This window comes from Centrocercus urophasianus, unplaced genomic scaffold (genome assembly GCF_019232065.1).
Source record: "Centrocercus urophasianus isolate 14NV4802_14NV808 unplaced genomic scaffold, USGS_Curo_1.0 seq_31, whole genome shotgun sequence".
NCBI classification, from domain to species: Eukaryota; Metazoa; Chordata; class Aves; order Galliformes; family Phasianidae; genus Centrocercus; species Centrocercus urophasianus.
The window spans coordinates 10568433-10712611 of record NW_024884878.1 but is presented as its reverse complement, the minus strand read 5'-3'; the positions used below and the strand labels follow the sequence as shown (position 1 = coordinate 10712611).

Genomic DNA, 144179 nt, shown 5'->3' with positions numbered 1-144179 from the left:
TGTATGTTCCTTCCATGTGATAGTTGAGTCAAAAGCCACAGCAGCTTTACAAACTGGAAGCTTTTTTTTGTGTTGCCATACTCAGCCTTTCTCACACTGCCTCCCATTGAAGAAAATAATTAAAATAGCAATTTACTTATACATCTTATGTATATATATTAAAAGTCTTACAACTGCTATTTTCTGATTTATTTAGGCAGTGTCCTTTAGGAGCTGACTGCAAGTAGATGTGCTACAGAAGTCAGACCTCCAAGCAAGGCAAGGCAAATGTTCTCATCATGGAATTAGGCTGCAGCTCAGACTGCATATCCAGTGGGCTAGAAGAGCCTGCTGCCTGGTTCCGAGAGCCCTGAGAGCCAGCTTGGAACATGTCTTTCTGCAGAGTAGAAGCAGCAGAGCTGATGATGAATTAAAGCCAAGGAAAAAAATAGCATTTTGCTTAACCACTTCAGCAAATGGGTGCATTCAGCACTGTAGCCATCGTACAGTGAGTGTGCTATTGAATCACATTTCTCAAGTCTCATCCTTGGAGAGGTGGTAAGAGACAGACCAAGAGATGAACAAAGGTCTTTTTATTCCCCTTTGCTGATGGGAATGTCTGCCTTCTCACCGTAGGGGTATTTTTTCACTTGAATATGTAACAGCTACCTCCACCTGCATGACAGGCACCTCCCACAACTCTCTGGGACTACATGACAACAGCAGAGCTTCAATTTTAATAGACTCCAAGTAGTTTTCACAGAGAGGAGCCTTAAAAACTCCCCAAGGAGAGATCATCAAGCGGAATGGTCCCCAGTGCTGGATTTATTAGCAGGCAGGATGGGGAGCTTGATTAGCCTGCGTGGCTGAGCAGACATGCTGTCAGACAGGCCTCTTAATCCAATCAGTTACCTGTCGGAGGGAGAACTGCCTCCAGCTTCCCAATGCAGCAGCACGTCGAGGGATTGATATGCCACTGCTTCTGCAAGCCTGCCACCACCAGGAACGCTTCCCTGCAGAGAAACCTCTTTTGTTGCAGCCAGCAGCTCTGGGAGTGACATTCTTTCGGAGAAGGGGGGAACGTTAAAGGCCACAGTGAGCACCTTCCTCTCCTAACAGCACTGCTTGCTGTGTACAGAGCTTTCAGGAAAGACCTCGTATAAACACAGTTAAACCTCTCAGGTATTCTGGTATTTTTTCTTGTCCACTTTCATCTAGGCAATGGCTGAGCAATGCTGTTGAATAGGTCCCACATAACATTACTGCACTGAGCTGCTAAGTTAACCAATGGGCTAGATGGTCTCCCGTGGGTGTCTGTGGGAGCTTTCCTCAAACAAAGTGATCCTACAGCACCGTATGCTTTGCTGAGACTCTTTACACAGCACTGCCAAAAAGAGCTGCCCAGACACTAAGAATTCCTAAGTTTAGTAGAAAGTCGTTTTGATTTAAGTAACAGCTACCTCAGGATCTTACTTTTGGTGATGGACAGAAAGAGGCAGTGCTGCTTTACAGAGTCGCTGAGGTTTAAAGACTTTTGTTTGAAGAAAACAAAGAATTCCCACAGCCCTGGAGCTGTGTGATAGCCTTGCTGTTTTGCTGACTGAATGGGAAGAGTGAAACATAGGAGATCCTTCCATCTGCAAAAACAGAAAAAGGCATCTTATTTCCACAGTACATGATGCAGCAGAGACTGGAAACCCAGATCCACGCTCAGTTTCCTTGACAGCTACAGAACTTCTAATGACAATTTGAAGGTAGGAAGACCAGATGCAAATGGTTGAGTTGCCAAGTCCTCGTGAGGGAACACAGAACCCTCTGATTTAGCAGAGGCACTGCTTAGATTGGACTTCCTGGACAGAAGTAATCATCTATCTGCAAAGTTCAGATGTTGAACTACTGATTTATCACAAGGTTTACCCAAGGATGTGGCAAACAGGTTCAATTTCAAATAAGAAGCCCTATGAATAAACTTAATTACATTGATAAGAGGGTAAAAACATGCATATGTTTATATACATATGTGTATATATATATATATAGTAGCCTCTTATTACGATGTGGCCATTAAAAAAGCATGCCAAAACATGAAATATTAAAATGCTTGTAGCTGCCATGGCTGCAATTTCAGATGTTTTCTTCCTTGGTCTCCACGGACCCATTTTAATACATATGCAATGACAGCTATGCTAAAAAAAAATTCAGAGACAGAAAAAAATGAGAGAAAAAGCGAGAGAAAGAAAGTTAAAAGGTGCAAAATACAGAGATGTTTAACAAAATCAAACAACCAATCACAATAACATTCAAGGTGGAAACCACAGCAGAAACCAAATATGAAAGCAGCCACAACAAAACTCTTTAATCAGAAGGGCTGTATTTCTTCCACGTACCTAAAGAAACCTCTGGAAACTTCACAAATAAATGTGGTTGGCCACACAAAGCTGAGCACGTGTGCTTTTTCAGAACTGCAAGAGATAGTGAGGACAGCAGTAGGAGCATTGCTGGGATCAGCTGGAGGTGAGACACTGCCAGAATGGATTCTGCTGGAAGCCTTGTGGGAGCTAGTGAAATAAAGAGCAATTTGCAGCAGCAACACTTAATGGTGGTTTTCTGTACCTGAGGTAGGTTTATGCCATTTAGTACCTGTGTTTGTTATACCTGCTTCACTCTGGAAAACAAGAAAACATTTTCTGCCATCAGGGGAAATGTATTTCACAGTATTGTTAGTAAAACCATTCCTCCCTTTTCTCTCTACCCTACCAATTCATGAAAGCAGAACACACTGAAGTTAAACTCCAGAGATGATTTCTTGTGCTACGTTGTGCCTTCGGTGCTTGGTATTTAATAACATGTTATTTGGGCTTCTTTGAATATCAGGGCAGGAAGGCTGCAGCCAGCAAACTTCCAAGGACAAAACTCCCAGCTCTCCATTTCTGCTTGCCACCCACCTTCTCTGCATGGCACATGCTTGGTGTCAGGCTGCCTCGCTTCCTGCTGCTAGTGGGATCACAGAATCATAGAATGGCCTGGGTTGAAAAGGACCACAATGTTCATCGAGTTCCAACCCCCTGCTGTGTGCAGGGTCACCAACCAGCAGATCACACTGCCGAGCCACATCCAGCCTGGCCTTGAATGCCTCCAGGGGCATCCACAGTCTTCTTGGGCATCCTGTTCCAGTGCCTCACCACCCTCTGGGTGAAAATATCCAGCATATCGAGCACTCACACTGGACTGGGAGCAGTGCAAATGCAAGAAGTCAGTTCCTCATGCCAGAGCATCTCCTGCACAACACGGATGGAGCCTGACAAGTCTTTGTTGCTCAGCTATTGCTTCAATAGCGATGTATTTCGGCTGAACAGGTCACACAAAAGACGGAATTTTCAGAAATGCTGACTCCTGCAAACAGGTGGCTTGCGGTGTCCGTGGTAGGCAGAGCTTGGCTACACCCGAGCTGGTGCCTTGGACTGCCTGCAGGAACCCCGAACCCGCGTCTCCCGCGGCTCCCCGGCAGGTGGCAATGGCGGGCAGGAGAAGAGCTCTGCTCCGTCCGTCGCCGCCCGAATCGTCGGAAAGGGGAGAAAATCGCACGAGCTCCGAAGGACTGTAAAGCTGGAGCTGAAATGCGGCTGTATAGACAAGCAAATTTAAGTCCTCCCGATGTCTTCTTTTCCTATGACATGCCGAACGTGTTTGTGGCACGCTGGTTTTACTCTTTTATGATTTAATGGTGTGACCCAACACTCAAGAACTGTAAATTCCTGTAAATATGAGTCATAGAATATTTAAGGTTGGAACAGACTTCTGAGATCATCCGGTCCGAACTCCCACCCGCTCCCACCGTGCCCACTGAACCACATCCCTCAGAGCCACACCTCCATGGCTTCTGAGCACCCCCAGGATGTGACCCCACCACTGCCTGGGCAGCCAGGGCCTGACTGCTCTTTCTGAGAAAAATTCTTCCTAATACCCAACCTGAACCTCCCCTGTGCACACGAGGATCAGCAGAGACCATTACTTGGAACTGGGAAATGACAGCTTCTAACGCCACTGAAAGTTTGAGTGACCCGCGATCACTTCCAAAAACCTGAAACCCTGTTACTCCCTTGTATTTTGTCACTTAAACAGGGACTCTAAAAGGTATGACTGGGTAAACACCACATCAGGTCAGTTTGACTGGGACAAATAGATAACATGGAGTTAAAAATTGTGTAGAATATAAACCACTGCCTTGAAAGATATCACAAGGTTCAGGAGAAATAAAATCGCTTTCCTTATAATTAATCCAAACGCATCCCAGTCTGTGTCATTTTACGCAGTTAATGTTCAATAATCAGAATTTCAGTGGGTGAATTAGTTATTTTCTGACAGACCAGAAGCCCGTTTTAAGGCAGAGGAGGCTGTTCTGTTATTTGGGAATATCTGTCCCACAGTTTCATTTTTTGGTCTTTAAAAGAGAAACCCAAGTGATATATTTAAATCATAGGATCACAGTATCCTGAGTGGGAAGGTACCCCTAAGAATCATCAGGTTCAACTCATTTAGTGCAAGGAGACTTTAGAAAAGGCTTAAAGTAAGCACCTTCTTAAGTGTGTATGAATCCTGAAAATTTAAATAGCCTTACTGAATGTCTCCATCTCCTAGAGAGCTTGCTTGTAACATGCTGTGTGTTGTTGCTGTTCTGAGTCCTTGTGTACCTATATAGGGACAAACCTCATACTATTACTGAGTGGTTATTCAAGTACATCTTCAATTAGTATGTTGAAGCAGTGCAGCAAAGCATATCCAGAAAAGCAATAACATACATCAGATAATGGCTATTTCCAAGTAAAGCAGACTAGAAAAACTTTCCAGCACTACAAATGGAAATATCCAGGGTACAGAGAGATTAAATTTACTGGAAGTTCAACTGAAGTGAAGTAAAAGCTTCATTTTAAAGAATGCTAGAGATATTTTCCCCATGTCCTCATGAGGCCCCATCTGCAGTAACGCATCCAGGTCTCGGTCCCCCACAAGAAAGACAGGGAGCTGTTGGAGAGGATCCAGAGGAGCCACAGAGATGAGCAGGGGGCTGCAACACCTCCACTATGAAGACAGGCTGAGGGAGCTGGGCTCATTCAGCCTAGAGAAGAGAAGGCTGGGGGTGACCTCATTGCAGCCTTTCAGTAATTAAAAGGATATGGTAAATAGGATGGGGAACAACTTTTACAAGGGTAGAGAGTGATAGGACAAGGGGGAATGGCTTTAAGCTCAAGGAAGGAAGGTTTACATTGGATGTCATTGGGAAGCTCTTTACAGAGAGAGTGGTGAGGTGCTGGAACAGCTGTCCAGAGAGGCTGTGGATGTCCCGTCCATCCCTGGAGGTGTTCAAAGCCGGGTTGGATGGGGCCCTGGGCAGCCTGGGCTGATATTAAATGGAGGTTGGTGGCCTTGCATGTGGTGGGGGGTTGGAATTCGGTGAACCTTGTGGTTTCTTCCAACCCAAGCCATTCTATGATTCTATGATTCTGTATCTAGAAGCCCTGTAATTTAGAAGCACAGGCTCCAAGTAACTTTCCACCTAATTCAGAGTTTTAGAGACCACAGACCTGTGAATTATGTCAGACTTTTTCTTTCTGCCCAGGTCCCTTGCAGATCCCTGCAGAAGTCACTTGTTTTCTGTTTTCTTCCCTACCCCTTTGTAGGGAAGACTTGGGTGAACAAGTTTACAGATCTGGAAAGCTTCTCTCAGGTCGTATTTGTGTAAACTACACTTAATGCTTTGGAAGAGCACAGGCAGTGAGAAGATTGAGAGGGGAGCTGATAGAAGGTGCAGGCTGGGCTTGTATGGGCCTTGTTTGGTGAAGAAAAGGATACTTTTGTCTGGGCAGCTGGTGACATCAGGACTGACAGGCACTGCGTGATGCTGACCTGTGTGAAGAAGACTGGCTGTGTTGTGTCTGAAGCAGAGGCTTTCCATCACTTTGCACAGGAGAAGGTACGCACAGCAACTTGCTGCATCTATTTCTAACTCCCAGCAGGACTCAGAGGGTGGTGACACACTGGAACAAAGAGGCTGTGGATGCCCCATCCCTGCAGGCATTCAAGGCCAGGCTGGATATGGCTCTGGGCAGCCTGGTCTGCTGGTTGGTGACCCTGCACACAGCAGGGGGGTTGAAATGAATGAGCATTGTGCTCCTTTTCAACCCAGGCCGTTCTGTGATTCTATGACTGCATACACAAAAGTTTGTCTTCATTTATCTTGCTGACCCATTGCTACTCTGTCTGCAATACATGCCTTCAACAAGCTCCAGCACCTGCCTCTAAGTTGTGAGCCTATGGACCCCTCCCAGTGACAGATAGAGCTAGAATAGAGCTCTGCCAGCACTGGAACCCATCAGTCTTGTTGAGCAGAGGGGGAGGACTCATTCCTTGCAAGGGCAGAGAGACCTGGGTTTGAGCAGAGGCCACTCTTTCCCTGTGGCTCATGAAAGGCAAAGCTGCAGAAGCAACATGCCTTTTGTTGGAAACTAATCAGAGTTAGAGTGGTTGGATGCAGTTTGTGACTATCAGTGTGGAATGCCCTCACTGCAGAATAAGAATGCAAGGTTTCTGGGGAACTCTGTGTGAAGAGCAGCCTGAGTCAGAGCCACAACAAGGGCAGGCAAGGCAAGCGTAGGACTGGTTGATTGGTCTTATGAAACTATTGGTGCTTACCAAGCCAGATTCCATTTTAAAAAGCATCAGTTCAATAGGTCTTCTAATGCTACTGATTGAGTTTCACTTCCATTTTATAAATGACTGGGCTTCCTTCTGAGTTCATATTTCTGCTCTTCCCTTTCTTTTGAAAAGCAGTTTCTCTTTTTCTCTTCATATTTCTACTTGAGTGCTGAACATCATAAACTGAAAAATGTTAAATTCTATCTGTGAATGTTTCGGTGTTAGCAAGAAGTGCATAAATTGTTGTTTCAATATTTCTTCTTTCATGCAGTTGGTAAAACTCAGAATCATCTCAAGCTTCCCTACAGCTAAGCTTAACACACACAAATATAAATCTAAGAAGCTATTAAAGCACTGAAATTTGAAGTGTTATACTATTTATAAATCCAATAACCCACCTCTCCACCAGAATTGTGAAGACCAGAAACCTGGTGCTTCCAGATGTATGCAGGCAGCCCCACTCTTGGACATGGCAGGGCTGCTCACAGAAGCTGGAAATCATCCTTCCTTGTCCACAATGACAGGGAAGCAAGCCAAAGCAGTAGTATGAAGAAAGCATGTGGCAGAAAGCATAATGTAAATTACAACTGCATGGGCTTGCTGGTCAGACAGAGTCATCGCAGTGTAATGCAAAATGCAGAGTAGTTGCAAGAAGACCTGGCTTCACTGGCCTGCACACTTACAATCAAAGCTTAAATATCTGTAGTTGTTAGGACTTTCCTGTTATGAGTGGTTTTCCTCTGCTCTAAGTAAGGACCCTGCTTTTTAAATCAACTAATGAAACATTACTTTGCTGTAAAGAGGCAAAGATACCTGGAGATACCTAGAGAAATGTGGAAACATTTTCTATGACACAGATGTGTCCTTTGCCTTGAGCATTAGCTGCTCATTAATTTGTCAAGCACCATTCTAACTGTAGCTTTTTTTTTTCTCATTTTCAAAATCTTTTTCAAGAAGAATGAGAATGTGTGTGTATCCATTGCTCAACAGTCCAAGAACAGACACCCAGGAAACACTTCTTATGACTTATCTTCATGTGGTATCATGTTTGTTTTTGTGGTTTTCTGCTGTTCTAGGAATTAAAATCTTCAACATCCCTGTCATCATTCCCTCTCATCCTGAGATTCTACTTTATTGGCGTCATTTATATAGCAGAAATCTACTTTTAAGCATAGGTAAAGGTGGTGGGCTTTTATCCCATAAAAAGCCTCCAGAAGATAAAATGCAGGTCCCCAAATTTCTGAACTGTGCAGCAAAACATCCACAAAACATGATGTTTAGCAAGATGTAAGACCCAGCTTTAGAAGTGCTTCTCTTGCTCCTAACAAAGCTTAAATGTCTAAGCACACAGTGGAAATTCTGTCCTTTCCATTGGGGATTACAGAGGCATTTGTTCAGGTTGCGTTCTTCTCCTGCCCTGCAGAGGAAGCTGTAAGAGAAAGACAAAGGAAACTGGTGACACGGTGGCCAATAACCTTCTGTCACCCAAGTGCAGACACAGGTGCTTAAAACCTTCAGGAATAAGTAACATTCATTTGAAAATAAAAACCAATCAAGGTGGTGACAAGGCATACTACTGCATATCAGGCACCGATATATTTAAGAGACCAACACTGAAGCAGGTAGACCTCTTCAGTTGTGCCAAATGAGAACGGTGACAGCTCTCAGGAGATCCACAGGGGGTTGCCAGTTGTTTAACAAATTACTTTTCTGGAAGAGATTTGATAAGATCAGAACACTGGGTATATGCACGAAGTTTATATTTCTTTGCATTTTCACTTGCTAATGGCTCTCTGTGCAAGCGGTGTGGTGGAGAACTGGGAGTAATATGGAATAGCATGAATAGACTTTAAAAATGTATTTTGCTCACCCCAATCAACATGTCCCTGTAAGAAAGAAAAAGCAGGAATTGATGTAAATTGCCTAGCAGCAGTCAACTACAGATACATCACTTTGTCTTAACAAATGAATTAATGAGTGCCACCTCCAGGTCTGTCTTGGAAAGGACCTTTTGTTCACAGGGCAGCAGAAGTCTCGTATTACAGTAGCTGCTACAACCTGGTGCAGACCTAGAAAGTACAGCTGATTCAGCTTTCTAGCTTCACCTCAAAGCCCTTCAGGAGGTTTCAAAGATGGAATCTGGAGACTGAGGTACCCTGTCTTGGTATATGGGAGAGCATATAGAAATTAAGAATGACAGTCGCAGCACTTTTCAGCTTTAATGTGCTGATGAACTCTCATAATAATTAATTTTAGAAAGGAAAACGGAGACTATTGCACAGAGATCTGTCACAAAACTAGCATCCTTCAAGCTCTCCTTCCCTCAGCTATAGTCAGTTCAGTCCACCTGCCTGAACTTCTCTGTGGTTTTGTAGCATGTGAATGAATGCATGTGGTACAGTTCCCTTTTCAACTTCTTTAGATTTCGAACTGCACTTTGATGCATCAGAAAGCTGAATAATAAATACATAATCAAGAAAAAAAAAACTCTTCTAGAAAGTATCTGTAATTGGTCTAGCTTATGATTCCGTCTCTTCTGAGCCTCACACAGATCCCTGCACTGCAAAAAAGACAGTGATAGTTTGCTCACTAAAGTCATGGAATCATAGAATTACTTAGGTTGGAAAGGACATCAAAGACCATCTTGCTCCAGCCTCCCTGCTACAGACAGGTTTGCAGATTTTGATCAAGCACTAGATCAGGTTGCCCAGGCCCTTATACAATGACAGTTAAGTTCGGAAAACATCACTGAGATCATCTCCAACCTGGGTGAGAGAAATCAGAATGTCTCTTAAGGTAGAACTTAAAACATTGTGCGACCTGGTAGGCATTTAAGCAGCTCTTCTTTCAAGCCCAGGATCAGTGCGTCCCTGTGAGGAAGAAATCGGGAAAGGGTGGCAGGAGAGCTGTGTGAATGAGCCAGGAGCTCGTGCACAAACTCAAAGGAAAGAAGAAGGCCATGAAATGTGGAAAAAGGGTCTGAGCACATGGGAAGAATACAGGAATGTTGTCAGGGCCTGCAGGGATGCGATGAGGAAGGCTAAAGCCCGCCTGGAATTGAATCTGGCAAAGGGGATAAAGGATAATAAAAAAGGCTTGTTTAAGTACGTTAACAGTAAAAGGAAGAGTAGGGACAATGTGGCTCCCCTGCTAAGTGACGGGGGTGTGCTGGTAACAGGGGATGCTGAGAAGGCAGAGATACTGAATGCCTTCTTTGCTTCTGTCTTCAGTGAAAAAGCTCCCCCTCGGGAATCCGAGACCCTGGAGGTGAGTGAGAGGGTCTGGGGAATGGAAGACCTCCCTTCTGTCAGGGAAGAGGTGGTCCAGGAGCGCCTAGGCAGCACCAATGTTCACCAATCCATGGGACCCGATGGGGTGCATCCATGGGAGCTGAGGGAGCTGGCAGAGGTGATTGCTGAACCGCTTTCGGGCATCTTTGAGAGGTCTTGGAGGACGGGGGAGGTGCCTGAAGACTGGAGGAGAGCCAACGTCACCCTGGTCTTCAAAAAAGGCAAGAAGGAAGACCCAGGCAATTATAGGCCAGTCAGCCTCACCTCTGTCCCTGGAAAGGTGATGGAACAGCTGTGCTGGATGCCATCTCCAGACAACTGGAAGAAAAGGAGGTGATCAGGAGCAGTCAGCACAGGTTCACCAGGGGGAGGTTGTGCTCGACCAACCTGGTAGCCTTCTATGATGTTGTCTCTGGCTGGGTGGATGGGGGGAGAGCAGTGGATGTAGTCTACCTTGATTTCAGCAAGGCATTTGATACTGTCCCCCACGACATCCTTATAACAAAGCTGAGGAAGTGTGGAATAGATGAGTGGACAGTGAGGTGGGCTGAGAACTGGCTGACTGGCAGAGCGCAGAGGGTCGTCGTTGGCGGTGCAGAGTCTGGTTGGAGGCCTGTAAGCAGCGGTGTTCCTCAGGGGTCGGTGCTGGGTCCGGCCTTGTTCAACATCTTCATCAGTGACCTTGATGAGGGGATGGTGGCCACCCTCAGCAAGTTTGTGATGATACGAAGCTGGGAGGATTGGCTGACAGCCTGAAGGCTGTGCTGCCATTCAGCAAGACCTGGACAGGCTGAGAGCTGGGCAGAAAAAAACCGGATGAGGTTTAACAACAGCAAGTGTAGAGTCTTGCATCTGGGGAGGAATAATTGCATGCACCGGTACAGGTTGGGGGATGAGCTGCTGGAGGGGAGCTCTGCGGAGAGGGACCTGGGTGTCCTGGTGGACGACAGGTCGGCCATGAGCCAGCAGTGTGCCCTTGTGGCCAAGAGGGCCAATGGCATCCTGGGGTGCATTAAAAGAGCGTGGCCAGCAGGTCGAGGGAGGTGATCCTGCCCCTCTGCTCTGCCCTGGTGAGGCCTCATCTGGAGCACTGCGTCCAGTTCTGGGCTCCCCAGCACAAAACAGACAGGGATCTCTTGGAAAGAGTCCAGCGGAGGGCCACAAAGATGGTGAGGGGCCTGGAGCATCTCTGCTATGGAGAAAGGCTGAGTGAACTGGGTCTGTTCAGCCTGGAGAAAAGAAGACTGAGAGGGGACCTGATCCAGGTCTATCAGTATCTGAGGTGTGTGGGGCAGAATGGCGAGGCCGGACTCTTTTCAGTGGTGAGTGGAGACAGGACAAGGGGAAACGGCCAGAAACTGCAGCATAGGAAGTTGTGCACCAATGTGCGAAGGAACTTCTTTACAGTGAGGTGAGGAGCACTGGAACAGGCTACAGGGAGTGGGGGGAGTCTCCTGCTCTGGAGATGTTCAAGACCTGCCTGGATGCCGACCTGTGCGACCTGCTGTAGGGAACCTGCTTTGGCAGGGGGTTGGACTCGATGAGCTCTGGAGGTCCCTTCCAACCCCTACAATTCTGTCATTCTGTAACCCTTTCCTTGTATGTCCTTCAATAATAGACAGGTGGTCTGGGGTCCCAAGCTATGTAGCTTGTGCACTGCAGTAAGAAGCATGTAGCTCCATGTCACCATGTGGCAAAGGGATTTAAGAAAGGTCTCTATTTGTCTAGATCTCTCTGCTGTGAGGGAGGCAGCAGTTCCTCCTGATTTAGCATCTACAAACTTTGTTAGTATACCTTCAAGTTCTGTACCCAAGTCATTTAGGAAAGTATTAGATAGAACTGGCCCTAAAATTGAGCCATGATGAACCCCACTAGTGGCATCATTCCATCCTGATGTAACCTCATCTACTGTAACCTTTTCAGTCTCACCTATCAGTCAACTGTTCACCCATCAAACTATGTTTTAATCTAGCTGTATGCTGGACATTTTGTCCTGAAGGATATTGTGCAAAACAATATTGAAAGATTTCCAGAAATTCAAAAAAATTACATCAACTAGCTTCCCTTGGTCAGCTAGATTATAAAACAAAGGTCTTGTCATTTAAGGACATTAAGTTGGTTAACCTGGGCTTTCCTCTCATGTTGGCTGTGAGCAATGACTGCGTTGTGTTTCAAGTGCTTTCTGTAACTCCAAGAATAATCTCTGTAATTTTGCCAGGCACTGAAGTGAGACTGACATTATCTGTAATTACCAGGGTCTTCTTTCTTGCTTCTGGAGACCTGGACAGTTGCATGTTAGTATGGGAGCTCATTCTGGGTCACCATGTTACCTCTGGGGACAGCTTTCAGCTGAGTCAAGGCCATGTCTAGATCTAGTTCTGTGTTTTCACAGCTTTTGTCATGCTTCTGTTACTGTGGGAAAGGTCCCTTTCTGCAAGCCTCTACTCCAGAGCTGATCGTGTCCAAGTCAGAGAGGAGAAAGACTTCAGGGAAACGATAGACTCCTGCCAGTACCTAAAGGGAGCTTATAAGCAGGAGAAAGGCTGAATTTGTACACAGTCAGTGTGACATGACAGGGGGGAACCTTTCAAAAGTGAAAGAGAAGAGATGTAAGTTCGGTAATAGGAGGAAATTCTTTACTCAGAAATTCTTTACTGGAGAATGACATAGGTTGCCTAGAGGAGCTGTGGATGCTGTGTCCCTGGAGATGCCCAAGGTCAGGCTGGATGGGGCCCTGGGCAGCCTGAGCTGGGGTAGGGCAACAAGCCTATGGCAGAGACTGAGGGGGCTTTGAGGTCCCCTCCAATTCAGCCATTCTGGGATTCTATTATTCTGTGATGAAGTCCAGCCTCTCCCTCACATGCAGAATTAACTCAATCCACACCCCTGTCCCACCTCACTGCCTGCCCATTGCTTCTGCAGAGCCTGTACCTGTTGTAACACACCAGTCACCGGAATCTTGACCTGCGTCCAGGTCTGGAGCCCCCATACAAGAAAGACAGGGAGCTGTTGGAGAGGGTCCAGAGGAGCCACAAAGATGATCAGGGGACTGGAGCACCTCCACTATGAAGACAGGCTGAGGGAGCTGGGCTCATTCAGCCTGGAGAAAAGAAGGCTGTGGGGTGACCTCATGGCAGCCTTCCAGTATTCAAAAGGGGATGATGAAAAGAAGGGGAATCAACTTTTTACAAGGGTAGAGAGTGACAGGACAAGGGGGAATGGTTTTAAGCTCAAGAAAGAAAGGTTTAGATTGGATGTCGGGGAAGTTTTTCACTAGAGGGTTATGAGGTGCTGGAACAGCTGCCCAGAGAGGTTGTGGATGCTCCATCCATGAAGGTGACAAAGGCCAGGTTGGATGGCACCCTAGGCAACATGATCTAACACTTGATCTAAACGCTGGGAGGGATATGTCATGCCTTATAGGGAGTGAAGAAGTGAAAACTGTATTACCAACCAAGGATACAAGCTGCAATTTGGAGCTGTTTGCCTTGGAGTTAGATGCCTTGGACTTATATGGTGTTGCTGGTCTAGATGGTTTAGAAGGTGCAGGGGAAAAGTCTTTCCTAATTCCTCTCAGGCAGTGACAAATTCCTTCCATTGATCAAAGCCTTCAGCTCACAATTCTGAACCTCAAAAAATATTGTCTTGGGATGACTGAAATACCTTGGCTGATGCAAAGATCAAGTGGTCAGATAATTCAAAAATAATGGGAAGTACAACCAGCATTTGGTTTGCTCACCATACCTGGGTATTGAAGTGTATATCGAAGTCAGCTGTAAAATTAAAGCTATGCATCAAGAAACTTACAATGAATGGTGTGCAATTTGCCTTCCATGTCCTTTCCCAACTACCATCTGTGACAGCTGTTGTTAGCTTTAAGAGTACCTGTCTGTGTTGTTCAGTGCCCTGCAGGGGACATTGTATGTGAGCTTCTGTAATAAAGGCTTAAAAAGAAAGAAACTGTCAGAGAAAAGAAAAAGAAAAAAGAAAAGCAGCGTATCATAGTAAGCTCATGCCTGTGCCGCATGCCATCTGGGATCAGAAGAATCAGCTGTACCAATTTGAAGATCTGTAACAAGAGCTGAACTGAGCCCTTCAATCAAATTCCTTACAATAAGGAATATACACTTCCCTAAAAGATGCTTGCTTCCCTAAAAATGTTATTTGGGAGAGTGAGGGAATGGGCCTGACGACTAAACTTACACTCTTGCTGCACAGAGACTGGAGTGTACATGCTTTAAGTGTTACTTCAACATGGGAAGTGGAGCTCCTCAGGTTCCTCCCCACTCTGTGCTACCATTCAACAAGACCTGGACAGAGTTAGGTATGGAGGAATCTGATGCATGTGGTTATTCCTTCCTGGGACACTGCTCTGACATAGGGTGTAGGTTTGAGTGGTGCCATGTGGAGCCAGGCGTTGGTCTCTTCCAATCCAGGATACTCTATTATTCTGATTCCATGATTCTGTAATAGCTCTACACCACTGGCTGAAAGGGGCAAAAGGAGGAGAAGACGTGGAGTGGGAAATGCCTTGCCCAAAAATAACAAAGGAGCAGGTAAACATAAACATTTCTACTTACTTTTTATGTGACTTGCCAGTGTAGGAAGTATGTTTGGAGGAAGTGTTCTTCGTAGGAACAACTTTTTTCCTTTTTAAAGATATATATTTTTCTGTCTCCTTTCCAGTCCACTCAGTTTTGAAGCAATAAGAGTCCTATCAAGGGCTATAGGCAGGTCACAAAGGGCAAATTACTTGCCAAAATAGTCTCTCTGCAAGGTTTTATTGGTGTTCTGTGTTAAGTTATGTGATAAGTCAAAGTTAGTGTTGCATAACATTCTCCCAGTACTTCTTGTAACCTTTTTTTTTTAGTATAAAGACGGATTCACTTTCTGCAATGCTGCTGTTGCTTTATTCCTGCTGAAACTTTACAGATAGATGTTATTACTCTACAATATCTGCTGCCTATTCCTGCATTTGTGCTAAACTCACATCTGTTTTTTACCAGATTACATGCTTCTGAGTTACTAAGTCCAGGTTCAACAGAAGTGTGCATCTTATCTTTTCCGAATTTATAACTCATTAGGTCTTTGAATCACAAAAAATGTCACTCTGAAACCTCTTAAGTGGATGCTACTTTTTGACTAATATTTACTAAACCAACAGACATAAAACTCTGCTGGTCTTGATGAAGAAGAGTGGACTGTGCAAGATTTGTCTTCCCCATGTTCCCTCAGGCCGTCCAGAATAACTCTGGACTCATGAGGTCCCTCCATACCCCTGTGGATTCCTGCTTACATAGGTGTGATGTAACAGGAGAAGGGCATCAGAAATGTGTTTGGGATTTCTCTACTAAGCAAGCAATCACTCACAGGAAATACAAATCAAGTAAAAATGGTAGGGGCAGAGGAAAGGGAAGGGGAGGGGAAATGAGGAGAGCCATGAAGATGATCAGAGGGCTGGAGCACCTCCTTTATGAGGCCAGGCTGGGAGAGATGGGCTCTTCAACCTGGAGAAGACTCCAAGGAGACCTTATAGTGGATTCCAGTACCTGAAGTATGCAGGAAACCTGGGGAAGGACTTTTCTTAATGGCAGGTAGCAACAGGAGATGGGAAAATGGCTTTAAACTGGAGGAGAATAGATTTAGACTACATATTAAGAAGAAATTATTTACTGTGCTGATGGTGATGCAGTGGCACAGGTTGCCCAGTGATGCTGTGGATGCTCCCGCCCTGGAAGCACTCAAGGCCAGGCTGGATGGGGCTGTGAGCAACCTGGGCCACAGGGAGGTGTCCCTGCCTGCAGCAGGATTCTATTGGTACTAGGTAATCTTAAGGGTCCCTTCCAAACCAAACCAGCCTGTGATTCTATGATACCAACAGTTCCCCCATCTTCTTTTTCACTTATTTCTCCATCCAGTCTTTTGTCACATACTCAAACAATGCAGCCACCTTCCTCTGGCAGCACTCCCCCCCTCTTCACATGCACAAGAGACACAGCAGAAGTGTGTAAGCAGGAACACTGCCTGGTGTCCATATTCACCATCTGCATGTTACTGCACTACTAATATGTTTCCTGCAATTTGAGGGAGGAGATGGAAAGACAGAGCAAGGATTCAGCTTAAAGGACAAATGTGGCTGACCAAAGTGAACAATTACATGAAGCAAAGGGAAAATAACAACTAAAGATCTTTCACTGCAGCCAGCTAATTATCATGAGTTCTGGACTTAACTGTTCAGGCATAGAATTAAAAACCTTAATTATATTGTCACCTTTGTCTCTCAGCTCCCATTGCCCACAAATGAATCCATTGACTCTAACTGCTGATGAGAAGAAATAGATGGCAGTCCCAGTGAGGTGGGAGAGGGGAATTTAAAAAAAAAATAAATTGAGAGGCAACATGCTGATGGCTGCACAGCTGGGTGACAACTACATTCCAGGACATTATAAATTAAAAATACTTTTAATGAGACAAATATGGGTTTGATGGATTTCATGCTTTCCCTCCACTCCCCCCCTCCACTTCCTATGCTCTTGCTGCCACCACCGTTGCCTTTTTAATTTTAAGTCATGCCTCTTGTCAAATAATTTTCCTGTCTTTGCCACCGGCTCCCCAGAGAGCCTCATTTGTAGTCCCATGAAATCTTTAGCTTGTGTTTTGCTGGAGAGCAGCGGCCACAGGTGACACATCACGAGGCAGTCTGTTGGCTGAGACAGAGACCCTGTCGGGTGCTGTCCCACGGTAGCTGTTTGTGGGCAAAGAGCAGCCCTGCCTGCCCCCAGCTATTGTTGAGAAGTAAGATTTTGCTGGTAAGAAACGTAAGTGTTTGACCCCGGCTGTGAGATAAAAATCTCAGAGCCACACGTAGCCAGAGCTCCCTTGCTGCAGCCCTGACGATGCAGTTCGGTGCTCACTTGAAGCCTCCTTATCCAGATAAAGATACAAGGTTTTGGTGGTTTTCTTTTCTCCTTCGTTCCAGCCATTATTTTCAAGATATCTCAAGTTCACATACTAAAAGCACAAGCAAAATGCTGGATACTACCAGGCAGACCCAGGGAGAGGTCTTGCAGCTCTGCCCCTGCTCATTATGAGCAAAATTAAGGCACCACTAACAACTCACGGCACAGGCAGTGCTGTTGCAGAGCTCAGCTGTGCTGCAGCTCTGTAGGCACTGGGCACACCTGAGCCAAAGCCTTCTCAAGCCTGACAGCGTGTTTTTAACATGTGTTGTCATGGTTACATGGGGTGAGTTAATGTGACGGAACTCAGGAGTGGAGCAGAGGGGCTTGTTTCAGACATAGCTGGTGGACATGGCTGTGTCAGAGGCAGTGCATGTTTACACCTATTTATTACCTCATGTAGCAGCAAGACTTCCAGCTGTGGGTTTGAAAGCTTTGACTTCAAACTCTATTTGTGTTCTTCCTCTGCTGGGCTGTTGGACTTCTTCTGCCATGGTTTTGTTCCTCCTCTGCCGGCTGCAGCCCTCTGTCAGTGTCTGGCATTGGCAGGAGGAACTGTGCACTGTTCAACCTTCAGCAGTGGAACCACTGGCTCAGGTTTTTGAGTAGGAGAATAAAACATATTCCCTGATTTGGGCTGCCTGCATTGCATATGAAGCAATAGCAGTGGCTTCACCTAACGTTTGAACTGATTGCTGAGTCTGCAGTCTCCTTCTGCTGGTTTTATTGGCATGTTATTAACTATTAACAAATGCTTTGCAGCACAACCTGAATTCTCTGTTTATTTGTGCAAATTTCTAAGTCTCAATGTAGAATCCTCTCTTTAAATGTATATTGTACCATTCTATTATTTCTCCCAGCTGTCATACATTACAAGCTGGACTTTACAGCAGGGCAGGCATACAGCGATTTAAACTTTAAGTCTATGCCATGAATTTTTAAGTCATCCATTCTGCTTTTCCCTATGCAGATGCTAGCAGTAAGGCCACTGAAATCTCACTGTATCTTAGCTGTTCAATGTAACCATAAAGCCAAAACAGCAGTTTCCATCTAGATATATAAATGAGGTTTAACATTACTTATGCTGACTTCGGACGTATCTGCCCATGCTTGCAAACTTTCTATAGGTGCTTCAGAGTTCTGGTCTTGTGGAATTTTTAAGGGCTTTGGAAACACACTGCAGAGCAAGCTGAGGACAAGGGTTTCTATTTCAATGAGGTGCAGTACCCATCTCCCCTCACACACATTCTTTTTTAGAAATTATTTTTATTCTTTATTGTTAAGAGTGAAATACAAGCTACCAATTTAACAGGAAAAAACTCCATTTTGAACCCTGGCAATGTTTAATGGCATCAGAAAGTTGCACCACAGCATTAGAAATGGCTTAACAGAACAAGAAAATCTGAACCAAGAACATGAAAGGGGAAGTGGAAACAAATTGTTTTAAGCTCATTTGGAAGAAGTTAATGCCCTTGATTCAGTTCAGCTCCCTCTAGTTGAAAAGTTGTTTGTCAGTTGCTTTTGTTTTTGTTTTTGTTTTTGTTTTTTGTAATAATGTACTACCTCTGTGATGTATTTCCATACTGAAACCACTGCCTCTGTTGATTTAAAGCTCCTTTCCAACGACACCCTTTGTGATTCTGTAGGGCCTCCTGCAAGTCCTCTCATGCCAAGCCCTGCTGAAGCAGGACCACCTAGAGCAGGTTGCCCAGGACGCAAGCAGTATTTGAAGGTCTCCAAGAGACTCCACAGCCTCTCTGAGCAGCCTGTGCCAGGCACAGGAACAGCATGGAACTTGAACAGCATGGAAGTGCTTCCTTACGGTCAAAGGGAATCTCCTGTGCTCTGGTTGGTGCCCACTGCCTCTCATATGGTAGTGAAAAGAGCCTGATTCATCCACCCAGTACTGACCTCTGTGGCTCACTGCTAGATTTTGTGTCACTGATCACCACCCTCAGTTTGTGACCAATAATCCAGATTTCAATCTACCTCACTGCCTGCCCAGCCACTTCATCAGCTTTTCTACAAGGGTCTTATGAGAAACAGGATCAAAAGCCTTACTGAAGACTAGGTAGACTACATCTATTGCTCTCCCCTCTCACTTTCTGTCTTCTCATCATTGAAGGTGATCAAGTTCATCAGTCACAACTTCCCCTTGGTCAATCCTAGCTGGGTGGTCTTGATAATTCTCTTGCTGTTTACGTGCCTGGAAAATGTTTCTGTGAGTAGCTGCTCCATCACTTTCTCAGAGGTGGAGGTGAGGCTGAGCAGCCTGTACTTCCCTGGATCCTTCTTTTGCCCTTCTTAAAGACAGGAGTGACATATGTCATTTACTGACATATCCAGTCTTCAGGCACTTCCTGCATTCTCTAGTATTGGTTGAAGACTATTGAGAGTGTCTGCTTCACGCGTTCTGCCAATTCCTCAGCACTCATGGGTGCATCACAGCAGAGAACAACACTCAAGATTCTAAATAGAAAAAACAAGTCTTAAGAATCTTTAGAAATTGTTTGCACTGCAACAGTAGTCCTCTGTAAGATCAGCTGAGCACAGCAGCAGTGTGCAGGCAGCAATCTGAGTTAATGCTACCAAGCAGGCTGTTACAGTCTCCTGAAAGGATTTCTCTGTGTTAATGCTTCTCAGGCTCTTGGTATCTCTTTTTCCAGCTCATCCACCTGCTCCAGGCATGGTGTGAGAATTGCTGGTGCATTTGATGTGAGAAGTACTGTTAGGTGTGATGCACTGCATCTCCACAGACCAGTGACAAATGGAGAGGAATAGGGAGATGTTAGAAGAAAGGAATTGTGTGAGAACAGAAAGGACAAGTGGATTGAGATCAGGGTAACCTGAAGGAGAAATGAGCAGACAACTTGTAGGTAATGAGAGAAGGAACTGAACAGATTTTTAAATTGCTGAGGACAGCCTTGTACTGGAGGCTGCAGCAAGCTGTCAGATTGGTGGTGTGACCAGAGCTCACAGAACAAACCTACCTTCCTGTTGGTCCACTTCCCACGCAGCCTTTACGTGAGAGCAGGTTGGTACCACTGCCAGTGCTCTCATTATCAAGTCAGGAGAGGCAGAAACGTCTCAGGATTTCTGTGTCCCTCTGATGTTCTGAGTCCTGACAACAAAAGCAACCAACCACCTCAGCTTTGTTCATCGCATTGGAGAGCAGGGAACAGTTTAGGTACAGAAAATCCAGAGGGCAAGGGTCCCTTTGTGTGAGCTTTGGCATTAATGTATTTTCTCTGAGCTCCTGAAATTTCAAGAGCCTAAATGCCCAGCTGAACAGAAGGAGCAGCAGTATCTGTCTGCTGGGACAAGAAGGGGAAGCTCCCAGGAAAAAGTGAGAAACTTGTGATTTCTGGCAGCAGTCACAGAGTGGACGTAGCGCCCTTCTGCACAGCAGCAGCACCCAGCAAAGCACCAAAGCATGTAGTGCCTGTGATCCACATCAGCAGCAGGAGGAAACAGCAAGGGATTGCGATGGGAGAGCTCCTGCAGATCACCTGCAGACCTATCCTCTCACCTAAGGAGGTTTGCTTCCTGCAAGGGGCTCAAATTAAGGACGCTGTGAAATGACTGCCAAGGCTTGTACAGCTCTCAAACTATTCCCCTCCACTGCTCTTCTATGTAAGTGCCAAAGTTAGTGTGAGGGTAGTCTGGGAAGTGTCAGTGCTGACTTCACAGCTCTAAACTGATAGTCAGTGGGTCATGAAGGGGGCTAGAGGGCTAGAGGAGGAGTAGGTAGATTTTGCAGGTCAACCTCTGCTTGTGCAGCTAGCATTGGCAACAGGGACCATAAGCCTCCCTCTGTGGATTGAAGGCTTTGAAGAGATGGCATCTACCTAAATAACTGGCAAAGATGTATTTGCTAAAAGGCTTGCCAACTAGGTACAGAGAGCATTCAATTATTTGTAGGGTGAAGAGGGTGTAATCAAAACCAAACGAGCAAGCAGTAGATCAGGATGGCAAATGAAGGTTACGGTGTAAAGTAAATGGTAAGGATTCCATAACTAATACAACAGGGCTGACATGAGTCCACCCAAAGAGTATCCACATTAAAAAAGGAAAAACTTACAGGAAAGGCTTTTATACCCTTTCTGTGAAATCAGTACAGATGTCTCTGAAATCCTTGTACACAAAAACATTCAATGTGAGGACTAAACAGGAGGAATTAAAGGTCTGTGTGTGGTTTCAGTTATGTTGTCATCAAAATCACAGGCACATGGCAGGATGGCTTAGACAAGTGTCATGATGCATGGAGAGGACAGAAGATCTTCAGGAAGGATAAGCCCTGAAGGGGAGGAGGAGAATTGGCACTTGGCCTGAAAAAGCACCTGGCATCTGGTGGGATGGATGACACTCTACTTAAGAGTTTATGAATTAGGAGGAAAGAACAGTCTGATGTGAGCACCGTGGTGCTGGGTATCTGCTGCAGACTGCCTGGTCGGAAAGGCGATCTTCCTCAGATTATCAGAAGAAATCCTGCATTCAGAGACTCTGTTTTTTGGGGATACTTCTCTACTACCCCACTCTTTGCTAGTGCTAGTACAACACAGCAGGACTCAAATGATGCAGGAAGTTTCTGGAAAGTACTGACAATAACTTTCTACCAGGGATGATCAAGTAACCAGCAAGAAAAGGTGATCATGCTGGATTGCACACTTACAAGGAAGAATTTGTTGGTGAGGTGAAAGATAAGGGTGGCCTTGGCTGCAGGGACAATAACATGGGGGAATTCAAGATCCTGCATGGGGGAAAAAATGTTAAAAAGCAAGATTAGAATCCTAATTTGCCTATCCCCAAATCTGCTTGGAAGAATCTCATGGAAACCATCTGGGCAGAACAGAGATCCAGGAGAGCAGATGATTTTTTTAGGGATTATGAGGATCAGGAATGGTCAAACCCAGCAAACAGCAAAGCAAGCAGAGGTGGCAGGAGGACTATGTGTATGAACACAGAGATCCTGACAAAACTCAAACATAAAAAGAAGAAATAGGAGGTCTTAAAAGGGACTAGTGACCTGGGGGAAACATAGAGGCGCTGTGAGCACACAGAATTATGTCTGACAAAGACAAAATGCCCATGAAGTTGAATAGGGAGAAGGACATAAAGGGGAAAGCAGATCTTCTGCTGGTACCACAGCAGCAAAATGAAAACTAGGGAAAATATTGGCTCAGAGATTAATGGCAATGAGGACGTATTCACAAAGGACTTGGAGAAGTCTGAATGTCTTCTTTGCTTTCATCTTTCCTGGTAAGACCTCAGAAGTCCTTCAGCAATTGTCCTTAGTAACTTCAGGTCCCTGAATTCAGTGGAAAAGCCAGGGCAAAGCAGAGAGAGTGATGAAGTTAGGAAACAGCAAAACAACCTAGCTATGCACGTGAATCCATGGGGCCTACATAAGCGTATTCGTAAGTGTTAAGGGAGCTGGCTTGTATCACTGCAAGACCTCTCTTGATTGTCTTTGGAAGCTTGTGGTGAAGAAATAGTCCAGGAAGCCATTATTACATTATTACATATGTGAAGGACAAGAAGATGAGCTAGAGCAATGAACATAGGTTTACAACAGGAAAGTCAAGAGTGATGAACCTGGTATCTTTCTACCATTATGGTTCTTTGGACAAGGGAAGAGAGGTAGGGTTTTGTCTTGGCTTCAGCACTTCTTTCTAAATTGCCTCCCATAAAACTCTCACAGTCAAACTGATGAAGAACAGATGGACAGTAAGTAATGTGGGCAGAGAGCTGGCTGACCACAAGGGCCCAGAGGGCTGCCATCAGTGCTGGTGGACAGTTACTACTGGTGACTGCATGGGTTGAAAGTGGAGCAAATATCTTAGTGACATCTTTCTTAGTGGTCTGGATAGGGGACAGAGTATATCCTCAGCAAGATCACAAACGACATAAAAACTAGGAGGAGTGGGTGATGCAGCTGTGTTGCCATTCATGGAGACCTGAGCAAGCTAGAGAATTGTGAGTAGAGGTATATCATAAAATTCAACGAAAGGAAATAGAAAGTTCTACATCAATAACAGCATCCATCAGGACGGACATTTTGCAGACTAGCAGCTGTGGGCCTCACTGACAGAAGCTGAACATAAGCCAACCGTGTGCCCTGATGACAAAGGAGGTGGACGATATTCTGGTATGCATAAGCAGTATCATCAGCAGGTTGAGGGAGGTGATCTTTCCCTCTGCTCTGCACTGATGAGAAACATCAGGAGTGCTGTGTCCTGCTGCAGATCCCTAGCAGCAGAGACATGCACTTACTGGAAGAAGTCCAGTGAAGGATCACAAAGATGATTAAGGGACTGGAGTAGTATGTGTCATTCAAGGGGTGGCTGCGAGCTGGCACTGTTTGGTCTGAGGAAAAAGAGATTCAGGGGGAATCCTATCAAAGTGTACAAATACCTTACAGAGAAAAGTATAAAGGACAGAAGAAGACTCTTCTCAGCAGTAAAGGCAATAGGCATACGTTGAAATAATAGAGATTCCATTTAAACACAGGAAAAAACATTTTGCTAAGAGGGCAGGTTGTCAAACACTGGAACAGATTGCTCAGAGAGGCTGTAGAGCCTCAACTTTAAAGGTGTTCCAAATCCATCCAGAGTGGCAATGAGCACTCTGCCCTAGCTGACTCTGCATTGAGCCAAAGGGCTGGGCAGGACATCCTTTAGAAGTGTCTGCTGACATCAAGCACACGGCAGTTCTGGGTTCTTCCTGAGAACAGTGGACAGAAGACCCGAGCCCTGAAGCCTCGTCCAGCTGATGACAGTGGTATAGGATGGGAACTTCAGGAAAAAAACTTTCATGGAAAATAGTCCTGCACCAGAAATGGCCATCATTGTCAGGCTTTTTCACCTGGCGTGAAAACATACAAAGCTATCAGGGAGAATCAGTATTGATCAACCTTTAGCTTACTGATTGCAGTCCTGCTGTACAAGTTAATGTGTAGCAGATTCTCTTTTTCTTTTTTTTTTAATCGCTGTTTAGTTTGGAAGTAGCTGAAGATCAGATGTGGACCAGTGCATATTATTATTGCCAGTATAAATTGCTCTCCTTGAATTATTTGGCTTTACTCATCGTCTTCATTCTTGCTTTAATTTTTTGCTGTTTTATAATCAGATGCTGTTGTATCCGCATGTGATGAGCAGGTCATTTCTATGACAGCAATTCCACTCCAGTCCATGGAGTTCATTTAATTTAAATGTTACAGCAATAAGACTAAAGTAGTAAACTTTAAGAAAAATTATCTTTGCTTCTTCATGAAGTTTCTTTGCAAGCACGATCTGGCTTTTACTAGGGGCATTTTCATGACTATTAAGAAGAAAACCTAATGAGTCACCATCCCTGGATGTGTTTAAAATCCATTTGGATGTGGTGCTCAGGGACATGATTTAGCAGAGGGTTGTTAGTGTAGGATGGTTGGGTTGTGGTTGGACTCAGTGATCTTTAAGGTCTTTTCCAGCCTGAGCAATTCTATGATTCTATGATTCTACATAAAGGAAACTGTGGAAGCAATGACCACTTCAGTCAGACATTCCTGTCTGGTTGAATATCTACTCTACAGACTGTTGTGGGAGGCTGGTAGCCCCAGAGATGGCATCTCCCATCCTGTAGCACACAACGGCAGAAGAAACTGTCCTTTGGTTCGGTCCTCTGCCAGCAAAACGCCTGAAACAGCTAATGAGCCTAGTACGTTTGCTTCCCTACTCAGAGAAGTTTGTAATGCAGTTAACTGAAATGCAGGTTTTCATCATGCCATCCACCAGATGCTATTTTCCTTCCAGAATGGGTCCAGAAAGCACTTGCAGGAAAAGTTTGATGTGTGCAAGATAAATCAAAGGCAGAGTAATTAACATCAGAGCTGATTGTACACAAAAGGAGTCCACGGTGCCCCTTTGGAGCAAGGGAGAGGCTCTGTATCGTGAGGGGTGTAGGACCAAATGTCAAAGACATTAAAACATGTGAAGCTTTGAACATGATTCCCTAAGCTATGATAAGTTTCTTCATTTTTTTCTTCCAAGGTGTCTGAACTTAACTTTAATTCTTGAAATATTCCATACTGCTGTGAAGGAATTGCTTTTCCTTTTGCCTTTAATGGAAAGCAGATGTATCAGGGTTTTTTTAATTGTTAATCTAGGACATGCAAATTTAAGCTAAACATTAAAAGCAATACCTGTCTTCCTCACACCCTTTAAGAAATGCATTTTATCACTATTTTAATTGTAAAATCAAGCTAGTACTCTGCAGGAAGCAGCGTTTTTTAGAGCCTCTAAGACTGCTACCTGAGTGCCCTTGCCAGATTTTACTTCTTGCTTTTTAATTTTTATTTTTGACTTCCATGAATGCCCCGGGTTTGCCCTCAGAAGTGATGACTACAAATGCTTCAGAAGAAAATCCCTCATTTTTGTGCCATCAAAAGTGATGCCTGAGCCGGAAGTGTGCAGTGTTGGCCGGGGTTACAGTAAGGCTGTAGTTTCTGCCCGTTGCTTCTGCTGAGCTGCCATCGGTGACAAAACTGAGTGATAAAAAGAAAATATTGTGAACATGACCAAAGCAAATGGGTAGCCATGTTGTGTTCATGAACAGAAGATAATGTCCAGTTATTACCAACTGACGGAGCGAGAGAAATGAAAGATTAGCATAGGCTCCCTGCAATGTAATTCAAACCTACCTGACAGACATCGTGCTAAGTGAGATGAACGTTTATCTTTCCCTTCCATTAAAATATCAACATTTGTCTTCACGAAAATTGCTCAAAAAAAATGATGATACCGGGATGCTTTGCTGAACTTAATAACTTGATGAGAGCTGGAAATCTGTCAGATCTTACAGGAACCAGTTAAATACATAACTCACAGTCCATCTTTTTGAATAAATTGCTGGTTTAAACACGGTACACATATGAAGTTCTTTGTAATGAAAACTAAACTACAGTCCTAATTACAGTAAGATCAAGTTATTGCAGTCTTCACTAACCTGCAGATAAAATGATAGTATATTATAAATAATGACAATTTTTAGGAAATTCCCTAAAAGTAAGGGTCAGATCTAACAATTTTTCTCCCCTCCCATCCCCTCCCATCCCCTCCAATTCCCTCCTCTCCTCTCCCCTCCTCCTCCCTTCCCCCTCCCCTCCCTTCCCCCTCCCTTCCCCCTCCCCTTCCCCTTCCCCTTCCCCTTCCCTGTCCCCTTCCCCTTCCTCCCCTCCTCTCCTCTCCCCTCACCTCCCTTGTACTGTCTGCCCTCCCCCCTTCTCCCCTCCCAACCCCTCCCCTCTGCTCCTCTCTTCTCCCCTCCCTATATCAGTATTTCTCTTATGCATTGCACTGTGAAACGATAAATAAATGCTCATTCTGCAGCTCCCACTCCAAGAAATCATCTCTTTCTTCCTGCCAGCAAAAATCTGTGATTACCATGAATTCCAGACTACATCATGCTTCTTTCTGGCATGGCTATCATTTTTAACTGCGTTCAGGGCAAAGAATCTGTTCCCTTATTCCTGGGCAGTACTTGAGACTGGGGTATATGACTTGAATGTTTCAGCCATGCAGAAGTACTTACCTGCCTTGAAATTTTGGCCGATGTGAACATTTTGCATTAGTCTACAACTTCCTTGGCATAACTCTCACATGCACCATATACAGATGGGGACAGTAGTATCCAGTCCAGGGTCTGTTGAGGCATTCTCATCTGGTTGGCATGATAACCCAACCTGAGCTCAGAGCAAACAGAGTGAAGGGCTGTCTGATGTCTTTCTATAACTCTATGATCTGACGCTCAAAGGTCAGAAAAGTATTGGCTCTTCCCTGGGCTTCTTTCTCACAAGCCTGTTTCTCTCTCCTATGTTCAAATATCCCACCCTGGCCAGTCTGCTTCTCCCTCAAAAGGTCTAGAACAGGAATCTTTAAGGAAAGGAACCAAAACGTGGCAGCCTCAGAGATGCTTCTCAATTTGGCTCTTCACTACAGCTTTTCTGCCTCTGAACAGTCTGAATTATGAGACATTTTATAGCTCTTGGTTTTGGAAACTGCCTCTGCCTTTATGGGAAGTAGTTTTAATGTTTTCCTCTGTCACATACTTGCAGTTTGTCAGAGGACTGGGAGAATCAATGAAGTCTCAGATTCTGCAAATGTTTTGAAACAGGAAGTATTGAAATGTGTTTTTAAAGCCCTGCACAGAAGGGCTTTAATCTAATTGAGCAGTCCTGAAATTTTCTGCTGGTAAGATGTAACCATAAATATTCACATGCAAGAGATCTCTCCAAGTTATGAGCAGTTCGTGAATGCCCTCCTAATAGGCTTTGTGAGCGCAGCCTTAGCACCAAAAAGAGGTGCGTGTTCCCGATGACAATCAAGAAGTGCATCTTCTGTGTTTCAGTTCCCACGGCTCAGTCTCTAGCGTTAAACCAAGAGCTCTGTTTGCTGGCTGGAAACAGTGTGCTCTCTAAACTACAGCCAGTCAACAGATGTCAGTGTGTTCATTCTGACAGAATCTGATCATGCTTCCAGAAGGGCAGAGTCAAAACCCTACTGACTTTTAGGAGATGAGGAAGAGCAGCAGGGTATTCAATGATAGCAAAGGGGATTAATTTTAGCAAGCCACAGTCTCTGTCTTTGCCTGTGCATTGTTAAGGGGATGCAACAATATAAAATACGGAGGAGTTGCACAGTAAGGGACTGTTGCTTTTCATAAAGGGAAAACATTATTCCCAAATTGAAAAGTAAGGTGGGGTTTTGTTTTGTTTTGTTTTGCTTTTTGTATATATAGTATCACCTAGAAAAGTCAATATTTTTAGTCATGTAGTAGGAAATGAGCTGTTTGGAGCCTACTGAGAAAAGCTGAAAATTGTTGAAATAATTTTGAAATATTAAAGAAAACAGGGCATGATAATTGGTATTGATTTACTAAAAATCAATGGACATCAAAGGTATTTTTTTCCAAAAAATTATGTCTGATTACACAAAACACCAAGTTAAGCTGCTTGTAAAATTTTAACCTACTGAGTTGTTCTTCAGTAGCATGAAGACACAGTTCCCTCTGGGATTATGGGTGACACCTCTAACAAAGTCAGTGAACATCTGTGAAATATAGTCAGTAGAGGACAATGCTTATAGCAAAGTTCCAAGAGATTCTCAGGGAGGTTGGCCCTAAAGTTGTTCCATTAGCAGCATCCCAGGGAACAACTCGTGGTGCGGAGCCTGGGAGCCCTTCCAAGACATGGCTGGGAAACAAGTCTTCATATAATTAGTAGAATTGTTCTTTCCTCATCTTGTAACAGACAATGTGTTCATCTGAAAAGTTTCACTCACTGATGTATCTAAAAAGCTGTAGATCACCTGATAGCTATGAGCAGTGGTAGTAGTGTTCAGAATCAATGGTTCTAACAGCAAATTTTCCAAGCCTGCTCTTGTTCTCAGGACTGTTTACTTCCCTGACTGTAATCTCTCCTACCCTATAAGTGCTGTTGTGACATGAGACTTCTACTGGAAATTTTTCTCAGTTTTCCATCTTTAGAGTTTCTAAAGATATCAGCACTGTAAGGGCTGACAAAATGAATTCTGACAAAAGATAATTGCATGAATCTTTTGTAGTCGAGCACATAAAATGCCTTAGCACTGTCAGTTCTTATTTCACTCAAAGGTGTGTCAAAGTGCTGCTCTAGCACAAGCAGGGGTGACAAGAAGTGCTCCACGGCAGTTTTGCAGATCTGTATCCACGTGCATTGAGAAGTTATTGGAGTTCTGATGTTTTACTTTACAGAACAGAGGTAGGTGGATAGAAATTTGGGAAACAAGTTAGCCAAGCTGACATCTCAAACAAGTTAATTCTGCTCTTGTGGTACTGGCATATTGACATGACATGGTCAGAATGGGAATAGTAGTTACAGTGGGGAACAGATCTAGTGACTTCTCACAAAAAGGAACACTTCTTGTGAAGTAGATACTTTTCTTCCACAAAGAATGGAAAAATAAAGTCAGGTGGATAAGGTTACCTTGTCTTGCAGTACCTGTTTGGCACGTGGTTTGACATGTGGCAGAGCTCCACAGCTGTACCGGTATTTCTCAAGGAAATGCACACACACACACATGCACAGAAAAGGGGAAAAAAAGCAAACTGTGCATGCATTTCCCTTTAAATGCACTTTCCTGGGCTGCTGACTTTGTTCACACATCTTCTGCCTGCCCTCTTGAGCTTATGAAGCCTAAAGAAAGTATGGAGAAAAAGAGCACAGCTCCTCTACTGTACCATACAAATTACACATTGCCTCTAAAGGCATCAGGCTGCCTATCTCTGCATGTTATCATACTGTGCCCTCTGTTGTAGCATCTGAGCTGTGACTGTTATTTCAAAGAATAGAAATAAGAATCATGGAATGGCCTGGGAAAGGACCACAATGAGCATCTAGTTTCAATCTCCCTGCCACAGGCAGGGTCACCAACCACCAGACCAGACTGCCCAGAGCCACAACCAGCCTGGCCTTGAATGCATGAATACACAAAGAATATGTGGTCAAGCAGAGCAGGGCATGGCACTGAGTTTCTTCGCATATTTGCTGGCCAGCAGATGCCAGGCCAGGCCATTGGTGCCAGTGCATATATATATGCTGCCAGTGCAGCATATTTTCAGCATTCTCTTTAAGACGAAAGACAAATCCGGAGGAATTTAAGTCCTAGGGCAGATTTTGTAAACCTCCTGAGGCTGCCAGCCTAGGGAATGAGACTTAGACACTGGTTGGAAAAATCTCCAGTTGTGTGCAAGTGAAGACCGCACTGCTGGAGCAGAGTGAGAAGATGCCTTGGCAGGACACAAGGAGCTCCTGAAAGTCTGAAATGCGGAGACAGAATGGGTAGTTCTCTGCTTTTTCAGACATTTTCTCCAGAAGTACTTTGCCAGGTTGCCCTACAAGTCTTTGTTGTACTCTTGAGATATCTAAGATGTCCCATTGCAGAAGTTTCCCAGTTTCACCCCAGCATATACTGTTAACAAAGGCCTTTTTCTGTAGACGTCTCATAAACACGAATGCTCCCTGCCCTCAGTGCTTTAAGGTTATTCCACAGCACTTCTAACCGGCGGTTCTCCATTCAGGAGCACAGATCTTTAACTGTGAGATTTAATGAGAGCCTGTCATGTCACTGTGCCTTGCTTTGGTATGCTTGCTCTAGCTGTTAGCCAGTTGAAGTGAGTAATTAATTTTTCAGCACATTCTACTTGAAACCAATAAGATTTCACCGGTGATAAACTCTTAGCATATGTGTTTCAAAGAACTTTGCAGCTCCCCTCATGGGGCTTTGCCCTGAATCTTTGTTACTGCAACTCCAGTGGCCTACACAGAAATCTTTGTCTTATGATACTGATCCAGGAGGAGGTACAACTGTAAATATTGAATTTGTTATTTTATGCAAAGACTGAGCTAAGTGTTACCTTTTTCAAAATGCACTTACAATCTGTGATGCAAAACATGGGAGGAAAGGAAAATGTTTGGACATTTGGAAGAAGAAAGTGAGTGCACAAAACTTGTAGCTCTGAATCAGGGAGTTTTAAATTTAGCTTACTAATTTTCAGGTAAGCACTTCTGTCTACACATAACAAGCAACTTTATGAAAGCAACAGGCTCTGGTAAATGAAAGAAGTATGGGTTTGGCTTCTGTTGTACTTATTTCCAGAAAAGACCGAGTTAATTATGCACAATACACTGGGCAGAGGAGGGCACACCTCATGTACAACATGAGCCTCAGCAGTGTTGTGCAGAGCACAGGAGCAAGAGCTCACTGTTGCAGACAAGTCCTCAGAACAAGAGAACTGTGTCACTGAAACGCCAACACTGAGTCAGCAGAAGAGGAATTTAAGTGACTCAGAGGTACAAACTCTTTTAACTCGCTCCTGTTGAACCTCATCAGATTCCAATCCACTCAGCTCTTCAGTCTGTCCAAACTCACTGTGTGGCAGCACAGATTTCTGATGTCATCCACTCCTCCCAGCGTTGTATCTACAGCGAACTTGCTGAGGTGCACTCTATCCATTCATCCAGATGACTGATTAAAGTGCTAAACATGACCAGGCCCAGTACCAACCCCTGGGGAACACTACTGTCGGGCCTCCAGATAGATTCTGTGCCTCTGATCACATCCCTTCGAGCTCTGCCCATCAGTTCTCAGGCCACCTCACTGTCACTTACCTGTCTCACATTTCATAAGCTTACCTCCAGGGATGTCATGGGACACTGTTCAGCCTTGCTGAAGGCTGCTCTCCCCTCATCTACCCAGTTGGCCATGACATCATAAGCAGCTACCAGAGTGGTCAACTCTGATGTCCCTTGGTGAATCCATACTGACTACTCCTGATAACCTTCCTTCCTTCCTTCCTTCCACTTGCTTGGAGATAACGTCCAAAATAAGCTGCTCCGTCACCTTCCCACTGATGGCGGTGTGGCTCACTGGCCTGTAGTTTCCTGGGTCCTTCTTGCCCTCTGTGAGGAGTGGGGAGGCACTGACCATCCTCCAGTCCTCAGACACCCATCCTGTTCTCCATGATCTTTCAGAAATGATAGGGCCTGGTTCTCAATCACTTCTGCCAGCGCCCTCAGCACTTGTGGGTGCATTTTACTGAATGCCATGGTTTTGTCTGAGCTGAGTCTGCTTAAAATATTTCTGGCTAGATTCTTCTCGATCAAGGGGAAATCTTACTTTCTCCAGACTCTTATCTTCAGGATCTGGGATTCCTGGAGGACAGTCTTATCAGTAAAGGCTGAGGCAAATTCAGTATTCATTCAGTATCTCCACTTTCCCAGTGTCCACTATTGCCAGGGAACCTGCATCTTTCAGCAGTGGGATTGCACTTTCCCTCATCTTCCTTTTGTTTTTAATTTACTTAAAGAAGCCTCTCTTGTTACCCTTGACCTCCCTCACCAGATTTAATTCCAAGTGTGCCCTAGCCTTGTTGCACCCCCTTGCATACTCTGACAGTGTTCCTATATTCCTTCCAAGTGTCCAGAACCTTCTTCCACATTCTGTAGACTTTGTTCCATTGGAGATTTCCCCCAAGCTCCTTGCTCATTCATATGGGTCTCCTGACACCTTTGCCTGATTTCTCCACTCATAGGGATGCCCCAACCTTGAGCACAGAGGAAGTGCTGTTTGAATGTGTCTCAGCTCATTTGGTTTCCCTCACTTTCCAGGGCACTAACCCAAGTAGGGGATAACTCCAAGTAGGTCTCTGAAGAGGTCGAAGTTGACTCTCCTCACATCCAGGACTGCAGTTCTACTTATTGCCTTGTTTCTTCCACGCAAGATCCCAAACTCAGCTGCCTCATGGTCACTGCTTCCAAGGCTGCCCTCAGCCTTCCCATCCCCAGCCAGTCCTTCCTTGTTTGTAAGTACAAACTAGCTCAGCTTGTGTCTGAGATCTTCTGGACATACGAAACACAAGAGAAAATTAAGGCAGCAGTACATCCAGATTTCCCCCAGAGTTTTGTTTCCATGCAGCATAACTTTCCTTCTCCTTGAATCAGCAGTGTTGTTGTAATCTTCTTGATGAAAAAAAGCTGCCCTCCAGACCTGGCTGGTAGCAAGGTAGGACGATTGTGTCCCAGGCCACCTTAGCCATTAAGCCAGATGGAGGGCTGCTGTGAAGCACAGAACAGGTCAGGCTTCCCATAATAATGCCACCTGCCTGGTAGTGGGAGAATCAAAACCTGCCATCTTTCAGTGGTTACTTCAGCCCATTTGATTCGCCAACACCCTGGGATTGATGTTTAATTGCTGGTTTCTTGCTTCAGTAAAATTTGGAAAAACAGATAGAAGAAACACAGATCTTTGCTTTTCTCTGCTATCATATTTAGTCAATTCATTAGCTTTTTTCTCTCTCAAGGCTCCCTCCAGTTAGCCAGTAATTTCAGGTGCTAAAATTCTAATTTAGTAATTGTGCAAGACCAGAAGTGAAATTCACTTCTCTGCCTTTTAGGGGACTTTCACACGTAGTAAATGAATGCAGCATTGTGGTCATACAGAAGTTAGTTTATTTGGAGAAAAAAATCTGTATAATGGACAACTGGCAAACTCAGCTATCAAAAATTACAAGCCCTAATGGACTCAGTCAAAGATATTCTATCTCCACTTGAAAGGGCTAGCAATTTGTCAGCCAGGCATAATTAGAACTTGATGAAGTGCTGCAGCCCTTCAGCATAATGAATGTGACGATGTGTCTTGATATAAAGTCCTTTCTCTACTCCCATTGCATCCCATCTGCGTCCTCAGATTCATACAGTGCCTTGGCCACACGCAAGAGAAAGGAACAGTTAAAAGCTGACAGAAACACATCCAATGATAACTCTAGGTTTAACCTAAAAAGAAGGAAAATCTATGAATGCCCATTCAAGCTGAAATGCTAAGAAATCATTAATAAGCTAAGTTCAATGATGATGACAAAAGAAATTTAGGGATTAAATGGAATTATTGGCATTTGCTTAAATTTGCCCGATTTGACAGCACAAGAAAAAGATCTGTGCTGGGGAACTTGCAAAGGAAAATACAATTCAGGATGTGTGAACTCATTGCTGGCCTGACAAGTATTGAAAAGCCAAGCAAACACGGACCATTCCTCAGTGACTCCTTGCCTGTCTGCTGCTGCGTTTGCTGGGCTGAACTCATCCATTCGCAGAAAGCTCCTGCCCAGGGTCAGAGGCAAAACATCTGCTTGTTCACCTACATGGAAAGGAGCAGTCACCCCAAAGGTGTGTTGATATCTGACTGTCCAGAAGGTTTCAGTGTTCCTCTCCTTTGGCAAACCAAAGTGGGTCTATCTTCAGTGCATCGCACTGAGGCACACTACTGATCTCCTTACGCAAGATTTGAGTCTGTCGGCTCAAATCATCCCTCGCCCTTTCCTCAGGTAAATAAAGATGTTCTTCACTTCTACTGAGTGAATTCCTTATTGGGACTATAAAAATAAAAGACCAGAGGTAATGGTGGGTGGGAAGCTGGACAGAGCCAGCAGTGTGCCCTCTCAGCCCAGAAAGCCAACTGCATCCTGAGCTGCACCAAAAGAACTGTGTCCAGCAGGGTGAGGGAGGTGCTCCTGCCTCTCTGCTCTGTCTTGGTGGGACCTGAGTACTGTATTCACATATGGAGTCCTCAGCAGAGGACAGACAAAATCCTGTCTGTGGGATGGAACGTTTCTCCTACAAGGACAAGCTGAGAGCAGCCTGGAGAAGAGACAGCTCTGATGTGGACGGATAGCAGCCTTTCAATATCTGTAGGGGAGCTATAGGGAAGAAGGGGACAGATTCTTCAGCAGGGTCTGTGGTGACAGAACAAGGGGAAATGGCTGCAAGATTAAAGAGAGTAGATTTAGGTTAGATATAAGCGAAAAGTCTTTAAAGTGAGGGTGGTGAGGCACTGCAACAGGTTGCCCAGTGATGTGGTTGATGCCCCGTCCCTAGAGACTTTCAAGACAACACAATGGAGCAGTGGTGTCCCTGTGCATCGCAGGGGAGTTGGACTAGATGGCCTTCGGCGGGTCCTTCCAACTCTAAAGATTTTGTGATTCTGTGATTCCATCATTTTAAGACTGAATTATTTTCATTACTGCATTAGCAAGAAATTGAAAGTAGAGTAAGCTAGAGACTACACCAAGTTCAGCAGAGATGAGATTGATACACAGATGTTTGCTTCCATGTTTCAACCATTTGGCCCTGTTTCAACCATTTGGCCCTGTGTACAAATTGGCTTCTCCAGCAAAGCAGGAAAAGTCTACATCCCAAATCCTTATGAAGTATCAGGCTTTGGCTTTATTTTGAAGTAGAATCTTGGGAAGCTACGTGATGGCCTGCAAAAACAGTTCCCCATTAGAAAGCAAGAAAGCAAGAAATACTTTTGCCTGATCTCTGTTTTATTTTCTTAAGAGCTTTTATTGCCTCAGCATCAAATAATAATAATTTTTAAAATATCAGATCCTTTTGTTTCTGATCATGCAATCTTCCTGCAGAAGAGTGAAGAATTTCTTCCGATTAAGTATTTTAACATTTACAGTGAGGTTTAAATGACACTTGTTAATGACATAAATGATTGTTAATATTTCTACTTGAATTGTAAACTTTCTTCTTTAATTTGATTGAGCTAAAGCCATTTAGTTCTAGAACTAAGGCTGTTCACTAACCAGACAATCTGCTTGAGTATTCGAAAGGAAGAATTCTGGCTGTTACCATGGGATACTGGATCAACAGACCATTGACTTGAGCCAGCTTGATCCTTTCCTCCTCCTTTGATTTCATTTCAAATGTTGTTATCCTGAATTTTTCCTTCATTTCTCTAGAAATGATGTGCAGAGACTCCAGCAGGGTTTTTAAAGTCATACATTTACAAGGCAGAAACGAGTGGGTGAAACAGTGATTTGGACAGCCAGCTTTGCAGAGCTGAGGAGGTTACAATTCTCCTTCATTGTCTTTGTAGTTAAACATCACTCCTTCTTCACGATCCCATTCATTTCTTTGATCTTAACCTGGATTATGATTTTTTGAAGACATCTGTATTGAATTTGTCTGGCAAGGTTTTGATATTGAAGGAGGCTGTGGGGCTAGATTGAGAAGAGTCCAGAAGCAGCTGCACATTCGGTAAAAGCCATCTCTACCCGACTCCAGAAGGGGCACGCCGCTGGGAAAGCTGGCACAATGAGCAGTGCTGGTTACACCTCTGGGGCAGCATATTTGAGCAAGAGATAAAACTTCTGGGAGACGAAAGTGAGAAAATGAGAGAAAAAGAAGGGGAGGAGGGCAGGAGGTGCTCCAGGTGTGGGGCAGAAGCAGAAGCAGCCTGTGGTGAGATATCCATGCTGCAGCCCACGCAGGAGAAGACTCTGTGGTGGAACTGCAACCCGTGGAGACAAACCTGTAGTGGACAAGGTGGTCTGGCAGGAGCTGCTCCCCACAGGAGACCCATGTCGGAGCAGTCTGTTCCTGTTCTCCATTTTACAGATCCATGCTGGAGAAGTTCTTGAAAAGCTGCAGTCTGTGGCAAGAACTCCTTTAGGATCTGCACAGGAAGGACTTCATCCTGTGGGAAGGATCCCTTGCTGCAGTGGAAGAGTGAGGGGCAAGGAGAGGCAGAGATGAATTGCTATAAACTGGGGCAGCCCCCAGGGTTGTGGCACTCAGTTTCTCTGGGCAGAAGTGCCAGGGCCTCACCATCCTCTCAGTAAAGAATTTCACCTAACATCTAATCTAAATCTCCCCTCTTTCAATTTAAAACCATACCCCTTTGTCCTGTCACTATCAGGCTATGCAAAAAGTAGAAGCTTTCTGCTCGTGCGTCTCCTTTCCCTTTCTTTCACACAACCCTTCTCCCTGCAGCGAAGAGGACACTCAAAATGATGGAATCTTCTCCAATTCAGATATTAGATGAGCTGTTCAGAGTATATTTCAAAGCCTCATACCACTTGTCCACTGTTGGAAGTAGGGATGGACTCTGTTTCAGCATGCTTAGCCCTTGAGGGTTTAGCTGGATGATCTTCAAAGGTCTCTTCCACCCTAAGCCATTCTATTACTGCAGCCAAATGGAATGGGAGCCTGGGGAGAGGCAGTGTGGTGCTGGGAAGACAAGGAGCTGGGTGCCCTGGCAACAAGCAGGAAAGAATGGAAGCTGATCTGGATGAGGTTGGGCCCTTGAGGTGAGGAAACTTCTTCTGTGGCAATCCCAGAGCCATTTGCCCTCTGAAATCTAAGGGGTTGGGTGTACCTGCATGGCTGTTTATGTATGCATGGCTCCAGATACATTATTTGACTTTGTTGCTTCTCGTCACTGTTTTATTATGGAGAAGAAAACATTCTATTCATGCACTGTATTATTTCCACAATAATCTGTATTGGAGTAAAATATGAACTGTTTAAGATGCAATGCAATCTATTTCTGACAAAACATGATGTACCTCATTTTTTTTCCTCCTTAATCAGCGAGTTACCTTTTCCCCCACTTTGTGATTTTAAATTATGCCCCTGGTTTAATTCAGTGAAAGAGGTGGAATAGACTTAAGGACTGAAGAGTCATCAGAACTTTATTCAAAGTCACTTTATTTTTGTACTTGGAGTTCTGCCAGGAGCTGGGCAGTGTCTCCTAAGTCTGGCAAAGAAAAAGGGATTAGTGGTGCACCCTGGAGCCACTCTCCCACTCTGCATTAGCTGACTTCTCACCTCTGTAAGCAGTTTTCTGGTTCGCATGTTCCTATTCTGTAACAACTCTGAGGAATACATCTCTGATGTGTTTCTCTGCCCAGGGACAACTGGTGAGCCCTGAGGGGTAACTCAGGGGAAACACACATGTTTTATTGGCTGCAGCCAGATGCACTGATTCCTCTGTCCTCAAGTCATCCAATTTCAGAGCTCAAGGCAGAAACCAGATGCCCTCTTACCTGCAGAGATGGCACCATAAAGACTCTGTTCTGCGAGGCTAGGAAAAGAACTGTTTTACTGCCTTCACCTAAGAGTATAGCAAAATAAATTCATTCTTTAAGATTTTCAGTCCTGTAGCCATTACCTCTGCTGGGAGCAATAGGACACCCCATGAGAATGGGAGCACTGATCCCAGCTTCAGCTCCATATTCTCTGGTCTAAACTACCAGCAAGCAGGAATTCAGGAGTCTCTAAAGACCTCCACAGGCAGATACAAACATTTCAAATCTGAGTTTTAGGTGCTGCTATTAATAAGTATTAATGTGATGTTTCTTGTAACCAAGTTAACTTGCTTGGCTCCTACTGAAGCTGGAGGAAGCTGAGCCCTGCATTTCTTTACTGTCTACAGGAACGCCTTCATTTAGCTCACAGAGAAGTTCTCCCACACAATAAATAAAGTCACGTTTAGTTTTAATCAAACAATCATTCTTTTCAGTTGATATAAGCATTATATATGTCTGATAGCAGATTTTCTATGCCCATCTGAAATCATCTTTTGTTAAAGACCTCTATCAGAATTGACTTTGCAACTAATAATGTGGTCTTTTTCACTGAACTCAAAGGTCCCTATTGGCTTTAGCAAGAGAAGCATCAAGGAAATAAAATATTATTTGTTTCAAAATGCATGCTCTGAAGTTTGATTTGTTGAAAGTGTTTCTTGAACTGACAAGTCACAGGATGAGTCTGCGAAATCCACCAGGAACTTTCAAAACTGGAGCACCACTTCCTAATGACTGGCTACCACGAGTGTTTCTGGGAATCCGTATTTTGTAAGAAAAATCTTTGTCCTTTGAAAAAGAAATCTCACTTTGTGCGTGTGCAAACAGAACTTCTCTTTCAGTTATTCCTGTGGATATCCTCTGAGCCCTGGTGTTGCAGAGAGTTCTGATTCATCCTGCAGTTCCCTAGCGAAGGAGTGCAGCAACAAACACTCCTGTTACTGTATAACCTTATACTGTTGTCTGTGCGTTACTGAGCTGTGCAGTGTGTCTTCTGCCATGGGCAGAAGGGTGTCAAAGGTGGTTTCCCATGCTGGAAGGTATACCTGAATTTCTTCTGATGGACTTCAGTGATGAAAGTGGCTGAGCTATGCCAATGCCGTTTCACGGTAGCCTGTCAATTTTAACTGCTGTAAGTGTAGACACCAGCAGAGCAGATGAGGCCTCTGTACAAAGAGCTTCTGCCTGTTCAAGCTGCAAAGCAAAACATGTAAACTATAGTTGACACAATTAGGAAACACAAAGGAATGCGTCTGCACACAGTGCAAAATTCCTGAGGAATGGAGAAGTCTTGTCAATACAGTTGTGGAAAGAATAAATAGTTGATATTGCCTCTCTATTCATTCAAGAAGTATTTAACATCTCTAACAAAATGTCCACAAAAGTAGCTATGAAGTTCAGAGGAAATGTGCTTTTACAAAGCATAGGGAGAAAGCCAGAGGAAAGAACAAACTGTCAGACTAGTCTGTTTCTTCTACCAGAACCTGGAGCACCTGCAGTGAAATACAGAATCAGCATTATTTCAGAAACTCACATTTGAATTTGTCTGTGAAGCGCTGAGAAAAGCTGGATAAATGGTAACCAGAACAACTCATCATTTAGCAGTGATGCTATCTTCTACCTTGGAAGGCTTTGCTTGGCTTTATCTGCGGCCTGGGAAAAAGAAAATCCTGGAACAAAATGTGCTGCAGCAGCCAGAAAGGAGAACAAAAGCACACACTGACTTAGACAATTTTCAGAAGAATGGAATGCTGGAGATAAGGGAAAGCTCTGTCCTTCTTGTGTTATCCACAGAGGAACAGAAATGGGTCCTGCGAAGAAGCGAAGTGGATCCCCTTCCACCCAAGAAGCCAAGGAGTAGTGAGCACAGCAGGGACACCAATTGTGCCCCACCTTACAGCTGAATGACACATATCTGCTTGGGTTTGTAGGATCAGGAGGACAGGACAAAGACAAATGAACAACCCAAAGCTGTGTAGGGAGTGCCTGGATGGGTGCGCAGAGCCAGCAGAGCAGTATTTACTGCTTGAGAAAGCAGAGTCAGGACTGAACTCAATATGGAGGCAGGGACTCCGTGCACCATTGAATGGCTGCTGTGCTCCTCAGTGGCACCTTCCTACAACAACTTATGCAGCCCGGGCAGCTAGGAAACCAATATGCATCTGGCACTAGTGCCAAAGGAGAGATGAGTCCAAGTGCTGTGTGATGTGAAAGTAACTGAGATGACTAACAACTTGTTTTTCACTTCACTGGTGCCTTAGCAAGAACTAGCACAGAAACTGGGACTGGGTAGGGGGTGAAGAGCTGTTTCATCTCAAGCAATGCCACTTTGTTCCTTGAGATGCACCCACTGACATCTATGCAGAGGACAGAACAAGCAGAGGACATCCGGGATGCTGACCCCTCCCTGATGCACCAGCGCCAGACAGATAAGGTTATTACAGCTGTACCAGACAATGCTTCTCATGAAATATTCATGCCTCAAGGCCTAAGGTAATGGAAAGAGAGGGGAGAAGAAATCTGCACTGTTTGGTGGAGTTTTGTGAGTGTTCACCACAATGTTTCTAGATCTTTTGAGCTCCCACGGGTGCCAATCACAGTCTACTCCTTTCCTTCATAGCTGGAGCTTTTTGCAGCTTCCTTTACACTCAATTGAGTGACAGCAACACCTGAATTCTGTTTTTGGTACTCTGACTGCAATTCCTTAATGTCTTTTCTCTCCCATCAACCAGGCATTTACTTTCTGGTTGATTACATTCTTACACCTGGAAAAGAAACTGTATTCTGCACAGCGCAAACAAGTCAACAAGAGGATCTGTCCTTTTCCAACAACAGCTCTAAATCCAGTTATGGGAGATCCTCATGAAGCAGAAGACTGTTAAAGAAAGCTGTGCACACTGCTGGCTGTCACTCCAACTGTGCTGGGAGACAACCAGAGACAGGCTGCATTTACTCAGCTCTGGTGCTCTGAACTGTCAGTCTCCTCCAACCTTGACCTGAGCCCGCTCTTCCTTCTGGTGGGTATGCACAGTGCAGGAAAAGAACTTCTCTGGGGACAGACTAGTAACAACCTGGTCTCCCCTGCTAGTGGGAGAAGTTAGGAGGAAAGATGATGGCCTCGAGTTGTTCCAGAAGAGATTCAGGTTAGATATTAAGGAGTGGTCAAACACTGTAGCAAGCTGCACAGAGAGGTGGTGGAGTCACCATCCCTGGGGGTGTTCACAAGTTGTGGAGGTGTGACACATAGGAACATGGTTTAGTGAGCATTGCTGTGATAGGTTGACAGTTGGACTTGGTGATCTTAGAGGTCTTTTCCAGTCTTAATGATTCTGTGATTCTGTAATTCTATGACTCTATGATTCTATGATAAGTGAATGGGCTGATACAATGAAAACGTGATGGCATGAAGTCCTGAATGCAGCAGGAGAAATGTTCACCTGAAGCACCTCCTGCAGCTCACTGATCTGCAGCAGATATCCAAAAGGCTGTGTGCTATCAGGGAAGCAGAGATAAAGCCAGCCAGATTCACATGCAGTCTGCACTAAATCCACAGTCGTGGGCTCGGCCAAACAGCCCCAAACTCCCCCATTGGCATATCCAGTTGGAAGGGAAACAAACAGGGATGAGAAATGGCAAATTGCCACGAGAAGGACTAACAGGAGAAAAAAGCCTGCCCAAAGCCTGAGGTGCCTCTGCAGAACCACTTCACGGTTCTCCAGGTTGAGAAGGAAAAAGAAACAACAGCAGGTAAGTCATCTGAACTGAGTGAGGCAGCCAGCCCTGCTCCCAGGCATACAGCAACTTCTGCAAGTAAAAAAAGCAGTGGGTGGTAGTGGTGGGTGATCCTCCTCTGAGGGGGACATAGACACCCATTTGTCACCCCGGACCACTGTCTAGAGAGGTCTGCTGCTTGCCAGGGCCCAAATCAGGGATGTAACCGAGAGGCTGCCAGTCCTCGTAGATCCCACAGACTGCTACCTGCTGCGGGCACCAATGACACAGCTGTCAGCAACCTGAAGAATATCAGGTTGAGGGACTACATCAAGTGGAGACTGGTAATGAGTGGTGTTCCTCAGGGATCAGTGCTGCGACCCACGTTATTCAACATCTTTGTAGGTGACATGGACAGTGGGATTGAGTGCACCCTCAGCAAGTTTGCAGACAACACCAAGCTGAGTGGAGCAGCTGACATGCTAGAGGAAGGAGGTCCAGAGGGACCTGGACAGGCTGGAGAGGCGGGCCAGGTGAACCTCATGAAGTTCAACGAGGCCAAGTGCAAGGAGCCTGAGTTGGGGCAATCCCGAACATAGATAGAAGTTGGATGGAGAATGGCTTGAGAGCTGCCCTGAAGAAAAGGTGTTGGGGGTGCTGGCTGACGAAAGATTCAACATGAGCTGGCCCAGAAGGCCAACCATATCCTGTATCAAGAGAAGTGTGACCAGCAGGTCGAGGGAGCAGATTCTGCCCCCTCCCTGGTAGCATTCAAGACCAGGCTAGATGGAGCTGTGAGCAATCTGGTCTAGAGGGAGTTGTCCCTGCCTACAGCAGGGGGTTGGAACACGGCAGTCGTAGAGGTCCTTTCCTGCCCAAACCATTCTGTGATTCATTCTTTATATGTGTGTGATTCTGTTTGTCTCTTGGTCTGCTGTTGTTGGCAGGCTGAATGGCCATGTGCCCTGATAAAAGCTTTTCCCCTCTGTGTTGTCTCCAGCCAGGAGGGAAAGCTAAATAGATATATAGGAGTGTGGTTCACATAAACAGAAAGTGCTGGTGGCCCATAGCCGACATGGGGATAGGTACTGCTGACCAGGAGGAAACACAGCCCTAGGCTGAACAGTAGTGGCCAGGATTAGATCAGTCCTTTCTCAACAAAATAAGGAAGGATTTGGGGACACGGCAGGAGCAACAATCAGATGGGATGGCAGGTCCCCAGTGTGAAGAAACACAAGTGGGATTTTTTGAGAAAAAATGAAAAGAAATTAAAAAAAACTCCAAACTTTTCTTTCCCACTATCTCTCCCATGATATGCGAAACTTCCCTACTCATGTGTGGCTGCCCTGTCTGTCTGACAGAGAGGCATTGAAGAGCTGACAGTGTACAGGAGACAAAAAGGGAGAAAAAGAGTGAGAGCAGCAGAGAGAGGCTTGTCGCAATCCCCTGCTTGAAGCTGGTAATTAATAAATGAAATGCCCTGGGACTCCACTAAGCTTCTTCAGATGACTTATCTGTCGTGGGCTCGGCAAAGCATTAAATGACCATTTTCTGACAGAATGACTTCACTGCTTTGGAGCTTCCTTGACTTTGTGCGGAATATTTCTCCCCTCCTCCCACCTATTTTTCAGCATTCTCTCTTTCTTTCTCTCTCTCTTGCTCTCTCTCCCTCTCTCTCCCCCTGGTTGATGGCTCTAGTTCATTTCTGCCTATTTAATTGGGCCCCGGATGAATTTACTCGACAGGGCCATTCATCATGTGGCAGTGGCTGGCGGACGAGCCCAGGGGGAGCAAGGCTGACAGCTCCGGCAGCCTTGGATGCTGCTTGACTCTGGAAGTTCACATATTTGGGCATTAGTGCAGCTATTAGTTTAACAAGCTTCGTTTATCCCTGTCACTACCACTTCAGCTTCCCATGTAATCATTTGAAATGTAGATTACTGCTAGACAAATGGGACAGAGCAAGAGTACACAGGAGGGAAAAAAAGTGACACAGATTGCTTGCTATGAGCTTGGTTTCTCATGTTGCTTTTGTTGTTGTTTGTTTGCTTTCTTCCCATCTTTTCATGCTTTCTAAAGTGTTTTTGTTAATCTAACATTTGCATTATTTCCACTGTAAGAGGTTTGTCGCCTGTATCCGCCCCTTTGTGGAAAATATTTGGTAGCAATTTGTTGACCGAAAGTGTATGCTTAAAGCTGCCCAGGGATCCAGAAGTCTGTGCACACTCAGTCCTCAGACTTTTTCTGTCTCTACTTCAGATTCTTGATGGTCTACCTGTATCATGGTCACGGCCTGTGCTTTTGAGAGAGCATTGGCCATGCTGATGCCTCCAAGTTGCACCAAGGGAGGTTCAGTTTGGATGTCAGTAAAAATTTCTTCTCTGAAAGAGTAGTCAGGTGCCGGAACTGCCCAGGGAGGTGGTTTACTCACCGTCCCTGGGGGTGTTCAAGAAACATTTAGATGCTGTACTAAGGTTTAGTACTGAAATGTTAGTTGTTGGCGAGTGGGTGGACTGGGTGATCTTGGAGCTCTTACCCAATATTGGTGAATCTTTGATGATGTGATTCTGTGCCTTCTTCCTCAATAAACTGGTGCATCTGCTCCCTTATACATCCCCATGATTCTGCAGTGTCAGCTCAACACACGCTGTACTCCTAGCAGAATGGCAATGCTGTGTGTTCAGAGTTATCAGTGATGAAAAATATGTTTTATTGCAAAGGAAAATGAATCAGTGCTCTAATTTAAATGTGTACATTCTTCTGAATTCATCTGGCCCAAATCTTGACACCTTTATTCTCTGCTCAGCAGAGTTCTCCTCTGTCAGACCACAAGCCTGTGCTCAGAGTTGCTATATATAGCCCAGATAGGTCAAGTCAGTCTTCAGCCGACCTTTGGATCAATCAAACACGTTCTCCTCCTTCAGTCTCTTAATACAAGTAAAGTTTCCAGATGCAAAACTATTCCATCAGACTGACCCATCTCCAGTTTATCTCCATCTATTCTAAATCAGAAATGTTTTACTTTGCTAATGGTACAACTAGTGCTGCACTGAGGATTACCTTTCCTATCTATCCTGCCATTCACACTCCTCAGACCTTCAGAGGCTATTTCCTCAGCACAGAAAGGACACTGAGGTGCTGCAGCAGGTCCAAAGAAAGGCAACAAGGCTGTGAAGGACTTGGAGAATATGGCCTATGAGGAGAGACTGAAGGAACTGGGGCTGTTTGGTCTGGGGAAAAGGAGGCTGAGGGGAGACCTGATTGCTCCCTGCCAATATCTGAAAGGTGCTCACAGCGGAGCAGGGCTGGTCTCTGCTCACTGCTGACAGCTGACAGGCCGAGGGGAAATGGCCTCAAGTTGCACCAGGGCAAGTTTAGGTTGGATATCAGGAGAAAGTTCTTTACAGAAAGGGTTGTTGAGCACTGCAATGGGCTGCCCAGGGAGGTGGTTGAGTCACCATCCCTGGCTGTGTTTAAAAACCGTTTGCATGTGGTGCTCAGGGTCAGGATTTAGAGGAGGGTTTTTAGAGTTAGGGTATATGGTCAGGTCGTGGCTGTACTTGATTATCTTGAAGATCTTTTCCAACATGAGTGATTCTACGATTCTATGATTCCTGAACTGTTCCCTACGGACAGATCCTGGTAGGTCTTGGTCAGTTGATTTGGTACCTTATTCCTTGCCATGTCCTTCTCTTTGTCGCTGTTTTCCAGAGAAGCACGCCTCTTTCCTACAAATCTAAGATCGTTTCATGTTCATAGCTGTATGAATTTGCATTTTGTTGTGTGAAAGATGTGTGGTTTGAGTAAAAAAAAAGAAGAAAAAAAAAAGCCAACTTTTCAGATCTGATTGTTCTACAGAGTTAGACAGAATCACAGAATCACAGAATCAAGGTTGGATGGGACCTCAAGGATCATGAACCTCCAGCCTTCTACATGCAGGGCCACCCACCTCCCCATTTAATACCAGACCAGGCTGCCCAGGGCCCCATCCAGTCTGGCCTTGAGCATCTCCAGGGTAGCCCCACTAACTTGTGATATCTGCAGATTTTACCTGCAGGCAGGTTGATAATTTCTTCCTGCTCCTTGGTAAAGCTATGTGAAATTTAGAGATTCTACTCTAGGAAGAAATCTTGTCATTTGGCACTCTTTTCCTTACCAGATGAGGCATCAAAATTCAGGAAATTCTTCAGATGATTTTCGATTTTTTTTAAGTTTTGTAGACACTGAAATGTGTGTCATGAGAAAATTTTCCAAAAGGGAATTTCCCCAAATTCCCTGGGGTGAGATATGAATGTATTGTTTATCTCTGGAAGAAAAGAGGTGAGTTGCAATTATCTTGGAGTCCCTCTTGCAAAGAAAAAATCCTGGCAGATCTGGTTTTGGGTGTGATCGCTGGCATTGACATGATTCATTCTATTCATCTCTTGTCTCTTCCCCTATTTGAACAGCAAGATCTCCAAGGTGCAGCTTGTGATGCGTTGTTATCCTTTTCCAAGCCACTGCAAAGTGACACAATTCATTTATCCCTTCCTCCTTTGCAGCTCTGAGACTCCCCTGAGGGCCTCAGCAGCTGGTGTCTTCTCCTAATGAAAACAGTTCACAGGTTTGTGTCAAGCCTAGTGGCAGATCAGATCAAAGGCACCTGATTTTCTTTAGCTAGCAACAAGACTGAGAATTGCTCAGCTGTTGTATCACCTAGCTACCTTCTGATTCCCCTGCCAACACATCTAGGACAACTAGGAAAATCCTGGGCTCAACTCAGGGACTAATCTCAGGCTTTCACCCTTCAATTGACCTGTAAAGCACGTGAAGGACTCCTCCAAAAAGCTAGGGGAATGCATTAGGAAACCAGACCTTCCCATAGCTCAGTGTATTGGCAGGAGATAAATGGGATGGGGAATTGTTCACTGAATGGCAGAACTGAAGGGGTTGGAAGGGACCTCTGGAGATCTCCACGTCCAGCTTCTCTGCTAAAGCAGGTTCCTTACAGTAGGTTAGGCATCCAGACATGTTTCAGTACCTCCCTCAATGTCTATGGGCAGGCTGTTCCAGAGTTCTGTCACTCTCAAAGAAAAGAAGCTTTTCCTGATGTTTACATGGAATTTTCTGTGCTCCACCTTGTGTCCATTGATTCTTATCCTGTTGCTAGGCACCACTGAAAGAGCCTGGTCCCATTCACTTGAAAGGCCAGAAGAGGAGAGATGTGGGAGAAGCAGGTAGTAGAAGTGATTAATAGGGGCTCTTCTCCTTGTCTGAGTTTGAAAATCACAGCTCTGCAATTGCAGGGTCATCCCTAGGCTTCCCTGGTTGAACTGGAGAATGTCCCTGGCCGGCTGTGGGCTCCTTCTCTTTCCGGGATGGTCAGCTGCAGACCCTTCTCCGGTCAGCCTGGTCTGGTGGTTGGTGACCCTGCACATAGCTGGGGAGTTGAAACTATGTGATCATTGTGTCCTTTTCAACCCAAGCCATTCTATGATTCTATGATTCTATGATTCTATGATTCTATGATTGATTCTATGATTCTATGATTCATTCTCAGGGCTCAGAGCTCCACTCTTCAATAAACAGGAAGAAATGTATTGCTTTAAGGTGCCTTGGATCCTGCTTTTCCCTCCATGTAGAGAGGTGCCCTCTACATCACCTTCCTTGGAACTTCATTCAGTGTCTCTCTTCTTTCAGGCTGGGCCATCCCTAGCGGCTTCATTCCTTTATTTTACATGGAATCAGGTGCCTTCATTTATGGCTGCATTGTTTGTGATCTGCCCTGCATCTGTACCTCCCTGCCTGCTCACTACCTCCCTTCCTCTTACCAGACTGACCAGGCCGGTGTTTTGGGTGCATTCTCAGTGTTCAGAACAAACCTGCTGCACAGTAGACTCCAGTGCTGCAAACAAATTTGACTCACTTCAGGAGAATCCAGATGGATCCGAGTGTGCCAAAAAGCTCTACTCACACACCAGCTTCTAGTATAGACCAGTAACATTTCAGAGACAGCCACTTCTGTCAGTCTTGATTCTCTCACGGCCTTGCACTTAAATGATACATCAGCAACTTTGCTACTCCTATTCCTTGGTCTTCATTACCAAACCTTATGCAAAAGTATAAACAATCTGAAGCAGCATTGTTCTGCACAGGGATGGTATAGCCAACCATCTACCAGCAACAGCTGAGCTCCTGCATTTTCTTACATTGTAAGAAATGCATTCTCCCAACCCATGACCAAAAACATCTGTCAAAGGCTGAGGAGAGGAGAAGATAGCTCTTTGCATGTTTTCTGCTATTCCAGTTTGGCCCTATGGCAGCTTTGTAGAGAGTGCTGCATGGTCCTACTCTTGTGGATCCCATCTCCACTGGAATGCCTGTGACTTTGAAGTAGGATGAAACAGATCCTCTGAGGTGACACTGTCACTGCCTAATGCTGATTTCTTCTTTTCTGGCATGTTTTACAGAGAGTGGTTCTCTTGACTATTGACTACTGATTCGTGACTACAAGGCAAGTTCCTTGTCTCTGATGAAACTCCCGCCTGGGGAAACTTGGTTAGAGTGACCGCAGTCTTGAAAAATAAGACAGTATTGCTGGAGTTCAGCAATATCTCAGGCTGATCATTATTTTTCTAGCAATCACCTTGCCCCCCTGCTCCTTCACGAACAAGTGTAAAGCACTTGGAGCCCCATTCCCAGTAATTTGCCCACCAAGTTTCCGTGACATTCTTGCAATCCAGGAGACAGACATTTGGAGATCACATGCAGAACTGAGAAGCTTGAGGAGGTAGAGCATCATAATTTGGTGCTGTTTTTGTAGTCAGTTGCTGTGTCCAGTCTGGCCCTTCTGTATCACAGGGGAACTAGTAATTGTTGCTCTTACTGTAATTAATTATAAGCTATTAGTTAATTACTAATTAGCTAGTAAGTATCTATGAGTAGCATTAGAAGGTCTTACATGCTCAGTAATTTTTCAAGGCAGTTCTTTTAAATGGAAGTGTTTTCTGCTTTAATGGAATGTCTCTGTGAATAAAAGCAGCAGTGTGATATATGCTTTGCAAGGCTGGGGAAATAAACTCGAGGATAACATGCTGACTGCATTTGGTGACTTTCTGTTGAATAAAAATCTACTGAATTATAACATACCTGTTCTCTATGATCTGCCAACAGTTCCAGGGAGTTGAAGGCAAATGGTTTCTCAAACCTAGACCCCTGGTTCCTAAGCAATTTCTTCTCTCCTCCTCCCCAAGCCAACAGGTAAATGACTGGTCAGGAGTGAGCTCAGCTCTATTGTCAGCATTACCTGTGAATCAGTGATTTTGCTTCATCTGTCAATGGCATTGGCAGCCTGCCTCCCTGGGAGATGATCCTTCACCTTCTACTTTGATGTAGGGAATTTGGCTCAGGATTTATCTCTGGTCACCCTTTGCAAAACACACTTCATAGCATCGTGCACTATCATGTCAAACCCATTGGGCAGATCTGGGTGTCACATTTAAGGGTGTCTGAGGCCTGCTGATATCTAGCATGTTGCTACTGCCAAAACCAGTCCAAAAAGCCATGATCACCCATGGATATGGTTCATTTACCAGTTTTTCAGCTGAATAAGTAGAAGATGTTTTTTAGAGAAAATAAAAGCAACTATAAAGGAGCCGTTTCCTTGCTAACAGCAATATTCAGGTAAAGAAGAATGATTATACATCTTCCTGCATTGGGAAACTTATTTTCTTTCAAACAGTGATCTTGATTCCTGCAACCCTGACAAATAAAAGCTAGTGTCTGTTGTCCTCCTTATTCCTGAGACGAAATATCAACAGATTTTACCAGAATTGGGAAATAAGTATAGACTCCATCACAAGAGAGTAGACTAGCAGTGGTCTTCGGTTGGTTGACTTTTGAATTTAAGGCCTGAAAGCCAACATGCAATCCTCATCTACTGTGAGACGTGGAGAAGAGTGTACATGCTGAAATCTCATTTAAATCAGGCTACTTTCCTCTTCATTTTTCCAAATACTTCTCTTTCCTTTAAGCCTCAAGGCTAAAAAGAAAAAAAAAAAATTAAAAAAATTCAGCATTGAAACAGTAATTACAAGACTGGAGTTTACAAATGGAACGTAACTAAAATTACGTAGCTAATTAAGATGTATGGTGGACTGAAGCTCATTTCTATGATGCTAATTGCATATTTCACCTCCCTGTTTAATAGATCAGATACTATGAAAATAAGCCATTTGTGATGTGTGGTGGCTGAGGTTTCAGTGAGCAGCTCCTGCCCTCTGCCCAGCAGTATGTCGGGGCTACATGGTCAGACCTCAGATTAATGGCATGAATTGGTGATCCTTTCTCCTAGCTTTATATGGAATTTGGTTTTGCATGTGCCTTGTGTTTGATCTGCCTCAGTGCCCTCTCTCCTGAAGGCACACACGTGTGGGACAGCAGAGTCCTCTAAAACAGTGGAAGTGTTTCAAATGCAAATTCTGATTTGCTGTAATTTTTCTCCATGGGTGAGTCATGCTAGAAAACATAGTCACCACTCACTTAGTTAAACAGAGAAATAGAGTTAGCTAAGAAATTAAAATAAATCAATATATTCAACTTCATTATCACTTTTAAGAGCCTAATCACCTTGCATGGATTGTATCTCATCATCTGCCAGCGGTCCAATAACCAGGCATATGTGGATATCTTTCCAGGTCACTTGCTTTTTTTCACCACTATCTGCATGCCTCTCTCCTTTACTTGAACAGCATTCTGGGCTTTGCCATGTGAGAACATGTTTGGGAACTCACTGTGCCTGGCTGCTTTGGGAATCTAGAGCAGTTATCCAGCCATTGATTCCTGACTGGTGGCTAGAGGTGGTTTCCCAACCTTACAGCGGAAAAAGAGCCCTCAGCAATGTCAGCTGCTGCTTTTTAGCAAGAAACAGCCCTTTGAATGTTGAGTCCATGCAGCATTCAGTGCAGTGTGATACCAAACACTCTGGGTTATATCCTTGGTGATGGACTCATCACCAACTGAGTTTCTTGTTCTGTACACCAGAGCTTCCAGCTCTGCATGGCACGCAGGGCTGTGGTAATTACAGCATAACTGCAACATGGTCTAAAGTCCTCACTCTGCAATGTGTTTTTCTTCCATATGTGGACAATTCCTGGAATTCTCCTTTCTTCTTTGGCAATAGAGGCTAATGACTGCCTGGCCTCTCTGCAAGGGTATAAGAACGAATGTAGTAAATATGCTGCATTGTTAACCGGTATGAAAGCACACAGGGAGAAAGGAAAAGAAAATTCACGTGTTTGTTTTTGTTGTTGCTGCTGAATAGTTGAGGTATTTCTGAAAAGCAACACCATTCAAAAAAATCTGTGAAAAATCACTGTGTAAGGGACAAAAGCCTGGGGGTACGTCTAATGGAGTCAGACAAATATTTTTAAATTAAATATTTTAAATACTGCACCAAGAAAGAGTGTCTGTGTTGAAGTATTTGACACTGCAGCAGGAGGATGCTCCCCAACCTTGCATCTTTCTCCATAAAAGGTGTGAGAAAGGCAGACAAGGCCAGCAAGCATGAAGCCTGACATAAGCAGAGATACTTTTATTTCTCTGCTTCTGAGGGAATTTTAGCTTTGCTATTAACGGATCTGAAAAAACAGTCTCAGTGTCTTCTCTGTATATGTATAAAGAAGATATATTTGCAAGTGCTCAACTGTCCACACATACTAAAACAGGTGCAAAAAGCATCCACTTGAGAAACGAGAGCACCAGCGACTTCGTACTGCTCCTTTTCCCATTGAGTAGGACAGAGTTCTTCCTCTACTGGCAAAATGGAATGGAACAGAATGGAATACAACAGAAGGGAACAGAACAGAATACAATACAGTACAATACAGTGCAATGCAATAGTTACAGTTGGAAAGGACATACAGAGAGCACCAAGTACAACTGTCAAATTGATTTGGGGCTGACCAGAAAACAAAATATACCATTCGGAGTGTTACCCACATGCTTCTTGAACACCGACAGGCACAGGGCATCGACTACCCCTCTAGGAAGACTGCTCCAATGCCAAACTACCCTATCAGTAGACAAATCTGTCCTCATGTCTAATCTGAATCTCTCTTTGCTCAGCCTTGTGCTGCTCCTGCAAGAAACCGTTACTTTCCCTGTTCAGGATGCTGAAGGGAGCAATGAGGTCACCTCCTGCCTTTCTCTCCCCTGGACCAGACAACCCAAGTGGCCAAAGCTCCTCCTCACAACACACACCTTCCAATCCTGTTGCCCTCCAATGGATACTTCCAAGGACCTTAACATCCATTTTAGATTGTGGGGACCAGAACTGCACCTAGGATTCAAGTTGAGGCTGCACCAATGCTAAGCAGAGCAGGAGGATCCATCTGCTCCAAGAACAGCTGGCTGAACTACGTTTAACGCATCCCAAAATGTGGTTTGCCCTCCTGGCCCAGGGCATGCTGCTAGGTCATGTTGACTCATGTTCTGCAGAGATTCTCTCCAGTCACTTATCTTCTATTCTGTGCATGTTCAGCATCCCAGAATCCAGTGTCCTGCAGAACTCAGCAGTTTTCTTTCTTGGACTTCATTTGTGGCATTGCTGATGTCTCAGTGTGTCAGCTTGTCTGGAAACTGCTGCAAGGCCTCTCATCTTTCCAAAGAAGCAATGGTTTAGTATCATAGAATCAGAGAACTGCTTGGTTTGGAAGGGACCTTAAAGATCATCCATTCTAATCTCCCTACCAAGGCAGCATTCCCAATAACCTGGGGTAGCCCAGACCCCATCCAACCTGGCCTTGAACACCTCCACGATGTCTCTGGGCAGCCTGATCCACTGCCTCACCACCCTCTGAGCAAAGAATTTCCTCCTGACATCAAATCTAAATCTCCTGTCTTTTAGTTTAAAACTATTCCATCTTGTCCTATCACTATTATTTGGATAAAAAGTCAGTCTCCCTCCTATTTACAAGCTCCCTTTAAGTACTGGAAGGCTGTAATGATGCTGAGGCCCCAGGCCTGGAAGCAGCTCCCCAGTTAGAGCCTCACAAGGGCAGAGCAGAGTGGGACAAAGATGGTGAGGGTCTTGGAGCATCTCTGCTATGAGGAAAGGCTGAGTGAACTGGGTCTGTTCAGCCTGGAGAAAAGAAGACTGAGAGGGGACCTGATCCAGGTCTATCAGTATCTGAGGTGTGGGGGGCAGAATGGCGAGGCCGGACTCTTTTCAGTGGTGAGTGGAGACAGGACAAGGGGAAACGTCTGGAAACTGCAGCATAGGAAGTTGTGCACCAATGTGCGAAGGAACTTCTGTACAGTGAGGTGAGGAGCACTGGAACAGGCTGCAGGGAGGGGGGGGAGTCTCCTGCTCTGCAGATGTTCAAGACCTGCCTGGATGCCGACCTGTGCGACCTGCTGTAGGGAACCTGCTTTGGCAGGGGGTTGGACTCGATGAGCTCTGGAGGTCCCTTCCAACCCCTACAATTCTGTCATTCTGTGATTCTGTGACTTAGGTACTTTGCCAGGCCGAACAGCTTTACTGAGCTGTTTTGTAGCTATTAGCAGTTATGGACCCTTTTTGGGGTTTATTCAGGTTTATTCAGGATGTTATGAATGTTATACAATAGAAGCAGGATGCACCTTACACTGCTGGCTGTGGTAATTAACAATTAGTGTAGCATTTCCTAGCTGCTCCTTCAAGGTGCCGTTCAGCTGCTGTTTAATTAATTGTGTGGCATTAATAGCACTACCTGGGATCCTATGAGCGGCTGTGTGCACAGTGTTAGATTGTTTTGCTACCCAGCTCTCTCTTGGCTAGAACTGGCCACACATCTAGTCACAGCTTTGTCGTGCTGTTTTCAAACAGATCAAGCAGTAATTCTGTTTCGTGTAAAGAAAGATTTTCTTGAAAACCATTTGCAAATGCTGTTCTTTTCCTGAGATGTGTTACTTTATATTTCATCCTCACCAAATAGAAAGTGAAAAAATAACTGCACAGGAAGCATTTCTTCTTTTCCATTTATTAATATTTTATTTTCTTTTTTCTGTACATGAAGGATGAATTGCTTGATATGATGCCAGATAACCCAGGGTCCATCCAGATGCTACCAGAATCTTCTGATTTTACATGCAGGATTTCAGACATTCTGAAACATACCTGCATCTCCTCAATGTTTTCCAAGTGTTTCTTTTTCCTTAAAATGTGTACATGTACATCTGACTGCTTGCCCAGAAGGATACTCTGAGGGAAAGTGAAAAAGGCCCTCCTAAAATCCAGAAAAACTACATTCATGTCTTCCCTTCATCCACTCAGTGGGTGATCTTACCATAGAAGGACATCCATACACCTTTATTGTGTGTAGAGGTAGACACAGTGATGAGATGAGAAAAAGGCAGAGGTACTTAATGTCTTCTTTGTCCCAGGTTTTGTTAGGGAGACTAATTCTTCTCAGGAACCTAGCCTGCTGTGCTGCAAGACAGAGACAGGGAGTAGAATGAAGAATTAATAATCAAAGGGTCAGTGGTTAGCAAACTCACACAAATCCATGTTACCAGATGGAAACCACTCAGGGGTACTGAAGCAACTGGCAGAAGTGCTTGCTAAACCACTTTCAATAGTTTACCAGAAGTCTTGGTTAATTGAGTAAGTCCCAGGTGACTGGAAGTTGGTAAATGTAACGCCTGTCTACAAGAAGGGCAGGAAGTAGATCTGAGGAATTATAAGCCTCTCAGTCTGATCTCAATAGCAGGAAAGATCACATAGCAGATTGTTCTGTGCGCCATCACATACTGGACAGGACAGCCGTGTGATCAGATCCAGACAGCATGAGTCCATGAAACACAGATCTTTCCTGACTAACCTGGTCTCCTTCTACAACACACTGACCTGCTTAGTGGAGGATGGAAAGCCCGCATGGTTTTACCCTGAAAAACTGGCTGCTCATGGCTTGGATGAATGTGCTATTTGCAAGGTAAATCAAACTGACTGTATGTTTGGGCCCACATGGTCATTGTGAATGGAGCTCAATCGAGTCGGTGGCCAGACACAAGTGATATTACCCAGGGCTCAGTACTTGGGCCAGTTTACTTACTGTTTTTATCAACACTGGTAATTGTGTTCACCTGCAGTACGTTTGCAGACAACACCAAGTCCGACTAAAATGTTGATCTGCTTGAGGGTAGGAAGGCTCTACAGAGGGATCAGGAAAAGTACCTTGGCAGAAAAGGTCTTGGGGTGCTGGTTGACAGCCGGTTGAATATGAGGCAGAAGTATGCCCAGATGGCCTAGAAGGCCAAGGGCATCCTGGCTTGTATCAGAAATTGTGTGGCCAACAGGTGTCAGAGCACTGGTGACATCACACCTTGAGTAGTTTCTCACCCTGCACTACCAGAAGGCTATTGAGCTGCTCAAGAATGTGCAGAGAAGAGCAAAGAAGCTAGTGAAGGGACTAGAAAACAGGCTGTGAGGAATGGCTGAAGGAACTGATGCTGTTTGGTCTGGCAAAAAGGAGGTTGTCAGAAAACCTCTCCGCTCTGTAGCTACCTAAAATGACATTGCATTGAGGAGGGTGTTGGTTTATTTTCTGAGGTGACAAGTGATGCAAGTCAACAGCTCCAAGTTGTGCCAGGGGAGATTTAGGTTGGGTATATGGAAGATTTTATTCACAAAAAGGATGACATCATGTATCTAGACCTCAGTAAGAGTTTTGATGCAGTTCCCAAAAACACTCTTCTGTCCATATTAGAAAGATGCAGATTTGACAGGTGGATTGTGGACCAGGAACTGGTTGCAGGATTGTACCTGGAGTGGTGGTCAATGACTCGGAGTCTGGATGGAGATAAGTCAGGAGCTGCATCCCTCAGAGTTCAATACCAGACTGATGCTGTGTAATATCTTCATCAGTGACACTGATGGTGGGACCAAGTGAGCCCTCAGCAGGTTTGGGAATGCCAAGCTGTGTGTTGTGGCTGATGTGCCTGAGGGACAGGTTGCAATTCAGAAAGACCTAGACAGGCTGAGCAGTGGCCCCAGGAGAACCTTATAAGATTCAACACATCCAAGTGCAAGAACTTGCACCTGGCAACCCCTACCATCAACACAAGCTAGAAGATAGAAGGATTGATCACAGCCCTGCCTGAAAGGACCTGAGGGTCCTGATGGATGGCATACTAAACATGAAGCAGTAGCGTGCTCTTACAGTCCAGAAAGCCAACAGTATCTTGGGCTGCATCAGAAAAGTGTGATCAGCATTTCTAGGGAGATGATCCTGCACCTCTCCTCTGGTGAGACGTCAGAGGAGGGTCACAAAAACAATCCAAGGGACTGAAGACCTCCCCTGTGAGGACAGACTGAGGGTGCTGGGGCTGTTCAGCCTGGAGAAGAGAAGGCTTCAGGGAGACTTAAGAGCAGCCTTTCGGTATGTAAAGGGCAGCTATAACAAGGAATGGGACAGACTGTTTATAGGAAAGTATGCAGTGACAGGTCAAGCGGAGGTAGTTTTAATCTAAAAGAGAGAATATTTAGATTGGATATAAGGAAGGTTTTGTGTTTTGTTTTGTTTTTTGCAATAAGGGTTGTAAGGAACTGGACATTCAAGGTCAGGTTGGACACATTTCACAGATTTTACGGAAGCAAAGTGCTGCTTTGGGGATTCATTACACTGATGAAACCCCCTTTTATCTTTGACCCACATAGCTTTGCTGGCAGTGTTGCCAGAGACCTCCACCTTGCTACTACCTCCTTTCAGGGAGCTGTAGAGAGTGATGAGCCCTCCCCTGAGCCTCTTTGTCTTCAGGCTGAGCCATCCCAGTTCCCTCACCTGCTACCCATACGACTGTGCTGCAGATGCTTCACATCTCCGTTGCCCTTTTCTGGACACTCTCCAGGTCCTCAATGTCTTCCTTGCAGTGAGGAGCCCAAAACTGAACACAGCACATGAAATGCAGTCTCATCCATGCCAAGTGCAGAGAGATGATCACCTCCCTGCTCCCGCTGACAGCATTATTGCTGATGTTTGGGTTTTTTTGGTTTTTTTTTTCAACATGTTAATGCAGGACAGCATTTAGTTTTCTAAAGACTTGAAGTTAGTGTGCCAAACCCATGCGTTCTTCTGTCTTCTCTTATAGACACCCAGAATCACATTTTGTTCCACTAATAGAACATTTTGGTATCATATGCTGACATCAGCTGTGTGTAAATGAAAAAAAGCCTTAATGTGTTTGTTCATGAAAGAAGTTACGTTGGTATATTAAAGAAGAGTTTATTTAACTTGGTTTAATTTAGAGGCCACTTACCACACTGAGCATTAATGGTCTACAGTAAATGTACTTCTTCGAAGGATTTCTCCATTATTGAGTGTTCTCAGACAAGAGTATATAGTTTGCGTTACATATATAGGATTTAGATAAATTGCTACACTGGTAACGCAGTGTGATAAATGTACACTAATTCAAGCTAAATTATGATGAGATTCCTTCAGAGGAATTATTATGTCCCTATGAATACAAAAGACACCCCCTGTATCTGAGAGTTTCTTGGGAAGCCAGACATTTCTGTGTGTTACAGCAAATTGCAGATGTACTCATTATAATAACATTAATCATGATGACTCCATTTGTCACTTCCACTCTAATTAAGCATTACTGCAGTAATGGACCATTATTTTAAAGTGTTATCAGGAAGTGTTTACAGTGAGTTTAATGGAGTTAGGTGCCAGAATTTAGCAGTCTCTTATCAGGTGTGACTTTCCCAGTGCTGGGAGGTGAATGAGGTTTAATAGTGAAGCCACACCATAGCGATGGCTGGATTCATTCCTCTTAGACTGTCCTAGGAGTGCCACCACTGCACTGAGTCTGGGTGGGATGGAGTTAAGTTTCGTCAGAGCAGCCTGATGGGAATGTGTTTCAATTTGCTGGACCAAATTGCACTGATTGCACACCAATGTTTAGATGAACAATGCTTGGCCTCATGAGCTACCCTGTTTCCCCTGTTTCCAGTGCTGACCTCTGGTCCATAGGCTGGAGGTGAGCAAGAGGCAGTGAAGGGAAACAGCCAGGACAGATGGCTTCCAGTTACCAAAGGGATAGCCCATACCATATGGTGTGCTCAGCTCAGAGGGAGGAGAAAGAGGAGAACGTACATGCTGGTGGCTCTGGTCTTCCCAAACAACCTCCAAGCTTGCTGAGGCTCTCCTATCCAGAAAACAGCTGACATCTGCCTGCCAATGGGAAAGATAATTAATTCTCCATGTTGCCTTCCCTGTGCATATAGCTTTGTTTCTCTTATTAAACTGTCATTATCTCAATATTTAACTGTCATTATCTCACTTCTTTACAAGGAGAGTGGTTAGGCCCTGGAACGGGCTGCCCAGGGAGGTTGTGGATGCCCCGTCCTTGGATGTGTTTAAGGCCAGGTTGGACGGGGTCCTGGGCAACCTGATCTGAATGTGTGTGTTTGGTGGCCCTGCTGGGCAGGGGGTTGGAACTACATGATCCTTGAGGTCCCTTCCAACCCGCATGATTCTGTGATCAATCTAAAAGGTTTCCTTGCTTTCCTGCTGGTGTAGTTCAACCCAGCAGCAGCTAAGCACCACACACAGCCGTTTACTCACTCCCTCACAGTGGGACTGGGAAGAAAATCAGAAGAAAGGTAAAAGGCAAAACTCATGAGTTTAACAGGACAGAAAAGGAAAGAAAAATAATATAACAACAACAACAACAATAATTATATACAAGACAAGTGAGGCACAGTGCAATCACTCACCATCTGCCAACCAATGTCCACCCATTCCCTGAGCAGCCCCCCACCCCTGGCCAACTCCCCCACTTGTATAGACCTGCACGACATCATATGTATGGAATACCCCTTTGGCCAGCAGATCTGTTCTCTCCCAGCTCCTTCTGCCCCCCAGACCCTCGCTGGCAGGACAGCATGGAAAGCTGAAATGTCCTTGGCTCTGTGTAAGCTCATCTCAGCTCAGCAGCAGCTAAAACATCAGTGTGCTATCAGCACTGCTCTCACTTGAAATCCAAAATGCAGCACCACACCAGGTGCTAGGAAGAAAATTAACTTCATCCCAGCTGGAAAGAGGACGCCTGCATTCTGAATCTCTCAGATGGAGCTCCTAAACAAGGAATATGAGTGAGTGCCTGGGTGAGAGCGTAGATGTTGGTCAGGTCAACCTGGTCAGGGTCAACCCATCACAGCAAGGCAGTTTGCGGCTGTGCTCAGAAAGCAGCCTTATGCATGCGGTACCAGAATCCAACTGATCTGTACCAGAGCACTGGTTCCCCTTGTTTCTCCTGCTCCAGGACCACTTCTGTGGTGACTGATTCTCAGAGCCACTGCTGTGTGTTGGCAAAACATTTTTTTGGCCACTCTCAGATTTCTTATGTGTTCTTATGTGAAGGACCCGTTTCCTGCCATTTCACTTTCCAGTGCCTTGCTTCCTTACCATGCTCTGACCCTGCAGATTCCCTGCAAATGTCCCAAGAGAAATGATCCATACCTTCCCTCAATTCCATTTTGCCCAACGGAGGGATTCGTTGTATGGGATTCAAAACTGCACTGTGGAGGCAAGGCACAGAGTGGTCTCTCACTCTGTGCATCGGCATTTCCTTACAGTACATGACTGTGAGATTGTGCTGCCACAGAAGGAGATTTTAAAAATCATGTGTGACCCCCCCATACACAATGGTTCTATGTCTGTGGTGGGGAGCACTGTTTTCCTCTAAGTCCTTTTGCTGGAATCTTGCCCCTTCAAAGGAGCTCTGGCAGTCTGGTTGCACACACAGATGAGATTATGCAGCACGATGCACAAATGTGTATATTTTGGAAGAAGTTCTCTGATGAAACTACCACATGCATTTAATGCTTCTGCTATAAATACGTTCTATTGCTAATTCATGCTTCCAGGTCTTATTTGAGTTTGATATCACTGTAATCTGCCAGATTTTGCCCATTTTACCCGAGCTGAGTCAGTTTCCCCTGAGCACACTGACAAGCTTTGGCTCTGCAGCTTTGGCTGTGTTTTCACTGCCCAGCACTCAGTCTGAAATGAGAGCATGGGATCCATATTCTGTCATGCTCACAGCCTCCTGTTCAGCACAGCCTTTGGAAGGTTGAATAAATAAGAATCACCATGTCTACAGGCAGACAGAGGTTAACTAGCTGGATAGTGACTGAAGCATACTTTTTGATTCACCATTCAGATAGAGTCAGTATCCCCAGCTCTTTGGAAACTCCATCCAGAAGGAAGCTATGTAATGGCTCAAAGACAGTGCATATGCAGATAAAGAATTTACTTTACTCCCTTGGCCACTTCAAGTCCTTGGGGTTGTTTTGCTAAGTGACTGAGAATGACGTTAGGTCACAACACGCTGAAGCAGAAGCTACAGGTTCTCGCCAGTTATATCTGACATTATTTCCAGATGTTCCAGCTCTAGCCATCATGGTCCACTGCAGGGATCCTGGCAGAGGGGCTGTCACTTTGATCTCTTTGCACAAGCCTTTGTGTACCCGCCAACTCGGTTCCTGACTTTCCTGGCAGGACTGCCCATTGCCCTTGTCTGCAAAATCTATTACAATACAGAGACATTCTTTTGCTTAAACAAGGGTCTTCATTTCCTATTCATGAAAAGTTTAAGTGACAATTCCAGGGCATCTTAAACAATAGCCATTTGTACACAGGCTTGAGATAAAACTGCATTTGCATCCTTGAAGGGCATTCTCATCGAACAAAGCAGTATGGGGCCTCACACCTGGAGAGATAGGATGCTTCTGTGCCTCTCACCATAATTTTGTCAGGTCTAATTCCACTGTTCTTCTGCCAGAAGTAGAAGTGATATTTCACATCCAAATGCGACAGAGTCCAGCTGGGAGCTACAAAGATGATTAAGGCCCTGGAAGGTCTCCCATAAGAGGAAAGGCTGAGAGCCCCAAGGCTGTTCAGCTTGGAGAAGGAAGGCTGAGAGGGGATCTTATCAATGCTTATAAGTATCTCCGGGACAGGTGTCAAGTGGAGGAGGCCAGACTCCTTTCAGTGGCGACCAGCATCAGGACAAAGGGCAGTGGGCACAAACTGGAACACAGGAAGTTCTGTACAAGCATGACAAAGAAATTCTTTACTTCGAGGAGGCCAGAGCCCTGCAACAGGCTAAGCTGTTCAGAGAGGTGATGGAATATCCTTCTCTGGAGATATTCAAAACCCACCTGGATTCTTTCCAGCGCTGCCTTCAGCAGGGAACCTGCTTTAGCTGGGGGTTGGACTAGATGATCTCCAGACGCTCCTTCCAGCTCCTACAGTCCTGTAATTCTATCAGAGCTTCACTGAGGAATGGGCATTGCCTGCAAACTGCAGGACTATTTGATCCCCTCTCAACCTAGCAAGACTGAAAGAGAGCAGAAGAGTAAAAATCTAAAACACAGACCCAGGACCAGTAATCCCAGCAGCCAGCATCTCTTTGTAGGGAATGGATAATCACGTTTCCAGCTGTCACTCTTCTGAAAAATCCCTTAGCTGTTCTCCCATGATTCTCCCCTGAAAGCTACCCAAGCACTGGCACTGAAGAGGAAGGAGACTGCATTCATCCACCCCTCTGCTCCTCCCGTATTTCTGGGAGCTGTGTTGTCTCCCTTGACCATACACTGCTGAGACACACAATGAGTGTGACCAGTTCTACAGTCTTGCTGGCTGGAAGGTGAGTTTTGATGTAGCAAGGCTGGAAGGGCTGGTGACTTTTTTCCTGGGAGGTGTAACCAGCAGCAGATGTCTCTCATGAGGAGAGCCTCCCAAGGCTCACAGGAGAAAACAGGAGATTTCTGCCCTCTTTTGTAGCCCTGAGTTGCCTTTGCTGGGGGTGACTTGAAGGGTGATGGAGTATGGTAAATGCTGTCCTGTAGCAGCGACACAGGCATTGACACTGGGAGGTGAGACAATTGTTTGCATTAGAACTTTTGCTGTAAAGGGCCTTTTGCAAATGCCAGGCTTTCCATAGAGCTGCAAGGGAAGTCATGCGTGGAGAACAGCTGGTGAGTGACAGTAAGAGAGAGGTGTGAGGTGTGAAGGTGGACTCAGGAGTCAAATGGGATGTGAGATGGCTGAATAAGCACTGGTGGACGAACCAGAAAATTCCAGAAAAGTGATTTTTGAATGCTTGTTAAGTCAGTCCCATGACATTGTATTCTCGAGTGCATGAAGCACTGCTCTGATTAGAAATGTTAGTTCATGAGAGCAGTCCTACGCCGTCCGGTGCATTGCAAACTATTAGAAAGTCTGTCCCAGAGCTGGGGGGACAGACAGGGCAGTCCTTCCGAGCTGTGAAAACAAGAGGGTAAGATGGCAGATGGGATTTGCACTGGAGCTGGAGCAGAATTTAATAGAATCATAGAATGGTTTGAGTTGGAATGTCACCTTGTTCAACTCCCCTGCAATGAAAAGGGATACGTGCACCTCGGTCAGGCGCCCAGAGCCCAGAGCAGCCTCACCTTGAATGCCTCCAGGGATGATCATCCACTCCATTTCTGGGCACCTGTTCCATGCCTCACCACCCTTATCATAAACATCGTATTCCTAACATCCAGCCTAAATCTAAATCTAAATTGAACTGAGCGTGTCTGGATGAACTTGTTGCTTTGTGCTGCTGGGATGGAGAATGTCTCCCAAAACCAAAGCTTGCTGAGGACTGAGCAAACGCAGGTTGCAAGCTGCAGGTTGATCAAGTTCTGTCTTTCTGTGTTTCATGCCTGTGATACGATTGTCATTTTCTCTTACCTGTCTACAATTATCTGCTGGATCATGGAAAGTTTTTACGAGTTTTGTTCCTGAAGTCTAACTATTTAATACTGAACTGTATAGCAAACACCAGATTTTGCACGTCAGATGGAGCAACCCTGGCTCTATATAAAGACCTGGGGATGAGGAGCTGGAGAGAGCAGCACTACAGAAAGAACTCCCATTTCAAATCCAACAACCTGGTACTTCTCCCAAACGACCCTGTAGATAAGGTGAAAACGGGCTTTTGGAACTTAAAAAAATTACTTTTATTTTAGGAACCAATAAAATTATGGTAGATATTTACAAATAATTATCTCACATAAAGGTTACATGAAATCAAAGGTCCACAAGTAACAGTCACTCTCATGAAAAGACACACAGATATTGAACTACGCCAATCTTATTGCATGTTTCTTCAACTAATCTAAAAATAAAACGTGTTGCAGTCAACCATTTAACTTAGAATAAAATCACAAATCTCAGTTCTGACAAGAAAAAGAATCGGGAAAAAAAGGCGTAAAAGAAGTTCAGAAGACCCATCCCTTGTGACCCACAGCTCAGCACGCCCACTGCCCAGCCCACCTCCCGTTTGTTCTCCCCAAAATAAAACGCAAAACAAAATCCCCAAAATAATGTTCAACATCTTTGGCAAATTGGCACTGCTGTAATTACATTCAAATATTATAACACACGAAAGCAACACACAGCACTAAGGAAAAACACCAAAATTTCAAGTCTGTTCTTTTCCTACTAGAAAAAAAGAATACAAAACATACACACTTTAAGAAGCAATTTTTCATCTGTTTTGCAACAGATGTTATCCCCTACTTTCAAAGGCAATTCAGCAGTTATTTTTATGAGTTTTCTTCTGTGTTTTTTTGTGTTTTTTTTTTCCATTTTTATGCATTTTTTAAGGAAAGGAGGCTTTTTTTTTTTTCCCCCTCCTCTCTTTCTTTTCCTCTTACAAGAAGTAAGCTTCAATGCAGGCATTGCAGACTTTGGTGGATACGATAGATATGTATGTATTTCTTTGTTGCTAGAAGTTCCTAATAGAAAGTAGTTTATCTCTATGGAAAAAAAGAAAAAAGAAAAAAAAAAAAAGCCTGTTCTTTTTTTTTTGTTCTTGAAAGTAAATTCCATTTGCAGTGAAATGATCTTCTGTAATTCCAGAATGTACAAAGGCCACTAGAAAGTGAAAAACCAGGACAAAGTTTCTTTGCACTACAAGGCTGAATGAAGCAATAGAAAGATCTAAACACCCACTGACCATTTTTCCGTCTCCATTTACAAGGTTAGTCATAAACCTGGATGCAGGAGTCCAATGGCGCCGTTAGCAGTGGCATGGAGGCTGTCAGCAGGCGCTGCAGTGGGCACAGACCCAGAGGTGCTCGTGGGCCTATGAGTGCTCACACGTGTGCACATCAGTCTCTGCACTCTGCTCACGCTCACTGCCATGCTGACACAGCACTTGGCTTGCACCGAGCACCTCCCAAAGATGCTTTCTGCTCAGTATTTGCAAGTCTTGTTTAAGGTTGGACTGGATGATCTCAAAGGTCTTTCCCAACCTTAGTGATTCTGTGATTAACTCCACCAGAAAAGAAATACTGCTTGTTTTTAATCAAGTGGATTTCTGCCTGAGGGGCACAGCAGTTCTCTTGCTGGAGTCTTGAGTCATTCACTGTCATTCAGCTCTCTACCTTCAGTGCAGAGTAACTGCTGGGGATCAGAATGAGAGCCAGCACCTGTGTCACTGTGAGCAGCCCAACCTGGCACAGCTTTTGCTCTGCACAAGACTGCAGGGCACAGCCTGGGAGCTGCTGGCCATCTGGAGCTCTCTTGTCATTTTCTCAGTGAATCCATAAGAAGAAGCAGTTTTCCCAGCACTGCAGGGATGGAGTCACAGGATGGGTCAAGTTTAATGCTGTGCTCCCATCATGAACCAATGTCACAATGTCCCAGTTTTAGGGAAACATACATGCATAAACATGCAGGAAAGAATGCAGAACCATGGAGGACACTTTGCTGAAGCCTCTACATTGCCCCAGCAGCCAGCCCCACAAGTTATCTGGGCTGTGTGCCATAACACTTGGAACTGTTGGATAGTCATGCTTGGAAGTAACGTCGTAGCATGGCTTCAATTCTCTTTCATGATAAAGGACTTGTAAAAGAGAAAAAACTAAAGAAAATTTTAAAGTAGAATACAATCCCATCAGTCAAGGCAGTGTATGGGAGAATGCATATAAACAGAAAGCTGCTGCCAGCACTCTGCAGTGCAGCAAGTGAACTCCTCTGCACCCTCCTCAGTGCACAGCCATTGCAACATACATGTTATGTAGAAAGATGACAGAAGTCCAGCAGTTCTCTCATGAACTTCACTTTCCTTTCAGCTTGCCTCTTCTCTTTTGTTCTTTTTTCTTTTTTTGTTTTTTTTTCTCCTGGTACTCTGTCCTTCTTTGCTGTTTCCTTCACACCAATCTACAGCACCGAGGCTCTCTCCAGAGCCTGCAGTTCCACCATTCCTGAAAGTTCTGCTTTGGCATCTCTACGTTTCTGAATGAAACACCTGCTTTCTGACCTCACGGCCCCAGATCCTGGAGCATTTTCCTGATCGGATAGCTAACAAGGACTTTAGTCTAGGGATCCTGTCTTGGCCCATGTCTAAATCTGCAGGTGATGGGTGCCATCTTACAACAGTGCCTCTGAAGTCAAATCTTTGGGCATAAATGCTAAACCCAGTGCCCACAGCATGACTTCTTTATGGCTACATTTACAGCACAGAACCAAGGGTTTCCTCAGCAATTCATGTAACACCAGTTCACAGCTTCTATTGATTCAATTTTATGTCAGTATTTTCTCTCTCCACCTCTAGCCTTTATTTTTAGGCCTGTCGGAGCTGGCAAGCTATTGCTGGAATGCAATACTGGAATGCATACTACATGAAACACCATCAATCTAGCTGCACAAAAGAGCTCAGCGGTGGAACTGCCTGAAGGCACTTTTGTGGGGCTGAGTTCTGCAAGAGGTTGGCAATGATGTGCCATGCTACAGGACATCCTGCCCAAACCAAACAACAGCAGCGCCTCCCGTGCCCCAGCACCAGTGTTTCTGGGTGCATGAAAATGACCCATGAAGCTAATCTAGAAAAACTGAACCAGGCTCAGCAGATTAATAATGGCGTTGCTCACATTCCCATCCCTTTGCAACACTTGCTTCCAGTCTCCACTTTGTTCTACATCCTCCCCTGCAGCCAGCACATGTGAACACAGCATGCACGTTGAAGGCCTTGCTCACATCTTCTCAGCCAGGCCTGTTGCAGAGTAGCTGGCTGTTGGAGAGGGCATATACATGGTTAACTGTGTTACTGTCAAAAATACAAAGCACTGACAAGTGTGTTTTCTGGAAGTATGGATGGCATGCATGCTTAGCAGGCTAAATCCTGCTTGTGTTTCTCGCAGAGAAACAACCTGAGCATACACAAATGAGCCACACCTCCAAGGAATCCTCAGCAGTGCTTGAGGGAGGTGGACCAGACACAGGTCCCAGCTGAACACGTGCAACGGTGAGCATCTGTGGTTCATCTGTGGTTGTGAGCTGGAATGCGCGGGGAGAGGGAGGAGTTGTGCAAGGCCTGTGTACCTGCACCTTCTCTGCCTCTTACTCAAGCTGTGGCTCAGTGGATGCAGGCCTCCACCATGCACTGCAGGACAACTCTGGCCAAGGACCAACCCTTAAGGATTCTTGACGTAAACACTAAGGCAAATCAAGGGCTGAGTGTAAACACCTTAGGTCACTTAGTCCACAGGCATGCATCCTTGTAATGTATGACGGTTGCTCCAAAAGTAAAGCCTCCTGTTTTATTATGTTGGCCCAAGAAATCACAGGTGGATGTTGGAGATATAACAGTAGAGGTTGAACCTTCCTACCAAAATTCTTCTCCATTTTGTTGCCATGAGACAGATGGCAGCAGAGGGGCTCTCTTACAAAATGACGTCTGACATGGAAGTGCATATGAAGCAAAGCTGTGCCACAGAATTCCTCCACTCAAAAAAAAATTGCAGCAGTTGACATTCATAGATGCTTGCTGAACATACACAGAAACCAAAGAGTGGATGTGAGCACAACGAAGCAGTGGGTGTTGTGTTTCAGCAGTAGTGGCACTGACTTGAAAGACAAGCCATGTTCTGAATAGCTGTGCACAGATGTCACACCACAAAAGGAAGAGTCTCCAAATAAGCTCATCCACTCAAAATGGTTAACAGTGGTGACTGAGTCGAAAGATAGTGTTTTGTAGCTGAGAATTTGCTCTATCAAAAGGTGTTATTGTGCTCTTTATAGCTGTTGTAATTTCCATGAGAATTAATAAGAGGCATTACTTTTGGAGCGACTTACATACAAACCATGTTTTTCGTAAGTCCATAGACTAACTACAAGAGTCTCTGTCCTGAGCATAATAGCATCTGTTGAAATTTCATGTCTTATGTTTAGCCTTCTCAGTGTTAACCAGACTAAAGCCATATAAGTCATTTACCACCAGGGAATGAAAAACTAAGCTTTTAAAAAATGCTTGCTGGGTAGTACTCAGAACTGGTGCAAGCACATACATATAATCAACAGGAGCTGCTCTTCCTGCACTGGAAAGGCACAAGCACAGGCTTTGAGACCAGCTTCATCAGTGGTCAAGTAGCATCCCTGCAGCTCGTGTAGCTCACCCCCACCCTTGCTTTTGGGGCATGACCCACACCCTCATGTTGTACCGTCAGATGTTTGTTTCTTGCCTCCTCACCTAGTGTCAGATGACCTTCTAACTGTCCAAGCTTACAGAAAAGGCAGCTGTTTTGGGGATATGCCTCTGCATGTGGTGTGCACACCTCAGCTGAGCTCGGGTGAAGAAACCCCAGCCAGCCACTGGGGTGCAAACAGCCATGCAGTATGTATGACACCAAAGCAAAGCTTCAGAAAATTCCCCAGGTAAATGATGGTTTTGTGCTTTTCAATTAAAAACGTGTGTGCGTGTTTGTGTTTCAGGTATCAAATGCTGAAAAATGAAAAGGACAATTTTTCTTGCAGGTAAGTTTGTCGCGTGCTCACAGAATTAAATTCTGGATTAGGGAACCCATTTAAGCCAGTGGAACCTAGGTATCATCATGGCTTTTGAGAACCAGAGAAAATCTAGCATGGAACCTGAACCTAACAGTTGTGTGTTTGTAGCATGAAAAGGTACAAAACATGCTACTGGGGAACACACGGAGGCTGTCAGTGCTCACTGATGGCAGGCACACGAGGTGCTGGCAGCAAGGAGAACAGGGAGGAATGTTAGCTCAGAGGTTGCAATTTCAAAGAAATGCTTGCAAAACTGGAAGCAAATACTTAATACTTGATTGTTCATTCGTGGGACACCACCAGCAATCCCTTCTCAGCCTTGGGAAGGACACAGGCAAACAGACAGGTCTCTTTGCAGTGCCGATGCTGTGCGCAGTCAGAGGCTGCAGGTAAGTCTGGTCTCAGCAAGGTCAGCTCTTCCCTTGCTTCCAGGAGTGGCTAGGCACATGCACACCATAACACATGGCAAAAGGTAGCTGCACTGGGGGATAGTTTTCCCTGTTTCCTGTAAAAAGCAGTGGCTGGTGTATTGCTTACCAGATCATTGGTAAGCTGCTCTCTTCAATAGCTCGGGGAAGCAGTGAGCACTGAATGAAATCTCACCTTAGCACTCCTTTCTTGAGTAGGAGGGCAAGACATGCAGGATTAATGGGGCAAAGTTCTCTGTGACTCCAGTCTTGAATTCAAAACTGCTCTCAGTGTTACTAGAATGACTTGAGATACCTTCATTTAAATGGACAGACCCCCGTGACCAGCACGCCTCAGAAAGCAGGTGTGTCTGCCCATGTGTTCAGTACACTCTGGTCAATAGTCCACTTCACAGAAATCAGTATGGCTGTTCCCCCTTTGTTTCAGGGTGCCCATAACTGGGTTTTAGCAGACGACCCGCTGAGATGTAGGTAAGGTGTCTACTATTATTCTTTCCTGAATGCAGTTTAACTTGGAACCAGAGAATTTGTTTCAGTGCTCATTATGATGACAAATGAACACATATGAATACTAGACAACAAACCGTGTCAAAATTGCCCATTTCTTTCTGATGCCCATGAGTTTGGTACCAGCATATAGCATGATCACACACAGCTGCTGGTTAGGATGCTGTGCAGCAGTAACATCAGCCTGAAAGATAGCCACAATGAGTGTTAACCTGGTTCAAAGTTGCTTAAAGCTTATTGAATTCTTTGAATCAGTGCACCAGTTTCAAAACACATTTTCAGATGCATTTTGAGCCTAGACTTGTACAGTGTTGCTGCATACGCAAAGTCAGTCTCATAGCAGTACAAACAAGCAAGTATTTACAGTGCTGCTTGTGTAAAATTGAGCAGACTGATCTTTCTTTGCCACAAAAAAAAAAAAAGCAATAATAATAATTTAAAAAGCTTGTGTTGAGTCTCACAGCCTGTCTCAGTGTGCAGTAAGAGGAAGCTATCCCGCACAGGGAGGCCCACATCTCTTCCTTATCCCCAGTTACAGCCGTGGTACCCACAGCGATTAAAGCAGTAGCCAGACAGCTGCAAACAACATGAAACTACTGCATTTCTATGACCGCATGATGTGCCAGGAGAACCATGTCCTCCTATTTCTTTGTTTCACTTCAGACCCAGACAACATCACCAGAATTAAGAAAATGACAACGTTAAGTTTTCAGAGTCTTAAGAGTAAAATTTCAATGAGCTTGTTCCTACTATTTACTTTCTTCCTCCTTGACTTGCACGGTTGTAGCAAGGTGACTCAATGCAGTTGTCCCAGGCAGTATTTTGTGGTAAGTGCTCAAGCTTTGGGTCCGAGGTCAGTGGCGGTCATAGGCGGCAGCAGCTGCTGGTGGGGCTGCTCCACGGGCTGCAGCACTGTAGTAGTAAGGAGAGCCTGGAAAAGAAGAGACTCTATGAAGAGAACAGATGGGGGGAAAGTGCAATCTCACAGTGCCCAGGGCTCCTTCCTTTGGGTTCTGTGCCACGGGAATGAAGGTGGAGTGATCAGCACAAAATCACGTCCCGCACTGCTGCAGCTGCTGTGCACTGCTGTGGGTTGGAGAGCACGTGGTTTGTGCCATTGACATCACAAAATCTTCAACACATTTTAGAATACAAGGTTGGAGTATTCTGTCTCCAAAAGATTACACGACTGACTTCTCTCATTCTTTTTTCCCTTGTTTTTGAAGAATGAGAACCTTGCACCCAAAAGCACTCAACGTATTTTACTGGACTCAGAAATAATTACCTCTTTTCTCACACTGCTTCTTTCAGGGAAGAAGTCCCTTGGCTTTCCCTAGCTCTGGCAATGATTTCAGAGCTCTGAGAACCAGAGATGAGCTGTGCAGGTTGAGAAGTGCTGACGCACTCACCTACTAACACAAGACCTGAGAAATAAACACTGATGATGAATTTTCTGCCCTGCGGCGCTAAGCATCAAACCACTGGGTGATTATTGAAGGGTTACCTGGAATCTGGGTTGTTTGCTGCAGTAGGGAAGTGTGTTAGACTTCCTTTGTGTCTACACATACGTGTCTTTGGACAGTACAAGCTATAAAATGATTTTTGTGTACACAAGAGAGAAAACAAACTGATATGGTGCAAGAAAAGAATTACAAAATATTTCAAAGTTTTGTCAGTTCAGCCTTCGTGTCATCAACTGAGTTCCATATGCATGAAATGTGAAATGGGACACAGTGGGGAAGAGTCCCGTGGGAGGACTCACGCTTGGACTCCTGCGACTGACATAAGTGGGCAGGTTTGGCAGAGCATCACAAAGTCTACATGAGGATCTGCTCTGGAGCAGCTGGGGCTGCAGGCTCAAGCATGGGACTTAACACTGATTTGATAACTTCTGCAGCTCCAGCAAAGCAGAGGGGCTGATTCTCTCAGGAGAAGGGGAGTGACACCAGTCCTCGAGTGGCGTGTATACAAATCAGCATGGCATAAACAGAAGTGTTTTGCACCAGTGGGTGGGCAGAGAGCTGAGGACCATAAGACAACTGCAGGCTGTAGGGTCAGCAGGAGAGGGAAGTCCACCGCACACTGTGTGTCTTCAGCTGGCTTCCCTTCCTCTGGGTATTCTACCAAGTGCTGCTGGCTGAAAAGCTCAAGCACAGAGCTGGAATCTCACCAGACTCGAACAGGGAGCTTATGGACATTGAGTGTTAACTATCAGCTCAGAAGGTGATTACAGAGCACTGGAACAGATTGTCTGGAGAGGCTGTGGAGTCTCCTTCTGTGAAGATATTCAAGACCTGTCTGGATGCCGGCCTGAGTGACCTACTGTAGGGAATCTGCTTTAGAAGGCGAGTTGGACTCCATGATCTCTTGAGGTCCCTTCCAAACCCTGGGATTCTGAGATAATTGCCACACCCAGGGATTGCTTTGCCTTCTCCCCAAGAAACACCTTGTGGAGTGCTCAGCTGGCAGGACTCAGCACTTTGCACCTCAGACACAAATAACTAGAGCTACAAAAGGAAGTGCTGCTGCCCCAAATGGGGACCCAAGGGGCCATCACTACTGGCCCAAATACTTCCCAAAGACAGGGCCTTTCCAACGTGCTGTGCCTATTGCTGGGTCCTCACATATGCATGCTTACTTGTTTCTTCTGCCTTCTTTCTGAGCACCTTGCCAGGAAGGTAACTCAGACCACACCATCAGTCTACTGCTTTTTTATTTCTGAGCCAATGCACCCAACACAAAGTGTGGATCATCTCTGCTGCTGCAGAGCAAGGTAGCACGTCCAAGTAAAGCATTTGGTGGGACTTCTGCATGCACCCAGTAGGCACCAGGAGGCCTGGCACAGCCTGAAGCATGTTTCCAAAAGCCCTGCACTTTTGCTGAGTTTTATTTCTCTGGTTTGCAGATGAAACAAAAAGGTTGTACTTTATGCAGAAAGTGAGAACAGCACATTACAAAGCAATCACTCCTTCTCCCTGTCAGGATGCTCCCATCCAAATAGACTTGTCCATCCTTTGGCCATTTTTTCCTTCCAATTCATATTACCTTCCATATATTCCTTGGCAAAGCCATTTCTGGCCCCTCCTTGTTCTCCACCTGCTCACAGAAGACTTGCCTCCAGCTCCATTGAGCAGCCCACAGACCTCCCTGCAGGACACCATCCTGGCCCCACAACCACAGGCAGCCCCAAGCAGTGAGACATGAAGCACAGACCACAACCACGAAGCAAAAGCTGCCACAGGCAGCACCGAGTTGAAAGCAATGAGAGAAAAAGGCAAAGAAGTTATTGCAACAAGCCAGCATGAAATTGAATCGTTTTTCTTCATTAGACTGCCTTTCTGTTATCCACTCTTAGCGTGTGCTTGTTGAGCAAGGTCTGAGCTGGTATGCCTGCCAGGCCCTGCAGACAGTGATGGACGGAGCCCCAGGCACAAGCTTGCTTCCCAGCATGTCTGTGCACACGCTCCTGTGCACATCACTACATTGTAGGAGCTTGAGGTCATCAGCAGAAGAGTGCGGAGAACATGAGGTGCCCTCCTTTCCACCTCCTCACAATGTTTCCATGTGGACACCTGGCTGCAGCTCTGAGATGGGTGCAAGGCAAGTAGCCAGTGCTGTGATACCAACCCTCCCAGCACGGCCCTGCAGAAACCCAGGGCTGGTTGCACTGCTGCTGCAGACAGTGAGCTGTGTCATGTCATGCAGGAGGTGCAGGCTATACGCTGTGCAGAGCTGCAGGTGATGCTGGTGGCAGACAGGAGAGCATGAGGCCAGGGAGCTGCCTCAGTAAAGTGATTTCTTCTTCTGCCCTTGCTTCTCTTTACCACCCTGGAGGACTGGAAGTTGGTTTCTGTCCATCTGCTAGAGCTGTGGATCACAGCACTCCAGACTGCCTTTCTGCACAGTCACCCACCGGTATCAGTTCTCAGGCTGGCTGAAGCAGATGTGAGTGAGCTGCAGATGCAAAAGGAGCAGCAAGCACAGTGCAGGTGCAGCACTGACAGCATGCAGCCGCTTTCCTTGAGGAATCACACAGCTCTGCAGCTCTGCTTCCACCCACACACCCTTCCCAAGCATGGCCTTGGGGTGGAAAAACTGGCTTACCTCTCACTGCTGCTCCAAAATCACAGGAGAAAGACCAGGGACTATGCTCTGAAACTGCCACACCGTCCTCAGGTCTCTTTGTTCCTACCCTCATTCCTTCCCCCCAAATCATTTTTCATCCCAAATACTTTCTTGCACTTGTAAATCATTGCATCTCTCTTCTAAATTCCTCTTTCACAGATCTGAGCTTGGTGTGATTGCTGCAGAGCAATTCTTCCTGTTCAGAACAGGGAGTTAATTAAACATAGGTGCTGCTGAGTGCTTGGAGTATTACAATTTCATCTTGGTGAAGGGAGGGGACTTAGTAAAACAAACTGTGTCAGTCTGTGTACTACTACAGATTAATTTTGTCAGGGTTTCTGCTTTGATGTTGATACTGCCAGAGCTTGCTCTCCAGAGAGAATTATAAAATGTACTCACGTATACTGAGAAGTGTGGAAGCAGCGTGGATACAGCTTACATTAACCTCCTCTCCAGTGCAGGTGCTCAGGCACATCTCATGAGTCTTCTGGCTGTGCACGGTGGGGTAGAGCAGGCACCTGCAGCAAGGTCTGCAACACGGCTCTGCAACAAGGCTCCTCCTTGTCCAGAGTTACCAGTGAGCAACTGAGACCTGGCCACGTGTGGAGTGCTCAATACTACAAGGATACAGGCAGAGCTGTGTATGGCTGGGCTCTCCTGCAAGGCTCAGGACACCTGCTGGTTGTTCCAATGCAATGGACAAGGCTAGGATGGAGATCACCTTCCCTAGCTGCCCCTGCGAGGTTGTGCTCTGTGCTCACAGCTAGCATAGCTCTGGTACCCCAGCAGTGCCTTGTCTCTCACTGAGCACTGCTGGCACAGTACCAGGACTCTCTCCAAGCTCCCAATGCCAGCACATGGAGGCAGGCAAGAGATGAGGAGGGGACATTGCTGGGGCACTGATCTAAACTGATGGAAGGGACTCTCCATTCTGTGGCACCAACTCTCATAGGTCCGCGTACTGAGCCTTTCAGTCCACTCCCTTTGCTGTGGGCAGAATGCATTTGTACCAGCTGTACACAAACTGTGTTCTGCTCACAGAGTCAAAGAGAAAGAATTTGCCCCCAGAAATTATCATCCAAAAATGGAACAAGGACACCAAAGCAAGTCCTTTCCTGCACCAGTGGAAGTCTGCAGGCATGAGTTTGCAACCCAGCCTTGCCAAAAGCCACTCTTGTTATGCAGGAGGATGGACCTCAGGTCAGGTCTGCATTTATTCTGAATATCCCACCGGTTTCTTCACAGATTTGCAGGGGAAGTGAAAGAAACATGCAAAGCCTGTCTTCTGAGGCCTGTCTCCAGGTGCTTCAGAGCTCGCTTTGTCTTCCCTTCAGCAGCGGGAGTTTGAAATATCTGATTTGACTCCAAAGGAGGTACAAAAACAGCAATTAAGAAATCACTGTGTGCACTCTTCAGACTGGTTAAAGCATCTTCTTCCACACAGCCCAACCAAACTCTTGCAGGCAGTCCTGGCTGCGGCCATGGCAACTGCGGGTTTAAGCACCAGGGCTCCTCTGGCTTTGTACAGCCGTGCCCATCGATATTATCTGAAGATCTGTTCTCTGATTTATGATGGAAGCACTAACAAACCCTTAAATGTGGCACAGAAAATAGCAGTAGCTTACCAGCACCATGGCATGAGAGGCAGAGGCTGTCTATTGCTCCCGAAGGATTTGTTTAAGGACAAGAACCATGATGAATACAGCCTGGGTGGCTCAATTACATGGGGACTCAATTACTTAAAACAAAGAAAGTGGATGGGGAGGGAAAAAAAAAGACAAAAATTCAAAATTATTTCTCTGCTGGAGGTCACATACAACAGCCCTGTCATCCATAAATCTGGAAATCTCCAAGGCACGCTATTCCTCTGTTGAAAGATGACAATTAATTGGTATTTTACTTACCTCATCCATGCAAATTATGCAGGGAACAATTCTAATTACTGCATTCTACATGTGTACAAGGTCAAAGTGGGCCATCTTTTGACAGTGGTGTAAAATGGATTGTGTTTATGCTTCACATGAGGGCCATGATCCTGCGTGAGCTGTGGGGCTCCTGCTCCCTACTGTTTGTGAGAGCCCATGCAGACATCTGAGAGACTGCACGAGCACAACAGGCACTGCAAACCCACAGCTGAAGAGCAAACGTAACATGAGGTCTGGGAGAAATGCAAATGGCTGGAACCAGCAAGGAGACAGCACCACTGTGGTAGTGGGGCTAACATTCAGTGACAAGACACAGCATCTCCCTGAAGAAGGCACTCCCAATAAAATGACGCCAGTTTTGTAGGAATAGGATTCCTCCTCTTCAAGAAATGGGCATTCTGTCTTCCAGCAATGCCTTGTGTCTGCCAAATGATTCCATGAGGCAGAAATGGGAAGACAAAGGCGTTTAGCAGCAGGCTTCCTGCTGGTGAAGGGAACTAGGAGGTCTGCTGTACCCAGTGGAGATCCATAGCCACTCATCAGTGAAGAGCACTGGGAGACAAGGCAGCACCAGGACACACATCCTGCTTATCCTGGTGATTGGTAATTGCCACTGGCTTATAAATGAGTACAGGTAGGAGCACAGCCCCAAAGTGGGGGCAGCAACTTACCCAGAAGTCCGGGATTGGGAAACCTCCAGGAGTCGTTGTAAGTTGAGTACTGTGGGTGGCTGTATGGGCTCCCAGAAAACTCACTCCCTGAATTAAAGGGAAACAGTAAAAAGACAAAATAAAGGTCATTTGATATAAGACTACAGTCACATATGCGGGGAAAAACACACAAGTTCAGCATCTGTTGTATTCCAGTGAAAGCTTTCGCAAAAGCTCTGCCGACCACCCTGTCTGTAGAAGGGCCGTCTGGACCGCCCACTATTAAATGAGTACAGTCATCTTCTGTGTGTCCTTCTGCAGTCCAGCTCACCCCTGCTGAGTTAGTGGGATTTCCTCGTGCAGCCTGTGCTGCAGGAACAAGATGGCTTGCAGGAGTTGAGGAATCCGAGACCGACCTCAAAGGCCTGGCCACTGCCTCCACATCCCTGCAACACTCAGGGCAGCTGGGAGCTGCTCAGCCAGTCTCCCTGTTAACAGAAGATAAAACAGCCGATCTTCTAGGTAGCGAACACCATTCTTGGCTCTCCAGCAGAACATGGGCCTGGACCCATGGACTTCCACTGATCACTTTAACAAAGGAAGAGGGATGCTTGCATCAGTTTCAGGAGTTTTTGAAACCCTCCAGACAAAGGCAGAGTTAAGACTCAAAGAATTGTTGCTATTTGTCTCCTCACAAGCTACTTTCTCCATCTTTTCTCTTCACATGTCATCTCCCTGTTTCATACCTGAGCTGCAATCTCTTCAGGGCAGCACCATGCATAACACAGCTCTGACCTTGGATAGGTTCCACTGCTATGCAAACAGAAATGTCACTGTTGTTTCACTGGAACATCTCCCATGAATGGCAGTTTCTCTGTTCTCCTATCTTTCTTCCACATCTCTTTCTCCTGCTCAGGTTCACAAGCATATACACACTAAACAGCGCCGATGAAGAAAGAACTATTTTCCTACGGCAATGTGGCAGAGAAGGCTGGCAGGTTGAAGAGAGAAGATGCTGGCTGCAGCCTTCAGGTATTTAAGTCCTCAGACACAGAATGGCTCACATCTCATACCGGGGAAGTCTCCTGCCTCAGCCAAGGGGCAGACCCACAACACACATCTCTATGCAGCTCTGCTGGGTCAACACCCCATAGCACCACCTGCCACCACCTGGCACAGCCATCCAGCTGACCTGGAGCTATCGCCTCATCCCAGCCCAGAGAGCAGCCTCTCACTCAGGACAGGTCTGCCAAGAGGCTCATTTGCTGACCCCAGGAGAGAGGCATTAATGCTGTGGTGATCATTCAGGTATCACAAACGTCCTGAGCTGTGCGCTGCCGGAAGAGCACCATTTGGCTGCTGCTGGCACGAAGCAGCATCTGTGCTTGCTGGAGGCCGTGCGGTGTACAGGCAGAGGAGCGAGGTGGAGAGGACAGTGCCCACTCCCTGCTGCACAGCCCTTGCATGAGAAGCAGAGGTGGAGCAGAGCGTGCCCGCTGCCCTGCCCGCTCCCCCCGTTTGTTCCTCTGCAAACAGCGCCCCGTGACACATCCGGACCTGCACCCTGCATGACCCGCGCCCACCAGAGACAGTACTGCACATCCCTGCCAGCACAGCGCCGTGTGCCCCAGGCGTTTCAATGGGTCACAGCACTCCCTCCCACCCTACGCCACGCGTGCTGCTTTGGAGGCAGCAACGCCTCCGAACACGCAGCCGTGCTGCAGATGGAAGCAGGCTGACATCTCATTGTTCCATTCTCTCCTGCCTCGCTCTCCTCCCCTCAGAACCTCTGCTACCCCCTTCCCTTCTCGCACACACATAAGGACCCTCTCTGGGGATGTGCTGGTGCCTGTCAGGCTGAAGCTTCCAATTCTCTGTTTTTTATGCCTCAGTGGTCAGGGTGTCAGGCTCCTGCAGCACACACCAGCCAGGAGCTGGAGGAGTCACTGAGCACCATCAGCTTGGTGACAGTACCGTGTGCTTCTTAACATACTCTGCATATCCATCAGCCCTGCAAAAAGAGGCTGAGGGTACAGGAGGGTTGGGGGGGCAGAGAGGGAATAGCAAATGAGAGAGAGAAACAAGTGAGTGGTGGAGGGAAAGGAGGGATGGGAGAGAAAGGCTCAGGCCCTGCTATCATCATCACAGTGTACAGGCAGGCAATTGCCGTGGCTGTGGGTGAACTAAACTGGATGAATGAATGCTGCACGAATGCCTCATGGGTTCCACCAGGTGTTCCAGGCCCATTGGCATTACTTTCCAACTGCACTGCCAACCAGCCCAAGCTCTACTTAAAAAAAAAAAAAAAAAGAATCATGGAATCGTTCACCCGGGGGCTCACACACACACACACACATGCCTGCCTGCACTGTGGAGATGGGAGTGGGGGCCCTTCATGCTGAATGGTGCATACCTCCTCTCAGTGCAGGTCTGACAGCATGCCACCAGGATGCTCACTGCTGCTACGCTCAGAGGTGGAGGTTTGGGTGGAAGGTTTGAGAGGAGTGAACAGTTCAGAGCAACACTGCAGCAGTGGGCCCTGGGAGAAGTGCTCCATCCCAGAATAGCAGCACTGGGGCAGAATACAATGCCTCTGGGCAAGCTGTGGGACTGAGCTGTGCAGCTCAGCAGTGTGGTGCAGCCATGAGGCTGAGCCATGCAGGTTGGTGGTGGTAGTGCAGGTGAGCTCACTTGTCCAGTATGTCTCCTCTAGGGACTGCCAACTCGTTTGCTTTAAGGTAAAGTCCCACTGCGTTTCCAGAGTGATGTGCAGAGGAAATGAAAACTCTGAATTCAAAAATCACAAGAAGCAGTATGTGAAGAAAAAGATGCCAAGACTTAAGAGAACTGACCCTGCAAAGGAGTTGGGAAGACTGCCTGCCCCTCTGCACACAGGGTGCTGGGTTCAGTCCACCTCAGAGGATTCATCACTCATCCCAAAACCACCTACCAGTGCCATTCTGCTCTCAGGAGCTCCATGGAGTATTGGGGTGCTGCAAACCATCCCTCACTGAAAGGGAAAAGGACGGGACAGAACAGCAGAAGTGCAAGTGTTGGCTGTCCAAAGGAAGCAAGATGTGTGGAAGGACATCAGTGCAGTGGGTACCACATTCTTCCTTAAACGTCATCCAAGTCTAAGGGAAGATCCGCAGTCAATCTCAACCAGTTTAGGATCTTGGTAGGTAAAACAGGAAATAAGTTGCATGTTCTACACCCTTTTTAGTTGTTTTTTGAAGGGACGCTGTGTAACCATGGAGGAACATTGGAAGGGACCCTTAGAGGTTATTTGCTCTAAATTCATGCTCAAAGCAGAGCTTTTAAACAAGCCATATCCAGCTAAGTTCTGTCCTTTCCAACCTTAATGGCTATGATTCTCCCAGGACAAAGGTTCCACAGATTTCTGGGCTGCTGACTTCACTGTCACCACACAGCATGAAGGAGATCTGGCTTGTGCTGTCCTATCCATTGGGGTAGAACAACTGCCAGAGGCTGACTAGCAGGGAGCTGATAGTTCTCCTGCACTCCTATCTTTGTCCATGAGTGTTCCACAGGACGGAGGGCAATGACAACTCTGCCTCCTGCTCTGCCAGTGACTGTCCACTGGTCTACTTGCTCTCATCCAAACAAAGCGGATGGTGACACTAAAAAATAAAGGCACAAAAGAAGGAAACAGGTACCAAAGCACAACCCTACCGAAACAAAACACGTGTTTCAGATGTAGTGCTCAACCTGGAAAGAAACCGAGCAGGAAAATGCACTGTGTACACCAAAAGTCTGTCATTTCCTACCCAGTTTGTCTCAATGAAACTAACAACCAGTTGAAAGTCCCAGGATAAGCAAACAGAATCAATAAAGCAGCCACTGAAGAGCAGGCTTGGAAAATTTTCCAGTAAGAGTTAACAGCCAGAGCTGCAACAGCAGTAACTGTGCTGCAGAGAGAGACCTCTGAGGGAAAAGAGCAGCTTCTGTGTAAGCACCATGTGTCTATTTTGGCTTTGGTGGATATTGGAAGCCTTGTTCACGTATGACAGCAAGCCAGCCCATTCCTAGTCTCACACAGGTAGATCTAATAGAGCCAGCCCCACCAAGATGTCCCTGCTGACTGCAGCATGAAACAGATGCTCATCCCCTGTTGTGCCATCCTGCTTTACACACAGGTTTGTTACTCTGAGATGTACACAGGCACAGAGTGAGAACACAGCAGAACATGGCAGTCACAATGTGAGCTCCATCTCCTCCTCGGTGGGCTGCAGACCTGAGGGCAGCATTTCCCCATCTGCCAACTGCATTTCACTGTCTCCCACTTTTGCACGGAAAGTGAGGGCAGCAGTGTGGCAGCACATGGATAAGAAAGGGTCAGTGATGACTGCAAAGGCAGCTCTTGGGTTTGCCTGATGAGACAAGAAACTCGAGCCACCTCTTTGAGGTACCTCACAACATCTGGGATCCTGGGCTCCATCAGGAGAGGGGTGGTCAGCAGGGACAGGGAGGTGATTGTCCCTCTCTACTCGGCTCTTGTGAGGCCCCATCTGGAGTCCTGTGTCCAGGTGTGGAGCCCTCAGTACAAGAAAGACATTGAGATTTTGGAAAGGGTCCAGAGGAGGGCGACAAAGATGATCAGGGCCTCCCCTAGGAGGACAGGCTGAGGGAGTTGGGCTTGTTCAGCCTGGAGAAGAGAAGGCTGCGGGGTGACCTCATTGCAGCCTATCAATACCTGAAGGGAACCTACACCCACGAGGGGAGTAAACTCTTCAAAAGGGCTGACAACAGCAGGACTAGGGGAAATGGATCCAAGTTGAAGGAGGGAAGATTTAGGTCGGATGTTAGGGGGAAGTTCTTTACAAGGAGAGTGGTTGGGCCCTGGAACGGGCTGCCCAGGGAGGTTGTGGATGCCCCGTCCTTGGATGTGTTTAAGGCCAGGTTGGACGGGGTCCTGGGCAACCTGATCTGAATGTGTGTGTTTGGTGACCCTGCTGGGCAGGGGGGTTGGAACTGCATGATCCTTGAGGTCCCTTCCAACTCGGGTGATTCTGTGATTCTGTGATTCTGTGATCTGCCCGGTGCACCACATTTCTCCTCTCACTGCAATTTCAGGAGCACTAAGGAGCAGCAATCCCAGTATCTAGAAGGAATGGGCAGAAAGCTTCTCTAAAGCTTCTCTTCTGGTCTTCTGACCAGACTTGTGATAAAAGCATTTGGGCATCCTGCACCCGTGTCCCAAACACGGGCCAAGAGACAGGGAGAGGGCAGTTGGGCAGAGGGGAGAACTTTAATGAAAAAGTAACTTTCCAAAGGGATTTTTCAGAACACCTGAGACCTCAACATCCAAACTAGAAGCTGCTGGCAGCATCTGGACCCTGCGTTGTCTGTCACTGTGTCAAGCAATTCATCCCTTAAATACTGGAAAAAGGTAAATAGAACATTAATAAACAGAAAAAGAGAAATGCTTCCTGTGCAATTATTTCTTCCTTTTTTATTTGTTGAGGATGAAATAGAAAGTAACAGATCTCAGGAGAAGAGCAGCATTTGCAAACAGTTTTCAAGGAAATCTCTCTTTACACATAACAGTTTGATTTGTTGGATTTGTTTGAAAACAGCATGACAAAGCTATGACTAAAAGTGCAGCCAGTTCTAAGCAAGACAGAGCCCCTGGAGCTGCTGGGCAGAGCAGAAGTCGTGCACAGAAATACAACGTGCATACAGACGGATGCACACTAAGAGATGAGCAGTTGTACACCCACAGATACATGCACACTCTTTATGCATTTAGGCTTTTCTTGGTCTCATCTTATGTTAATGAAGACCATCCACAGAGGCTTAATACACCACGTGTAAATTCACTGTAAGCATCCAGTGATCAACAGACTGCTTACTGTCACATACGAGTCCTTCCACTCAGCAAAAGTATTCTGCCTACATCTGTCATGTAGTAATTGATTAACATTTGGGCAACCATTGCCCAAACCTTCACACGTTTTCAGCATCCTGGCGTGCTCTGGCTGTGTTTTTACACCTCTGTGAAAAGGCAGTGTGTTGTAGTTGCAGCCGGAAGGCACACAGTCATATTCAGATAATCTCACTTGAACTTCCCAGTCCCGCCAAGACTGCCAATTAACTTCTAATGAGAGCTGTATATAATTTTATTTTCATACAGACTGCACAGTATTTTCTCTTTCTTAAATCTTCATATTAAGTAGCACCCAGATGAGGACGCAGGCTGTCATATTTAAAAAATCAAACATGCAGATTTTTGTAAGACTACTCATTTCCAGGAAGCTACGAGGCACAGCAACCCCACCAGTGAGTAATGAGTTGTGGGTTAAGGTGGACGTACCTTGCTGTGAAGTCATTGTACGATTCTCGACCCGTGCTGCCTGCCATAAAATTTTAATGCTGCCTCTGACATATTTATGAAATACCTCACCCAGTCTTTGCAGGATGACAAAAAGATTTACACCTGTAATTACTGCAAGCACATAGGTATTAGATATGCACTTTAAACTTTTGTACACAAAGGTATTTAACTTTAATACAACAAAGGTAGGTGGTGCCACAGAGCAACCATACTGGAACTGCATTAGGAGAGAATTATCTCCCAGTACAAAGTGGACAACAGCCCAACTCATCTGCACAGAACACAGAGCTGCAATTACTGATGACAAGAAAGTTGCCCTTCCCCTCCCATGGCTGACATCTGCAGAGCTGTCTGCTCTTCCTAACCAGACACCAGAACTCAACATTTTGGGACTGTGGGTGGACATAAGAATAAAGCAAAGCAAGCCATGCTAATGTGTGGGCCCTTCACACCTCTGCTTAGGATTCTGAGCTAAAAATGAGATTCTTCTGAGTGCTGCCTGTTCTGTATACCTTGTGAGCCAACAAGGGAAGATATCCCACTGGACCTCTTGCTTGCAAACAGTGAAGGGCTTGTGGGTGATGTAAAAGTTGGAACTCAACTTAGGCATAGAAATAAACTATTAATAGAGTTTGTAATAGAATTTGTGATTCTTGGAGTAGTAAGGAGAGAAGCTAGCAAAACTGCTGCCTTGGATTGACAGAGGGCAGACTGCAGCCTGTCCGTAAGATGCTTAGGTGACAGAATATGTCCAAAGAAGGTCAATGAAGCTGCTGAAGAGTCTGGAGCACAAGTTTTATGAGGCTAAGAGATCTGGGGTTATACAGCCCAGAGAAAAAGAGGCTTAGGGGAGACGTTATCGTTCTCTCCAACTCCCTGAAAGGAGTTTGTAGCAAGGTGGCAGTCAGTCTCTTCTCCCAGGCAACAAGCAAGAGGACAAAAGGAGATGGCCTCAAGTTGTGACAGGGGAATCTGAGGCTTGATATTTGGAAAAATTTCTTCTCTGAAGAAGGGTTATGAGGCATTGGAGGCTGCCCAGGAAAGGTATTTAAAAGGCATGTAGATAAGGTGCTTAGGGACATGAGTTAGTCGTACAGTTGGCAGTGCTGTTAATGGTTGGACATGATGATCTTGGAGGTCCTTTCCGAGCTAATGATTCTATGATTCTAATAAATTTTCCAAACTATGTAATTGAAATGTTACGTTGGGATCAGATGAAAATAGTCCACTCCACTCTTCATTCTGGTGTTTGCCTTTCTTTTATAATTTCAGCCCTTGTAATAGCATGATATGTTGTTACTTCCAGGAATTACACAAGTAATTTAACTAATTGCATAAGTGGTTATAAGATTGCAAGCAGTAATAATATATCCATAACGTGGAAATTGGAGTTCTAACACCTGGAAATTAAGAATTTCAGTAGCTTGAAAGGTACTTTGCTGTTGACATGGAGGCAGTCTTTATTAATGTGAAAATACAGATGTGAACAAGGGTAGGAAGGTGCACTGCTCACAGAGCAGTCTTCCACACCAATATGCTCTGAGACACAGAATCACAGAGTCATAGAATCACAGGGTTGGAAAGGACCTAAAGATCATCTAGTCCAACCGTCCTCCCATTACCATTGCCATCACAAGCTACTAAACCTCTTCTTGTAGCTCCCACATGAGACAACCCACTGCCGTTCTCCTGACCTCAGTTTCAGAGTATGCAGAGCAAACCAACGTTCAGCTGGGGCCAGGGCAGCACCTCAGATAACACGAGGTCACAGCCCCTTCAAAGCAAGGAAAGCCCTCCCATCTTACTCTAAACCTCCAGAGGGATGAACACTCCAGTTGAGCAGCTGGGAGCCAACATTTTGTAACCAAAGCCATGTCAGGGTGAAACCTGCAGCCTGCTTGGTCTGACCAGAAACAGTTGCAATAACAACCTGCGCCAAGCATAAGAACACACTAGGAAGTAAGTGCTGATGGGAACCTCGTTACTTCCCATGCTGTGTTCCCAGGCAGGCTGATGCTCAAGGACATCATGGCCTGTGCCCTGACAGAAACCTGTGGCACATCCTGACTGCCCAGGGTAATATTCCATGGGAAGATGCTTCTTCTTGAGTGCTGGCATGATGTTTCTCTACTACAGTAAGTGCAAAGGATTGAACACTAAAGAGCCCTTTGTAGAATCTCTGCTACAAAGAAGGCTCATGTGAGGAAGAGAAGACATAGCAGCGTCTTTACCCTGGCACAGAGACCAGTTGTTGGCACAGCAAGCAGCCCTTCCCCTACCTGTACATTGCCACTGAGTCCACACATCTTCACTCTGCAGTAAAACATCTACATATTCCAGGGAGTTACTTTCCTACAGGAAAGCTGCTGTGGTGCAAAGTAACCTTTGCTGCTAATGCCTGAAACTCCAAAGATTGAGTGGATTTACTGTGAAGCAGATGCCAAATGGGATCAATTTTAGTAACAACCAGGGAGAATGCATTTAAATTTCACAGCTTTTTTTCCAGTCAGTGTAGAGACTGATCCACAGTTTACTGCAGCCGCAGCTGACAGACAACATGCAAACAATCAGCATCCAGTGCCACATCTTGTGCTAGAAATTGTGAATATTTTCCTTCTGGGGATGCCTTACTTCCCTATTTTGGTTCTCTCTCTTCTCCTGCACAGCAAGAGCTGAACGTGTCCTTGTGAGCAGGACATGCATGAGATGCTTCATCTAGCTCTCCCGACCTACATCCCTCTGTGCATACTTACAACTGCCTGGTACAGGCACACAGCACCTGTACAGTTTTCCAACACAAATACTACTTTATACAGTTTGACTGTCTCTGTTTTAAAAGACATCTTCAGGCAAAAGAGCTGAATGGATATGGGGTGCCTTTAGAGCTCCCTCTTTCATTCTGACTAATTTTAATTGCTTAAAATTTTTCCCCTGATTTGTTTTTCTTTCCACTACTTCATTCCTTAGTTTCTTTTCACACTGATATCACATCAATCATACTGCATTGTTATCTACTGTAATGTCTTGGCATTTGACTTGTTTTACTGATGTTTCAGTGTGTCCAGAAACTTCTGGAAAAAGAACACTTACTTCTAAGGTATTTCAGTGTTTGGTCTAAATATCAGTTTGTGACCACATGAGTTTGCTGCAGAACAAATATTCTATGTTCAGACAATCCTAACTGCCACTAAACTCCTTACTAGCAAACATCATGAAAAACTGTTTTATTGTTGTTGTGGATTACAATCCACAAAAACAAGTCCAGCAAGTGGTAAAAATGCTGAGGTCAGAATTAACATTCTGCAGAAGAATTGCTGAAGACTCTTGCAGCTGCAAAGCTAGGGGCTCAGGGACAGATCCTTGTCTCCAGCCTGCAATGGCATTCCTTTGACAACACAGACAGACTGGAAACAGAAAACAGCCCATTCACCGCAGACTGACTTGGCAAGCATTTTCTAAGACTGTGAAGTTGCAGGAGTGTCTGAACTCGCAAGTTGAGCCCGGTCAGGTGCATCTTTTAGCATAAATAGAAACCTGGGCTTGGGAAAATGCGTGCAAAGCATACCACCGCCATGGGCTGCTAAGAGCAGTCTATGGACATGCTCTGAAACTCCAAGTTGAAAAGAAACTGCATTCTGCAGAGCACAGACCAATTGCAGAGCTTGGATGTGACCAGAGTTTAGACTCTTCCTCCCTGCATGGTGCTGTTTGACTGCTGCCTTCATGGCAGCACACAGCTGACTTGGTGCACAGCGGAGTGCAGCCAGCATGGTGCAGGTATGCAGCAGCCATGTCGTGCTCCTTCTGCTCGTGGGTGCAATGGGCCATTAAATGTTTTCTCCTCTGCTTCCTTCTGAGATCCCAGCACTCTCTCACACTCAACCGTAGCGTGTCAGAAAACCTCCTGATTTGATACTACTGATTTGGTCTGCTCCTCCGCTGTCACCACCCATGTTATTGCTCCTATCACTCCCAGCACAGTTTGGCAGACACACCAGAGCAATTGTGGAGCAGACAATTTGCTGTTTGTAACTGCAGCGTATTTATAACCTCAAAGAGGTGAAGGCTCAGAAATGACACAGTGTTTTCCATACTCTCACATCTCTGATGCTCAGGTCCGAGGAACTCTGACACAAGCAGAGCTCAGCCCTGTAAGCACACGCAGTGTGTGTTCAGCTGGCGGCCCTTCCTGCACGCCTAGGTAGCAATGACTGCATTCGGGACAAGAGAACCTTCCCTGGATTTTTGGTGCCTTGGTTTGCTAATCCAAAACACAGCTTTCCAAAATCCGAAGCCTCCTGGCCTCCTAATTACATTCAGCTTTTTCGCAGTTACTTTGTGTTTTGTTTCCATCAACTGGTAATCAGCAGTGACACAAAAACAAAGCCAACAGGAGGGGCCTGGAGGAGCACAGCACAAGAAGCCCAACTCACAGCCATACGGATCAGTGGTTCCTGCTGGCGTGCTGCTGTGCAGTCTCAATGGGAATGAGCTGACACCGTGTAAAGGCAAGCTCTGCTGCTCAGCCCTGCACTGATGCTACCTCCTGCAGCGCTCATGGAACTCATGGTCAACAGGCAAACGTTCCATCCACAGGCACCTATTGGAAGCACTAGGACAGAGGCTCAGTTTTGTGCTCACAGTGCTCCGGGAACTCAAGTGTAGAATAGGAAGCAAGACAGGAAAACTCCTAATGACATTAAAAACAAACAACCAGCAGGGCTTTCTAGACTTGGCACTGCTTCCACAGCCAGCTCCGCTGCCAGCAGATGGGCAAAGAGTCAAGCCCGTAGCACCAAATGAAACACCATCAGAAAGCAGCCTCTATTTTTAGGCTGCTGGCAGCGTTTCCTTGCGGGTGCATGAGCTCAGCTGCGCTGAGGCAAGAGATAAAAGCTGCGTCTTTACTGCAAGGCTTATCCGGGGCAGCACTCCGGGCAGCCGGAGCTCCTCCCGCAGCACTACGGCGGCTCTCGGGGTGGAAGCACAGCCATCGCCGCCCGCAGGCACTGAGAACGCCTTTCCCCCGCCCTGGGCACAGCACGGCCGCTGACCGCCGCCCCGGGCGCTCCCCCTCCCGCTCGAAGCCCTGGAGCCGGAGCCCTTTCGCCCCTTCCCCTGGCCTGCCCCGGCGGGGTACGGATGGGGCACGGAGCGCCCGCAGCCCCGCGGCCGGCAGAGCGGAGCCGGCCGGGCTGTCACTCAGGAGGAGCCCCTCGGTGCTCCGTGTTGGGTCTTCCTTGGGGGGGGGGGGGGGGGGGGGCTCTGTCTGAGCCGCTGCTGTCAGAGATTTCAGACGGAACGAGGCACCGAACGCGGGTCTGACAGCTCGCCGCCGAATTAGAGCTATTTGCATGCTAATTTTCACCGTGCTTAGCTCGCTGGCAGACCCGGAGCCAGAAGCAGCCTCTGCGTGTTTGGAACAATGCTTGACTGATCTAGCGGCGTTAACGAGCAAATTATGGTAATTTTGTTATTACAAATTCATAGAAATTTCCAAAGAGTGGAGCAATACAATATGTTTTTTTCTCCTCCTCCTCACTCCTAAATACGGAACCTTTTGTTTATACACACTTTGCTTTGCTTACTTATGTTTAGTTATGCATACTGTTTCACTTCAAAGGGAAGAGGCAGGAATTACAGCTGGAGCAAAGGGAAGCAGACTGAGCTGGATTCGCCGTGCAGATACCTGGGTGCTGTTATCAGCAGTTCCCTGAAAGCCAAGGGCATGGGGAGGCTCGTGGGCCTTGCTCAGGATCTGGGCTGTAGGAAGGAAACCTGTTTGGGAGCAGAAGATGCACAGGCTGTTGGCTTTTCCTTCTTAACCCTTCACCTTCTTGTCCTTGTCAGCATGGTTTCTACATCAGTTGAGTGAAAAAAATTTTATGTATGCTCCATCCAAGTGCAGAAGATGCACATCTGAAAGACGAACAACAGAATGTTCCTCAACGCTCCTCTGGTCCTGGGAGCCCGTTACTCAGAATGTACGTGAGCAGTAGATAAGCATACATCATTTTCTTAACTACTTCGTTATTAACAATAATAAATTCGTACTAATCATTTGTCAGTTGATTTTCAGTCTGTTTCTGCACTGAGATCTCTGTGATGCTGCATCATTTGCTTCATCATATGTGATGAAACTTATGTAGAATTTGTTCTCTGACCACAGAACAGTGGGAAGACATCTGTGTGAAGCAGACCTAAACCTGGGAGAAGGCAGTAAGCTCACTTAAGTAGAAAAGACACCCTGCAACATCCCAAACATCAGTATTTCCTATTTCTTAGCAGCGGTCCTCTGGCTTTAAAGGCGGATGCTGTGAAGAGTTGTTGTGTTCTTCCAGGGTCATAAAGGTGTTTCAGGGGCATTCTGCATGATGGCTGCATTTGCACTGGGTGAGTGTACTCAGATTGAAGTGTGACTCTCCAGCTGGCAGCTTTGCATTGCCTACAAGGTTGATACATCAAGCACTTGCCCCAGCATCACACCTTCCACCTGCCTACAAGAGCACTGCCATGATTTCCCATGGCACCTCCATTCCCTGGTCAGGCTCTCTGCCTTGAGAGCATCCCCACAGATGAGTATACAAAATGAGCATCCCATAATGCACACATTTGCCTGAAGTCCACCAGAGCAACACCGGAGCATTGCTGAGCACCCTGGCCCCAGGAACCCCAAACAGATGAGTGCCACAGAGGGCACAGCAGGGCACAGGGGGACGATGGAAATGAGCGCAGTATGATCCAGCCTACAGCAGAGCTGTGCAAAGCCAGGATACTGGCACAAAGTCAGTGATCATAATCAGCACAGGGACAAAAATCCTTGTTGAGATCTCAGTGTATGAAGCAAGCGAAGCAGATGGCAAACAGCTTCAGAAATCATCACCAAGCTCTAAGGAGACAACTTGCTGCTCTCCACCCCACTAGAGGAATGCCAAGGTTCATTCCTTGTTTTCAGCTTGATTTTCCTTTCTGTTTTACTGGTGGCAGCAGCTCCACTGTTCCAGTAGGCAGCCAGTTCAGCTCATGCAGTCCATCAGGACAGTGCAGGGCTGTCCTCCGGCTCTGACACTGATGGCCTCTACCAAACCACACACACTTCTTCGTCAGACCCTGTTTGTCAGTGTGTTACCTCCCACCTCCCTTCCTGTCACATTTACTGCTTCACACCATCACATGAGTTTGGCATGGGCAGAGTCAGGACAAATAGCACGGATATACAATGATAGCTATGACCAAAAGGTTTCAGTCTGTAGGGAAGCCTGTCCCTGAAGGCTCAGTGCAGGAGCTGCTCGCTCATTCCTGTCTTTTGATCCCAGCCTCAACACAGCACCTGTGCTTCTGTTCCTTGTAAAAGATCACTGTGTACCAAGCAGGTTGACAGAGGGTGTTTTCCCATCCAGGACTGGATGGGAGAAATAGACCAAGCAGAGAAAAGATACACAATGTGGCCTGTCTGCATTAATACCCACTAATCGCAAGGAAAAATTCTTCTAAAAACCATGTGTTGTTTTTTTCCTCCCGACACCATTTCTGCTTTGCTCATCAGGATGAGCCTCTTTTTTTTTTTTTTTTTTTGATGAAAAATTGTAAGTGGCACTATTGCTATTTTTATACTTTTCAAAGACCAGTTTTGAATGTCAGTGTTTTCAGGTCCCTTTAGTTGGGTAATTGCACATGGACTTCATATAAAGGAAATTCATTTGTTCAGGGTCACTGCATGGTTTTTCATTAAAAACAAATTACCGGTGCTCAGAAAGGACATCTGGGTTTCAGGAGTCCCATTAATGACTGTATTTTCAGCATCGCTATTCTGGATGCTGTACCCTTTCCTGTCAGCCTGTGCTGAAGGCCCCTGGAGGACGTTGTGAATGACAGCCCTGGGGAAGGCAGGGCACGGGAGAGGGCTCATCCCAAAGACAAGGAGAGAGGAAAGAGTGGAGAAGACACAGAGGGTAACGGGGTGTTATCTGAGCACTTTTGAAACCAGGGCCAGAAGAGCTATGGGCAAGCTTGAGCTGCTGAGCACAGAGCACCCAGGCACAGGGTGCAGGCAGACAGGAGGTCTCAGTGGGTCCAGAAGCTGCACCTCAGGGGGCTGCAAGAGGGCACAACGGTCAAGGGTGGGAGAAGGATAGAGGGCAATTTCTTCAGGTCCTCATGGAGCCATCGGTCTCTGTCCTGTGACAAGGCCACTGCCAGAAGCCTCCATCGAGATCCTGAAGGCGATCCACACCTCTGTTGTTCAACAGCAGCTCTAATCCAGAGCAGAGCTCTCACTCCCGTGTACCTGCGTGGACTGCTAGCACACTGGTTCTCAGACAGCCACTTCCTGCTACAGCTCTGATCATTATGCCAAAAAGAAGCTCAACAGTTCCTGATTCTGTGATGTGTTTTCAGCAGCGCTGTAACCAAAACACAGTGTCACATAATGATGGGGTAATTCTGCTGCACAAGACTGCAGCAGATCTCCTGGCCCTGCACACAACACAGTGAGCAAAGAGCCAGACCAGGGTGCTCAGGACTGGAAAACCCACAAAGACAGAGACAAAACAGCTTCTCCAGGCATCTGAAGATATCCAGATGGGTGGAAGTTTGAAGCCTTCCCATGTATCCTATCTCCATCTGTTTCAGTCAACATGTATTGCCTTCCCTTGTGCCTCGTGTGCATGGATAAAGGTATTACATAGGATGGACTCCTGGATGCATGTCACAGTGCTGTACTTGTATCCAGCGTGCAGGCAGAGCTTGGCACCAACCATCGCTCTCCAAGCTCAAGCATCCCACCAGTTGTCTTCCCATCCAGCTGTCCACCAGCAGCTCCATGCCATAGCATGCAACAGGGCCTGCAGTGGCCATGCAGCAGGTGAAGAGGGGAGATGCTCCTGTGGGAGGGTCCTGCTGATGGAGAGTCAGGACAGGCTGATAGTGGGGAGCCTTTCTTGTTCAGATGGAGAGCAGGGAGGTGGGAAGAACAGTAAGAAGAGAACAAGGAGCTGAATCCATGCATGCTTGGTGAAAACACCAAGGGGCTCAGACACTTCCCTCACATTTCACACGCACCATGTGAGGCGGACACCACAGACATGAGGCAAGCACCAGCAGTGCAGTGAGGAACCAGTGAACTCACTGCAGCACAAGCAATGTCTGCAGGAGGCAGAACAGAACCCTTTACATCTCACCATGGATCTGTTGCTCCCACACCTCTAACTACTTCGCTCTCACAAATAATTATGAGCAGAAATTCGTGGCTTACAATTAAAAAACTTATTGAGGAAGCATATTTCTAGCAAGTGCTCTGAAAACTATGAGAAGGAAGCAGCAGGTCACAAAGTAAATCCCTGTGAAAAGGGAAAACAGATGCACACAGGCTTGGTCATGGCAACGTGTCTGTATCAGAACTACCACGGATGTTCTGTGGCCCCAGCCCTGATCTGACAGCTGGCTTTGGATGCTCTCCCCAGCCAGGCAAATGACAAGAGGCAAAGAAGAATTGGGAAGATGTTTGGGATGCTAGTTAGCAAATTCTCACTTAAATGAGAAAGCAAACCTGAAGAAATTGCAGCTGACCTTCACACTAGCTGGAGCAGAAGGTTGTTATTAAAGGAACCAGTGAGAGGAACAGTGCAGTTATTCAATGTAACGGGTCACAGAGGCCTATGTGTAGTTAAAAATAAAATCTATTACCCAGGAAAACTGGCTCAGATGACCGTACATCACCGAACCCCCTCTGGATTTCCTTGTGCTGAGCTCTGCCATGACCATCACTCTCACAGTTCTGTGTCCTGCTCCAGCAGGTGTGCCCAAACAGGTGGCAACCATGGACACATCCATTCCCCGGCATCCACCAAAAGGAAAAGGAAGAGTAAAGCCTCTGGGAGGTGACAGAGACTCAGAGCTGCATATTGGGTGTAAGTCCAAACGAAGGCAATGGATTCCCACAAGGTTTCTAAAAGTCTCCAGATCATCACTCTCAGGTGCACATAAGCTGTCTGAAACTTCCCACGGGTAAGTTGGCAGCTGCAGATGCCAGATGAGGCCGACCTCCCCCTTGCCTTCCTTGTCCTCAGGTTTACCCTCAGTGGCAGAATGAGCCTCGAGAAAAGCAGGGGCTCAGGGCTCTGGTGAAGAGCCAGCACAGGAGAGCCCGAGCAAGAGCTGAGGGGACTGGCAGGATGGGACATCAGACACTGCTGAACCTGCTTCCCACTCGCTGCGCTACATCTCTAAGCTGTGTATGTAACAGCAGGTTCATGCACAGCACCCTCATTTGCCCATACATCTCCATGGCCTGCCTGACACACGTGATTAACTGATCCTGGTGCTCCAAATGCTCAAAGTGTAACAGCCATGTTAAAAAGTTAATGGAAGTGCAGACCTTCAGCTGATCTAAGCAGCTGGCAATGCCTCTGAAGTAAGAACAGCCTCAATGAGGATGGAAAAGCTTACTAGTAACTTTGTGTGTCCTTGAGAAATAGCATGCAGCAAGGAGTCAAACCTTTCAGACCTGCATTCGGATCTTTACAAGAAATGAAGAACTTTCCAAAAATTATATTTGATGGGTAAAAATTATTTCAACTTAACCTCTGACCTAGCTTCCATAACCAGCACAAGTAAAATGGCTGTTTCTTTTTCTTAATTTTTCAGTGATCGGCTGGAACACATATTACAGATTATAATCAGTTTGGGACAAAAATACGAATCCCAAAATAGCCAGGACAATAAATAATTACCATTGACTACCGCTTGCTTACTGAGAGCTGTTTTCCAAACCACCATCTCCTGAAGCCATGTGACTACATATGAAATTCCACTGTGGGAGATTTTCTTCAATAACTGTTGGACCTTGCTGACTCCAAAGTGACAATCTCAGAGGACCTTAAAGGCTTGGAAAGCAACAAGTAGGGGAAAGAAAAAGAATCTCCGAGTACCCATTCATTTTCAAACCATACGATACTGAGACAGGAGAGGTTTAGGTTGGATTTTAGGAGGAAGTTTTTCACACAGAGGGTGGTGAGGCAATGGCACAGGTTGCCCAAGGAGGCTGTGGATGCCCCATCCCTGCAGGGCATTCAAGGCCAGGCTGGATGTGGCTCTGGGCAGCCTGGGCTGCTGGTTGGTGACCCTGCGCACAGCAGGGGCGTTGAAATGAATGAGCATTGTGCTCCTTTTCAACCCAGGCCATTCTATGATTAGGGTCCAGATTCATGAATTTTAACATGTAAGTTTAGTGCTTAGAATACTTCTTTCCCTTGTAGACAGCAATGTCTGTCATGCCCAAATCAAAGACAGCAGGGCCTGGGGATATTGTTTATTTCAGGCTGAAATGAGAACACTGATTTCCAGCAGCACTAGGCCCCCTGTGCTCAGACAGGAGCAAGCCCATGCAGACTCCCTAGCACCAGGCATTCACCTGCTGCTTGCTGCCAGCGCCCAAATGTCACCATCCTGCTCAGAGCTGTGTGCACATGCTCAGCCACTACCAAGTGAGCACTGCACTGTGTGACACAGACACGAGCCAAGCTCTGCCAGACCCTGAGCACTCAGCTCCCACCGACACAGTGGGACACCTCTGCCGCCTCTCCACCCCCCTTCATTTTGCAGACTCACCAGGCACCATTCCTGTCAGCGCAGGGGCAGAATAGCTGCCCTGTCCAGCAGGGGGGACGTGCGGAGGGTATCCTGGGAGGGTTGTGCTTGCCAGCTCGCGACCTGAGGAATCAAACCAACAAATCATCACGTGAGCATCACCGCTGGCAGACATGCTCCTATACCTTCCTGACTGCAGAGACCTGTTTGTCACAACAGCTCCGCAAGCGTCAGCAAGCAGCTGCTAGCTTGTTTGGAGAGAGGAGAAACAGTTCTGCTTACTCTACCAGCTGCCATCATGCTGTGGCATAGTGAGGGCTTGTGAGGGGAAGAACAGATTCCAGCGGGGAGATGAAGCCCTGTTTTGAACTCCAACTGCTCTCCTTTTGCTCCCAAGTTTCTCCAAAGTTCAGCTTTGTAAAGTCAAAGTTTGTAAAATAATGCTTATTTCAACTGCACTTCTCCAGGAAACTCTCCAGAAAATTACACTGTATGAGCTGATGGATTGCAGAGATCTAAATGTGATAAAAGCATTATTTCCATCTTCAGTTAAAGTCATTTAGGGAAACACACACACACACACACACATTGGGACATGAATTAATTTCCAAAACACAGCTGATGTTCCAGCAAAAGAGCAGGCAGTTCACAGCCTGATGCAGTACTCCTCACTGATGCTAGGGAAACCTTCTGTCATTGGGGTCCGCACACAACGCTGCAGAAAGCAGCTATGGGCTGTCCCCCACCTCACCATACCTCTCATCCAGAGTGCTGAGGTGCCCTTGCTTCAAACCCAGCTCCAGGCAAAGCTCCACACAGCCCTTGGGCCCACAGCTGTAGATATTTCACCAAAGGCACAGAGGAAGCAATGGCCGCACCCTGCCAAGACTGCATCTCCCACAGTGCAGATCATCTCCAGGCAGGGGAGGAAAAAGGGACCCTGTTCTGTGTGCCACCTGCAGCAGGGGTTTGTCCCCTGTCTCCTGGCTCAAATGTCATCTGGATGCTACTGAGCCCACACCATGGAGGAGATCACTCAGGCTGCACTTGCTTCAGTTTCACAGGCTGCCCATAGAGGTTGTGGAGTGTCCTCCTCTGAGATGTTCAAGACCCACCAGCAACCACTGCTACAGTGCTGGCTGGAGACACAACCAGCTTTTCTTTTTTTTTCCTCAAATGGAAAGTGAGACTGAGGGGCTAGAGCAGCATAATGGACTCTGTATGCTTGGCCTAAACCAGGTCACTGATTAGCTGACAAACACTTGGTTACATTCTGCAGATAACTAACTAACTGCTTCTGATCCTCTCAGCAAGGGAGAGAGTCCTGAAGGCCATGAAATTATTCCATCCACAATATCCCTGAGGGTGAATATTCAGAGCAGCGTGCTGCACGCTGGGGTCCGCCTCCTCACTGGGCTCCTTCATGCCACTGGGGAGTACCCTGAAGTCTGTCTGCAATGTGGACTCCAACCCATCACATGCCAGGGATTCATTTGCTCCCCCAGCCTTTCCACAAAGGCAAAATTCAACCAAACACTGTTCAAGCAGGTGACAACTCAGCCCACAGCATGGGAGTTGGAACTCGATGTTCTTTAAGGTCCCTTCCAACCCAACCCATTCTATAATTCTGCAATTCCATGATTCCCAGGTCCCAAGCAAGCTCTTTCTCATCTGTGTATAATTTTTGCCTTTGTCACAGACACTTAGGATAAGGGAGGGGAAGGGAGGGGAAGTTGAGGAGACACAGCTGAGAGGATGGGATGCTTTCACATGAGTGTGGATGGCACTAGTGTCAAACAGCACACCACTTTCCTACAGTATCCTATTTCCACAAACCAGACAGCCAACTGTCATCACCCACCAGAACTGCAAGTCAACCAGGAACCAGTTCAAAGAATGTTGACTGGCATAGGACAAAAACAGTAGTCAACCCAGAAGTAATGTTTGAACAGAAAAGCATGAATACAGAATTATCTGCACTCCACAGCCCTTGTCAGAGTGCCATACAGACAAAGAACCCTCCTCTGAAAATGCAAAGGTGCAGGAAGATGTGGACTAGAAGAGGATCACATCTGGAGGTGATCCTGGCTGTTCCATCTCCTCAATAGAGAAAAAAATCCACCACTTCCTTAGCAGGCTGTCACAAGTCTGATGGATTAAAGTGCTGCAGCACGCCAAGTAATGTGACATTTAGAAGACGTTTCCCAACAAAGTATCCTGCAACAAGGAACACGCTGGTCTAATCCAGTCAGTAAACGTGTCCATCTTGAGCTTGCTACAGGGATGAAACGCTGCACATCATTTTGAGGCTTATTCCTGCTGGAATTCATTCTACATTCCTCCAGAAAGTAAAATATAATGATGCTAAATAACAACAATATCAACTGGCGCAGTGGGACCAGGGGCTGCAGATGTGTGTCAAAGTGCTTGGCCCTGCACACAGCAGATACGCAATGAATGTCCGTCCTTCCATTCACTGCGAGCTGACGGCGTGCTGGCACTGACAGCAAATTATCATTTCCCAGAAAAAGTGCAAATAAGTAATTTTCTTCCATAAAAGAAATTATTTTGCAACCAGCAGCGGGAGAAGTCAGCAACACCCTCCCCAAGCAGCATGGCCAGCAGCATGGTCAGGTCATGGACATGGGCAGGTCTGCACCCCTGCACAAGATAACGGCCTGGCAGCGTGCAGTGGAAACTGCCTCCCTCATCCCCAAACCACAGTGGGAGGAAGAATGAGGGAGGGGTTCAGAAACATTCTTCATTTTACTTACCTTCTGTTAAAGAAAAGAGGTGAAGAGCATTTCCAACTGTGTCTTTGTACACTGCTGTGTGTAAATGTGAGTCCAATTAACTTCACACTTAACTACTAATGAAATTATCTCATTTTGCTATCAGCTCAAGTCTCATCCATGGCAGTAATTAACCACTGGGGGTTGTCACTCCTAGACACATGACACAAGGACTTCCCCAAGCTCAGGTACTTCAAACCCTTGCAGAATTCATTACCCTGACAGTGTGAAAACCCTTCACTTCCAATACCACAGGGCACCAACATGTTTTTTTTCCCCTTTATCTAACTGATTGCCAGTAACAGTATGAAAGAAATGAATGCACTGGAGAGGTAATTAATTACTGCAAAGGACGCATTAGAAAATGCAGAGGGTTCAGGTGTTGGGGGTTAGCTCAGGAGCCCTTTTGCCAATGCAATAGAACAGACTCTCTGCAATAGAGGACTTGTAATGTTTCTTCCTGAGAAGACCCAGGGGTTGTCCATGCATCATCTCCCACCCACTTTTCATGTTTGCAGCAGACTGAGGTTGCCATCAGCCTAGGAATACAAAGACAGGGCAGTGCACTGGGTCCACAGTAACAGTACGGTCCCATTCCTCCAGATACAGGTTCAAGCAGAGAATAGATAACCAGTACAGTAAGAACCAGCTTTTCCATTTTGGTGAATCCTTCACACACACGCTTGTGCCACAGACCTGCTCACACAGGAAGGGCTCTGAAATGGGCACCCGAGGCAGTGCACACCTCACATCCTGCCCAGCACAGCGGGGCTTCTCCACTGGAAGCCAGAAGCAGGCAGGGTCTCAAGCAGGCAGGACACACATGGAGCACAGAAGCCAAACTCATTACCAAAACTGACTTCTCTGAAAAATCTCCTTCCTCTACGACAAGTTCTTCCTTTGCCAACTGCAGATTTTGATACTACCACCCTTGTTGTTCCAGTCATTATTGTAAGGAAAACTTTTGACTGACTTCACAACGCTGACAGCAGGAAGAAGACCTCAAGAGACTCAGAGAACCAGAAGTGTTTCTGTTGGAACAGACCTTCAAGGACCACTGGCCCCAACCCACTGGGATGCATGTCGCACTGGCAACAGTGGCATCAGGAGCAGAGCAGCACCTCAACTGGAGATGAGCTCCTCTTGAAAAAAGAATTCAGTGTGATTGCATACGACGTACTGTTCTGCACTGCACCTCTGTTGTTACCATGTCCCAGCCTGGTTACAGCCATAACAAAGGAGGAAGGAATTAATCCACTCCTGTCTTTTCCCACAGGTGCAATGAAATTATAAAAGCCAGCTATCCGCAGTGATTATTAAGAACTCAGTGTACCTGTCACCTACACAGCTGACTTCCAAAGTCTGGAGGAGACTAAAGCTGGGGCAGCAGCCTTGGACCTTCCTCCCCATCCCACGTCCCCAGCCTCTGCCTTACAGTCGCCTCTACCATGCTGAATGCAGAGCAGGCGTGCTCCATCCAGAAATAGCAAGAGCATGCACCATCCTTTGCTCCATCCTAAATGTGCTTCAGGTTTTGCACCCCAGCAGTGCCCACAGTCTGCATGTGATCGTATCCAGATTCCTGGTTACTCCAGGAAAGGATATGGCCCCGGCACAAGACGTGGGCAAGCTGGAGCACAGCTGTTAATGAATAACTTCCCTCCTGTGTTCATCGAGCTTTATTTGCAGACATCAAAACCATTGCAGCATGCTTACTGCTATGAGTTACCACTCCTGCACCTAATTAGAGGCAGATAAAACAGTGGTAACACACAGATCACCTGTAATGATTTTGCTGACTCGATTATTCTTCTGACAATTATCTCTGGCTGCCAAAACCTCACAGGAATGTCAAAGTCTACTTCCTACAAAGCAGGTAATGTCACAGGTGTGACCATGAAATCAATAATGAGGCATAGCTCTTGCAGAGGGCATCCAGGTCAGATGGAACAGCCCTTAAATTAAACATTGATAAGCAGAACACAATTATCCATCATGTTTAAGTGCCTGTGTGAAATTAGCAGCCAGGGAAAGGGAGCAGTGGGCAAAAAGATTAGTGGAGGAGGTGTTGAAATCACACTGTCCACTGTGACTGTGGCTGTGAGGCTTTGTGATAGCATTACTGTAATCTGCTATCAAACCCATAAAAATCAAATTAAGCACACTGCTCTGAAACAGAGCTTGTGGGTTTATTTTATTTCTCACCTGCAAGGAAGCCACAGATGTTTGTCTATTGGAGTTCAGATTTACCCTTCCTAGCAGGTATCTCTGCTGCTCAGCACTGTCACAGACCTTGATATGTGGGGAAAACATGCTCTGATCAGTGCAGAACAAACGGGCACAATAGTTATGGACAAGCTTATTGCTTCTTCACAGCCTAAGGGTGCCAACACGTGCACCTGACCACTGCCATCACAGAAGGGGAAGGAAAGGGAAGGATGGGACATGTTCAAGATGGAAGTGACTTCGCTATGCAAAATGTAAGGGTCTGGGAGTAGATAGAAAAAGTGGTTCAGATCAAAACAAGGAGTGCATACTGCTCTGGACTACTTGTATTTTGCTTCACCACCTGCTTCTACCTGAACTCCCACTCAGCTCTCAGAAGACACATGGGACACCAATGCAGGGCTTAGTCTCTCCACCAGTGTAGAGGAAATGCATCTCCACAGCTTTGGAAATGGTGGCAGGCAGCTCACCCAGGCCTCCAGCCCCTCACCAGGGGCAGGACAGGACCTGGTGGGCTGCTGGTAGGCATTGGTGCCCTTGCTCACCCGGAGGATGCCAGCGCCTGGGCAGAAATTGCTGGCCCTTCGCCAAAGGAGCTCCTCAGCATACTGCAAAGCAAAGGCATTGTACCAGGCAGCCAGGCAGCCAGTATCTACCGCCAGAACTGATGGAGATGGAAAAACAAGTCCTGGAGCTGAGAATTGGTGGCGAAGATGGGACAGACATTTCCATGAACGCTGCCTGCGACAGGCACAGCTCTCTGCATTTTCTGTTGCAAACAACAGGTAGGAATTAATGAAGCCATGTGAGACAAGCCATGGCTTGTTTCTGACTCTGTGGCTCCCACTGCTTTAGAAGGAAAACTGACAAGGAAGCGCAACCCGCAGGCATGTGCGCATCGTAAATCCGTAGGTGGGACAGACCCACAAACATGCTTCCCCCCATCCATAGCACTGCTGCCAATTATACAGACCTGCAGTTCTCCTGCTTCAAAAGGGATTCACTGTAGTGAAGTGCTCTGCCTGGCCTTCTGTGTTAGTTTGGAATGACATCGAGTGTTACATTCAAAGGCAAAAAAAACCATGTGTCTGCTTATCTAAGAGAGCACTTAGCCTCCTCCTGTCAAAAAGACATGTAAAACGGCAGGAGAAAAGAAAAAAAACACACAAAGGAAAAAAAATGCGGAGGCTTATCACTGCCTCAGAGTATAAGGCCTCTGAAATACCATTTCTTAAAAGCATCGTTCATTTTGCAGAGTAATTTGCAAGAAAAACAATTCCACGCAGTTCAGAACTTCAGAAAATGTAGAAGAAACCAAAGCAACAGCAACAACAACTCCTCCTAAGTGTCAGTGTGAACTGCTCTGCACTCCACCTCCCCTTCCACCCTCAGTCAGAGCGGCCCTCACACACCTCACAGACACTGCCAAATTAGCTGTGGTTTTTCTTTCGTCCCATTATTTCTAAAATGCACTCCAGCCAGCGTGCTGCATGCAATGAATGAAAGAACTAGGAGAATTAAGCCACGCAATGAAACAGCCTTCTGACGAATAAAGCTATGGAAATTTTAGGCTCCATTTACTTCTCAATCTAATTTTGCCCTCCAATGCACATTATGTCTGAAATGGGATCTCATGTGGTTTGATCAGTGATCTTAATGCATGCAGAAGCAACATATTCCCTTTATTGTTGTTTCCTCTCTGCAACACAGCAGCGCTTCTAAATAAGAATAGCATAGCCAGGCTCCACAAGGCCCACCTCCACAGCCATCCCTGTGCTGCTGGAGCACTGCAAGGCAACCACGAGTTTCACAGCAAGGAAACATGTGCTGCACGGGCTCCCAGCTCCTGCTGACAGATTCAGAACTGGCAGTTCACAACACTGCAAAAGCCATGACAGCAGCCAACCTATTACAAGAAGTTTCAATTAGGATATTCTTTATTTTGTTCCTATTCTAGTGTTTGATGTTTTATGCATACTCAGAAGGTATCTTCTAGATTCTCTTTGGGGAAAAAAAAAAAAAAAAAAAAAAAACACAGAGGCTGCTCTTGCAGCTTGGAAGGGAAATGGTACCTGGGCTGCATCAGCAGAGGAGTGCCCAGCAGGGACAGGGAGGTGATCGTCCCCCTCTGCTCTGATCTTGTGAGGCCCCACCTGCAGCACTGTGTCCAGAGCTGGGGCTCCTAAGATAGGAAAGGTTGGAGCTGTTGGAGAGGGTCCAGAGGAGCCACAAAGATGATCAGGGGGCTGCAGCACCTCCACTACGAAGACAGGCTGAGGGAGCTGGGCTCGTTCAGCATGGAGAAAAGAAGGCTGTGGGGTGACCTCATGGCAGCCTTTCAGTAATTAAAACAGGATGATAAACAGGAAGGGAATCAACTTTTTACAAGGGTAGACAGCGATAGGTCAAGGGGGAACTGTTCTAAGTTTATGGAGGGAAGGTTCACATTAGATGTCATTGGGAAGCTCTTTACAGAGAGAGTGGTGAGGTGCTGGAACAGCTGCCCAGAGAGGCTGTGATGCCCCGTCCATCCCTGGAGGTGTTCAAGGCCAGGTTGGATGGGGCCCTGGGCAGCCTGGGCTGGTATGAAATGTGGAGGTTGGTGGCCCTGCGTGTGGCAGGGGGTTGGAACTTGATGATCCTTGGGGTTCCTTCCAACTCAAGCCATTTTATGATTCTACGATGGTGCTCTAGGCAGTTTGATCCTGTGGCAAGCAACCAGCCCACAGCAGGGGATGGAACAGGGGGGGGGCTAAGTTCCCTTCCAACCCAACCTTTCTGTGATTCCATGAATGCAGAGGGCTTTGGGGAGCAGTAAGAGCAGAACAGAGGAGATGGAATACTTTGCAAACCTGCTTTGGCACAGGTCTTGCCAGCTCTAAGCTGGGCTCTCAGCACTCTTCACAGACACCAGGACCAAGGGCAGAGTACATATCAGTTCACTGTACAGCCTCTGAAGGCTGGGGCATTTTCAGCCAGGCACCAGGCACTCTTCAGCCAGAGGTACCTCCTGGCAGAATGCTGCAGTACTGAGAAACAACAGCAGTCCTTCCAGCAAACATGACACAGGCAGAGAAGAATCCAGAGAAGAACCAGAGTCAGAAACAAGAACAGAGAGAGTATACAGGCAGTCAGTTACCCTGCTTGCTCATTAAGCACAGAGGAAAACAAATATGACATCTTCCCCGGGGTTGCAGAGTTGTGATAACCCACACCAAATATTCTCCATCTCATAAGAATCACTTCAAGATCTGCATCTGAAATTAATCTGAGATCAAGACATTTCCAGTCATTGCTAATCATAGAATCACCAGGGTTAGAGAAGATGTCCAAGATCATCTAATCCAACCTCCCACCTATCAACCACCATAACACGTCCCTTAGTACAACATCTGAACATTTCTCCAGAGTTAGTAGCAACTTCCTGCGCCTCACAGAAAACATATTTACTCTAAATTTTAAATAACTAATGATAATCACATTTCAAACTGGCAACCAAGTATGAAATTCCTAATGCTTCAATAAGGATGTTTTTATCCTGGAGTAAGAGAAAAACCTGGGGGTGGGTTGGTGGTTGGACTTGACAGTGTCAGAGGTGTTTTCCAATCTTGATTCTATCCACTGAAGTGCCATCTGCTCACACCACTGGGGCAGAGGTTCATGCTCTGAACCAAGCAGGAAACACAGACAAGGAACCAGCAGCTAACACGCTTTGTGTTCTTCAGCACACACAAACACTTCCCATTATCCTTCACCAACAACTGGGAATGAAAAAGCTTTGCATATTGTCTGGAGGATCAGGCATAAGAGGCAGCAGCGTGTTGCTCCTGCCTGGCTTATTTTGCTTATATTTGACAAGAACTACAGGTGTGCTGTGTCAGTTAGGAGGATGACACCAGCATCACTGAAATGCAGTTTGAAAACTGCAGCAACACGTCTTTCTGAGGGCTATTTGCACGTTTAAAAGAGCTGGTGGAACTTTGATTTCAGGTCACGATGACAAAGTCCTTTCCTGCCATGTGCATTCAGGGATGAGACCAGCCTCCCCAAGGCAGGAGGGCTCTGAGCCCTCCCACATCTGGGAGACACTCTCAGTGTTTGCCACAACCCTCAGCTACCACCATCACTGTGTGAGCTCCTCTGGTTTGAATTTCCCCTCACACAGTTGAGGAAGGTGAGCAAGCAGCTGTGAGGGGAAGAAGCTGGGAAATGAAAGGAGGTTGGAGACAGGGAGGAGGTGGGCAGATGAGGTCCCTGGTTCGTGGTGCCAGTCAGTGGGCTGGGATTTATAACTGTATTAAATGGCATGACAGTCAGCCACGATAAATCAGTTCCCCTTCTTCCCAAATCACAGACAATAAAAGCTTCGGCAGTGAAAGTCATTCATCATCATAAAGACTTGAGACATTTCTGCCATCAATTTCACTCACATCCTTAATACTCTGAAGGGAAGTTGGTGGACTTTCAGGGAAAAAAAGGCAGGGAGAGAAGAAAGGGAAAAATAATTAGAAGAAAACACGAAGAAAGATTGAACAGGAATAATTACAAAGGTCAAAGAAAGGAGACCCTTCAGGAAAGCTATTTGGATGATGGGGAGCAGAGCTGCCATGCTCTCCACAGGGCACATGGGATACTGAACAAAGCCATGGGGCCTCCTCACAGCCCCCGGGGTTCACACAGGGAAAGGAGGGAGTTAGTAAGCTTGAGAGGGTGCTCAGAGCTGGGACCTCGCTGTCCCATGTGCAGAGACAAACCGCCAGCATTCCTCTCGCTGAGCACCCAGTCCCATGGCTGGGCAAGCAGATGGTGATTGCTCCCTGCAGCTTCACCACAGCATGCAGCCAGCAGGAACAGATCTGTCACAGCACAGACAGGCATCAAGGGACTGACTGTCCCCAGAGAAAGAGGGAACAAGGAGAGGCTGTATCCTGGAGAAGTGACCAAATACCTCCCCATCCTCCAGTTCTGCCTTCCTGCACACTGTCAATGAATGGGTCCCCCTGCCTATAACAGCTTCGTAAGTGTTAACGTGCCGCATGTGGATGCACCCAGGAGGCTTATGCACAAACACAATAAGCCATTCCTGCAGCGCCATCCCCACCTGCAGAGGAACAGTTGGAAGCAGGAAAGAGGGATGCTGCACAGCCCTGCCAGAGGTCTGCAGCCACCAGGAGCACCTGGCAGAGGGCACAACCAGCTCAGGGGAGCTTAGGGCAGAGAAGGCCGTTAGATGACTGGTTAGACATTGGAAAGGGTTGCTCAGGCAGGTGGTGGAGTCACTCTCCCTGAAGGTATTCAAGAACGTAGAAATCTGACACTGAGGGACATGGTTGAGTGGGCATGGTGGGGGTGGACTGGTGGTTGGACTTGATGAGCTCAGAAGTCTTTTCCAGACTTAATGATTCTGTGACTGCCTGTAACAGGCACCCACCAGAAGAAAGCAAGGACATAAGCATACAGTTTGTAAACCCTTAAGTGACATAACACCACATAATTCACTTTGCATTACTGCAAGGGGGCAAGCAAGTCATCTGCATTTCAGCTGCCACAAAAAGCTCCACTGTGTTGGCAAGGTTCTGCAGCTGGGCGTGCTGCTGCAGATAGGCTAAAGGGTTAATTTGAAATGACACAGATTTGAGGAGCTCAGTGCAGGCAGGGAAGGGCAGAGAGGGCACAGTGCAATTGTCCCCACTCAGGGGCATGGCCAACTCCTCAGCCACCAATGTTGGAGCAAACTGAAGTTCTGCATGACTCTACATCATGTCTGAAGGCACTGACGGGTCCACATCACTGCTGCTTCAGAACCAGAGCAGTCTTCCACAGCGCAAAGAATGTAACAGGGCCATAAAGGTGATCAGAGGCTGGAGCATCGCCCTACAAGAACAGGCTGAGAGAGCTGGGGCTTTCCAGCCAGAAGAGACCTTGTCGTGGTCTTCCAGTACCTGAAGAGACCTACAGGAAAGCTGGGGAGGGACTTTTTATGAGGGCATGTCACAACAGGAGAAGGGGAAATGGCTTTAAACTGGAAGAGGGTAGATTTAGACTAGGTATTAGGAAGAAATTCTTTACTGTGAGGGTGGTGAGACACTGGCACGGGTTGTGCAGAGATGCTGTGGATGTCCCCTACATGGAGGCATTCAAGGCCAGGCTGGGTGGAGCTGTGAACAACCTGGTCTAGAGGGAGATGTCCCTGCCTACAGCAGGGCGTTGGAACTAATAATCTTAAGGGTCCCTTCCAACCCAAACCATTCTGTGATTCTAAGACACCCGGGCAGTTCTGAATACCCAGAACTCTCAGTGCCCCTCAGAAGCTGGCTGAAGACAGTGGCAAAACTATGGGTGAGTGCATGGATGGGGTATGCAGCCATAAAGCCATAAACGCAGTTTGTACCTGATTTCACAGAGTTGTTTTCATGCACAGTTGGTTTTTGTTGTTGTTGTTTCCAGAGCTTTTGAGAGTGAAGCAAAAGAGAGCTTAAGTTATTCAGTGTGTTTACGGAACAAGCCCCAGCCTCGTTGCAATTGGGAGCCAGCACAAGGGCATTGGTGCCTTGTCTTAATCTTTCCACCGTGGCTGTTCCATTTAAAGCTGTATTTACTAAACATACCACAGTGGTACTGGGGGGGGGGGGGGGAAAAACAGATTTAATTAATTAGAGATGCAAAATCCATAAGTTAAAACTGCTATGTAAATGCAACTTGTTATTATACGTGCTTTGTGCCAAAACCTGTCTACTAGAGTTAAATTCAGCACTGAAATCCACAGCAAAATCCCCAGTGGAGTCGGGCTATACACTGTCAAAAGAGCCCATTAACAGCCCAGGTCTGTGTGTGGTGCAAGTGGCCTTCTTTGCTTTCTGAAATGTGCTTGTTCCTTTTTAACAGAAAGATAAGAACTGATCAAAATGGGAAGAAAAAAAAAATGACAGTACTTCAGTTAGACTCTGTCCTGACATTAAAAATGGCACTTTTGTTTTTCATATTGCCTGCCTCTCCACAACAGTGTATGGAGCCTTTTTTCAAGTTTTCAACATGAAGTCAGGAGTGACGGATAGATTATTGGAAAATGCATCTGCACTTTTATCTAGTAAGTGTAGAGACCGAGTTGTAAATCTAGCATTATGCTGCACTAGAAACCAGCCAACTACCAACACTAATTTGCACTTCAGAACAGAAACTAAAGTATAATTTGGTGATAATGGTTAAGCACCGACCAACGCTTCCATGTAGAGACTGGTTATGTCAGCAAAGCTTAATGGCCTCAGAAGAAGACACTTAACTGTTACTACAGTTGGGCTACAAAAAAAATTAACAAAGCCGTTTTCTGGAAGAAAAAACAGTGTCCACAAGACAAACCCTCTTCTTTAAGTTGTCCGAATCTGTCTTGTTTGTTTTTGTTTAAGCGCTAAAAGGAAGAAGAAATTGTGAAAATGGCATATTATTATTAGAGAGCTGGGACACCAAGGTTCACTTTGAAACTGCAAATTTCATTTGAAGATTGCAGAAACTGCAAAAAACATTTGAAGATTGCAAGTATCTTTTTATTTGAAATCAAAATAATCTGAATTCTTCCATTCAGCTAATGAAAGCACTGCTTTGAAACTGTTAGTTATCAGTGTTTCAGCAAATATCAGCTAGGTAACAACTCCCTGCAGAACTTGCATGACATTCTGCTTCTCCACAGGGCAGATACTCCCAGCTCATGTAGCTCTAGTTTAAGCTAAGTGCTTTCTGTTCACACAGTCACAGGAACAAAGCATTTACCCTGATCTCTAGCTCTAGGCACAAAAGAATTCTTACATAAATCAAACAAGGCTTGGGCCGAAAGAGAAATAGCCCTTTCTCAGCTCCATCGAGCACCAGATCCAGGGAGTACATCCATGTGGAAGAAGGAGCACTATTTATTAGTCAAACTTCTCGTCATTCTTGCCAAATGGAAAACAGAATGTAGTTTGGAAAAGAGGCAGTGATTTGGTTTTGGTGTGCGATGAGTATTTAGAAGACACAGCAAAGTAAGGCTATGTATTATTTGGGTTATCTCTCTACAGTGATTAAAAACTGTACCCATATCACCACAGCTTTGCAGCTTCTCGCTAAGATGAAACTCTTGATTTGTTGTACTTCTAAGATATCTAATTTAGATGGCAATAGTGGGCCAGACTACAAGCCCTTTAGAAAGCCCTCTCTTTTCCTGACAGTCTCCCAGTCATCCCCACATGGACACAGACTTTAAGGCATTCATCTGAGCAATTGCCTCAGGTTAGGAATCCCAGGGAACTCCTTTGAGAAACTGGTATCCTTGCTGACTGCACAAAGAGCCAAGTATGAGATAAAACGACACCACAAAAAAGCAAAACATTCATGTTTTCTTCTATGTTTTATGGCACATGAAGAATGGTCCCATAAACACATGTACAGACAGTGAAATAAATAGAACAAAAGCTTCTTCGGCCATCTACTGCACTTCCCAGCATAGTCCAGTACAAGCAGATATTAATTTACTGGCTGCTCCTGATACTGCTCTCCTGTTAGGTGTGCCCTGATCACGTCCCCTCACACAGCAGTACTTCAGAAAGCAGTTGACCTTCCCTAGTCAGGAATCAGTTGGAACCCAAAGCTCAGAGCACCTCTGGATTAGGATTACCATGAGTAGGTCTATTATAAAACCCCTAACTTGAGTTGTGTGACAAATAAAGGTCTAAAGAAAAGAAATAAAGGTGTCTGCAGGCTGCCCACGCTAAGGCTGGTTCATAGGATTGTTCAAATGAACCCTGCATCCCATGCGTGCAGCTGTTTTCCTTATCAGACTCCATTGAGATAAATGCTAACCACCATCAGTGTTCAATCCTGGCATCAGATCGGCGTACGATTCTAGAGGAGCCATTCTCGTTTTTTTTCATTGTTTTTTGCAGTATCAGAATATTCTTTGGCCGCAAACACTGAACTGCTCAGGTGATGATTTCTTTCTGGCAACCTTTTTTTGTTCAACTGCTTTATTACCGTCTTGCTCCTAGCTTAAAGAATGGCAAACTCTAACTGCTGTTTTGCCAACCTCGAAAAACTGTGGCTCATAAGATGCAGTCATGGTATGATGGGATGAACACAGCAAGGCAGAGTCAGGCAGCAGACTTCTATAAGACCAAGCACTACTGAAGACAAATACGTTGCACAAGACCAGCTAAGGACAGTGTTTTAGTGCAGAACAGTAGCAAGAAATTATCTTTTGACATGCACTTATCCCACATTAGCACTTCTTTTTGCCCAATACCAAAATTTGACAAAATGTGTAGAAATACAGGAGGTTAAATGCATCCCTGTTGTCTGTATTACCACAGACCTGTGCCACCTATGAAGAAATAATTACCAGGCATAATGTACCACATCTAAGTTACTGGGGGCATCCACAGCAAAGACCAAGCCCAGCTGGTTTTTCCACAAATGGCTGTCTGTTCAGATAGATTCATTTGACCCATTTGCTCAACCTTCATTCAGACTGAAGCCTGGAATCAATTATCTGTGGTTGCCTGAGTCTCCCAGTGCAAACCAGGGCAGATAACCTAAATGATTGCCATTTGGGATTCCTTCCCCAACTCTCCTGACAGCAAGCAGACTCTGCTCCTATTTTTGTTGTTTCTTCTCACCTTTTTGACCAGCGTATGGAATGAACAGGAAAGATGATGCAATTGCTGTATGGCAAGTATGTTCAGCAGTGATCTCTCCGAAGTAGGAGCACCTAAAACAACACTCTTTCTGTGGCACAGTTACAGATTTGCATGTGGAGAACAAAGGATCACTTATGTGTGTTCTGCAGTTTCCATCTTCCCCCGCACAGGTGTGTGATTTGTGAAATGCTTTGCAGCCCACACACAGGTACAGCTTGAACAGCACAAATACACTGACTGAAAGCCAGGCGCCTGGCAGTACCCTGGTACTGATATGGAAGGGCAACAAGCCAAGGGAGGAAGGCTGTGAGAGCTGTCCTGACATGGGAGGAGATCAATATTTCTCACTTGAACGTTGGATGGAGCAACAAAAATGGAGCCCACTCACTTTGCATCTCTTCCTTTAACAGAATAATACAGAGTTCATGTCAGATTTCACTGCAATTAAATGTACTTCTCTGGCTCTTTGGTGAGGCTGGCTGGCAGTTACTCCCAGGCTGCTAATGCAAACTGACGCTGCAGCCAGCTGCAGTCAGGACTGGCTGTGGATTTGTCAATCTGCCCTTTACACTGTATTGGAAAGTCAAGAAAAGGTGTCAGCTTAAAACGACTTTGTCCTCTCTGAGTGATACTGACCATGCTGAAATCAGCAACGAGAGCAGGGAAAATGCATCTGCAGGTAATTAGTAACAATCACAGGCAGCATGGAAACTGCTGACTACAGCAGTAATGAGCTGGGCACATGTCATTGGCTTGCAAATGGAGAGAGCACTTATGAACCATAGTGGCAAGCAGTAAGGGAAGGGCTTTTGGTTGGTTTGTTTTTTTTTTTCCTTTTAACTTAATATTTAATGTGGCATAAAAATGATGGAAAGAAATTGAGTTGTTTTTTAATCAGAGGTCTGGCTGGTGGTCCGTAACACAACAGTGCTAGCGGATGAAACAGTCACATTTTTCCTTACACATATTCTAGCAGGAAGTGTTGGCATGAATGCCAACACTTAAGCAATCCTTTCAAGAAGCATCCCCTGTGTTTTGCTCTACCAGTTTGCTAGGAAATACATTACATACATTACATTACATACAGAGGATCTTTTGCATCTCAAGTCTCAGTATTGCTTTGCCATTCAAACCATAGTCTGGTAATGAGAAAAACATGAAAGACTATGATTATAGTTCACTTAGAACCTCAGCTATCAGATTTATTTGCATTAATGGATGACTGTGTCCTTCTCAGGAAAGGCAGGCCAGCAAGATGAGGTGGTGGAGTTGCTTTTTACATGAGAGAGCAACTAGAATGTATTTAGTGCTGTCCAGGGGCAGATGGGAGTGGATTGAGAGTTTGTGGGTGAGAAGTAAGGGCAGGCTGGCATGGGTGATGCTATTGTGGGTATGTTAGAGGTCACAAGGTAAGGACAAGGAAGTTGATGAGGCTTTCTGCAGGCAGCTGATAGCAGCCTCGCAATTACAGGCCCTGGTTATTGTGGGGGATTTTAACTACCCTGCTATTAGGTAGAAGGCCTGCTCAGCCAGCCAGGCGCAGTCCAGGAGGTTCCTCCAGTGCACTGATGACAACTTCCTGATGCAAATGGTGGATGAGCCAACTAGGAAAGGAGCCCTGCTGGATCTTATTCTCACTAATAAGGAGAGTCTGGTTGGAGTGGTGAAGGTTGAGGGCAGCCTTGGCTGCAGCAAGGTGCAGCAAGGTGATGCGGTTCAGGATGTTGTGTGGCAGGAACAGAATTCCGAGCAGAATCACAACCCTGGACTTCCGAAGGGCCAGTTTTGATCCCCAGCAATTGCTAGGGGAAACCCCGTGGGACAGGGTAGTTGCAGGTAAAGGGGCCCAGTACAGCTGGTTAGCTTTCAAGGACTGCTTCTTCCAAGCTCAAGATCAGAGCAATCCAACAGGTAGGAAGTCAAGATGGGGAGCCAGGAGACCTGCATGGTTAAGCAGGGAGCTGCTGGACAAGCTCAAGTGGAAGAGGAGAGTCTGCAGATCACAGAAGGAAGAGCTGGCCATCTGGGAGGAATATAAGGCCATCGTGAGAGGATGCAGGGAGGCAACTAGGAAAGCTAAGGCCTCCTTAGAATTAAACTTTACTAGAGGGGTCGAGGACAACAGAAAAGGCTTCTTCAAACACACTGCAGATAAAGCTAACACTAGAGACATTGTAGGCCCACTGATGAATGAGGTGGGTGCCCTGGTGACAGAAGATACAGAGAAGGTGGAGATACTGAATGCCTTCTTTGTCTCTGTACTACTGGAGGCTGTCCTGAGGAGCCCCACAACCTTGAGGCCCCAGAGGAAGCCAGGATCAAGGAGGAGTTTGCCTCGGTTGAAGAGGACTGGGCTTTTTAAGCAATCTGGACATCCGTAAATCCATGGGTACTGATAGGATGCACCCGCAGGTGCTGAGGAAGCTGGTGGAAGCCATTGCTATGCCACTCTCCATGATTTTCCTCTGTGTGCCCTTCACTTTTACAGCTAAAAAAATGTATTGCCTTGCAGGGCTGAAACAAGGAGCTATACAAGGCCTTCCATCTCCTACTCTCAGTTTGTACACATCAGCCAGGAAATGTGGAAGCCTTCAAAAAGGTTGGAGAAAAGCAACTCAACACTTTGAATCTCAAGAAAAAAAGAACAGAATTTTTGTTAGCCATTCCTCCTCCAACAAAAAGCAATTTGCAGGAAAAAAACACATCAGAAACCCGTGAGTCTCAGGTACTTGCCTGCAAGACAAGGGCCCAAGGCCCGGCACCTGTTTCTGGCAGAACTTCTCCCCTGAGTTAACTCCTGATCACTAAAGTAGAGATGACACAAAGCTAATGCTTTTTCAGTTGTTTCCCATCTTATTTCTCTCCTACCTCCACAGATAATGAGTCCCAGATTGGAAAAGCTACGCCGTAGTTTTGATCAGAGTGAAGACAACAAAAATATTCCTGGAAGGCAGACTAGATTGTTTAAGCAAATGTTTGCTGGACTTTGCACTAAAAACAATTATTGTTTATTGTATAGCATTCTTCATCTCCCTCTAGTTTTCAGTGGCATCTACTACAGAAACAAGACCCATAGCAGTATGAAGCTTTTGGTTACGAGTGAAAGTGGGGTTGACAAATATGTCTCCTCATCTGAATTCCCTGCCCTGACATAATAAAAAGAGGTATGAGTAAAAGCATCCATTAATCTGTGGGAGAAAATAGAGGTATGTCCAGAACTATGATGAGAACTGTGCCCACAAGTGCACTGTAATTCACACACCTTGTTTGTTTTGGACAAAAAGCGTGGCTTACTGCTTAGATCTTTCTGCCTCTGAAATCTGTGTAAACCCTGAGATTGTTACAAAAGCCTCAGAGCAGAGCAGAACTCAGCTGTATGGTACATGCTCAACGTCAGTGGGCTCAGAGCGTGCCGGGGGCTTCTGGGTGCCTCCAGAAGAACTGCTATGGTGTGGGTTACAAAAGAAAACTGGCAAATAACAGTCTGAAAATCTTTCCTGAAAATATATCCAATAGCACAGGTTTTAAAAGGGTTTTCATGCTCTTCTGTAAATCTAAATTTTATGAATGCTGGTGTTAGAAAAGTTTACAGCAGTATCAAAGTAGAGATACAAACACCTGCTTTTACTTACACCTGGTAAAATGTGTCTTGTTATAGATCTCAGCTTGTCACATTTAAGACCAACAGCACGTTTTTTGTAGGCTAGCTATTCATAAAGCTTGCTCCACTTACTCAATGAGAAGAAGTAAATTCCACATTTAGAGCTTTTGTTCAAGTGTATATGATGTTAGAAGGAGAACAGAGGTGAAACACATAGAAAGGTTCGCAGCATTGTTTTTATAGTCAGTTATGCCGTGAGTAATGCAGTCAGTCTGCTCACCAAACACTAAAGAGATTGCAACATAAGAAAGTTGTTAGTCACGCCGAGTAAGTAAGATAAGGAAGCAGTGACAGTTCTTTTAACTGTGGATGGATCTTTCTTATACAGAACTGAAGAGACTACACATGAATGCAATCTGAAACACAAGATTTCTCATAAAAGGCCTCTGAAAGAGCTGGTGTTAGGAGCTGAAGGAACACAGAAACATCCTAGCAGCAACAAAAGGAAGCTCCATGATCTGAGAGGCAGTACAAGGCACCTGCTCACTTGAGGTCATCTTTCTGGCTGAGACCTAAGGACAGACCTGCTTCTGGAAGGCACCAGCATCAACAGCACCTGAGGTAGATTCCCATAACAACACACCAGATAAATCATGTCATGCTTCTGCCCAGGGCAGCCTCTCAAAAAACACAGAAAAAAAAATCTTCAGGATACCTGTGAGCTTCACAGAATGACAGAACTGTAGGGGTTGGAAGGGACCTTTAGAGCTCATCGAGTCCAACCCCCTGCCAAAGCAGGTTCCCTACAGCAGGTCGCGCAGGTCGGCATCCAGGCAGGTCTTGAACATCTCCAGAGCAGGAGACTCCCCCCCCTCCCTGCAGCCTGTTCCAGTGCTCCTCACCTCACTGTACAGAAGTTCCTTCACACATTGGTGCACAACTTCCTATGCTGCAGTTTCCGGACGTTTCCCCTTGTCCTGTCTCCACTCACCACTGAAAAGAGTCCGGCCTCGCCATTCTGCCCCCCACACCTCAGATACTGATAGACCTGGATCAGGTCCCCTCTCAGCCTTCTTTACTCAGGGCTGAACAGACCCAGTTCACTCAGCCTTTCTCCATAGCAGAGATGCTCCAGGCCCTTCACCATCTTTGTGGCCCTCCGCTGGACTCTTTCCAAGAGATCCCTGTCTGTTTTGTACTGGGGAGCCCAGAACTGGACGCAGTACTCCAGATGAGGCCTTACCAGGGCAGAGCAGAGGGGCAGGATCACCTCCCTCCACCTGCTGGCCACGCTCTTTTAATGCACCCCAGGATGCCATTGGCCCTCTTGGCCACAAGGGCACACTGCTGGCTCATGGCAACCTGTTGTCCACCAGGACACCCAGGTCCCTCTCTGCAAAGCTCCCCTCCAGCAGGTCGCATCAGGTTCTTTTTATGCTTTAAATCAAGACATACTATTTTGCCATTTCAGTATATGCCATATTCTTTTACTAAAAAGAGTAAATAGAATGAAGCACCCAAGCCAACTGCATTGCACTGAAGTGGCAGTATACATTTTTTCCCTCATTTCACCTACTTCTTAATGATCTGTTTCTCTTTTTCACAGCAAATCTGCTCCAGCCTACTCAGGATGAATTGTAGAGTCCTTGCAGCACTTGGAATGAGAACTTAGAGTTCTCATGCAAGACCGTAAGAAGCACTTAATCCATTGCTGTTACCTTACACATGGAGTCAAGATACCTGCAATTACTGAAGTCCTTGAGAGTTACCACTCAATCTTCCCCAATCAAATCACAAGGAGTCAAATACAAACAAGATGATTTCAGAAACCCTATGTAGCAAAGGTGGTTTAAGAATAAGATTGCAGCGCATCCCTGCTGCTGGTGAAAAGTAACCATTCATGCCTATTCTATGTTTAAGGCTTCCTAAGATGATTGTTATGAATAAAGCTTTCATCACAGCTTTCTGGCAAGTCAGATTATTAGTCTCTAGCTAGAGGTTCTTCTAAATGAAGAAAAGCAAACAGTAAGCATTACCTGGAGTATTCCTGTCTTTTGAAATACCATGAAGGAGTGATTACCCTCACCACCTACCAGGCCCCTGCCGTGCTGGTTGACTTTACAAAACAAGGGAAATCCTGCTGGTGGCAGCAGGAAGTTACTGGGGAACTGCTGGATGCATCTTGCCCGCTTCCAGAGGCCTCAGACTGACACTTGTATGAGCTGTGATCTGCTCTTTCGAGGCCCTCAGTATCTGCACCCACCACAAATGCTTTGCCAACAGCTGCAGCAATTGAACAGCTGCTGCTGTCACCGTAGCCATAGAATCATGGAATCATTAATGTTGGAAAAGACCTCTAAATTCATCTAGTCCAATCATCCACTACTACTGGTGTTGCCCTCTAACCATGTTCCGTAGTGTCGCTGCTTCTGTTTCAAAGCAAAGGGGTTGTGAATCTGTCAAAGTGTAAATATCTGTGTGCACATACATGTGTCCCACAGAGGCCCTTGAAAGAAGATTATAACCAGAAATAATTTTTGCTAGTTCAGTATGAACTCTACCTATGTTTCTTTCTTTGGCAAAACACATTCTGAAATGCCAAAGAAATGTGAGTTAGAATAAAAGCTTGATTATAAAATATATTGCTAATTTGGGTCTAAATAAAGAAATTCCCCTTTTCTCCCACTCCATTACACTAAATTACTTATAGCTTGACATTGCTTTCCACTGCAGCTTCAGTGGCCATGGCTCCGTGAATGGAAGATTATTTTTAAACATACTCTAAGAGCAGGATTCAATTAGCCTTGAATTTGATGAGTCAAAGGCTTAGCATTTCAGACTCAATTGCTTTTGATAGCATTGACCCAGTCACTCCTGTGTCATGGACCTACAGGCCCTTGACTGAAGAATGATCCAAGGATGGAAGAAAGTATTCTGACAGTTTTAAGGGAACTGATACTGTGGCTGTAGCCACAAGTATCTTGTTTTGAAGAGAGAGCTGAGCTTGTTTGTGCAAAGACTTGCTTTGCAAGCAGCTGTTCCAGCTGGGCTCTGTATCATGTGCTGGCTGTGCAGGTACAGCGTGCAACAGGACAAGCCCTGCAGACCCTGGGCAGAATCAAAGCAGGAGAGTGGCTGTGATGGCGGTGAAAGGCAAAGTTCTCTTTGAAGCAGCAGATTCCCTGCTGGCGCTGCCTATCACATCCTGTGCCAGCATGGTCCTTCTCTCTCCTTTTGGCAGTTCCCCATCTCTCAGTGCTCAATAAGTAAGCGTGCCTTTGCTTAGGGAGGTTCTGCTTCCTGGTTACAGGATGATTTAAATGAATCTCTGTGTGCGTGCGTGTGTACATTGACTAAAACTCATAACCCTCTGTGCTGCTCTGACTGCATAGTTTGCTTGCCTCTCTGCTCCTCAGACATCCTGTCTCTCAGATCCACCCATACCCTGAAACAACTGCCCTTGCTGACACTGTCTTTGACACGCCATCATCTTCCCCTTACTCAGACATACCATACTAGCATTATATGAGGATGTAGCCACTTCCAGAAGGCTTACCTGGCCTAAAAGTAACTTATCGGGGAGTTTCTTCAGTTGGGGACAAGGGGCTGCAAGAATTCTGGGTTATTCTGGGACAGTTCAGTCTCATTATATGTTCTTCTGCATAGTTTCACACACAGATGGGGCAGCAGGAATAATAAGACAAGCATGAGAAGTACTTAAACCAAAAAAAAGTAACACACAGGGGAACATACACAGGAAGTACAGATCCTTAATTTTTTTTTTTTTCCTGATTCCTATAATTCCTTTTCTAGACAGTTTTCTTTCACTCGGACTATCTCCTTCCCCACTTCCCCACGATGTGGTCAGTCCCATGTAACCATGTCACCATTATAAATCCCAGCTGTTCCTTAACTCCTACTCTTCACCTGCTGAAGAAATGCACACAATCCCAGAAGAAACCATCACTTTCCATTTAATTACTCAGTCTTAGTGCACAGGTACAGTCCTGTCAAGTGGTCCAGAACCTTTGTTTGGCCCAAAGTGGTCCAAAATCTTTGTAGAAGTCAAAAGCACTCAAAATTCAAGCTAGCTCAAAGTGTCATAAAAATGTCATGCAGTCAAAAATGGTGCCAACAGGAAAACAACCAACCAATCCCAAAAGCAGAGGAAGCATTCTGTTTTTCTGTGATATGGGGGTATCTAGAACGCAGGTTAGGAGTGAAGGGCCATATACCTTTATGGTCAAAGGGCATGCTTCATCAGTTGGCTCAGAGAGAACACTAATGATGCATACAAGCTGTGCGCCTGACTTTCACCAGAGCTGCTATAAAATCACACAGTTACAAGGAGACTGGAAGGAACAATTTCACATCTGACATCACTCCTTCAGGAAGAGCATCGCCCTACCCCAGTGTGTGCACATACTGCTCCACAACACTTATTGGTGTACACAGAACTGCTTACCTGTTACGATAGGGTACGACTGTGGTCCAGGAACACTTGCTCCTAAATCTGCAGAAGTAGGGCTGCTTATGTTGGCCTTCATGTCATCCAGTCCTCCAGCTAATGATGCCATGGCTGAGTATTCAGTTGCCTGGAAGAAGAATCAAAAGACATTTTAGCCACAATAAATGCACTATTCAACAGTTTTTCCTTGCATGGCAAATACTAATTGCAATGCAGGAACCCCTTAAAAGCTCTTGTTCAGTCAGATTGCCCAGTTTTTCTAAGGCAGTAAATACATGGTCAGTGTAAACCATAGTGTTAAGCAGTCAGAAAAATAAATGGGTGTGTGCTTATCACCAATGTTCTTGGAAAACACCAAACGTGGCTTTCCTGATAAAATGAAAGCTAAACTCATCACTGTGGCACAAAGCTTTCCATAAAAAGGAAGTTTTGTAAAGCAAAGTGCACCGGCCCTGTAAGGTACAAGTGTAAGTTTTTTGCTTGTCAGAGAAAACCATTCACATCTATTAAGTTGAACTCTCCTTAATTCAGTGGAGCAAGTAGGTGGGAACCAGAATGTCCTGTTTGCCTGCTTTTCTTAGGCGTGCTTCATTTTCTTGTTATTTCATAAGAAGTAGAGTGCACTTAAATAGAAGTGTTTGATTAATGAATGGATTTGAAATCAACTGTTTCAAAAGCCACGTTATTTAAGAATGAATAACCTGACCATTGTAAGGATGCTCTCATTTCGTGGAAATTCCTTAAGCACAACAGCCAAAGTTTCACTAGCTGAGCACACGTCCTCAGAAAACAGATGCCTCCTGTCCTCTAATCCTCTTGGTGTCTGTGTAGCTATGGCCATCTAGAGCAGGGAGGCCAATCCACACACCCAGAAAGACTCTCATGTACATGGCAGAAAGCTCATCCTCATTAGTGTTTCTCATGGTTTCTTATTGCAGGATCATTCACACAAAACAAGGACATTTCTTTTCAATGTTCTCCCTTCCCTATTGCTATTTTCACTAGTTTTAATCCTTTATTTTTGAGATAAGTCCACAACAGTCAGAGAACTAGGACTTCAAGTGAAGAACAGACAAAATTAATAAAACCTCCAAGGTGGATTCCCACAGTATCACTGCGGATGAAGTAATGAGTAATTACTTAAGCCTGCAGTGATCTTTTGAGCTATCATATCAAAATATTAACTTTAATATTTTTTATCTAAGTGAACAAAACACTTCTTGAGTAACTCTGTCTTTGCAGGTTTCTTTGTGCCGGAGATGCCCACCACACAATCTGAGATTGGCCACAGCTGAGTGCTCTGGGTCAGGTGTGTACCTGTTTGCGTCTCTGTTACTCAGCTATTACTCAAGGCAAAGTGAATTTAGTTTTATAGTTCATTATTAGCAAGTTCATACTGACAGAAACACATTTCATTTGAGGCTGCAATCTGTGTGAGGCACCAGTGCCCACATCACCTTGAGAGATCTGCCGTACAAACCTCTTCCGCAAGACCATGCCAAATACCTTTTGCCAGAAGGAACAGCTGCTGGCCACCCATTCTCTCCACCCTGTGCATGGATCAGTGCTGCAAGGAACTTTGCAAAAAAATCAAAGAAACATGGACCTGTGGGAGCATGTCCAGAGGAAGGACACAAAAATGATCTCAGGGATGGAATACCTGTATTACAAGGACAGGCTGAGAGCTGGGGCTGTGCAGCATGGAGAAGAGGAGGCTCTGACAGACCTGAGAGTGGCATTTCAGTATCTAAAAGGGGCCTTTAAGAAAGAAAGGGCAGACTCTCTAGCAGGATCTGCTGTGACAAGTCAAGGGGAAAAAGTTTCAAACTAAAAGAGAGAAGATTTAGATTGGATATGAGGAAGAAGTCTTTTACAGTCAGGATGGAGAGGCACAGGAACAGGTTTCCCAGGGAGTAGGTGAAGCCCCATCCCTGGAGACACTCATGGTCAGGCTGGATGAGGCTCTGAGCCCAGTGTCCCTGTTCATTGCAGTGGAGTTGGACAAGATGACTTTTAAGGTTCTCTTCCAACTCAAACAGTTTTATGGTTCTTTGAAAGACTTCTCATCAGGAACGAATCACCAAAGACTTATCATCATCTTCTGCATTCCTCAGTTGCATTTAGATTTTGTTCTGTTCCTCAGCCCTTACAGCTTATTTGTCATCCAAACCTCTCCTCACCCTCACATTTCCCTCACTTTCATGAACCCAGTCTCTTTCCTCTGACACTGGCTCCTCAGAGATACGCACTGCCCACATCTCTGCTTCAGCGGTGCTTCTGATACCTTTGACCCTTTGGAGCACAGTTTCTGGTGGAGCACTCCTCTGCAGAGATGCTTCCAGCCATTCTCCTGCAGGCGCAACCAGACAAAGCTTCTTCTTCTGGTCCTGCATCCTACCCAGAGCAATCATCACAGAAGCCCCATCTGGCCTTCTCTATGGCAGCCCTCCTGCTTCCTACAGGGCCGCAGCAGGCTGCATGGTCTCTGTCCTGCTCTTCAGCCCCTGCTCTGCATGGAGCTGCCAGCCTTCACACTGCTCCACACTGTTCTGTGACTGCAGTCCCAACATCCCCCTGCATATGTTTATCTGGCATGCTGAAGCCCCAGTCTGAAAAGAGACCGGATGAATGAAAGCACAGCTGCAGTCTTGCAGAGACACCTCGTGTTTAACTCCCTCACAGCCAAAATGTGCTGCAGGGGCTGCTGCTCTTCGCCCACACCCAGCTGAGGCATTACAAGTCTCTTCCTGCAAAATCCCTGCCATGAGAGCCTTAGGTATGCTGCAAATGTCAAAGCATCACAGCTTCCGTCAGTTTTGAGCTGCTAGTAACTAATCTAGGAGGAAACTGTAACAGGAGTAGGTCTCAAATTTTAACTGCAATGATCTGACAACACCACATAAGTGAACTTGATTTATCAAGCTCAGAGGGATTTCACCTGTTACAGCAGCAGAAGCAAATAGCTAGAAGGGTATAGCACACTCTGCTGGGAGAAGGGACAATGGCACACCTCTGCTCCTTCATGTCACCTTGCACAGGGAGAAGGCGCCTGATGAGCTCCAGAGATGGAGTCCAGCCTGCACCTGCTGCTGTAGAAGTGCAAACAACGGAATTTTCAGGCACTTCCCCTGTTCTCATGGCACACCTGCATCCCTCCTCAGAGGCAGTAGCTGCTGCCCACTCCACAGCCAGGCTGACAAGCCACAGGAGGGCAACAAACCATAGAAGGGCCACCACAATAACTGCACACAAGGCACTCACCAGCAGCAGACGTGGGCTGAGTCCCAGCTGCTCTGGACCCAACACCACCTCCTTGCCACCACGTGGTGCAGGGCAGAAGCCAGCCCCTGAACTGCCCCTGTCATCACCTGCACGAAGCAGCTGGGCCATGGCTGGGACCAGCACTAGGCCGATGCAGCAGCAGTGCAGGCAGCTTTGGGAAGAGAAGGAAGCATCCTGCTGCAGAAGGTGACTGCTGACAGGCTGAGACACTGAGCCCTGTGCTCAGCATCTCACAGAGAGATCCCCTCTCGTGGTGCATGTGAGTACACACACAGAGCAGCAAGCAGCTGGAGGGATCAGTGCTGCAGCACAGGGGTCTCAGAATTGGCTCCGCCACCTCTACTTGCGAGTCAGCATTTGCATGACCATCAGGCCTGTCCCTGTGAAGCAGGAACCCTGGCCTGCTTGGTTGGTGAAAAAGCAAGAGTCAGGTGTTCAGTATCCTGGAAATTACCTGAAAAATGACTGCCTGCGGTTGTACCACGTACTGTCTCATCAGCATGGAGCACCACTGCCATAGCATGGAGGAGAGAAAACACAGACATGTGAAACGAGGAAATATAAAAGAAGAGACCGAGGACAAACCAAAAGGACAGGCAAGACTCATGTGCACGTTCTGCCTAGTGCTCTCAACTCGGGAGGACAGGGAGCCAGCAGAGGGGCTGGGGCAGAGGGGAGAGGGGAGCTCAGCATGCACAGCAGTGCACTGCCACACGCAGGAGTGCCCACACTGCACCTCCCTTCCCTGCCAGTTGTCCTTGCGGAGTGCAGATGGGTGCTAGAAGTTTCACACCCATCTTTGTTTCAAAGGCTTTATTTCCAACTATTTCCTCCACGGTCACCTCTGCACCGGCACCAGGATGTGCCATGTGCTGGTGCCTCTGCTCAAGTGGTGCTGGAAAGACTCTGTGACACCCAGATTCCTGGGAGGTGTCATTTGAAATCTCTCTCCAAGTACTGTCCCATTTGTTTTATGGAAGGGAAAACTGACATAGGCCAACATATTTAGGAATAGCTGTGCCAGTGGCTACTTTCCAAAAGTGACAGTAGCCTGGAAAAATAGCTGGAGCATGAGCTCGGTGTCCCTGCACAGGAACTGTGCCTCACACAGTGCAAGTGCCCGCAGTGCAAAGAGAACCCTCCACACTCCACATACCACATCTTGTCAGCAGCCTACGAGGGTGCAAATACGTGAGGAAGAAATTACCAACTTTTATTAGTTTTTAGCAGAAAATGCAGGAAACTCCCCCTGCACCCATACCACCTCCACTGCCCTTGGTTTCTCAGCTGCATACCAAGAGAGATTGCCTTGGACACAAGGTGACAGAGTCTCTCAAACCCCAGCATCTCATGGGAGCACTCACCACAGCCCTCACATCTGACTTCACTGCAGGAGATATGCTGTGGAATAGAAGATGCCTGTGGGGTGGTGGAGGTGATGTGTGCACACTGGGCAAAGAGATGCAGGAGCACTTGGTACTGTTATCAAATAATATGAGCAGTGTCAGAAGGCACGCTCTTGCACCTCCTGTGGCACTACGGTTAAGTGGTGAGATACTCCATCACTGACTTCACTCTGCACTTCTTATAGCAAGATGCCTGAGTGTCATTTACCAGGTCAGCATACCCTAAATAAATGGCAGTTTTCTCTTTGAGGTATACCCAGAAGCTTATTCTAAATTAGCGAAGATGGGCATATAGTGGTGGGGCACAGCCCACTGCAGGGCACACATGGGAAACCCACTGAGGGAGCAGCTCTGCTGTGCCAGGGGCTGGGTTAGCACAGCAGCAGTGCTTTCTTCTTCTGCTCAGATTTCCAAATCACACCTGCAAAAACACGAGCGGGCATAAAGCAGCATGCCTTGTGCCTTGCTGCTACTCCTGTGACCACCTGCAGACAGACCAGTGGGGTTGCTTGGCATGCAGCAGCAAACAGAACCTCAGCCTGAACAGTCAGTGGCTTGGACCTGGTGCAGCTCCAGCTCAGGGCTGCAGGATTTGGCTTTCCTTCTGCACTGCCTGTGTGCACGGCCCTACTCTCCCTGAGCAAACCAGCTGGCAGTGAGATGGAAATGTCTTGAGGGCCTTCACGGCTGACACAGTGCTCTTCCTGATCTGAGATCTGGAGTTAAGGTATAGTGCTTTCTGTTGGACTGCTTGGCCCCAGCTGTGGCCACCAAAGCTTTGCTGAGCCCCGAGGGCAGCAGCAGGCTCACACTTAACATATGCAAGTTGTCCATTCTCAACACATCCAAAAATTAATACAGAAAGGCAGAACTGGCCAACACCTGGAAGGCTCTGCAGAGAAACCCCAACCTCAGCCTCACAAAGAGAAAAGATTTGTAACATTAGATATGGCTCAGGGAGCTCAATCCAAAGCAACTGTAATTAATCTCCCCAGGCTTCCAGGAGCTTGGTGCCACGTGTAGCTGCATGGCCACAAGAGCTATCCCCCCTCAAATGCTATGGGAATGGAAAATTAACTCTGAAGTCCTTCTCAACCACCTCAGACCTGAGCTAGAAGGGTATCTGAGCTGCCATACGTCAGTCTCATCACTGCCACCCCACCAGCCACCCCTCCGTGCTGTAATGCAGACATCTCTTGCCTTACCCACCACCACCACAAGAGCTGATTTTGCTTTGCAGTAACACCCATCTACACGGCTAATTGCAGCTGAGCTCCAATTTCTCTTTGGCTTTGGCAGTGTTTGGCTTCTACTCCCTTAAACGGCATGAAAATTTTATTTCGGCAATGCAGCCTTGTTTCCTTTGTGCAAACAGAATATTTCTAAAACTCTCTTTCACAAAACATACATGTTTTTGTAAAAAATTAACAGCCGTGCTTCTTTTAACCCAAATCCAATTAGGATTGTGTGAATCCCCAGAGGTTCTTCTAAAAATAGGGGAAATGAGCTCACCCCGCCACGGACACGTCTCTCCTCATACGTCGGAATAATTGACTGCCTTTTGACCTAAATCTTCAGATTATCTGCATGTGGGAAACTCTGCACTACGTGTTACTTTTCCACGGTCAAATCCGTGAACAGATGCAGCCATCCTCTGATTTTCCAAAGGGATTCCCAAATCCAATCTAAATGCCTAGAATTTACCTGTTTTGTTTTTTTTTTTTGCTTTATACATATAAATAGCCACATTTCCATTTGCTCTTTGTTTCTCATTTTCATTTTCTTCTAATATCTGCATGTAAATGTCTGAAAATAGCATCTGTAATTGAAGATTATGAAGTATAGCCAGCTCCTGACAGTCCGCTAAGGAAGATGGATTATCCTCATTTTTTCTGTAAATTTTGTCAATTTTGGAATTCATAAGCTATCAACACTGATCAAAACGTGAACGCACAGCTGTGTCAGAGGGAAGGCGCAAGGACGCGCGGCTCCCGCGTTCCTACAGAGCTGCCCTGCCGGCCCTCCCCCGAGCACAGCACAGCGATGGCTCCCAGCTTCGCCTTCACCCCCTCGAAAAAACTCGAATAAATTGGAAGTAGGGAAATTCTCCGCCACGCTGATTCAAATCACAAGGCATAATTTATTGCGCGCTCCCTCCTTTTATTTATCCCTAAGTAGTAAACACGATTTCCATTCGGGGGCTTCGTTATGTTCCGCTCCTAGCAGACAATCACGGCGCAGTTGAGGCAATTGTTTAGCCTCTTCCTCTCAATTTTCCCATTACTGGGAGTAAGTACTGTTGGGACTCTTTAATAGCCCGACTGCAGCCCATATCAATAACAGATGAGGTTTAATCGTCCAATACAAAAATTATTTAGGCTCGGTAAGGACATTCAATGTCATTTGCATAATGGCATTCCTATCCTGAGCACCTAACCCATCGTGCATAAACAAGGCCCCAGGACTATAAATAATAATAAATCATGACGCCCATGCTCCTTTTGCCGTAATAGGAGCCTCTCTTTGCAGAAATTATTTCAGCAGGAAATGGGCACTGCAGTGTTAAAGACGTGGCATACCCAGACCAGTAAATCACACGCGCGCCCTCCTCGGGGGCTGCCCACAGTGAGCAACAAAACCCTGTGAAACAGCAGCACAGAGAGCAGCCGGCACTTGTGGCTGGAATCCTTCCTCCTTCTGCTGTGTTGGTTGCTATTTTTGTTATTTTGTTAAGCAGAGCTGGCAAATTAAACAGAACCCAGGTCTGACTAGCTTGCATTGTGCCCGGATGTGAGTACACAGGGCTGGCCAACTTTATTCTGGATGTGTGCTGTGAGCTGTCCCAGCCTTTGAGACTGCCTAGAGCAAAACTGGTGAGAGCAAGAAGCAGTTACTTCTGACAAAAATGAGTACTATTTCAGAATATGCTATTTCAGAGTAGTTCAGCTGGAAGGGACCAACAGAGATCATCTGGTTCTGCAGGGCTGGCCAAAAATCACCATGTGCCTCAAGCAGTGACGAGCACAGGAACCAGCCGGACACCAGCTCCAGTGCATGGCCATCCTCCTGGCTGGACGCCGAGGGGTGAAGCAGGGACTGCCCAGGGGAAGCAGGCTGGGGCAGGGCTGGCTGAGCCATGAGGATGCCGCCAGGGTCCAGTGCCTGCCAGGCCTTGGCACCTGCTGCACAGCCCAGAGACACAGGGTGCCCACAGTTCCAGTGCTTGTCTTCCTCAGGAGGGAATGGTATCCCTACTTCAGAGCTTCCTACGGCCCATGAAGGGCTAGGAGAGCTGTGCAGTCGGACCTGGCCCCTCTGTAACCTGCAGAGAGGCATCCCTGCCTCCCAGCGTGATGCCTGCAGCAACACCACCGCCTCGCAAAGCAAACTCTGCGCGCCTGTGTCTCACACTCAGCATCCTTGAACTTCCTTTGGAAGATTTTGGGGCAGAAAACAAAGGCCTCAGAACATGAGTTGTTTTTTAACCAAGCCCTTCACAGGCCAATAAAAGCACCATCCATCTGGCTGAGGCAGGTAGGCCAGCAGAGCCCTTCCTACTGGTTTGTAAGCAGGAGTCTCCAAGCAAAAATGACGAGAAAGGCTGTCTAAAAACACACAGACATACGTTTCAGTGATCTACAGTGGCTTTCCAGTTTTTAGACTCACCAGGCAAATGACAAGTGTTCAAAGTAACAGTGAGAGAGGACAGCAGTGGTGACAGCTGATCTCTGCTTTTGATGTGATTTGCATCTCTGTACACATACCTTCAGTTGCCCATTTCTCTAAGGCTCTTTCCTCTCAGTACAAACACTGCTCAGTTCATACAGGAACAACTGCTTACTCCGTTTCACACTCGCCTTTGTTAGCGCTGGCCTGGCACCAGCGTCACCAAAGGTCTTTTCACAATACCTGCACAGGCTCTTTCCCACCATCTGATTAGCAGAGCCACCTGTTAAACCCAGCAGGCAGCTCAGCAACACACAGCCATGGTGAGAATCAGAAGACAAGATAAAGCTCGTGGGTTGAAATAAGGGCAGTATAACAGGACAGAAAAGGAAGGGAAATTAATAATAATAATAATAACAGAATATACAAAACGAGAAATGCACGATGCTGACCCACCGATGTCCAATCAGTCCCCTGGAAGCACACGCACACCAGACACCACTACTGCCACTTTTATAGTCCTGCACGATGCCGTGTGGTGTGGACTCCTTCGGACAGGTGGAGCCACTTGTCCCCGCTCTGCTCCTTCTCAGCTCTTTCTGCCCCCCCAGGCTTCGCTGGTAAGGCAGTATGGGAAGCTGAAATGTCCTTGACTCTGTGTAAGCACTGCTCTGCAACAACTGAAACCAACTAAAATAAAGCTTTACTTTCTGAAGAGTACAGAGATTTCCTAACATATTTTCAGGAGCTTCTCACTAGCCATTTTGTTAGCAACAGCATTGTAGGCTCATCCTTCTGACTCATGCCCCACACCCAACAATGTGGGCCTCCTTTCTCACAAAGCAGCATCTCTGCTGTCTTTCTCCTCTCTCAGAGGGATTTCCTTGTTTTCTCCTTTCCAGATGTTGCCATGAGTTCATGCAAAGCCCTTCTTATAACTTCTCCCTTCCCTACACCTCATGAATCATCCCTACCACTGCACAAGGAAATGACCACATCACTCTTTGTCATCAGCTTCTATCATTCTACACATAGAGTGGAATAGAAGCTGAAAAGGAGCATCCAATTAAAATAGCACATGACACATTCTATGCTGATGGAAGAGAATCACAGAATCACAGAATCCTTAGAGTTGGAAGGGCCCCCTGAAGGCCATCCAGTCCAACTCCCCAGCAATGCACAGGGACACCACAGCTCCATTGTGTTGCCCAGGCCTGATCCAGCCTTGCTTTGAAAGTCTCCAGGGACAGGGCATCAACCACATCTCTGGGCAACCTCTTCCAACTGCCTCACCACCCTCACTGTAGAAGATTTTTTCTTTATATCCAACTTAAATCTGCCCTCTTTAAGCTTGCAGCCATTTCCCCTTGTTCTGTCACCACAGACCCTGCGGAAGAGTCTGTCCCCTTCTTTCCTGTAGCTCTCCTTTAGATACTGGTGTCACCTCGCAGCCTTCTCTTCTCCAGGCTGCACAGCCCCAGCTCTCTCAGCCTGTCTTATAGAAGAGGTGTTCAGCAGTTTAAAACCAAGCTCACAATCATTTTATGGCACTTGTTGTCGCAAGATATTACTGAAACACATTGCTTTTTATGATTCTGGAAGGAAATTCCATCAACAAAAGTGACAATTTCAGCCATTCGAGGGAGGATGTACATTGTTACAGTGGCTCTCTTGCTTCCACTGAGGCATCTCAGTACAGAAGAAGATGCAACCTGCTGTACGTATTCACCTCAGGATATCCCTGCTGTGTAATGTGAAGCAGAAATATGATGGACGGCGCACTGTGAATGTGCATGAGTTTTACATCTATCTTACCAGGTATTTTTAATCCATCCAATTGATTGCTCCAGACATTTGAGATGTCTTGTGCACATTGTAAGAACAACATCTGTAATTTTTTTTACACTTTCAGAGGACCTACCTCAAGGTTTTTCATAAATGTTGTCTGAGATTGCCTCCCAGTACTCCTTTTGTAAAGCTGTCTGTATTACACAGATGAAGAGACTCAGTGTTGTGAAGGCAATCACTAAATACCCAAAAGAGGCCACAAGATACAGCTGACCCCCTTCCTGCCACCTCCTCCTGTCTGAACAATCTTTTACAAAAAGGAGGGTCATAGCAGACCATATTAAGAGCAGACAATCTAATAATGCAGAGAATACCACAGGGCCCAGTATGAAATTCATGTGTTTTTGCTGTGTGACTTCTCTGCCCCAGATTTCTGTTTGTATGACATCTCTTGGGATTCTGACAGCAGCTCAGAATTCTTCTGTGTTTCATCTGTGTGCTGTAAACTGATTACAAAACAACAGCCAAAAACACTGTAGCTCCAGGTACACTTAATTTCCACCCAGAATCACAGAATGGCCAGGGTTGGAAGGGACCTCAAGGATCATGAATCTCCAACCCCCAGGGAAAGTCACAAACTTTGTAGTATTTTGTGGCTTGTTGCACAAGTAAAGTAGAGCAAAATCATATTAACCCACAAAATCCTGACTCATCACACTCTGAAATCTGGACATTCACATATGCTCTTTGTTTTCTAAAAGATTTTCTTCTCTTTTTCATATTTGCTTTCCAGATGTACCTCTGCTGGTCTGAAGCACTTATAGGCTGCTGGATGAAGATAAATAGATTCTGCAGCTCAGCAAGTAGAATGACGCCCACAGCCTAGCAATGCTCGAGGCCTGGCATGTCCTCACTCTTGTGAATGACTCCAGCAAAAGACTGCCAGCATGGAGAAAAGAGATGACAGGTTTTCATGAAATATTCTAGTTTCTGTCATTCTTTTTCTTTTCTGTTAGGAAGACTGGTTCAGCTGGGTAATCACCACTTGGCTGCAATAACATCACCAAGGCTGAAGACACCCAGGTACGTCATGAGCATTAAAACATCCCAACAAGAAAACAGTTTCAGATAACCAGAAGGAAACCACACTATTTATACAACCCAAATTGGGTCAAACTGGGCAGCCTGGTCTGGTGGTTGGCCACTCTGCACCTAGCAGGGAGGTTGAAACTAGATGATCATTGTGGTCCTTTTCAACCCAGGCCATTCCATGAGTCTATGATCTCTACTATGCTCAGTGCTGCCCCGTGTTTTCATGTCAGAAGTGTATTTGAGGGCCATATTCTCATAGTCTTCTTTACAATGACAAGAGCCAGAGAGCAATTGTTTGCCTGAATGAAAACATGGATGTGAGATCTCTGGCTTCAAGAGAAACTTTCCATCAGCATAAAGCCTCACAAGTTACCAACCTGAAAATCACTCCTCAGCTACTTAATTTGATAACAATTTATTGCCTACCTTAGTTTTGCCCTTATTTAATCATGCATTTTACCTACGTAGACAAACCTTACAATTGTTCAAATGCTCTCAATTAAAAGCATTGTTCAGTCTCTCAGCATGGCTCCCTTCAGCACTATCCGTTTTGGAAAAACATCATCCCGCTTCCAACATGATATGGAAATACCACCCAATTCAGTGTTCCTTAACCCTGACATCCAAGAGCTGCTTGCACCTCTGAGATCCCGACGAAAACCATGAATGTCCGCAGGATAAACCTTTCCCCTTTAACCACCCCCTTAAACCACCTTTAAAGAGGCAAGTCATGTCATTCCCACTTCACAGCTACAAAAAAAAAAAAAAAAAAAAACAAATCCCACCTGGGCTTCTAGCCTGTGTGAAATAATACCTGTCATTTGGATTTTTCTCTGTACGTGGTTTGTTTGAACTCCTGCTTCTCTGTGGTTCACGTTAGTCAATTTTATTTTCAAGGAGAGGAGCGGGACTGAAACCATTCCCCTACATGTCATGCTACTCTCTTCAGGTAAGAGTTTTCCTCAGTTCAGGTTAATTATTTTCTTCAGTTCAGCAAATTCTGCTGCCATGGAATTCTTAACGTGGCTTAGTGAGTACTGTTGGTGATAGGCGGATGGTTGGACTGGATGATCTTGAAAGTCTTTTCCAACCCTGGTGATTCTGTGATTCTGTGCTTCTGTGATTAAGGAGCCACTACAGAGAGGAGTTTTGAAACCACCTTTATTTCTAGAAGTAGACCAGCTCCACAATTCCTTAATTTCATCCTGCGGTGTCTTTTGTAGGTTGTTTCATTCAACCTCCTGCTCATCAAATGGGAACCAGAAACTATGGTAGTCTTCTCAAAATCCACCAGCTGCTCTGGAAGAGCTGCTTAGGCTCATGCCATCTGCATAGACAGAGCAGGGCCTTTTACCCCCACCGGCTCTTCAACTCATTCTAAGTTTGATTTTCATGTTTTCCACTGCGGTGACGGATAAGTCACATCACAAAATCTGGAACGAACAGCAAAAGGCTGGACATCGGGGTCTTTGGGTAATTCAGGTTGGAAGGAACCCTTAGAAGTGTCTGATGGTGTGGGAAGCTGAGAGATTCAAGAGTGTCTCAAAGCAGGGCCAGCCATTTAGTCAGGCCAGGTCACTCCTGAACTTGAGACAGCAGTGATTTCCAAACCAATGGGTGGAAATTGTATCCGGGTCTATTCAAAGCCTGTAGGATCCACATTTGCTAGAGACCAAGAAAAGAAGTTTTGTTCCCATTCTTCAAATTCCAACATAAACCCCTTCCATCCAGTGTCAAGGCAAGCAGGCATTACATTAAATAAGTACACAGGCAGAGGTAGAGGGAATCTATCTGTAGATTCCTCTTTCCTCCATCTATTATTTTCCAAAGAGAAAAATACCACACAAGTAGATATTATGCTTACATGTGATATTAAAAATCTTACAAAAGGCCAGTACAGCACAGGTCTCCTTCAGCTCATGGTCAGTCTGCTTTTAGCCTGGCTGCTCTCTGTACTCTTTTTTGTAACAGCACTATCTACTAGCTGTCTGCTGATGGCATGAAACCTTGAAAGGAAAACTGTGCAAAAGGTATGAAATAATAGACTTCATTTCTCATCCAAAACTGGGAAAAAAAGAAGAAGAGAAAAAAAAAAAAGAAACCTATCAGCAAAACACATGATGATCAAAGAGAAGAAATTACTCAGTAAAATTACCCAGATGTAAAATTGCAAAGAAATTTGGCAAGATAACAAGATGGAAGAGCTCTCTAAAATTTCCCACTTCTGTACAAAACTTACAAAAGAAGTGAGGAGTTTCCTAGAAGAGACCAACTGTTGTCTGAGCAAGATTCTGCATCTGAACAAAATGTCCTCTTGCCAAGCTTTGAGGTGACCTGCCTATTCACTTCTGCTCACAGCCACACTACAGTCCCATTGTGCAACCTGAGCATATTTTAGGAAACAGTTCAGCATAGCTGAAGCCTGATCATCCTTGTTATTAAGACAGGGACATAACTGCTGCAAGCACAGGAGTGCTTTACTTCAGCTGTGCAGAATGCTGAAGTGCTGGTTGGAAACAGCAAAACATTCCCTGCTGATGTTACCTAACAGCAGTGGTGCTAAGCCTGAAATTTTCCACTGCTGTTTAAGAGAATGCTGCCCAGTCCCTTATGCATAGAAGACCCCAGGACAAAAGCGTGCCACATTCTCCTTCAAGTACATCTCAGTTTCTGAAGTGGCCCAAGCACCTGTCTGCAGCTGGTGCTGCAGTCGGAGACACTGAACATCATATCCCCCTGCCTACGCTGCACTTCTGTGTGAATGCTGGGAAGCCACAGCCAGCAGCTGGATACAGAGAGTTCAGCTCCACCTGGCTGTTCAAGGGGAAAAGAAAAAAAACATACCTGAATGCACCCATATTGAACAAAGAGAAAAAAGAGAAGAAAAAGAGGAAGCTGGATAGCCTCACATGCTGAAGGCTCAGCTTCCAGTAGCAAAGGGCAATTCACAGCTCCAAGTTTCCTTGCAGGACCTCTGAGGATCCTCAAGCATGGTGTTCTACCCAGCATTTCTGAAGCACTGCCTTCATACTTTGCTGGAAGCTGATAGGCTCCCCACAGACTGCAAGCCACAATTAATTGCTGCATCTCAGGTCTCAAAGGGCTTTGTGCAGGGGGCAACCTCTTGGTTCTTGCAGTGAGAATTGGGGTAAGAATAGCTGTCATCTCCAAAGAGCTACTTCTCCTTCCCGGAGAATTGTTCTGTGCTATAGCTGAGCACTAGTCCTCAACAGTCCGGATTTTATTCTCTTTAAATTTCGCCATTATTCCAAGGTAATACATGGGCAAGCAAAAAATAAAAAAATTTAAAAAATCACCAGCCTGAGATGTTCTTGCAAGGGGCATCTGACTCTCTTAAAGGACACTTTTTCCCCATCTCTGCCTGTTTTAAACAGCAGCCAGAACAGATGTGAGGTACCAGGAGTTAGCACTTCTCCATAGCACACAGACATGAGATCCAGACTGCCTGTTCCCACACACCTTAAGAACCCTTCCTTGGCTCATCCTGAAGATCATCAGCAAGCAAACTCAGGGAACCAAGGGTAGTGTGGTACAGGGTCAGCACAGTGACATATAAAGTGGCAAGAACTGCAGGTCCGGGTGGATGAAGAACTGAACATGAGCCAGCAGTGTGCTCTTACAGCTCAGAAGGCAGATGGTATGCTGGGCTCCATCAGCAGAGGGGTGGCCAGCAGGGATGGGGAGGTGATCGCCCCCCTCTACTCTGCTCTTGTGAGGCCCCATCTGCAGCACTGCATCCAGGTCTGGAGCCCCCAGTACAAGAAAGACAGGGAGCTGTTGGAGAGGGTCCAGAGGAGCCACAGAGATGAGCAGGGGACTGGAGCACCTCCCTACAAAGACAGGCTGAGGGAGCTGGGCTTGTTCAGCCTGGAGAAAAGAAGGCTGCGGGGTGACCTCATGGCAGCCTTTCAGTAATTAAAACAGGATGATAAACAGGAGGGGAATCAACTTTTTACAAGGGTAGACAGCGATAGGTCAAGGGGGAACTGTTCTAAGTTCAAGGAGGGAAGGTTCACATTGGATGTCATTGGGAAGCTCTTTACAGAGAGAGTGGTGAGGTGCTGGAACAGCTGCCCAGAGAGGCTGTGATGCTCCGTCCATCCCTGGAGGTGTCCAAGGCCAGGTTGGATGGGGCCCTGGGCAGCCTGGGCTGGTATTAAATGTGGAGGTTGGTGGCCCTGCGTGTGGCAGGGGGTTGGAACTTGATGATCCTTGGGGTCCCTTTCAACCCAAGAACATTCTATGATTCTATGACCACAGCACAAAAGGCAGAGCTAAAATGCACTCCAGTCCCCAGCTCTACCTGCATGCAGGGGCACCTTGTCCCAGTCCTGCACAGGAAAAGAATCAGAGCCCCAACAAAGGCAGAAGGACATGCCATAGGCTGCAGGTCATGTCTGAAACACAGGATCACAGGTTTTAGCATAAATTACGGACCAGGAGGATATGTGGTCCCTTACAAAAGTGTGGCTAAGAAGGAAATCTCTGCACAGTTTAACCTTCCACAACCTCTGAACTGCATCTGGGGTCACAGTACACCAGTGCTCCCAGCTGCTGTCCCTCCACCACTCTGCCTGCAGCGAACCCCTCGCCCTTTCCATTTGGTAATAGTATTGATCTGCTGGCAGCAATGGGCTGGATAATTAGCCAGGAATTAGGGTTTCTATTACAGCCAGGAGGCTACTCCAGCTGATTTATCACCTGAATAATTTACTGTGATTGAAAGGAAATTAAAACGAACTCCATTTGACAACTGTGCACTTTTATGGGCTCCAGTGAAGACTCAAAAGCCAAATTAATAGCCTCGTGTTGCTTAATAGTCTACTGAGAGTAAATATGGGAAGGTTTTTCCTCTCCCGACATGCTTTCTTAGGCTGGATTTTAGAGTTGGTTTTGTTTCTGGTGGTTTTTTTTCTTCCCACCAATGAAGCCATAGCCTGAATCAGAAGTTGTTTCAGCTGATAGAAGAGGAGCAATAAAAACTGCAGACCTGCCTTCCAAGCCACTTTTTGCTCCACATTTTCTTTTGATCAGAGATATGCTCCATATTTTTCACTGTTACTGAAAACCATGTAGTTTTGGGAAGAAGTAAATAAACAGTGGCTCTACTTTTCTCGTTACAACTTTCAGAGTAATTTCAGAAAATCCCCAGCAGCCCCATCCACCCAGACACAGTTTCCCTTAGGGAGAAAACCACATTAATTTTATGCCAGAGACCAGGAGCAAGGTCCTACATCTCATTCCTTCCTTCTGCTTCTCTAATGATTTTCTGAGTAAATGAGTCAAATCAGAAATGAAATGTAAGTCCTGAAAAATAAGTCCTACTTTCTCCCTTTTTCTTGGACACTCCCTGCTATTCCTGGAGATTAAAATCCCATGCTGTAGGAAGGGCTGTGCATCTCCCTGCGTGCTCCTCCTTTGGTCAGCTCAGCTCCTTCATTACAGCACTTTCTGAGGTCAATCAAACGTAACTAGCTGTGCACAACTTTTTTACTCTTTCTGATTTACTAGTAATTCTTTCGGCGGTGTTGGACACGCGGAATTCAGCTGCCTGTATTTATCTCCAGGCTTAACAGTACTGCATCTCACAAGTGAATATATTGCTTCATGTTTTTCAGGTTAGCTCCCACCTGCAGTATCCCTGTATCATTCAGAAACGAATTCAAAAAGAGATGATCAATTCAGTTCTAGCTAGAAGTAATGTGAAAGCATCAGCAAAGACGAGGGAATTATCTGCTATTATCAGCAAGTTGTTCTCTACTAATTCAGTGACCTACACAGTGTTCAACCTGGTCACATCATGCTATGCTTCATTATGGCCCCGATCTGAAGTCTGTTGAAGTCAATAGAAATATTGACCGGCTGATGTGTCGGCTGCACGGTGCTGCTGGTTGACACTCGTGAGCAGAATGCCATTGCAGTGATGGCACTGCAAACACACACCTACATGCAGCTCAGAATCATTTCCCAGAAACACGTGAGTGTTCTGCCAACATCTCCAGCCAGTGCAAATCAATTGTGGGCTGTTTGCAGATGAGATGAGCACAAAAGGGGACAAAAGTGATGGAAAGGCATTCACTTAAACATCAGTTACTGTTCATAGCAGGATTCTTGTAGGATAGAGTAAGGCCAGAGTGTGACTATCCTCACATTACACTCCAGTAACACGTAGATACCAGTGGACTCGGTTTGGAAGGGACCTCCACCTTCCCATCTCACAACTTCTTGACATCACAGCACAGCATTCACCTGCCATTAAATGTTTGTCATGCACTGCACGTGTGGGTATTACATAGCAGTCCTGCAAAGTGCACTCGGGTACATGTACGGCTGTATCACAGGGACACTAGGTTGCTCGATGAGACACATAATGCCCTAATTCCATCCCCTGACAAATCTTTAATTATATCCCAACAAATCTTTAATTATATGAACATATGGTGGGATCCCTGCCTCACCCTATGCCTACAACAGACTTTGTTTCTGAATGAGGTACTGTCTGCCATAGATTCTCTTGTCACTGCCTTTCCTCTCAGCACTGCAATAGCCTGTAGTCAGAGGTAAGTATTCATTCCCTGTGGTCTTCTTTGTCTCAGTCATCTTTTACAGTAGATATGAAAACTCAGATTGCCAAGTGCACAACGTGTTTGGAAGTAAGAGCTAACCTGCAGGTCTGCATTTCACAGAAGGGAGCTGAAGAACAGCAACGTTAAAAACAGCAGAGTAAAGGAAACAGAATGGGTGCACTCAAGGTGAAGGCTTGGGCAGTGGTGAGCAGGCACTCTGACTTTGGACATCAAAGCCCTGCTTATGTAAGTGACAATCCACAGTTTCCAATAAACGAGCCCAAAACACCCAGAAAATAAATCAGAAAGAATTCAGGCAATAGGTGCCAGCCTTCAGCTGGAGGCAGAACGCGTTCAGACTGCAGATGTTCAGCAATGTGGAATGGACTTTGTTCTCCCACATCACTGCTCGCTCTGACACAGGGACTGTGCCCAGCTCACAAAGAAGAAAAATTAGAGAAGAACAGCGAAACAGAGAGGAAAATATACTTTCTTGTCTAAAGAAACACGAGTCTTCCCGTAAAGTACCTGGAGCCCTCTTCAGCTGACTGTCACAGGGACCAAGAAGTTTTTGTGCCTAAACAACATCCGCAGTGTTCCATTTGCTCCTTCTGCATGTTTCTAACACAGTAGATAGGCAGTGGATCAGCACTCCTGTTAGACTCCCCACTCTTTATGAGGAGCACCTTTTCCTTAATTTCCTCTTCAGAAGCAGCTAAGGACTCCATGCATCCATTGCTGACCTAGTTCCTAATGCACTGACTTCTGAGTTCAACCACATTCTGGACTGACAGATTCTGAATGCGGATCACAGTTCACTACAGTCATTAATGGGAGAGACAACTCTGGTTTTCCAAGTCACGTGGTAATGCTTCCATCTTCATCTAGTGAGAGGTATCCCCTCCTATGGTCTGTGCATTGGAATTAGATGATCTTTAAGATCCCTTCCAACCCAAAACATCCTGTGATTCTAGGATTCTGTATTTTCTTTCTAACTGATTTTTTTTGTCTCACTAATTGGTCCAGACAGTCTCTCCACTTTGGTTAAGTTTCACGACAGCTTTGCTTTACTACCAAAGAGGTTAAACATGACTGCTTACTAAAGCAGTGCAGTTCATATCACATCCTTGAGAATCAGACATTTGTATTAATTATGCATGTTCCTGTTGAAAATATACTTTGCATGCCACCAAAAAGCAAATCCCATTTCGAACAACCACGAGCCCTTAATCATAGCCAAACCTCCCAAAAGCAAATGGGAATGTTAAAGGGAATGTTAAAGAAAATGACTAGCAAACTCCATTTGTAATTAAAAATGCCTAAACAAAACTATTCTGCTAAGGACCTTTCATATACTACAGTATCTTTCCCTCAGAAATATGTTTCTCAGCATCTGTTTGTCTTCTCAGTCTGTGCAGAAAGTGCCCTTTTTACCTGATCAGTAGAAGCATATCCCCAGATTTGATGCTCTGGTTGCACAGCCATTCCAGTTACAACTGCTTATACAGATCCAGGGAGATCCTTGCTCCAGCAATAGCTGAATATCCCTGCAGAAGCCAGCAGACTTCAGAAACATGCTCTTTTAATTCTTCTTTCTATTAAACCATCTCTTTGTGTTCATGTCTGGACTGCATCCCATGAGCTACAGTTCTACAAAACTCAGAAAATTTGGAATACAGAAAACTAAGGAAGGTATATGAAAGTTAAGCAGGGACAGATCTAGCATCAAACATCTCTGAAGTGACCAATACTGAAAGTGCTTACTGTAGTAGGAAGTGGATCTGTGCCTGTCCCCTCCATTATCCCTGGTGTTAAGGATGGGATAACCACCATCTAGTGGTACGCGAAGGCCATTTCACCTTCAAAACGTGCTTGGCTTTCCTGAGGAGCTTTTTTAAAGAAAAACTGAATTGATTTCAGCAACTTCCTCACCTTTTTCCAGGCTGAATTTAGATTTACAGAGTTCACAGATACAAACCAGGGAAACCACAGAGCCAGCAGAAACTGGTAAAAAATGAATGACAACAAATGACAGCACGCGTAGGCTTAAGGGCAAATGGAGCTTCTACTCTACCACTCCACACATGGAGTTTTTTCTTTAGTTACGCCGATGCATGTTCCTCAATGCTGAAGTCACAGCGGTAATAGATGGCCACCTTCCTGATACTCTCCGGTGTCTTTCAAATGTTTAGACTCCTCTAAGGGAAACCACTGTTTGTTTGCAGTTCGAGGAGTTCAAACACCTTGCTAAAATTTAATATTAGTAACAATGGAGATTAGCAATGACTGATTACATTGCTAACTATAGAAAATGCAGCAAGCGAGGCCTATGTTGGACCTGACAGCCACACTTTCATTTCTGTGTCCCATAAATTTAAGTCTGAGGCCTACAAACAAAAAGCATGTTAAGAAACACAGCCAATAATTTTTCTTTTTTTTTTTTTTGCTTTTACTTCTGCATAGCGTCTGCTAAAACAGAACTTTTCCTTCAAAACATCGTGCCGAATCTTTTAAAATACACTGCTAGTCTGCAGGTGCAACAAATTTACCTTCACGTATTAATTGGGTGTTTCTCTCTGCAAATGGCCAATTAAATGACTAATAAGCCATTTCCAGATATAAAAAACTAATTTGTGTGCGCAATCAAGCTAACTATGGGCCAAAATTAGGCACAGAGTTTTACAAATCTATTCCTTATTTTCTGCAGCTTACTTTACGTCCAACAGGAGTATCAGAAGACGTGATGCTCCTCATGCCCTCACTTGATGTGACTGGCCCAGATCAGGCGTAATTTCATATCTGAACACATGCTAACCTTCACACAGCTGGTGTTTTGTGTCATTTTTAATAGTCTTCTGTGGTCAACATGCTCTTGGCTGAAGAGCTTGATACGACACCTGTTTCTCCGTGCACATCTGTTTCTGCTATTCTACTATTCTACTATGCACTATTCTGTTTCTACTGCACATTTCAGAAATAATTTTTTGTTGTTTTCCACTAAGGAGGCCTCTGCCAGGAGAAAGCATATCTAGAAAAAGAAAAAAAAAAGTTTAATGTTTGGAACAGTACCTGCTCTGGTTTGATGGGCTCTGTCGTCGTGAAAATGTCAGAATAATGCTGCCTCTCGAAGACTCGATCCAACACTTCTAACTGCTGCTGGGTGAACAGGTCTCCACGCATCTGTTTCCGGAGAAAATCTCTACCCGGGAGAGAATGGCCATTGGGTACTGGAGGTTCCTGAATACCTTTCAAAGAGGACAAAGAAGACCGAAGAATAAATGGGCATTAAAATGATGAGTGTCTATTTTATCCATCGTATAGGTGGGTACTTCACTGCTTACACAATGAAGAATCATAGAGTACAGGAGCAAGACGCACACTGCTAGAAGATGCATTGATCATTCCTCCATTATAGCTGACTCTCAAAGCAATCATCTACCATCACTGACTCCACGTATAATTCAAAGGCATGACAAAGGGTAGCAGTCACACGTTTGTTCTCAGCGCTGCCATGCAATATTTGAGAACCTGTAATGGTCAAGCTGTAGTAAGACATGGGAAGATAAGTACAAAACCTGATGTTAGATCCACAGTCCACTTGGCCCAGCTCCAAGGAGGTCTGCTTTGTCTGTTCACTGTCATAGCTGTGCCTGTGACACCTGCCAGTCTTGCTGAGCTCCATTCTATGCAAAGGTTTGACTATCATGTGCTCACGTCAGGAAGCAAGGACTCATACTCCAGAGCCATGTTCAGCTTGCAGAAACTGGACAGTCAATTTTCCAAAGAGACACTAATAGCAGCACACAACCATTGGAGTTACCACTGCAACACTCTGAGGAAGCACTCTCCCAGCTCACAATACTACTTAGTTGTAATTTCACTTTACGTTTCTTAAACTGATCGGCATGATGAAAGCCAGGGCCCTAAGTCAAATTTTCTCGCTCTATCTCCCCCTCCTTCCAGCAGAGGTTGTTAACAGAAGTAGTAAGTGGCTGCTCATGGCTTAAAAAGCCATGAGACAAGTTCGAAAAATGTTTAGATAAGCAGTTAAAAAAAAACCTCCTGCAATATGGGAGCTTGATTCAGTTTGCTTTACTGAAAATTTGCAGTGGTTTCCTGTCTTTCCTTCATCTGTCAGTGCTAGAAATACATCTTTTACGTTCTGAAGGCAGAGATATGCAGTATTCCTAAGGACTCCAGGAGGTGGAACTCCAACAACAGCAGTGAACATCAGATTTTGACTCCAGATGGCAACACCACACTACACAGAGAAAGGAAACATTGGAAAAAAAAAAAAAAAAACACATTTGTTTGCTTGCAAAAACCAATGCTTAGATCTTCTTTGGTGGGTTCCTCATCACATTTTCTGATAGCAAGTATAAAATGGCATCTGTGCAAAAAGACCACGTTGCTGCCAACACTTCCATCTTCATACCTGAGCTGGCCATCAGTAACAACTGAAGTGCAGCAGACAAGATTTTCCAAAAAGAACAACTGTTTCAAGGTCACCTTTTAGCACAACTGAGTGCTGCAACAGATGCTGTGTACCATATCCAGAAAATCTGACTCTTTTAAGACAGGTCTCCAAAACTGAAGGAAGAATATATGGAAACACTTCTTGAAATCCAGATCAACCTCTATAAAATTTTCTTATGCTAAACAGGCATTTGAAATTAGCAAGTAATGCTGGAAGTGTTCTTCTAGATTTTCTTCTGATGGTTCAGGTAACAACAGTGTTATATTTACCTGCTTAAGTGAAGTCAGGCAACTTAAATCAAGAATAGGCAATGTTGGCATCTGTAAAGTGCCAGGATCAGTTTAAACCATGCAGAAAAAAAATAAGAGCCTGTCTTCTGAATAGAATGTATAAAGATTTATACGGAGCTACGAAAAAATATGAGCAGATATAAGAGAGCAGTGTATCTTTAAGTCTTGTTTTTTTTCCTTTGCTATTCTAAATCAAATAATATCTAATTGATGTAGTGCTGGGTTTAGTCAACCATCACTTATAAAATTAAAATTCTAGTTGCTAGCTGCTTGGTAGCAAAAGGCAGGGGGGACTTTCTCTCTGGAGCATGAAAACACAGGCTTTAAATTTCAAGTGGAATCGTAGAATGGCTTGGGCTAGAAGGGACCCCAAGGATCACCAAGTTCCAACCCCCTGCCACAATGATGTTATTCATAACTTGGCATCAAAGTTGAAAGTGTTTACAGTTTTGGCCCAAATTGGGCAATAAAAGAGAAGGAATGATCCAAGAGGTTAGTACTGCCTGGAAAACCTTCCCTGTGACTCTACCAGGGAGCATGCATCATCTCTAACAGTGTACACATCATCTATGCATCTAAACACGAGGTGTACAATGAGACCAGATTGCATTTGCATCCAGTGCAGCAGAGTCGTGTTTCACAAGCAGCCCTTGTTCCACAGTGTTTGCACAGAGCACAGCTCTGCTCTTTTTCCAACGAATACATTTGGAAGAGACGGACTGATGGACACAGCAATGGTAGGACAGGGCAGGCACTAGCAGGTCAGTCTCAGGGCACACTGCTGGGTGCTGTGCTGTCATCCCTGCCCCTAAGGCTTCTGATTCACAAGTATCTTGTGAAAAGTTTGGGAAGACACACTATCAAGTGCCAACATCTCTGATCTGGTCACACCCATCCCTATCTGCCCTTCCTCCCAGACCGCACAAGCAGGAGCCAGCCATGAAAGTTCAGGAAGGGAAGGACATTTCCAAGGAAGCTTCCCTGTGTGGGAAATCCACACATAAAGAACATACCAGACACACAGACACAGGCTCCTGAACGATGTGCCTCTCTGGCACAACACTGGCAACTTGTTAAGGTATGAAAATAAATAAGGGAATAGAGCTTTGGAAGGTTTTGAAATTCAAGATCGGGATTTGATACCCTGCTGGGAGTGCAGCCTGGAGAGGAAACCACAGGGAGCTGCCTCCTCCCTGCCCAAACACCACTGTGTGCTAAGGTCTCTGATGGCAACCCAAGGGTCTGGGGCCAGCTCAGCCTTCAGCCATGCTTCCCAACAAAGTCCACTATTGCTGAAATGAAGGAGCAATGCATACATACTCTGCTGTTAGGGAGAAAGCTGGGCAGAAAGGAGGCAGAGCTGAAACTCACGGAACAGCTGGCTGCTGCTCAGAAGATCCAACATTTGTGTCATGAGGCTTTGTCAGCTGCCCAAGAAAGCTGCTCACTTTCATAGAATTATAGAATCATAGAATCATAGAATCACAGGATGGCCTGGGTTGAAAAGGACCACAGCGATCATCTAGTTTCAACCCCCGTGCTGTGTGCAGGATCACCAACCACCAGACCAGGCTGCCCAGAGCCACATCCAGCCTGGAAATTTCTCTATTGCTCTCTTACCACATCCCTTCAGCAGAGGGGTTGTTCTCTCTCGCTGCGTTTCCCAAACTCTGACTAACTGCAGGCGACTGCCGGATCTCAGTTTACAAGGAAAGGACTTTCTGTATGCTGCATACGACATCTAAAAAGTTCACAAAGGTCTTTAGGATACGTTTGGCTTTTAGTCATTACGTAAATGTGAGATAATTACCATCAGCATTATGTACTGTTTGGATGCACTAGAACATCTTCGATAATTAAAATACCACAGGCTCATTTGTAACAGTTTCAGTTATAAAATGGGCTCCAGGGAGAAGTAAAACATTTTTCATACTCAGTGGATGCACCTAGGAGAGTTTTGTTCTGTTGACAGCAGCACTACATGTGTACCTATCTACTTGCAAAGCACTCACTTCCCTGTCCTATGGCATCTTTCCAAGATGGCCAATCATAGAATCACAGAATCACAGAACGGCCTGGGTTGCAAAGGCCCACAGCGCTCATAAAGTCCCAACCCCTTGCTGTGTGCAGAGTCACCAACCAGCAGCCCAGGCTGCCCTGAGCCACATCCAGCCTGGCCTTGAATGCCTGCAGGGATGGGGCATCCACAGCCTCCTTGGGCAACCTGTGCCGGTGCCTCACCACCCTCTGGGTGAAAAATGAATAACTAAGAGCACAGGTATCGTATTCTCCTTAGGAAAGAAGACTCTCACCCCAAACAAACGTTTTGTCCTTTACCAGACTATATTTATAGGTCAGAATTGTCCCACAGGATCACAGCTTTCTGAACAACCCTGGATGCTATGCTATGCACTTTCCACGACACCAAAAGCCCTTTCCCATGCTTAACAGAAGTCCTGTTAGTCTAGAAGGAGTTATGCACAGAACTGGTCCAGCCCTGGGAAGAGGTGCCACACATAGTGCTGCCAGCAAAATCTGCCTAACCTGTATGGATTTCACCTGGAAGCACAGGGTCTTTGTTACTACAGCTTTATTCCTGGGGACCTAGGAAATGACAAGATCAGTATAGAGAACCCGATAAGCTGTGACTGCATTTTGTAGCATAATTTTATGGTTAATTACCTTTCCTCAACACATTTTCTGAAACTGCAGGAGACATCCACAATTGCCAAACATGTCTACAACAGATTTTTTTCCCAATACTCACCATGCAAATCATTCATTTTTAAACAGTGTTTTGCTTATACAATTCTAGTACCATAGGTCAAAATAAGGAGAACAAATGGCTGTCAGCCCTATCTTCACAAAACACCACAGCACGTTTTGAGGCCCTACAGCTTAGCACTGAAAAAAAAGCAAAGTCTGAAGATATCTATTTAAAAGGAAAGAAAGAAAGAAAAAGATCCATTCTCTCTAGCATTATTTCACAGAGGGAAAACAGTACAATTTAATTTCTGTGTTATGAATCAATCCTGCAAAATAGCACTGGATAGACGAGCCCCACAGAAGAATCTAAGCCAGGTGACAGGAATTGGTGCCATGCACAACTTCAGCTGGGTATTTCCACTGTTATTAATCTTCACAATGCTCTGTGAATGGCACATGCTACTGGTATGCTTGCCTGGAGTGAAGAAAAGAGAATCTTCTGGTTTCGGGCTTTCAGGTTGTTTTATTTTTTAAACAACTTGGGTTTGCAGGGTTAATTAAGGAAGTAAATAGCTGGTGCAATGAATGGCCCATATTCATAAAGGACGTGGTTTCTGTCTCTAATTTGTACTGTCCAATTTCATTACTTGGTATCATACCTAATTACTCCACCTTATAGGGAAATGCAGGCTAATTAGGAAGGATGTTATTCACCACATTTAAAACACGATGAAGCAAATGAAATATTACCGGGAGGTAAAAAGGTGATTTGTTTCCTTGTAGCATGTCTGTAAATTAGCCCAGAGAAGATGAAGACTTTGTTTAATTACCACTCAGGGAGGCTTTGTTTAAAATGCAAACAGAATTTTTATGGCACCTTCTCAGGCCCATGTGCATTTGGCAGCAAGCGGTCTGCTGGCCTTCCTAGGAAGGTATTACTTTCTGAATCATATATGCTGTGAGAGACCTTTGTATTCACACCATCTGAGTTCTCTAAGCTCCGTTATTTATTTTTTCAAATGACAGTATTACTAAAAAGAAACTTTATATTTCGAAGTGTATACAGCTGATCATCACACACAGGTTTCCAAGAGAAATCACTACATTTCACAAAGGCGGGTATGGGTTTTGCTGTAGATCAAAGTGAGAAAGAGGGGAAAAAAAGATAAATCACCAGAGATCCAAAAATACTTTTCATTTGGAGAAGATATCAGGCCATTTCGATAGCACTGATAGAGTCTCTGCTCTGTCTCCATTACCCACTGAAGGCAGCCGGAGTCAGGAGCTGACTACGCTAGATTATATTCCCTATAAGATGGCCACCAATATATATATATATGATCTTCAACCTCTATTGATTGACCAATTTCACAAGCAAAGACTGGTGAAATGAAGCTGAAATGAACATCATGCTTTAACTCATTGAACCCATCAGGCCTGAGTTAATCTCACTGCCCACTGTCTCTGATAGAATTCAATTGATCAATCATGTTTCGGTGATAGTACCATTTCAGTGGCTTATTGCTTCTTCATTTCAAAGCTTGACCCGTCAGATATACCAGGACCAGCTCTGCTTTTCTTGGAGACACAGAGACCAGCACCTGCCTACTGCAACATATCGCCTTATGTCCAGGCTTGGGGAAAAAAAAATAAGAAAAAAAAAGAGGAATTTTTGCTGAACACTCCCATCTTAGCATTGTATCTTCACACCTATTACACTGATTTTACAGTCAGAGTGGCAGTAAAAACACAACGAGGCCGAGGAATCAGAATTCCCTGCCATTTGTCAGCTCCCATTCGCACACGACCCTGCATTTGGGCAAACATTGAAGACTGACTGCATGGCCTCCCCAAGCTCCATCCTGCAGGCACAGCACCAAATGGAGCGGTGCTACACCCTTCTCCCACACAGACAGGCTGCTGGCTGGTGCTGCCTGCTAGCCCAGCAGAACCAGGGAGGGGGGAGCTGGAAGATCACAGCTCCCAGCGCCTGCTGTCTGCAGCAGGATTGCCACGGTTATGTCACCATTTCCCATCTGTTCTTTCCTTCAAACACATGGTTGGCCTAGATGCACCCTCAAACTGCCCCACAGCCCAACCCTCATCCTGCATTTGGCTTTGGCACAAGGGCGTGCTGCTGCCTAGGGCAGTCCGTGCAGGCACAGGGCTGCTCAGTAGCAAAACAGTTCCCACTGTCGTCACCCAACAGCCGTCTGTGAGACATGATCTAGCCTCTCTGCGCTGGGAGAGCAGCTCTCTGCTGGTTGAGATGGCTGCAAGCCCTGCCTGATACACAGGACGCAGCCTGGTGCACGTGCCCACAGGTGCACCCCACTTTGCTGCCACACGAAGCGTTGAGTCCAGGAATGCAGAACTGCATCTGGTGAACCGACACCAGCAGAAAGAGGGATTGTTTAACTGCACAGCTTTCCCATGGGGTTACTGCCCGCTTCCTGCTTCTGCGATTTTAATCCTACAGTAGCCATGTAGGAATCTCATAACTGACACACCTTGTGAGCCTGACAGCCCATCTGTTTGAAGCAAACGCTCATGTGCACAGTGCCACTGAGTGGAGCAGGACTGCCCGTGCACGGGAGCTACCATGGCAGCCCAACTGTGCTCCAATGGCCCATTGCACAGCACAGCATGCCTCACCTATGCCCAAGGGCTGCCTGCCACACTGCCCGGGGCTGTTGGCAGCCCTGTACAGGAAGACCAGGAGCCACAACAGTTTCCATGGCCACCTGCCCAGTCTGTGGGAGCGGCAGCAGGGCTGATGGAGCTGCTGTGCACATTGTGACTGCTCTTACAATGCGCTTTTATTTTAAAAAGCAGCAAAAATGATGCCCAGAATACCTTCTCCAGTGTAGAATTCAGAACCAAGGAAGGCTTGTCACTAAGAAAGCTGAGCCAGGAGGTCCTGGAGCTGCCCTGCAGGAAGCAGGCTTTGCATCCCTCCATGGTGCACAGACACACACTGAGCAGCAAGGTCCTACCACCAGCTGCAAAGCATGGGAGAAGGCTGCTGCCTCTGTGACTTCCATGTCTTGCCAGGAGAGATAGAAATTCAGCGCATGTGTATCTAAAATAACTTGTGTCTGGTTCATCCATTAATTATTACAAGAAACCAATTCTGTTCGTAATCCATTCCTGTAAGATGTGTTCAGCAGCAATCTGTGTAGGAGTGGACATTATTTCATGTAGTCTCAGCCTACAGTGCATTTTTAAATCACTATAATATGATCATCAAACCTGCTTTAACATAGTTTATACCTACTTCCATACCACACTATCACGTATTTTCATCATTTTTTTCCCCCAAAAAATATTGTTTCTATACGCACTTAGCGACACTGAAGATGAAATTTGGTTAGCTTTGGAAATGTCGACCCAGTCTGCTGATACAGGAGACAGGAGAGTGTACAGCCCTAAGAAACCTCTGCCCTGATGGCATACAGAGAGAAGTGCTGCACAGGGCAGGCAGTCTCTGCTCTCCTGCAGGCATTTGCAGGCACTACCGTGCTGCACCAGCAGCAGAACAGGAGAGGAGAGCCCTCCTTCCCCATCATGGAAGATTCAGTTCAGATTCTGCAGAGCACTCTGATCTGGCCTTGCCAGACCAAAGCACAG

The 144179-nt window shown here is 45.8% G+C and overlaps 1 protein-coding gene across 1 annotated transcript; it reads right to left on the bottom strand.

The window, feature by feature from the left end:
- Nucleotides 1-65971: 65971 nt before the first annotated feature.
- PAX5 (paired box 5) lies at nucleotides 65972-136478 on the bottom strand. Its single transcript, XM_042829400.1, has 6 exons — nucleotides 136418-136478; nucleotides 136146-136321; nucleotides 115253-115382; nucleotides 92528-92629; nucleotides 74587-74673; nucleotides 65972-68796 (listed from the first exon to the last, which is right to left on the bottom strand). Exons 1-6 carry the CDS (start codon nucleotides 136476-136478, stop codon nucleotides 68720-68722), a joined length of 633 nt encoding a protein of 210 aa, XP_042685334.1. The 3' UTR covers nucleotides 65972-68719.
- Nucleotides 136479-144179: the final 7701 nt, after the last annotated feature.

Bases quoted from the DNA above. Each gene is read 5' to 3' on its own strand.
- PAX5 (XM_042829400.1), bottom strand. From the start codon at position 136,478: ATGATCAATGCATCTTCTAGCAGTGTGCGTCTTGCTCCTGTACTCTAT. The intron at 136,322-136,417 runs GTAAGCAGTGAA...CCTCTTTGAAAG, and splicing joins ACTCTATGATTCTTCATTGT to GTATTCAGGAACCTCCAGTA. The intron at 68,797-74,586 runs GTAAGTTGCTGC...CTTCTTTTCCAG, and splicing joins TCCCAATCCCGGACTTCTGG to GCTCTCCTTACTACTACAGT.